The sequence below is a fragment of the Talpa europaea genome, assembly GCF_964194135.1.
Source record: "Talpa europaea genome assembly, chromosome: 1".
Lineage (NCBI taxonomy): Eukaryota > Metazoa > Chordata > Mammalia > Eulipotyphla > Talpidae > Talpa > Talpa europaea.
Window position 1 is genome coordinate 153,472,610 of NC_140073.1, and position 132,321 is coordinate 153,604,930.

Sequence of the window (132,321 nt, forward strand, 5' to 3'; positions counted from 1 at the left end):
TTGGGCCAATGCTAGCAGGCCCCCGAGTGCCGAGACGTGCTCTAAACTCAGCAGCCCCGGCCTCCTCCAGACGCCTCTGCTGGAGTCCGGGCTGTAGTGTCATCTCCACAAGTCTTTGGTCAGTGGACACTGGGGGTCAGTGGGTCGGATGAAGGAAGGCACTGCCAGCTGGGGTCAAGGGAGGTCTTTCTAGAGGCCCAGAAGTTTCAGCCGCCTTCCTGGACACTAGTCACCATGGAATCTCCCACCCAGACTCACCAGTGTCCCCCCACCACACAATCTCTGCGTAACTTCGTACATGGGCAAACGGGTCAATCACCAGTGAGTACTGACCTATCGTCCACATCACACTGGGCTCTGTGAGGCCATGGGGTAGTGGCGGCCAGGCCAGGGACAGGGCAAGGCTGCGCTGGGACTTTAAGATCTGGTGAAGTGGGCCTCGGCTGGTCAAGGCCCCAGACAAGAGAGCCAGAGGACAAACACTCAGATGAGTCGTGAACACTGACCTGATCCATGGATGGGTCAGAGCTGTGATGATTAAATTACTCACCCCTTCCGCCAGTATTTCCTGGCACCTACCTTTTGCTATGGAACTACATCAAAACAGACAAAACCGTTTGGTGGTGAGGCCACCTGTGGGTGTTTACGATGGGGGGTGAGGGTGCATGGTGGGGTACACTGCGTCATCTTGAGTTTCACGGGCTTAGCTCACCTCCCTGTGGAAGGACATGCAGTTTGGTGTCCTCCTTCCTCCGGAGAGAGAAGAACCATCAGCCTCCTCTGGGAAAAGACTCTTCTAGAATTTTCTTTCCTAAAGCTTGGGGAGCCTCTGCTTCAGCATCCCACCAGCAAATGATGAGACACTAAACGCCAGGGGCTGTTTCCTGTCTCCTTTGGGGCACTGAGCATGGTAAAACTTGCCTCTGCGCCTGGCATTAGAGAGCTGGGGCTCCACCTTAGCTGCCGGGGCCCTGGGGAAGGGGTAGAAGCAGGAGAGAAGCTGCCTTTGGCTGAGGCAAGTGTGAGCCGGGCATCGGCAAGGCCAGGACAGCCTGAAGAAGCAGGACTCTGTTTGGATGAAAGGAGCAGGCGTAAGGAAGAAGTGGATGTGGAAGAAATTTGAATCCTAAATGGTTTATTTTTCCACAGGAGGGTCTCAGCGTCTCACCCTCACCCACGACGTAAAGCTGAAGAGCCTCTTGAACCCTCACAGGCAGGGGGGTTCAAGCTGATGCCCTGTCCTCTTTTTCTTACAGATCCAGTTTCCATCAAGGATCTCTCTTGTCACCAAAATAGAACTACGACCCCCCCAAAAAGTCTGGGTTTTTTTTTTAGTGTATTTTACCCAGATACAAAAATTACTTGGCAAGTGGGTGGTAGGAAGGTAAATGGAGGATGGGGGGGTTCAGGGTGGGAGACTGTCCTTCCTGTTGGGGGCCATAGACCCAAGGGGGGCAACGTTCTCAGCACTCCCAGAGCAAATGCTGGCTCTCCGCAGGCCTTCTGCGGCTTCATTCACGGTCCAGCAGACCGGGCAGTGCCCATCCCTGGTAGCCGGGATGAGTGGGAGCAGGAGGGAGGCGCTGCCTCCTTTCCTGTCTGCACCTGGTGCCCTGGACACTGTGTCTCTGGGAAAAGGCTTCATCTGCTCCCCCTGGATGGGGGGGTGCAGGTCCGGGCTGGGTTGTAGTCTCTTGGTCTGCCTGGGTGGCTTAGATGCACCCAGCAGGGGCCCCGTGGCCTTTGACCTCTGGCCCCTGAGCAGCCAAGGCAGAGGTCTTAGTTCAAGGCATCCCCAGCAAACACCAGTGGGGGAGAGGGGTGTGAAATGGGGAGGAAGACAGTCAACACAGCCATGGCCACTGAGGCTGCTGGGGCAACCCTAGGACCAGTAGAACATGCCCCTACCCCCCACCCCCAGTAATCCCAGAAGAGCTGGGTGTTCACACACCAACCTGTCAGTCATGGGGCGGCAGGTGGTTTGTCCCCCTGCACTTTAATCTAGAGAGGAAAGCAAAAAATGCAAATGGGGGAGGTTGGGAGTCTAGAATGCACTGAAGCAGTAACTCAAGGGGATGGGGGCTGGGCTACAGGGGGTGAGGACATCCCTGAACTCAGCAAGAGGATCCACAGAGCTGTGCCTCCGTGACGTTCTGTGCTGGGGTTGCATTGGACCTACACCTCCATGGTCCTGTCCTAGGGAATTATTGTAAGTTTTTAGGTGAGAAAGCATTTTTTTTTAAGATTTATTTATTTTTGCATACAAGAACTGGGGTACAGGCCAGAGTTGTGGGGGGGGGAGAGGATTCACCAGAGACAGAGGTGGAACAGAACAGGTTGATTAACTGAAATCCACTGCTGAGGGGAGCAGCGGGCGAGCCAGGAGAGGTCTGCTGCACCATGTGGGTCATCACCCCGGGCCGGGATCAAACTCGTGCTACAGCAGCTGCGGACAGCTTCATAGTGTGCGTCTTAACCCCTTGTGCCATCAGGGAGCCCCGAGAAAGTGATATGATGTAAGATTCAAATTGTCACTATCATTCAGAGATCTGGAAACACTAGCGTGAAATGGTGTGCTGTGGGGGAGGCAGATGGGGGTACGTGGGTCATGGTGGAAGCCACAATGGGTATCTGGTGGGTTCATCATACTCCGCTCTCTGTGTGTGGTCAGAGATGGTCAGAGTTGGACAGAAGTTAAAGCATGAAGGTGAATTTTATCGCAATAAGGGAAGCGCAGCCTCTGCTGAGCTAGCTCCATCTGCACACTACGAGGGCAGTGGGAATGTGTCGCCAGCAAGCAGAGTGGGGTCAGAGGAAGCAGAATTTCTAGGAGATTCTGGCTTAACCGGCTTGATAGGATTCTTACTGAAGCAAGCCAGCGTGATCAGATATTGAGGTGGAGGGCAAGGAATATGTCCGGCCATGGAGGCTGGTCGGTACCAGTGTTAGAGGATTGGGGCTAGAGTGACCCAGGGGGCCCCACTGCAGCTGGACTGGGTGGGCCAAGGACAGAGCCCAAGGTCAGGCTGAGGGCTCACGGAAGTCAGACATGAGTTAGATGAAGGAGTTTTTGTCAGGGTATTCTTCGAAATTTTCCAAAGAAAGTTTTGAAGTGCTCTCGACCTCACTAGGAGCAAAAGCTGAGATCTTACCTGGCCCCTTCCCTCTCTGACTGCTTCTCCGGGTGCTCCCTGCCTACTGGCTCCAGCGATGGCGCCCTCCCTGCTCTGGCGTGCCCATGCCAGGCACACCCCCTTGGGGCCTTTGCGCCGGCAGTTCCCGTGTCTGGCACACTGTTCCCTGTGCCTGGCACACTGTTCCCTGTGCCTGGCACACTCTTCCCTGTGGCCCACAGCTACCTGGGAGTTGAGAAACAGCAGGGGCGGGAAGGACTCTGAGCTTCCCCTGCAGCAGATCCTAGAATCCTCTCATAAGAGCATCCCTCCTCGGACCTGAAGGGAAGGATCGTCCTTATCTCCAAGACGCTGGCCATGTTTTTCCTCCATTTTTCATCACACCTGACTTGAAAACACTCAGACGTGGTAGACTCTGTCTTCAGTTCCTCAGGAGGGCCCCGTGTCACAAAAAACAAATATTCCATAAGGATGTTTGCTTTTCTCTCGCTACGCTTGTCTTTGGTTCCAGAGCCCCGGGCAAGAAGATGGAAGGGTGGAAGGAGAGATGTTCTTCCCTCCACGGCCTTCACATCTTTGCTCCGATGTCATTTTTCATTAATCATTTTTCACCCCGACGAGCCTGCTTAAAACTGCAAATCCCCAGTCCCGTCTGCCCCTCACCACCTTCACATACGCTGCAACATTTTCTTGTGATTATTTAGACTGGTCTCCCTCTGCCAGCCTGCAGGCTCTGGGCCGGGGATCTCTGTGCGGTTTACAACAGCTCCGGGAATAGTGTCTGGCATCAGGAAAGAGGTCAATGCCATTTTGTTTGGATAGAAAGACGGGAAGAGAGGGTGAGAAGGAGGAAGAGAAGAAAATCCTGAGAGAAAGAGAGAGTGTAACATTTTTCCAGGGTAAGGTGCCCACCTATGGGGCCATTTTTGTTCTGCTAGTCATTTTGTTACGGAGCAGCCCAACATAAAACAGGTTGCCTGGCCGTGGGTCCTCACCCGCGAGACATCCTTTTCCCCCTAAGTTTCATTTTATTGCCTCAGAAATAAAAGCAAGGGTGCGTTCTTGGTCTAATGTATAGGTTGGTCACAGAATAAACTCACATGAGGTGATGTCTCATGCATGTCAGTGGCTTCAGGGCTTCCCTGGGGCTGAAGTCACATGTCTAGACCCCTTAGCACTTGCCTTCCAGAAGCACACACAGGACCTGCTGCATTGGGAGAGCGACCTCATGGAGCCCGGGGCTGCTCCGGCACTCACTAAAGGGCTTGCACTAAAGTAGGAAGGGGCAGGAGCATAGAAGCTATTGACCAAACACCTCATCCTTCACCCTGTGACCAGGGAACGCTCCCTGGGGTGAGCCAAAGACCCACAATGAGGCTTTGGGCTACTTTTGGTAGGTCAGGCTTTAAACTTCCTTCCTTCTCAAGGCTACTCAGCCTCTTTAGAGAGGGAAAGAAAACTAGGGGTAGGGGCCTAAGGGAGCATTAGCAAACCAAATGGTGAGGTCTCCTGATTGCTGTGGCCACCACAGGTCCCAAGTAAAGGAGGAAGGAATGCACAAGAGGGCCACCCTCCATGAGCAAACACCCTGTGAATATCGATATGAAGAACCAGACATCAGGTTCTGCTCCCCACGCCACAGCGCTGCCCATTGAGCAACTCTGCCCCTCCCCACAAGGCCAAATTCTTGAGGCAAAAAGAGGCTGTAGAGCAAGGAACGGTAGCCACTGGAACTAGGAACCAGGGCGCGTGTTTACCTCCTGCAATCCAGCTCCCTGGAAACCTGCAGGGGAGAGGTAACTCAGCACACACATCCCAGCACCCCCTCAGGCGGCACCGAGCCTTCCTCCACCACCAGTTTCCTGCAGCTGCTGCCGGGAGCAAGCTCCTCCTCTCTCCCTCCTCCTGTACTATTCACATGCAGCCCAACACAGAAAGACTTCATTCACAGGCTCCATCCAGGCCCTCTATTGAAAGCTTTCTGAAAATGCAAATTCCTCAGAAGTGCATTCTTCTTTTCAAGCACTTTAAAGTTGTATATTCCCACTGAGAGCAGTGAAGCCCACAGACTTCCCCAACAGGAAGCTTCTTAAAAATAATATTTCCCCTTAAAGGTGAAGCTTCTGAAATGGTCAGAAAACTGTGAAGTCAGGTTTGACAATAAAATGGAGAATACAGTTCCTCTGGACCTCACCCCCTTGGGGATGCACAGAGGGAAGCCCCCCATTTTTGCCATCCCCCACTTTGGCCTGGCCTCCTGCCTACTTGGACTGCTCTGCTGTGCTGCCCACATTGGTTCTGGGCCACTGGAGACTCAACAACCAGAGTTGCTGCCCCCCAGCCCCCATGCTCAAATACAGTGAGCTGGACATGCTTCTAAATGAGCCAGTCTTCGCCTCTCCAGGGCCCCTGGATTTGCAGCTCTCTTCACCCCCACAAAACCAGGTGGTTCTGTTCTCAGCCTCCACCCCGAGGAGCTGGTACCCTCTGAGATAACTCTTGTGTCACTAAGCATTGGCATTTTAAGCTCTGTACTTCTATCAATGACCCCCCCCCCACTCCTACCCAGACCTCCTCCTGCTCCCAGTTTGTAATTTCTTGTACACAACATGCATACATGCACACTCCCCTCCCTGTTCAACCTCTAGCAAGGTCTCTTGGAGTGCCCCTTCCTCCTCCAAGAGGGGTACTGTCTCCTCTGAAGGCTTTCAAGACCTAGTTGTTGTGCCCAAGGTCAGCAGACTCGGCGAGCATAGCTTCCAAGAACCCAAAGACAGCTGATGCAAACACAAAAGGGAGTTTATTTCAGACTCGAGTCCGGGTTCAAGGTACCTACCAACGCAGTGGCAGATACCGAGAGCCCCGAACAAAGGAAGCAGGGGTCTTTTAATAAGGTTAAATTATGCTGGCAGTTACTCATTGGTTACAAGGATGCGTTCTCCAACTTTGCCAGGCTATCATTCTAAGCTGACTGGCCAGGCCAAGATGCAGCTCCAACCTGCAGCTCCAATGACAGCAAGTTCACCCTCATTGGTGACCGGAGAATAAGGGTGGAGTGAGGGTCCAAACTATCTCTGGAATGCCGTCTTTTCCCGGGACAGCAAGACCTGCAAGACCTGAAATTCTAAAATGGCAGTTACACACAAAATGACAAAGCAATGGCTAAGAGTACTTATGCTTGGTTCCACATTGTAGACTCAGGAAAGACATTCACCTCCCTCTTAACTCGGTATAAGAACTTCGAGGGCCTGGCCCTGGGTGAAAGAGCCATTACCAGAGACAACTTTTTATATAAAAGACCTATCAACAAGGCAAACTTATCATCTGCTTTACCTCCTTGTATGAATTACCCTCCTCACCATTGAAGCCCCAGGCATCTAGCCCATTCCTTAGCTCAGAATGACACAACAAAATTAAATTTGTGTTTCTTTTGTTTAATCTCAATTTAATTATTAAGCCAGCCAAAGAACTGAGATGGGAAGAAGGAGAGAATTTTCCACCCCATGCCTCCCTTAGGTGTCAGAGAGGATTCAGACTAAACGGAAGAAAACAGAATTTCTTCTCTTTGTCCACGACCTAGTCCCCCAACCAAGAGAGCACTTAGTTAAAATGAACATTTTCCCCGATTATGTGGAATTTCATGCCTGTAACTATTATCTGCTCTTCTCACGGGTCATATTTCCATGCACTGTCTCATTTTCTTTTTTTAAAAAAAGATTTATTTATTTATGCATACAAGAACTGGGGTGTAAGCCAGAGGTGTGGTGGGGTGAGAGGATTCACCGGAGACAGTAAGGAGCAGAACAGGTGGGTCTACTGAAATACACTACTGAAGGGAGCAGCAGGCGAGACAGAAGAGGTCTGCTGCACTGTGTGGGTTGCTCCCTGGCCAGTGATAGAACTCCTGCTGCAGTGGCTGGCCATAGCTTGATAGCTCTGACTTTAACCCCTGCACCACCCGGGAGGCCCGCACTGTCTCATTCTCAACAGCTGCATGATATCCCTTCACCTGACAGTTTCATAATCAAGCAAACACCCCAAGACTCACTTCAATGCTGGCCCCCAGTACGGCTCTATCAATGCCGCCTCTGATACTGGACTCATTCACAGGGACCCATGTTCTAGTTCCCTTTGGCTTCCACAATAAAACCATGAAGGACAGGCTTGGCAGGGGGGTAGGAAGCTTGAGCCAAAGACCCCATTCTTTTTCTTCTCCACACCCTGACTCCCATCAGCTGCATACTAAGACTGACTCTCCTCATAGTTGCCAGATGGCTGCCAGCAGCACCCAGAGCTAGGAAATATACCTCTTTAGCATAAAGATTATTTTGAGCTAAAAAGCAATAAAAAAAAAAACAGTAGTTGCAAGAAGGGACGTTCTAATGTCCCCTTTCTTTCTTTCTTTCTTTTTTTCTGTTTTTTTAATATTTTATTTTATATAATTCTTACCTCATTTTTCATTTTTGCACAATGTATGCATTTTCATTTTGGTTATATTCTCCATACAATTGCACCCCCCATATTTTGACCCTAATCCTTCCTCTCCCGCCCCTCCCCTCCCAGTGTGTCTCTGATTTATAGTTGCTTGTTGATTTTGATTTTTACTTTGTATTAATTAGTCTTTTTCCTGACCCCTTATTTAGGTTTTCTAAATTCCTGCTATGAGTGAGACCATCAGTATTTTTCTTTTTCTTTCTGTAATGTCCCCTTTTCTTCCTGAATACAGGAGATTTAAAAAAAAAAAAAAAAAAGTCCGAGGTGAAAGATGGGAACCAGAGGAAAGTAACATTCTTATCAAGGAGAAATAATTGCAATGGAAAGAATTCTATATAATGAGACCTTGCTAAAATAATTCTTGTCTCCTTTTAGGCTCCCCACATAGTTTACTTTTCCACCACTGCCTCTCTTCATGCTTTCTAATGTGAAAGCATGTAGGTTTCACTATTGCTTTGTATTTTCATTCCCTTATGAGGGTTGCCGTCAACTTACATAAACTGGTGTACTTTCTCCTGTAATCTGTCTTATGTCAGTTTCATTCTCAGGCCCAATTGAGAAAATTTAAGAGGTCGGGGAAAATGTTGCCTCCCCTGCAGCAATGGTCTCTGACCCCATCCAGAGTACCCCAGAGCCCATGCATTTCCCAGCATTCCAAGCCAGAGTCCCATGAATCACTCTCACTGGGCCACCTTCAGTCACAGGGACTCTCGGTGCGGACTGGCGCAGCTAACCCAGGCTCACCCATGAGCTGGGGTAAGGGTTTAGCTTCCCCTGAGTAGGCTGCCTGAGGGAAGGCAAAATATCTGAAGGGAAATTAGGTTATTTTAGTGAGGAAGTATGGAATGTGGAGAAGGTGAACAGAGTATAATCCATTCTCAGTACTGGTTTTTCTTTCTTTCTTTTTTTTTTTAACCTTTCTTCTACTGATGAATATTTAAATTTCTCCAATCTTTCACTTTTATAAACAATGCTACAGTGAACATCCTTAAATATGTGTGTGTGTGTGGGGGGGGATTTAATATATAATAGGCTGCCATCCATTAAGTCTCTGTTTGCCTGATTCTTGCAAGGTCATATTAGCCAAGCCCTGAGTCAATACGGAACTACACAAAGAGGTGAATGCCAGAAGGCATGGGTCTCAGGGCGGCTCACAAATATAATAGTCTACCAGTCTGCCCCTGACTACTCATGATTCACATCCACTTGAAAAATAGTCACCCTTCAAACAAAATACAACCAAACAAAACTTCCAAAAGCATCTCTCCAGGCCAGTATCAGACTCAGACTTGAAGCCCCGATCTCACCATCAAAATCAGATGCAGATGGGGATGATGTGTTCCAGGTGTGGTTGCTTGAGTTCAATTCCTTAGGGGCGGAAGCCTGTGAACCACAAAAACCAGTTAGCTTCCCACACACAGCTGACAAATAGTGATGAGACAGACAGAAAAACACAACAGATACTCTCCCAGTCAAGAAATTGAGGAGAAAGAGTGATATATAATAATCACTGATGCATAGCAATAAGAAAAAAAAATATTTCTACATACCATTTTAATCACACACCACAATTTTGGTGTTTCTTTTCTTTTGCTTTTATTCAGTGAAAAATATTTCCTAATTTCCACTTGCAATTATTTCATTTTTTCATGGTCTAGTCAGAAGTATGTTGTTCAAGTCCCATATATTTGAGGAATTTCTAGATATCTCATTGTAATTAGTTATTAACTTGATGCCTCTTCAATTGATGATAAATTCGATGCCTCAGATAAATTACTGTGTATGTTTTATTCCTTTGAAATGTATTGAGATTTCATTTGTGGACCAGCATAAGGTCTATCTTGGTGAATGGTCTACATGCTTTTCTATACAATCTGAAAATCTCTGATTTTTACATTAAAGTTTTAGTTCTTTGATATTAAATAGCTGTAACTTGACTGAGTTTAAGTCTACCATCTTGGCTCAGTTTTCTATTTGTCCCATATGTTCTTTTTCCCTCTGTTCATCCTTCTCTGCCTCATTTTGAGTGACTTGAGTATCATTTAGTGTGCCATTTACTTCATCTATTAACTATGTAACTAAGCTTCTTGGTGTGGTATTGTAGGGTAAAGAAAATGTCAGGCTTTTCTGCCCTCCCGCCATCAGGATAGATGATGGATCCTTGTCCTGAATGCATGCCTGATGGCGGGCACCTGGAATAGGGTGTGGGCATAGGCAGATGGGATTCAGCTGAGCTAAGACTGCTTTTAAGGGCGGCGTCACCAGGACGCCGGCAGAAGCTGAGAAAGAAGCCAAAGAGAAGCAAAGAAACTAAGAAGCTGAGAAAGCAGCAACAGAAGCCGAAGAGAAGCCGAGATCACCAGAGAGCCCAGATAGAGTGAGGATTTGCTGGGGGCTGGGAGGACTGCCAGCCTCCCAGCCCCCCAGCACCCCTGCCTGCCATATGCCTGGTGAACCCCAATAAAAGACCTGCAAAAACCCACTAAGGACTCTGACTCCTCCTTTACCCGGTCTGCATGGGATCAGAAAACCTGCACTGTGCCCAGTCCGGCCTTTACAGGTATCTAGTGTTTTTTTTTTTTTTTCCCTGGAAACTGAAACATGAAACATGTTATCTGTGCTATTGAGCTTATCTATGTTATTGAGCTCAAGTCAGACTACCCACGCCCCCATGTCACCTCCTACCTGTGAACTGACTGTCCCTCACCTGTGCCATTTCTTCAATCCCAGAATGTGTTTGTTCATGCATTCATTTACACATACATACTTAGTGAGCTCCAGGATAAGGCAGGGGCAGGGTGCCAGCGCTCAAGTGCACCGTAAGTAGAAAGGGAGCAGGCGCCTTCTACTATGGAAGTGATGAGGCTGTGCAATTAGAAACTGTAAAGCCAATGTGAGATGAGGCTGTCCCTGTAGAAAGGAAGGTCATTAGGAGGATGAAGCCAGATGCTCTCTTCCATTGTCTACCAATGTGAACAAGTCGGGCTTCATGTGCAGAATGATTACCCAGGTACTGCTGATGTCATTGAACTTGAAAAGTCAGGGAGATTACGGGCAACCTGGGACCCGTGTTCAACCCCAGGGCATCTGAGGATGATTCAAGAGCACCTTGAAATCCTAAACCAGGGCACACGTGTGTGTGTGTGTGTGTGTGTGTAAACCATTCCACGGAATTGTTTTTTTTTTATATATATAATTGCATAAAAGTTCACAACATTAAGGCACTGATCAGAATTAAAGTATGGTCACTCGGACATAATATTGTCATGAGTCACCACATTTTGCTCAACAATGAAAAACACATAGGACTGGTCGACCAGGCTGTGCGTGTAGCCCAGGTGTGTGGTGGGCTCTACCATCAAGGTATGTGTAAGCACATCCAATTGTGTCTGCACGACAATGAAATCCGCTAAGGATGAATTTCTCAGAAGATATTAAGTAACACGTGTGTACCTGCTGGTCTTTGAAATGATGATATCAGCCTATAGTTTTGACACTGAAACATATTTAGAATATGTGACCCCGCAAGAAAAGCAAGTATCAGAACAATCCATGCTGGGCCACACTGGTGGTGCAAGGGATTAAGCATAGCACTGTGAAGCTATCTGCAGCCTCTGCAGCACAAGTTTGATCCCTGACCGGGGGCTACCCACATGGCACAGCAGACCTCTCCTGTCTCCCCGCTACTCCCCTCAGCAGTGTACTTCAGTCAATCTGCCTGTTCTGCTCCCCACTCTGTCTCTGTGAATCCTCTCACTCCCTGTACCTATGGCCTGTACCCTGGTTCTTGCATGCATGCATAAATAAATCTTTTATTCCATATTAAACACATGCAATTTGCAGCAACATGGATGGCGCTGGAAGGGATCATGCTCAGCGAAATAAGCCAAAAAGAAAAAGAAAAATACCGGATGGTCTCACTCATAGCAGGAATCTAGAAAACTTAAATAAGGGACCAGGAAAATGAATAACTATAAGAAAGTGAAAATCAAAATCAACAAAAAACTATGAACCAGAGACACTTTTAGGGGGGCGGGGGCGGGAGGGGAGGGATTGGGGTCAGAATGGGGGGGCTGCAATTGTATGGGGAATATAACAATAAAATTTATAAAAAAAAAAATAAAAAATAAATAAATAAATCTTTAAAAAAAAATTCCATGCTGTGTGATGCCATTTGTATAAATATGTCATGAACCCCAAGATCTAGAGCAGGAGCCATAAAGTGGGGACAGCCTCTAGTTAAACACTGGTTTACGCATGGTAGGCCCTCAACAGATATTTTTTGAATATAATAAACACTTGGTTAAAATCTGGAAGGCTAACCTTCTAGTTGCTTATAATAGGAAGATGAGAGATGTTTTTCCTCATCACTGTCTTTATTTTCTACAAGAAACATGCTGAGAAGAGGATTGTGGTGCTGCCTTCAGAATTACAGCAGAATGAATATATGAGCTCCTCTGTCAGCGAACACTGAGACCTGTTGTGCCTGATGGTGGCTGAGGGGATGGAGGCTAATGGAGGCTCTGGTGAGATTTGCTGAGAGCAGATCAATGTCCGCAAGTTGCCTCTAAGACAAACAAGACAAAGGTATGACTGGTCAGAGTTAATCCTTCTCAAAAAGAGAATCCCTGCTCAAAGAGAGAATGTAAAAAGCCTAAAAACTCAATTCCTAGAATTCATCTTAGATGTATTATAAACTGCCTGAACATATGTGTTTCTAAATCCCATTCCACTCTCCAGAGAATAAAGGTAAGTTCATGATTATTGTGTCAGGGATCCAGTAAACAGATGGAAGAAGAGTTTGAAAAGTGCAAGTGGGGGCCTCCCTGGTAGCACAAGGGGTTAAGCGCCAGCACTATGAAGCAATCCGCAGCCTCTGCAGCACAAATTCGATCCCCGGCCAGGGAGCTACCCACACAGTGCAGCAGACCTCTCCTGTCTCCCCTTGCCGCTCCCCTCAGCAGTGGATTTCAGTAGATCTGCCTGTTCTGCTCCCCAGTCTGTCTCTGGTAAATCCTCTCCCACAGTCATCCCAGGAGTAGTGACAAGATGATTATTCTGAAAAGACAGCAGAAAACAAACCCAGAAAAATCCCTGAGCTTCCCAGACTAGAGAATGCCTCAGAGTCCAGTGAGTGCAAAAAAACTTGTACATCCTAAATATTTGTATGGGTGTCTTTATTTTAATCTGGCCCTGACTAAAATATAAAGAAGACTTAAGCTTACTAACAGAATACATCAATAAAATCATCTTTTTAAAACATCACAAAGGACATCTGGAAGAAGGGGGAATTAGGTGAGTTGAAACAAGTTGAAGCCAGGGATGAGGGAATACAGGACATACTTGCCTAGCAAGTCCTCTAGACAGGGGCCACTTTTTGAGACTCCTTGCAGCCCAAGCAAAGATCAGCTGTATTTCTCACGATTAGATAAAACAAATCAGGTGCTTAATTCCAAGACTGGAAAACATTTCTTCCCTGTGTTTTCAAGCTAAGGATCCAAGTAACAATGAATATGGCCCTTACATTATCCTACAGGAAACAAAATAGTGGGTGGGGTTGGTGTTGACATTCTCCCTTATTTAAGTCAATGGCATGATTCCATGTGGGTTCAGAAACCAGTGCTAGCAGGGACAGAATCATGTGACTCTCCAACATATAGTGCTCAGTCCCAAAATAAATATTTTTTTTAAAGATTTATTTTTATACAAGAGCTGGGGTACAGGCCTGAGGCGCCGGAGGTTGAGAGGATTCACCAGAGACAGAGCAGGGAGCAGAACAGGTAGACAACAGAAATACACTGCTGAGGGGAGCAGCGGGCGAGGCAGGAGAGGTCTGTGCGCCATGTGGGATTCTCGCCAGCCGGCCAGGATTGAACCCTCACTGCTGAGGCTGCGGACAGCTTCACAGCGCGGTGCTCAACCCACTGCGCGACCGGGGAGGTCCCTCAAAATAAATATTAACAAGGACTGAGCCCTCATGCATGACTGCTACTCAGACAAGTCTCCCAAGTTTTTTAGTTTAAATGAATGTTTGCGATGTCTCAAGTAAGAGTGAGTTTGAAGTTGCATCTCTGATCTGACTAGTCCACAGAATGTTCTTTGTCACTGGGTCGGTGCAGACCCCAATGTTTGAACAGGCAACTAAGTTGGGGGCAAATTGAACAACCTCTGCAGAAAGATACAAACCTTGAATAGAAACCTTAAGAGATTCCCCCTCAGAGGACACTTCTGTTTCACGTTCACACAAATGATGGAGCCCCAGAATTCTTGGGTTCCTGACATTTTCATGTCCAAAAACCATTTTTTTAAAGACTTTTATTTTTATTTATTTATGCATACAAGAACTGGGGTATAGGCCAGAGGTGCAGGGAGTGGGGTATGATGGGATTCACCAGAGACAGAGTGGGGAGCAGAATAGGCAGGCAACCGAAAACATTGCTGAGGGGAGCAGCGGGTGAGAAAGGAGAGGTCTGCTGCGCCCTATGTGGGTCAGCTCTCTGGCCAGGGATCCAACTCTTGCCAAAGTGGCTGGTGATAGCCTGATGGTGCTGAGTCTTTAACCCCTGTGCCACCAGGGAGGCCCCCAAGAACCATTTTTTTAAATTGAGATATAATTGACACATAGCATTCCATTAGTTTCAAGCAAACATAATGATTCAATATTTGTATATATTATGAAATGATCACCCCAGTTGGTCTTGTTGACATGTCACCACACATAATCACAACACTTTTTTCTTGTGATAAAAACTTCTAAGGTTTACTCTCTTGGGCACCTTCAGAAATCCAGTGATATTAACTACAGCCACCATGCTGTCCATGACATCCCCGGACTTGTTTATTTCATAGCTGGAAGTTTCTACCTTTGACTTCACCTACCACCCACATCCTACTTCTGACAACCACCAGTCTGTTCTTTGTATTTATGAGTTTAACTTTTTCAGTTTGTTTGCTTTTTAGATTCCACATACCAGTGACATTATAAGGTATTTTATCTTTGACATTTCACTTTGCATAACACCCTCAAGTTCCATCCATGTTGTTGCAAATGGCAAAATGCCCTTCTTCTTTATGATTGAGTAATATTCTTGTGTGTGTATATATGTGGTGTGTGCCTGTGCGTATGACATTTTATCCATCTATCCATCCATCAGTGGAAGCTTTAGCTATTGTCTTTAGCTATTGTCATTAATGGTGTCTTGAACACAGAGATGCATCTATCTCCTTGAATTAGTTTTTGTTTTCTTCAGGTAAATACCAGAAATGGAATAGTTGGACCATATGGTATTTCTAGTCTAAATTCTTTGGGGACTTTTCTTACTGTTCTCCATAGTGGGCTGCACTGGTTTACTTCCCACCAACGGGTTTAAGGGCTTTCTTCTCTCCACATCCTCACCCACACTTGTTGTTTCTTGTCTTTTTTGCAACTGCCATCTGACAGGGGTGAGGTGATCTCACTGTGTTTGTTTTTTTTTTTTAAAGATTTATTTATTTATGCATACAAGAGCTGGGATGTGGGGGTGGGGTGGGGTGAGAGGATTCACCAGAGACAGAGTGGGGAGCAGAACAGGCAGACAGACCAAAGTACACTGCTGAGGGGAGCAGCGGGCGAGACAGGAGAGGTCTGCTGCACCATGTGGGTAGCTCCCTAGCCAGGGGAGCGAACTCGTGCTGCAGTGGCTGCCTATAGCTTCATAGTGCTGCATCTTAACCCCTTGCGCCACCAGGGAGGCCCCTCACTGTGGTTTTGATTGGCACTTCTCTTATGATGATGAATGATGTGGAGCACCTTTTCAGGTACATTTGGCCATCTGTCTGTCTTCACAACTTTGTATCTTCAGATCTTCTGCCCAATTTTTAATTGTTTTGTTTTGTTGCTATTGAATTGTATGAGTTCTGTATATACTTGAAATATTAACCCCTTATCAGATAAGTTATTTGCAAATATTTTCTTTCATTTGGTAAGTTGATTTTTCAATTTGTTGACGGTTTCCTTGCTGGGAAGCTTTTAGTTTAATGTAGCACCACTGGATTATTTCTGTTTTTGTGCCCTTTTCTTTGGGTGTCAAATCCAAAAAATATCATCACCAAGATCATGTCAAGGAGTTTACCATCTATGTTCTCTTCTAGGAGTTTTATAGTTTCAGGTCTGAAGTCCAAGTCTTTTATGCATTTTGAGTTTATTTTTGTGTATGGTGTCAGGTAGTGGTCCAGTCTCATTCTTTTGCATGTGGCTGTTCTGTTTCAAGAACCATTTTTAGTGCCCCCCATACAGATAATAATTATACCTTTGGAACTACTTGACTGAAAACTATACTGAGAACTATATGAAAAGACAGACCCCTTTAAAAATTACACATGTAATAAATGCTAATTGTAGAAAACCCAACCACACAACTAGGCAAAAACTGAACAAAGATTTATTGCCCCTAGGGCAAGTGGAAGACAAAACCCTATCTAGTCTCCTCTATGGAAACCAGAGAGAATCAAATATTCTTTCTCTTAGTGTCTTTATAAATAGCTGGCACATGGTCATATAACCTACACTTAGTCAATTAGGTGTTTCTGCTAAGGACTTTGATTGTTACAGAGTGATGCAAAGGCCCTGTGGTCAATCAGAGAATATTCACTGTGGCTGCAGCAGAGGTCTAGTAGCACAATCCTGGCCAGGGACCCCAATAATGATGCCAGGGCCAGCCTCCCAAGCAGACTGTAGCTAAGGAGATACTGCCATCAGTGATCACCCTGACTTCAACAGGAGAGTCCAGAGCGGCTTCTCTGACATGTCAGTTCACAGTTCCTTGAATTAGATGAACAATGGATCCCCTTGAGAAAAGACCTATGGGATAACATCAAAAATATACTCTGTTGTAATCCTCTTTATCCTGCGGGCGTCCCTGACCGTGTGTCAGGGAAACTGTGTCCTGGGGAAAGGACAAACCAGATCTTCAGTATCTCAGGATTCTAACTCTGAACTAATGCCAATCCCTGGAAAATCAGAACACCGGTGGGCTGGGGGTTTGATGGGCGTCTTGCTTATAGTAAACCTGGTAGAAAACATCATTTCTCAGGGCCTAGGTGTGGAATTGGAATAGATATATTAGGCCTCGGGTAAAATCCCCACATTGGTTCTGTAACCCAAAAGTAAGGGCCATTAGGACCAGAAGCACAAAAGGGGTTTGTGCTGTCCCTTGGAATCCCCTCCCCAACAAATATCCGATATAAAGGAAGAAGGCATCCCAGGGGAAGTACAGGTGTTGGTGTCACTGTGAATGAGCTGAAGGTGTGTGTATATTTGGGGGTGGGGGACGAGTCCTCCCACAGCTGTAGGTCACGATCCCATCTGGCCAGTAGTGATGAAGAATTGGGAGCCAGTGGCCCATAGCGTGTTTCTTCCATTTTGCTTCTGGGCCCTGACCACATCCTACGGGACATCATCCTGGCGCGCTGCATTGGTGATGTCATGCCCGCACTCAATCAGGTGACGTGGATGCTCTAGCAGTACATAGAGTCACTGTGTCTTCCCACATATTGCCAATAATTCATACAAAGATATTGTCTCGGCCTTTCCCTCTGGAGAACTGGATGGCTGCCACATCTCCAAATAGCGAGTCTTCACACAACAGTGTTCCAAGCAAGAAGGAAGATGATGGGACAAAAGGGTTATTCACCTTCCCTAATCAGAGAAGAAAAGCTTTCACAGGAGTCTGTCTCTTGCAGGGATTTCCTCTTGTGTTAGGTTAGGTACACCTGAGTCACATGACCACCCTAAGACCAGTCACCGACCAAGAGGACCAGGAAGGTCACAGGTGACTTAATCTACTTGTGATTCAACCTCTGAAGATGGACCCATTGGCTTTGTAACAAAATCAAGACTCAGAAAGCTTGAGTGGCAGTGAATAGGGACCCAACAGTGTCTCAGGCAGTTCCCCTGCCCCATCTCTATTCGAGGCTGGAAAAACAATCTATAAATCAATCAATAAAGCCATAGAAATCTCTCCTGCCGCCCGCTGCTCCCCTCAGCAGTGTACTTCGGTCCTTCTGCCTGCTCTGCTCCCCGCTCTGGCTCTGGTGAATTCTCTCACCCTCCCGTGCTTCTGACTGTACCCAGTGCATGTATAGACCAAACAAACAAACAAATAATAAATAAATAAATAAATAAGACATGCCTCTAGAAAAAAAAAAAAGCATAAAAAAAAAAAAAAGCCATAGAAATCACCCTTGGAAGGGAACGACAGCATCTTCTAGATCTGTGATGGCCACTAGCCCATGTGGTTAAAGTTAATTTGGAATTAATCAAAATCAAATAAAAATTTACATACAGCCCTTTTAGTCACACTAGACACATTCCAGGTGCGCAGAGCCACAGGTGACCAGAGGCTACAGTGTTAGGCAGCACAGACATAAAGCATTTCCACCATCATAGAGAGTTCTGTGGGTAAGCACTGCCACTGCCATTGTACAAGGCTTTACAAGGCTTCTCCTGGAACTACAAGGTGAGGGGTTCACTGCCCACCCAATATCGTGCCACCATCATGTCATTGGCAACACCCCCTTCACCTGCCTTTGCCCAGCATTACCTGAGACTGGCCAGCTGAGCAGCCTCCCCGTCAGTGAGCAGGACACCTGCTGACCCACGGGGCATACTGGCTCTCGCCCTGAGTCCAGGGGTCTGCTGATGGAGGACTGTCTCCTTGGCCCCGCCCTGCTCCCTTGGCCAGTGCAGGTGTGCCCTGGGGCCTCTCCCTGCCTGACACTGGGGACCTACACAGCACCTAAGAGCAGCAGAGCAGGGCCTCTGGTGCTCAGCCCTGCCTCCCAGCCTGTTAACAGGTCCCCCTTGGGCCCTCAAGTCCAGGTGGAGCTGAAGTGCTAGGCCCCAACTGAATCCGGCTGTGGCTGTGCAGACACCTGCTCCCCAGCGCCCCAGAGCAGCGCTGGCGGGTCCTGGCACCTCCGTGCCCTGCTCATCCAGCAGCCAGGAACAGCCCACAGCCGGTTCAGAACTTCCTCCCACCCCACCCTTCTTTCCTCTGTGGGTGCTGAGGGCTCCCCCAGTTTCCTTTCCCTCCATATCCTCCTCACCTTTAAGGTGGTTTTCTTCTACCTGCCTCCCCAGGAAGCCCACAGTCTCCCAGCTCCCACCTTCCTCGCTGCTCCCCCCAAAATTGCCTCAGGGGAGGAGAGTAGAGAGAGAAGAGGGAGTGGAGGACAGACAGGAGGAGGGCAAAGGTGGAGACATGGGGGGGCGGCAGCGGAGCGGGAAAGGGAGAAGGAGAGGGGGGGAAGGGGAGAAAGGAGGTGCCCGCAGGATTGCGCCTTGCTCCACACGGGCACTTGCTGTCACGTTTCCAGCCAAGTTCCGCCTGAGTGGACACCAAGAGGCACATTGGCTCAGAAAGCCTCGTTTCACTTTACCTGCCCATTGAAAACTGGAGAGCTGAGGAGGAGCCTATTTGCTTTATGGCATCACCTGGGTGTGGACGAGGGCCAAGAGAGCCTCTTGGCATGCTGCTGCACTCTTTTTTTAAGGTCTTTGTATTTTCCTGTTAATACCTAAACCTTTGCCATGTAAATAACTCAGGTCCAGATAAAGTGGACTGGCCCTGGACTCCGAACTTTAACACGCCAGCCGCGCTCTCTGATCATCCTCCTACCCACTGCTGGAAAATTTGGCAATGTTTACCTGGAAATTTGGAGTCACAGAATCAATAGCCCAGAGGCAAAGCCTGTTGATTTTAGACTGGCCTTTAAGGAAGTACAGTACTAATCAGCACGTCTAAAACTTCTGCTCCAATCTGCTGCTCATCTCTCTTCCTCCACCAGGCGACCTAGAAGGGGTCAGTTCCCCTTCCAGTCACGGGGAAGGGGCCCTGATGGCCCTGTCCCCTCTCAAGCTTGCCCACTGGCACGGCACTGCACCGCTTACTCAGACAGAATGATGGAAAGAAGTGATTGAATCCCCCGCACTTGCTGCCGCTGAGCACGCCTGTAGTCACTCCTTTTCTTCCTGGAGTGTGTCTTCTAGCAGTGTTTTCTAAGAGGGGCTATAGATGATAAACCATCAGATCCCCAATATACCCAGTCGTTCAGCTAGCAATCAAATTCTAGGTTCAAAGTCCTTCCTCTTCAATGCTTTTAAAATTTCATTCAACTAAATCCAGATGGCTGTTAAGAAATCTAAAGTCACTCTGATTTTTTTTTTTTCTTAAAGATTTATTTATTTATTTACACAAGCACTGGGGTACAGTCAGAAGCGCAGGAGGGTGAGAGAATTCACCAGAGCCAGAGAGGGGAACAGAACAGGCAGACCAATGAAATACACTGCTGAGGGGAGCAGCGGGCGGCAGGAGAGGTCTGCACGCCATGTGGGACCCTCGCCTGGAGGCCTGGGAGCAGCCGGGGATCGAACTGGCGCTGCAGAGGCTGCGGGCAGCTTCGCAACCCAGCGCTCAACTGCTGCGCCACCGGGGAGGCCCGTCACTCTGATTTTTGTTCCATCCTCAATCTTCTACTTCTCACCTGCTTGGAATATAGATGTGATGGCTGGAGCTTTAGCTGCCGTTTTGGCTCATGAAGATGAGATGGGGGGAATAGTGACGTGGCATGAAAACTGAGTCTTCAAAGAGCTAATGAAGTAGCTACTATATTAGCCATGAAGGAGTCACCCCCAAACCTCTACAAAAAAGAAAAATGTTAACTTTCTTTATATCTATCTCTGTTATTAATGACTGAAATGAATCTTAATTCATGCATCAATTAAATGTGCTTTGTCTTTATACTTTCCAGAAGTATAAAGTATATTTTATAGCTTTCCCAGTGAGTCATGTTTCCCTGCTGTAAGGGGCAGGACTGGGCACAATGCAGGTTTTCTGATCCCATGCAGACCGGGTAAAGGAGGAGTCAGAGTCCTCAGTAGTTTTGCAGGTTTTTTATTTGGGGGTTCACCAGGCATATGGCAAGCAGGGGTGCTGGCTGGGGGGCTGGGAGGCTGGCAGGCCTCCCAGCCCCCAGCAAGTCTTCACTCTATCTGGGCTCTCTGGTGTTCTTTCTGCTGCTTCTCCTCTTCCGCTTCGGCTTCTACTGCTGCTACTGCTGCTACTGCTGCTGCTGCTGCTGCTGCTGCTGGCTGGGGCTGCTACTGGCGTCCCCCCGTGACGCCGCCCTTAAAAGCACAGTCTTAGCTCAGCTGAATCCCATCTACCTATGCCCACACCCTATTCCAGGTGCCCGCCATCAGGCCTGCATTCAGGACAAGGATCCATCATCTATCCTGATGGCGGAAGGGCAGAAAAGCCTGACATTTTCCTTACCCTACACCTGCATATCCACTGCCTTGATTGGCAAGGGGCACACCCAAAAGAGACTGAGGCCTAGATTCTACCTTGTATCCTTTCTGGGAGCTTAGGGAACAGGAGTGGGCGATTACCCCTGGTATTACAATGCGAATTTGACTATGCCCCATGTGCCACCCCATCCCCAACCAAGGTACTCTGGACACTCCCCCTTGGTCACTGCTCTTCGTGGACTAGGAGTTGAGGTTCGAAACCTGAACATGCCAGGGGAAGAGGGATCCTAGGTGCAGCAGGGTCCGGGTGCTCTGTGATCCTCAGCTCAGCCTGATGTTACCATCTCTGGTAAGTACAACTGCATGGGCTCCCAGTGCCAAGGCAGAGTAGGGATATGGATGGGGATGGGACTGGGCAAAGATCAGGGACCAATGAGGGCAGAGACAAGAGCATGGATAAGGATTCACTGTGCCTACCCCCTTCCACTGATCCAGCCCTCCTCCACCGGGGGCTGCTGTTTCCTTCACCCACAGGGGTGGGAAGGAGGAGGAGGCTTTCTATAGTTTACACATGAGCTTCTCGGTTCTCATGCACCCCCTCTCTCTTCTGGGGCACCCTCAGGGCCGTCATCCCAAGCAGGAGCAGCACCTCCAGCACATTCCCACATTCTTGTCTTGTCAGGCTGCCTTTTCTTCATAGAGCTGCTGCTCACCATCTGATACTCAGTGCCTGGGTTCTGGGTTTAACGTCTCTCCCGCCTGGCCTCCGCTAGAAAGTCAGCTGCCTGAAGGTCGGCACTTGCTCCAGTTTCTCCCCAGCTCTAGGCACAGCACCTGGCTAAGAGGATCAGTGAAGCAAGTGAACAGCTGCTGGGTGGAAACCCAGGTGTCATCTGGAACAGGTTCAAATGCAGCGGCTCAAATGCCAAGGCTGAGAGAGACTGAACTAAGAGGCGGACCCCCCAAGATTGGTAGCTAGGGTCTGAATGAACAAAGGAACTTAACAAGGCTTTATCTTGGGCAGCTGCAAGGTAGGAGGGTTTGCTGCATACATCCACCCTGCCCCACCATATCTTAAAGGCTCATACAGAGGCTTCCAGAGTGTTTCACTCTGCAGGTATGCAGTCCAGACAGTCTCAACAATACATCCCACATTACAACACCTCTTCTCAAGGCTACATCCTTGGGCCAGCTTCAGGGACCACACATTCCAAGGGGAAGAGTTTAGCATTCTCCCATCCGCCCCCCCCACACACACACCTCATCTAAGCCAAGTAGGCAGTCATCCTCTCTTGCCTGCCTTCCCCCTAAAGGACTGAACCACTGAGCTGATGCTGGAACCCAACCTCACTCCAGCCCAGGGTTTCTTGCTGCAAATCTTAGGCTTTGCTTGCTCAAATCCCCAGATCTCCACATTGAGCAAAGACAGTGTACAAGGTAAAGAGATGGGATCCTTCCCCAAACTGTGGCTAAAACAAATGCTGGATAAGTCCTTAGGGCAGAGCTGCCTATTCATCTTTGAATTCCTTGTTTGGTTACAGCAAGTGTTTAAAAGAAATTTGTTTCTTGAACGGACATACACCTTCTCCAGCAAGAAATGTGACAGCATAATTTTTTAAATATATATATTTATTACATCATCCTTCATTTTTGTACAATGTATGATTTCCCGTGAAATTCCCACCACCAATTCACCCATGCACCATCACCGCAGTCTCTTGTGCTCTTCCCACGCTTGTCCTAATCCCTCTCCCTCCTCCTCCCCTACAGAATGTCTGTGGTCTATGGTTGCCGCTTGATTTTGAGTTTTACTTTATTATTTTTTTCCCCTAATCTCTTATTTGGTTCCTCTACATTCCTCCTATAGTGAAACTATCCGATATTTTTCTTTTTCTTTCTGGCTTATTTCACTAAGCATAATCCCTTCCAGCTCCATCCATGTTGCTGCTAATGGCAAGAGTTTATCCTTTTTGATTGCTGAGTAATATTCCACTGTGTATATGTACCACATCTTCTTGATCCAGTCATCCATTTTCAGGCATTTGGGTTGTTTCCATAGCTTACTTATTATAAATAGTGCTGCTATAAACATAGGGGTGCAGGTGTCCTTTTGAATTAATGTTTTTGTGCCCCTTGGGTAGATCCCTAGGAGTGGAATTGCTGGATCTCATGGAAGCTCCATATTTAGTAGTTTGAGGAACCTCCACACAGCTCTCCATAGTGATTGGACCAGTTTGCTCTCCCACCAGCAGTGCAGGAGAGTTCCTTTTTCTCTACCTCCTCGTCAACATTTGCTGTTGCTAGTTTTTTTGATATGTGCCATTCTCACTGGTATAAGGTGGTGTCTCATTGTGGTTTTGATTTGCATTTCCCTGATTACAAGTGATGTTGAACATTTTTTCATATGCCTGTTGGTCATTTGCATTTCCTCTTTAGGTAAGTGTCTTTCTAGTTCTGCTTATTTTTTGACTATCTTGTTTATTTTGTTTTTGTTGAGTTTCGTCAGCTCTTTGTTGATCTTTGTGGATCTTTGTGATCAGTCCCTTATCATTAATATTGTGTGCAAAAATTTTCTCCCAGTCAGTGGACTGTCTCTTTTTTATGGTTAATGTCTCTTTTGCTGTACAGATGCTCTTTAATTTGATGTAGTCCCAGCTGTTTATCCCTTCCTTCACTATCTTTGCTTTGGGTGATGTGTCTTTAAAGATGTTACTGAGGTGTATGTCATGTAGCGTTTCACCTATTTTTTCTTCTCTGTATTTTATGGTTTCATGTCTTATGTCTAGTTCTTTAATCCATTTTGAGTTGGTTTTTGTGCATGGTGTGAGGTAGTAGTGTAGCTTCATCCTTTTGCATGCAGAGTCCAGTTTTCCCAGCACCATTTATTGAACAAACTATGACAGCATAATTATAGGGGCCAGGAACAGGGTAACTAGAAAAGCAGGTGGTGGCGTTACATGGTGAAGGAGAGGGCTGAGTATTATCATGCTTTTGACCCAAAGGTTCCTTGGGTCTATAACTGAGTAACAGAGGGGCAGTAAAGAGACCAGCATGTCCAATGTCACAGTCACATCTACATTTCGTGTAGGTGTATTGTAAAAATGAGTTGCACTAGGTCGATTTCAGGTGCTCAAAATGGTCCCTTGTGGCCACTGCATTGGACAGACAATACAGATGATAGAAAATATTTCCATCGCCACAGGAGGTTCTCTTGAGCAAAGCTGACCTAGACCCTAAGAAGGAAAGGAGAGCATCCCTGCTTCTTACCTGCCCCCGCCTTGAGCAGCTGACCCTATGCCTCTGCACGGGGAGCAACATTGCCTCCTTGGTTTCCACCAGTCTCCAGTGCCAAAGGCATAAGGATTTGTTGAAATAACGAGCCCTCCGTAAGTTTGTGTTAAATGTTGAAGACAGAGGCCTCCCTGGTGGCGCAAGTGTTGGGACACAACCTATGAAGCAGTCCGCAGCCTCTGCAGCTCAAGTTCGATTCCGGCCAGCCAAGGAGCAACCCACATGGCGCTGCAGACCTCTCCTGTTGCACCTGCTGCTCCCCTCAGCAGTGTGTTTCAGTCAGTCTGCCTGTTCTGCTCCCCACTCTGTCTTTGGTGAATCCTCTCTCCCCCACACCTCTGGCCTGTACCCCGGTTCTTGTATGCATGAATAAATAAATCTTTAAATGTTGAAGACCCCAAAGATGAATTCAGTGACAAATAGAACGGGGGAGGGGTTGACCGGCTCCCCCCTTTTCTCACCTCCCCTTCTTGGTGCGCCTCCCCCAGCCCCCAAAGCTACTGGTTAGGGGCTGGCGCTGCCCCAAAAACTCCCTGTCCCCAAGCCACGCCGACTCCCCGAAAACGTCTCCCGCGGGTCTGAAGCGACCTCCCCGGGAGGCGCGCTCGCTTCACTTTCAGGCGGGGAGCGCGGGGCGCGGGGGGCGGCGCCCGGGCTCGGGGTCCCCGCGTCCGCCGCGGGCCCGCGGGAGGGGCGGGGCCCGGAGCGCGGCCCGGGGCCGGCGGCGCGGAGGGGCGCGGCGCGCGGGGCGTGTCTCCCGGCCGGGCGCCCCCGCCCGGAGGCGGCAGCGGGCGCGGGCCGGGAGGGCGCGGGCGGCGGGCATGGAGCGCGAGCCGGAGGCCCCGGGCCGGGCCGCGCGCCCCGCCGAGCCGCCCTTCCAGGCGCTGGTGGAGGCGGCGGGCGGGCGCGGGCAGGTGCTGCTGGTGGGCGAGCTGTGGGAGCGCGAGCCGAGCCGCGCGCTGCTGCGGGGCTTCGCCCGCGCCGTGTTCCCGCCCGAGCCGGGCGCGGCCAAGCCGGGCGGCGCGGCGTCCGAGGGCGCGGGGCCGGGCGCGCGGGGCGCGCGGGGGGCGCGGGGGGCGCGCGCCATCCGCTCGCCGCTGGTCTTCGTGCTGTGCCGCGCCGCGTCGCTGGCCGCCCCGGAGCCGCGCCGCCGCCTGCGGGAGATGCTGCGGGACGTGCGCGGCCGGCGGCCGGCCGGGGCGGCGCTGGTCGGGGTGCTGGTGGCCGAGGCCGGGCCCGAGGACGCGGCGGCGCGGGGCCTGCGGCTGCTGGAGGCGCTGCTGCGCGCCGTGTTCGGCCGCCAGGCGGGGGGCCCGGTGCAGGCGGCCGCCTACTGCCCGGACCACCCCGCCTCCTGCCTGGCCGTCCAGGCGGCCGCCTGCCGGGCCCTGCAGGCCGCCGGGCCCGCGCCACCAGGTGAGGCTCCGCGGGGCCGGGGCGGGCTCGGGGGGCAGGGGGCGCCACGGGCCGACCCCACCTGGGCGCCGGGGTAGGCGGAGGCCCCGAGGTCGCCGACCTCATCTGGGGTCGCGGGAGGGGCCGGGGCGCCGCGGGCCGGGGAAGACCTGGGAGCCGCGGGGGGCGGCGGGGGAACGGCTCGGGGCGCGCAGGTGTCCAGGTGAGCGGGGCGCGGGGCTCGGCGGGTGCCTTGGCGGTGCCTCGAGCTCCCGCCGCAGGTCGGGGCGCCCCGGGCCCGGCTCTGGGGATGAACCCAGGGGACGTTGCCAGGACGCAGGGGCTGGGGAGGATGTGAGGGACCCCGCACAGAACCCCCAGTCCTGCCCGCCTGGCTGCGCAGTCCCTGCAGCGCCCCTGCCCTTCGCGCGGCACCGAAGTGCCCCCGGGGGGGGGGGGATCTGAGCCCAGTCCCCGGCGAGGACTGTCGGCGGCGGCAGAGTCGGACCCTCGCCATCCTGACACAGGTGCTTCCCGGCGTCCGAGGGCTCGAGCACGGGCGCTGCAGAGAGCAGAACCTGGCCAAGCCCGGGGATGGAGCAGCTCCGCGCGCCTCTCTCCCTGCCGGCCGCTCCCCTGTTCCCCCCACTCCGCCCTCCAGCTCTGCTTGCTGGGGAGCCCACGGAGGCTGGCTGGGTGCTGCCCCCGGGTGCATTTTACCGCAACCGGGAGATGTCAGGCCTGCAGATGCCATCGCCACCCAACCCCCCGCCCCCACCCCCACCCTGCAAACCTGGCCTGCCCTGTCTGCCCCGAGCCCACACTCCCTTTCTGTTGAGTCTGTGAGTCTCCACAGCCAGCTTCCAGAACGGCAAAGGGCAGTGTCCCGAGACGGGCTGGCCCTCTGTGGACGCCAGCCCCTTGGCTGACCCGGCCCCACGGGAGGAGTTGTCCGCCCCCTAATGAATTAGTGCCTAAAAATTCTCTTTGCCCGTAGTCTCTTCCCCTCTCCCACTCCCAGGGAACAACATTCAGTTCCTCGGAGCCAAGCTTGCAAGTGCCTGTGAATGAAAAGCCCTTTCTCCTGTCCTCCTCTTTACCTCCCCAATCCCATCATTCAGAACTGGACCTCCTCCTCCAGGAAGCCTTCCCTGACCCTCCCCACTCTGCCAGAAGCGAATTCCCAGAAACCTTCGTGTTTCTGCTCTCCTAGCTCCTCCGTGGTTTTGTCGCTTGCCCTTGGGTGTGTAATCACCATGGGCCTTCCCTTCCCTAGTGCCCTGCCTGGCCTGCAGGGTGCCCCCCCTAAGGTCTAACTTAATAGAATGTTAATACCTTGCCAGGAAGTCATTCTCTCTTGGGTTAGACTTTTCTACTTTTATGAAACACACTGAACGACATGAAACCTTTTACTAATGACTGAAGGACATGAGGGTGATTATAACCGGTTTCCTGCTGTTTCTTCAGTGGGCGGAATCCAAACACCAAATGGATTAGCATTGCCAAGGTTTTGCTAGCAGCTGTGTCTGGGTTTTGAAAGTTCTCCAATCTCCTTCCTTTCCTGCCTGATAGGTAGTCTTACACTTTTAGGTTCCCTGCCTCTTGGCAGTGCCCTTTTACCTAGTTTATGCCTAACCCAGCTGCCTTTGGGTTGGAAAAATAAGATTCCAGGCTTATCCATATTGGGTTACAAAGTAAAAGCAAATAAATCCTGAGTAAAGATTTACCAACAAGGATTTTCTGTGTTTGCACTGCCTGGAATTGTTTTGCTTTTAAACTTTGTTCCACTTGACCTTTTTCCAGATAGCTGGGGTGCCTCGGTGAGCCCCAGATAACGGAGTGGCACTATAACAAGGAAACAAATCAATGGGTGATTGTTCTGTAACTTTCTATCAAAAAAAGAATGACTCTGTTCCCATTAAGAAATAGTTTGAACTAAAATCAGGGGGAAATTACTGCTCTTTGAGTATTTTCTTGGGTTCTGTGTGGCAGTAATGAAATGTATGTCAATTTTGTTCCTGCAGTTCTAGGGGTTTTGTGAAGACGAAACGAGGTAACGTAGAGAAAGTGATTCTCTGGGGGAAAGGCAGGATTTTTTTTGAAGTATAAAAATCCCACCCTTTTTGCAAATGAGAATCTGTTTTGTTAACCAGACAGTGGAAACTGGGACAGTTGACAGTTGAAGGTCTGGCTTGCTGAACAGAAAATCTCTCAGTCGTGTCAAGCAGCATCTCACCCACTGCCCTTGGGACTTTGCTCTTTCTAGAAGGAGCCTGGGAGAGACGGGGTCTCCTGGCACTGCTGACCTGCTTTTCCTGGGGCCCCTGGAGCCGGGGGAAGGATCCGGAAGCCACCTGTCCCAGTGGCCCAGCTCAGGGTGAGTGTGCCGCCTGCCTGGACCCTGAGGACCAGGCGCTTGGGATTATGGGAATGATCACATGCACACAGGAACTGAAGGGATAGAGTGGGCCAACATCCAGGGAGTTTGCCCCATGGGGGTCCCCTGAGCCCTGGAAGGTGCCACACCGCCTGGGGGTAAGGGGTACAGGCTGCTCCAGCAAGGGTCCAGCCCCAGGAGTCTCCACCCATGACGACAGCGTGGGCAGGGCTGCCAGGCAGGTATCACCCTGGCATGGAGCCAAAGGCGTTCATCCTCCCCTGAAGATCCAGGCTGAAGCAGGTGACATTTGTGCTGGAGGTTGGGGATTTTCCCAAGTTGGAATGGGAAGACCAGGAGAGGGAGCACTGTCAGCAAAGTGTGGGTTACATGACGTCATGTTTAAAGAGTAATTGGGGTGAGATGCAGAGGAGCGTTGGGATCAAATGGGGATCCTGAACCTAGTATCCCATGAATAATGAGTGGTGATTTCTAAGCAGGGGTGTGGAGATTGGGGGGTGTTGAGAGAGGAGCAGGAACTGCCAAGGGGTGCAGCCCAGCTAAGAGAGGTGCTTAGTCCTAGGAGGGTCCCTGGATAGCCTGCACCCCACGAGGCAGAGATGGGATGGACAGGAGGTGTTGTGAAGGAGATAGGAGGTCCTAGGGGAGCAGGAAGTGACCAGATCAATGCACTAGCCTCCACCCCCAAAGTGCTCTGAGCCTGTATGTAGCTTTTTCACAGTAGCAGTGGACGGGCTTTAAATAAACTTTCATTTTGTCCCCTATTTAAACAAAGCTCATTAGTTAACGTATCGGTTTTCCAGTGTCAGGTAATAAATGATCACAAACTTAGTGGGTTCAAAGGACACCCCATTTATCGTCTTGTGCCTTTTGTGGCCGGAAGTCTGGCCATCACTTAGCAGGGCCCTCTGGGTCTCACCAAACAGCATCCAAGTGTCAGCTGGGCTGCATTCCTTTATGGCACCCGGGTTCTCCCCAAACTCTAGTTGCTCAGAATTCATTGCTCTGCTGCCACAGGCCTGTGATGCTGCCTTATCCCCTGCAGCTCCCTCCCCTCCAACTCGCAGTTACTCCTTCAGTCAGCAGGGGGAGCACTCTCCTGTCTCCCATAACTGCACAGATCACCCAGAGCCCCTTTTGGGGTTACCTTATGTAGGGCACCCTAATCAAGGGGGAGACTAACTTACCAGATTCACAGATTCCACTGACCCTCAAGGGCAGGAATTCTACAGGGTGGGAATCATGGGGACCAGCTTAGAATTCTGCCATCACACGTGAAAGTTCAAAAAATACAAACAAGAAAACCAAACAGTAAAAATCATTCACTTAATTCCATCACTCAAAGGTAACTATAATCTTACAGCTCTCACTAGAAGGACAGACTGGGTAGGCCGTTCTGTCTGTCTAATCTCTTTGTGCTATTTAATTTTTAATAAATTCCCTTCCATATAATATATTGTTTACAAATTGTATCAGATATTTTAAATATTTCATTCCAAAAATGTCAACTTCCCGCTCTCCTTCATCATTTTAGTTATATCTGGAAACCAAAAGAGAAAAAAAAGCAAAGGAATCATAAACTTTTACATAAATCTTCAATAACTTCTCTCTGTAGCATGTGACAAATTGTTTACTGTCATATGAAAGTGAATGCAGTAAAATATAAGCGGCATTTATGGACCATGGGAAATGTTCATAATATATGCTGATACAGGGTTATGTATGTACTATGCACACATACTATTTTGGAATCTGCTTTCTTTATTAGTAACATACCATAACCATGTAGTATTTCCTGGCATAATTATACATCAGGGTCTTTATCTTTTTTTTGGAGGTCATTATAGATTCACATGCAGTTGAAAGAAACATACAAATAGATTCCCTGATACACTTTGCCCAGCTTCTCCAGTGGGGGTATCCTGCAAAACTGCAGGCTAGTCACATAAACGGGATGCTGACATTGCAACAATCCACCGATCTTCAGATTTCCCCGTTTCATGTTACACGTGTACATAGTTCTGTGGAATTGTATCTATCACTTTTAATGACTGAATCCTGGCATGTGGGTTGACCCCCCAGTTTATCACCCCATCTCTTTTTGCAACCTTCAATCATTTAGAAGGTTTTCGGCTGTAGGTAAAGAAACCATGATTCAAACTAACTTAAACAGCAAGAGAATTCACGGGCTCACCAAAAAGATAGTCTGGAGGTAAAGCCGGGGCTGGTGGGTTCAGAGGCCTGGTGCACCTGGGTCTTTGCCCCCTTCTTTCCTTCCCTGTGCTAGGCCATCCTCAGTGTTGCCCCATCCTCTGGCTGGTAGCAGGGCAGCTGCTGCGGCTCCACTAATTATTACTAATTATTTCCTTAGGGTAAAATCACCGGGCTAAAGGGATGTGCATTTTTAAGGTTTTTGATGTGTGTTTAATTGTGCTTTTTGACTCGCTATTCCCTGGAGCCAACTTCCTCTCATCCGTTCCTTGCCGCCTCACTCATGAACCTTCTGCTTGGTGATCTCTCTCTCATGTCCAGATCACTTCCGGAACCCTGAGGAAGAGCTGGCGCTGACAGCCATCATACCCAACGGGGACTGCGAGGATCCCCAGAAGGCCGTGGGCACCTGTGACGGAGTCTTCCCCAGCACCGCAGAACTCACAGGAGATGCGAGATGAAGACCAGAACCCCAGCATCCCTGGCTCTAACCTTCAGGCTGGGGGCCGGCTCCTTCCCACTGAGCCTGCCATGCCTCTGTGTTGACCTTCGGGTGGTGGTAACTGCAAAGGCCCCACCTTGGGAGCAGGGAGTGGTGTGACATTGGCAGTTCAGACCTGTAGCCTGGCCCCACTTGGCATTTGCTCATTCTCTGATCACAGCAAGGTCACTGTCTCTCTGGTCCCAGACTCCTCTGTGCCACTGACACAGTCGACTGTCTGCTCTGGGGCTCTGCGCTACCGGGGCCTCCTGACTTGTGTCCACTGAGCATCCATCATTTCAAGTGCAGCTGGAGAGAACTCTGGAATAGAAGTCATCAGACTGGGGGTGTAGCCTTGGATACATCACTCAGCCTTTGAGGCTTCTGATTCTCAAATGCAAGAGGGTCGACCAAGCCAGTAGCTCTCGGCCAGGGGCCAGGCCTCATGTAGTGGGCATCTCACAACATACAGGACAATCCAACAAGCACACCAAGCACGCCAAGCATGGCCCCTTAAAGGAATTCCCAGTGAGCCAATCCCATCTCCCTGTCAAATTCTAGAAGAGTCCCTCAGAGCAGAGAGGGCTAGGCTTCCTGGGCCTTGTCTTCCAGAGCCAGCCGGGGGGCCAGAGCCCAGACTGTCAGTACATTGCAGCTCAGCACGGACATGGCCTTGCACGCATAGGCGAGGAGAGGGCCCTCACTTCTTCATGTGGACATTGACTTTCTGCACCAAGTCCTTTGACCTGAAGGTCGCTGGGGACTGCCCACAGCACCAAAGGAAAAAAGGTAGGGGTCTGGAAAACAAGGTCCCAGGACTTGCTCTCAATCACAAGTCCAAGGTCAAGTAGATCCAGCCCAAAGGTGCTGAGGTCCTGTCCTTTCTTTAGTGTCTGTGGGTCCAACAAGCTCCAAGAAGTTCCGTTATGAGCAGGGAGGCATCTTTTCACTCATGGAGGGACCTATGCATTAGCTCCCTGTCTTCCCTACCTGCCCCTGGGGATAGCCAGGGTCTTTGGAATAGCCAGAACAGCTCCTGGTTGATCCAGCAGGAGGCACTGTCCAGGGGAATTTGCCAAATTCACTCATTCATGCCCGGCTCACTCAGCTGAAGAGCAGCTGTGCCTTCTGTCTGCCCAGTGCTCTGCAGGTGCTACTGAACTTGCACTCGTTACTTCTGCTGTCTCCAGGTTGGTGCCAAAATATAGAGTGGGGACCTGTGGCTGGGGGGCTCTGTGGTATGGAGAAAGGGCCTTCCCTGCTCTGTGCCTCCATTTCGTCTCTATAAAAGGAAACTTTATCCCACCCCTTCTCTGCCCCATGGAGGCACCACAAGAAGGTAAGATGCCACCTTTTTTTTTTTTTTTGGGTGTCATGTTAATGACCAACTCACCAACAGATGAACTCCGCTGACTTCCTTCCACCCCAAAAAGAACTCACTGAATTGTGTGGATTTTCTTTAAAAATGGGAAGACTGATATTTTTGAAGCTGCTATATTTTTCTGTTTGTCTAATAATTCCTGTGTAATAATTGTTGGAATTTTGGCTTAGAGGTGGACTTTTTTTTAAGTTAGGAAATTGTCCGAGGATGGAGCTGCCACCATGTTTAAAAATCTTTCGAGTTTGTTGCCAATATTTGCATCTTGGGAGGTTGCCCATAAAAAAAGCATGGAGAATGGGGTTTGCCGTGGTCTCCAGTTTGTTTTGGTCCCCCTCAACTTGAACCCCTCTGCCACCTCCCCACCTTCACCAGTCACTGCACTTCACTCATACACCACCCCCCTGCTCCTGGGCCTGGTGGGATCTTACAGCCTCTGGCGTAAAGGGTACGTCACCCATCTTTCTATTTTTTATTATCTTCAGTATTTCATGCCAATAGTTGAGGAAGAAGGTCTTTCTTCACTGAGATTTGGGTTCTGCCCTCCACCCCCATAACCTGGGGACTGAGATCCTTCCATGCCCAGTGTGGTTTTCTTGAGTCATGTCTAAATTAAGTGCCATCCCTTTAAACAGACTCATTGCTTTTGTCTAGCAGACAGAAGTTGGTGCTGGAAGGGGTGGCCTGGTGGTTGACCTCTTCCCTGAGGACTTTAGCAAGGAATGAGAGGTGGGGTGAGCCTGCCTGCAGACAAGGGCCCAGATTAGGTCAGTGGTCATCTCGTCATCCAGGAGACTCTTGCCAAGGCTCTTGGTCACTAATCTCCCTAATAGGGTGGCTGTGCTATTTCCCACTCAAATTGAGAATTCCTGATGTCTAATAAAACCAAACAGCACCTCACAAAGCACAGTGGATCTCCCCATTTCTTCTTGTGAGGTCTTCCTCGCACAGACTCTGGGACAAGTGATGGGACCCCCTGGCGAGTCTGACTTGAAAGTCCTCCCATCCTGCCCTGGGTGATATCTCCACCTGGTTATCAGGGATTGACATGTAGCTGGAGAACATAAGAAAGTATTTTTTTAAAGATTTATTTATTTATTTATGCATACAGGAGCTGAGGTACAGGCCAGAGGTACGGGGTGGTGAGAGGATTGGGGCACAGAACAGGCAGACTGACTGAAATCCACTGCTGAGGGGAGCAGCGGGCGAGACAGGAGAGGTCTGCTGTGCCATGTGAGTTGCTCCCTGGCCGGCTGGGGATCGAACTCGTGCTGCAGAGGCTGCAGATTGCTTCATAGTGCTGTGCTTAACCCCTTGAGCCACCAGGGAGGCCCAAGAAAGTATTTTTTAAAAGATTTTTAAAAGCTAGCACTAAGCTTTTCAGTAGCGTGTGTATGTGTGCGTATCTGCACACACTCAACAAGATATAAGGGCCTGCATGGGGTCAAGGAGAAGCCTCTGCCACATATGTCTCCCAGTTTCTCTCAAAGTATTTTTCTCTGTTGTCAAACCAAAAAATTAAGGCAAACCTGAGGAGGGGCCAGGACTGAGGCCCCCAAATCCTGGGAGCCCCTCTGCCGCCAGGCAGAGAAGCACGAGCCAGCCTTATGGGGAAGCTGATGACACCACTTAGCCTGGACTCCAGCCAAATGCAAAGTGGGGGATGGTCCCCTGTGGTCACGAGACCACACCTTGTCCTCTTGGGTGGCACATGTGGCCAGCACCGTGGAGAAGGCCTGCGTGACCCGCTCTGACCTGGCTTGTGTGTGAGGGGACCAAGGATTGAGACAGAAGTGGAATTTGGCCTGAGCAGCCACCTCTTGTGCAACCTCGGGGGTCAAGGGGAAGGAAGGTAGAGGGAGCGTGATGGAGATCCTGAGGCTTCCAGCCCTCAGATGCTTCCGGGCTCCTGAACCTCCCGTCCCAGCACTGGCCCCGAGAACCCCAGTTGCCTTGTATTTTTTTAAATTTATTTATGCATACAAGAACTGGGGTACAGGCCAGAGGTGTAGGGGGTGAGAGGATTCACTAGAGACAGAGTGGGGAACAGAACAGATGGATTGACTGACGTACACTGCTGAGGGGAACAGTGGGCGGATGAGGAGAGGTCTGCTGCGCCATGTGGATAGCTCTGTGGCTGGCCTGGGATCGAACTTGTGCTGCAGTGGTTGTAGATAGCTTCATTGGTTGCTTTTTTTTTTTTTTTAAAGATTTATTTATTTATTTATACAAGAACCGAGGTACAGGCCACATGCGGGGGAGGGTGAGAGGATTCACCAGAAACAGAGAGGGGAACAGAACAGGCAGACTGACGAAATACACTGCTGAGGGGAGCAGCAGGTGCAACAGGAGAGGTCTGCTGTGCCATGTGGGGCCCTCGCCAGGCCGGCCAGGATCGAAATGGCTCTGCAGAGGCTGTAGACAGCTTCACAGAGCTGTGCTCAACCGCCTGTGCCACAACAGGAGGCCCCATAGGTTGCTTCTTAACCCCTTGTGCCACCAGGGAGGCCCTGCCCTGTATTTTTAAGGGCTGCTGATTGGGAGCACAGCATAGACTGCCCGCCTGGGCCACGCCACAGGTCACAGGGATCCTAGAATCCCACTCCTGGGGGCAACCAGGGTGTGGGGGAGCACAGAGCCAAGGCTGGGCTGAGCACAGAGGCCACTGTAGGCTTGGGGCTTCGGCAAGGTCGAGAACCCTGCCCCCAGCCAGGGGCGGCAAACACAGACCCAGGCCTGCCAGTTTCTCCGTGGTGACCATCAGAGACAGGTGGGAGTCCAGATGCTCAGGGTAAATCGGCCAGTTGCTGTCCTGCTCTGCACTTCTTGACACAGTTGAGCCCTACGTGTAGCCCTTGTGACCTGGTCCTCATTTGGAGCCCTGGTTGCAGACAACTGCTCTCTGTCTTGTGGCTTTGTGTCCCTTCTCCCCCTCCCTGGTCAACCAAGACCACGAGGCTGGTGGCCTTGGATCCTGACCCCAACCCTGGCCACTGCTGTTCCCAGATGCTCCCTGCCCGACAGGCTCAGGTCTCACCTTTCGCCTCTGCCCAACGTCTGCCCAGCTAGTGCCAGCACCAAAGGGCAGGTGTGGCCAAGAAGCAGGCCAAGGACCAGGCCTGATGCCAGGCCAAGACCCACTGTGGGGCTAGAAAAGCCTAAGAGCTCCAGAGCTGGGCACGTGGGTCGCTCTAGATTTTCTGTTGTCACATTAGGAAAACAAATGGGCAATTCGTTCTATTAATGTATCTCAGCCAAATAGAACCCAATAGTATCACTTCCACTGTAAATATATAAAAAGGATTTTTAATGAGGCAGTTAACATCTTTGGAATCCTATAGAGTGTTCCACTTACAGCTCAATTCAGACATTAAATTTTTATCCCAGATACTTGATCTGTATTTAGATTTTATTAAGTTTATAGTTGAAAGAGATTCACCATCTCAAATTGTTCCAAATGTATTTGGGTTTCCATAGCTGAGTTGGCCAGTATTTAATTTAAAATCAGCTCCTGGGTTGCATCAGCCACATTTCAAGGCACCATACCACCTGTGACCGCCCCCCACCAGGGGACACCCAGAGTCTAGAACATGGGAACTGCTGGAAACCAGTCTTGGAAGCTTCCTTGTGGCTCCCCCCGACCCCCTCCCGCCGTGGCACTAGCCCAGAGCGGGCAGTCCCTCCAGGCCCTGCGTCAAGGGGAGGACAGTGGCTTCCAGCATCAGTTCGCCCGGGCCAGCCTTTGCTGCGGAGGCAGGAGCTGCCCTCGTGGACCCGGTCCTTAGAGGGAAGGGCTTGGGGGCTCACCGGTGGCTTAGGGGTAAGTCTCAGAGCGATCACCTCTATGGCCTCAGTCCATCCCCGGCCAGGGAGCTACCCACATGGTGCAGCAGACCTCTCCTGGCTCCCCGCTGCTCCCCTCAGCAGTGTAGTTCAGTAGATCCACCTGTTCTGCACCCCACTTTCTGGAATTCTCTTGCACACACACCCCACCTCTGGCCTACACCCCAGTTCTTCTGTGCAAAAAAAAAAAAAAAAAAAAAAAGGGCTCGGTGTTTCCGATGGCCACCAGGTCCCTCTGGTGCCTCAGCCCACCAAGCCAAGTCCCGCCCCCACCCACCGAGCCCCCGCCCCCCAAAAGCGTTGCAAATTTCTGCTCCCAGAAATAAGTGCTTTTAGCCTAAGGAGGGCGGCAGGCGAGCAACGCGCGGAGCAGCCCCAGCCTCCTAGCAGCTCCACGCCCAGCCCTCCAAGGGCGCGAGGGGGGACCCCCCCTCTACACTGGGCTGGGGGACCCCGGGCCACGGCGCCGCCCAGGGGCAGAGCCGGGATCGAACCCCGGCCCCCCTCCGGCTTCAGGCCTTTCCCTCACCACGCCGCGCCTCATAAAGCAGCCAAGTCCGTCCCTCGGCGGGAGGGCCGAGCCCTCCAGAGAGCCGGGGTTTCATCCTGGCCGCCTGGGCTGGCGGGGTGGGGGGTCCCGGCACCCCGCGCCCCGGGGCTCCGCCTGCTGGGAACAACGTGACCACCAGAGGGCGCCGCCAGCAGCGCTTGGACGCGGATCCCGCCGGGGGGGGGGGCGACCGCAGAGGGGGCACCTGCGGCGCCTCCTCCCTGCACCCCACAGAGGCCCCCCGGGTCCGTGGCCGTGTGGGCCACAGCGCTGGGCTTTGGGGCGTGTGTGTCACTCCTGAATTTGGAGGGAGATGGTTGTTTACGAACAGGGCTCTTGCCAAATCTTCTACCATGTCCTGAATCTTCTCAGAAGGTGCTGGAGCTCGCTTCACCTTCTGCGGGGACACGGGCGAGGGGACCTGGTTCCAGCTCGTGCATCGTGCAGTAGAGGCCGAAAGGGGACACATGTTGGGGGTCAAGGCAGGCTTCCTGGAGGAGGTGGCATTGACGGGGACTCAAGAACAGCGTGGTAACTGCGGGCGCGGGGGAGCGCGAGTTCCAGGGCGCACGCTGCCTGGCCGCCATGGAGCCGCAGCTCCGGGGGGCGGCGCGTGCCAGCCGGGGCGCAGGGCTGGGGCGACCGACGGGAGAGAAGGTGGGCTTGGGTGACAGTCCTGCGGGAGCGCGGAGTCTGGGGGAGGCTGCAGTGAGACCGCCCGGACGGCAGGTGGCGCTGCGCGCACGGCTGGCACCTCCCCTTAATACCCTTTTTCTCAGCGATGGCGGGGGGGGCGGTGGGGTCCTTTCTCCAGGGGTGGCCACTCTAAAGCCTGATCCCAGGTGCGGACGATTGTCCCCAGCTCTGCGGAAACTCTGGCTTCGGGCGAGCTAGAGAAAGTGAGAGAGTTCTTCCCGCACCCTTTAGAGCGGGCCGAGACGGCGGGGGCGGCACGGAGGTCGAGAGAAATTTCGCGCGGCGGCAGGCGGGCGGCGGACAGCCCCGAGGCGGGAGGGGTCCTGGGCGAGACGGGAGCCGGCGGCCTGAGCAGGCGACTGAGTGAGCAGCGCACCCGGAGCGAGGAGGCGCGGCGGAGCGAGGGGGCTTGAGCTGACAGATCCGCGGCGCGGCCGGGAGGGCGAGCGAGCGAGCGAGCGAGTGCGGGGCGCAGCCATGATCACCTCAGCGGGTGAGTGCGGCCGGCGTCGGCGCCGCGGCGGGGAGCAGCCGCGCCGGCTTTTAGCTGAGTCAGGGCCGGTGACTGGGCGCCTCCCGGCGGGGCGCCGGCCTGCGCGGCCCTCGCACCCCAGACCCGGCCCCGAGTCCGGGCCGGGGGGCCCGCGCGGCTTCTCTGCGGCCCCCCGCTGCCTCCGCCGAGGGGGAGCGCGTCTGGTCGCGGCCTCCATCCCTCCCCGCCACACCCCCGATGGGGTTTCCTTCCTCTGCCCTTCCCCAAAGCGGCCGTGGGGAGCCCCCCGACCCAGCCCTGCGCGGAGGCGGCTGAGGTGCGACGGGCCCCCGGGCCGGCCGGCGGGCGGGCCCCTTAACTGCTGCCGGCGCCCCCGGACCCGGCCCTGCGCCAGTCTCGGGAGAGGCTTCTGGCGGGAGACTGGAGGCGGGTCGTAGCTGAGTCTTCTGCAGGCTGCTCGGCTACAGCACCCAGAGAACTTTGGGGTTCAGGAGAGCACCCCGAAGGCCGCTTTCTCCTGAAAACCACTGATCGAGGCAGAGTGCTCAGTGAGAGCTCGCGGGTGCGCGGCAGGTGCCCTGCGCCGGGCCGCGGCTTAAGGAGATTCGTGTCGGGACGTTCGAAATGGGATCAGCTGTAGAAATCAAGTTTCGAGGGGAGATTTTACCGCTTCCCCCCCCCCCATTATTTCCTATAATCGCCCACCGCCTTGGTGCTTTTTCCTTGCCTGCTTACACGCCCTCCTCACCCTTTTACTCTGCACGTCCCGCAGGCGTTTTATGGTAAGCAAGCTGGGGTCGGAAGACTGTAACCTACAAGGGGGCTCAAAACCCCATCTTTCTGAAACCTGCTTGTGGAAATCGGTAGCAATGCCGCGAGACATTGGTTATCTGCGAAGATTTGAAGAGCTGTCACCTGCCCCTGGAATTAGACTTCTGTCCCAGATGATTGGGAGATGGATTTAAGTTCATCACAAGGAAAAGTTTTTCCATTCAGCGCTCTCTAAAGATAAAATAAGCGCCAGGTTCTTGCCAAATGCAGGCTTTTCTGGTTCCTTTCCATCCATTACCACTGCTGCTGCTTGGCCCTGACTACCAGTTCCTCCCTTGCTTGGATGACTGTAACAGCCTTAAGACTCCGTTTTCCCACTGGTGTCTCCAAACAGTCCATTCTTTTCATAAAGTTTTCCTTTTAAAACCTTAAATTTCTCCAATGCCTCCTATTGTGTTGAGAATAAAATCCAGCAGAGATCTCCATGGTCTTATTCCCACCTTGTCATGTACAACTCTCTCCCTGACTTGCTGTGCCCTATTTATACCTGCCGCCTTTCTGTTCCTTTTATGTGTCCATTGCTTTCTTACCTCAGGGTTCTTGCCCTGCCATTTTGTTTTTAGACTCCTCAAGTTTTCCCTTAGCTTCTCCCTCTCCAGTCTGTCTTTCCTATTATTCTATTAAAACATGCTGCCTCTTTCTACCCCCTAACTGTTACTCTCTCAAAAACAGTCCTATAATTACTTTGTTTACTTGCTTGATTTCTTTTCTCTGGTAGAACTTTGAAGGGGAAACTTGTTTTCATTATTCTTAAAACATAGCCAAGCAGATGGCAGAAGTTCAAAAGTGTCTTGAGTGAAGAAAAGTCACATAATCAAATCAATGAATCAGACCTAGAGTATTTAAAGTATAAACTGAAAAAGGACTTGGTGACAATATGAGAGAATTTATATAATTTTGAGTTTGGCAGGAATAGTGGTCTTTGTGGCCCTATCCTGAGACAAGACTATGATGATAGTGTAGTATTCCTGTATTTGTCATTATAATTTGTTATGTTTACTGCATTGGTTTCCAGTTTCTGTTTCACACCTTCTGTCATGGTGTTTGCTGCCCTTTGGCTCACATTATTTTAATATCTGTTTTAGGTGCTAAATAGGCCAACATCATGGTCCCTGTGTGGATTAGTCAATTCATTAGTTCATTTACTTGCTGGGCACTTGCTAGGCACTAAGAACACAGTGGTTATTAAGGGGTCAATGTGTATTGTTAACTTTTTAAGAGATTTTGACTGTGAAAGAGTGAAGGTGGTTGACGGAGGGAGGTGAGAAATTGAAAAGGGTTTTTTCCTAACATAATGCACATAGTAGAAAAGGTCTCCCACTCCTTCCTCATCCCCAGACGCAACCATTTTCAACTTTCAAGCCTTTTCTACTTAAATATTTATATACTTAATAACTTATTTGTAAATTATGCTTATATTAATTATACATTTATATTTATATATCATTTATATAAATTTATAAATGTAAATTTATAAGTAAATCTCAAATGTTGCAATAAACCGATTCGACAGTTTTAGGTATTATCTGCTGACTTCTTCTCATAGCATAAGAGATTCTTTTAGCTTTCTTAAACCTCTCCCATTCCTCACTCCCACCCCACCCAGCTCAAAAGGGAGTTCTTGTTTGCTTCTAAGATGGGAAATACTAGCCTATGGAATATACAGGACTTGGTTTAACTGTATTGCATGGACAGAGACGGTATTTCTAAACTGGGACTACTGTGTAGCAAGTAAGTCATAATTGAAACCAAATAGGGCGGAGTGAGGAATCTAGCACCTTGTTTGGTAAAAGTGGTTCAAACACATCATTGACAATAGGAAATGGCAGCGTTTTTACTATTTTGACGAAGTGTTGGGCTGTTTACGGCCTGTGCCACATTTAAAGCATTCTTGCCTGTCTAGTATTCCACACCAATAGCTTGCAGTCCACTGCATGGACACACACACACTCTCTTTAATTTGTTTCACTCTGTGCAATCAATTTAGCCTCTCCGTTAGGAACTTGTCACACCAATGTAAAGTACCAAGAAGTTCTTTTTTTTACCTGTTTTTATGCTTTTGGAGTAGTGGTATACTCTAGCTAGCACTAACATGGAGTTTTGTTTGCTAAATTTTGTCCCTTCCTGTCTGGTTCTCTGAAGGTTGCTGAAGCTATTTAGCACCCTACACTATCAGTTAGGAATGACTACATCTCCTAAGTAAACTTATCTTGACACTTTTAAATTTAAAAAAAAAGGAGCGATTTAATTTAAAAGTGTCAAAATTTAATGTTCCAGAATAATTTTAAGACCTAATGGAAAACATATATCTGAGGCAGTTTGATTTCCTTTATGCCTATGGAGTGGTGATTTCCCCTGTCTTTTTTCTAATAATACCCATGACATATGACTATATTTCAAGGTGCAGTCTTTTGGAGAGGACAGTTGTTTCCATTAACCCCATGCGTCAAGGCAGGGAATGCTCTGCTTGGGTAATTGGAGACAGAGCAAGTCAGATTGCTTATCATTTAGCAAAACCTTTTTAGTTACTTGTGATGTGAAGGAGGTGCCTTAATAATAGGCATCTTGGAATAATTGAAATATTTTGCCCTGTTGAGTTGATGACTACTCCCTTTTTTTGGATAATAGTTATGTAATTCTTGGTTCATTGTGTGTGAAAAATTTTATTCTAAAATATTGTTTGGGTTGGTCAATAAGTTAGGCCAGTGATTCTCAAATCTAACAGGCACCAGTATCACAACGAAAGTTTGCATCCTCGTTGCTTGTTCTATCCCCATAGTTTCTGAGTCAGTAGATTAGGGGCCAAGAGTTGCCCTTGGCCTCCTGGATTGGGGCCAAGAATTTGCATTTCAACAAGTTCCCAGATGGTGCTAATGCTATTGGTCCAGGTAACCCACTTTGAAAACCATTGAACTAGGCAGATAACGTGATATATGAGGTATCGTGAGGGTTCGATAACAGTTAATTCTTCAACCTCTAAAGTAGGACTTTACTTTTTTTTCAAGAAAAATACTCATCCTTTAGTGAAGTTGCCCTCAAAAATACTGTAATGTTGGGTCTCCCCGGTGGTGCAGCGGTTGAGTGCTGGGTTGCGAAGCTGCCCGCGGCCTCTGCGGCACGGGTTCGATCCCAGGCTGCTCCCCGGCCACCGGAGGAGGGTCCCGCATGGCGCGCAGACCTCTCCTGCCGCCTGCTGCTCTCCTCAGCAGTGTACTTCGGTCCTTCTGCCTGCTCTGCTCCCCGCTCTGGCTCTGGTGAATTCTCTCACCCTCCCGCGCTTCTGACTGTACACAGTGCATGTATAAACAAACAAACAAATAAATAATACATGCCTCTTTAAAAAAAAAAGAAATTGTCAAATATTATAAGAGGGAAGGTTAAGGGTCAGTGAATATGGGTTTAGTCCTTAGTTAAAGCAAACAAGTTACCGTGCAGGAAGTTCACCAAAAAAAAAAAAAAAAAAAAAAAAATGCTGTACTGTTTTCCATATTTTTGATTAAGCATTAGTTTCCATCTTGGCATATATCTTATAATCATGTTATATGATTTATCTTGTAGCTGGAATTATTTCTCTTCTGGATGAAGAAGAACCACAGCTTAAGGTATGAGGCGAAGAAAAGTTAACTAAACTTAATATGAATACTGTGAAGCTCTTAAGTTTATTGTTTTCTGTCTATCTTCCATCACTTAAAATAGCCATCTTATCAGTTTTATACCCAGGTGTTGAAATTTAGCCCCAGAGAACAGTATTTTGGCAACAGCAATTGATTCTCCCTAGAGTTTAACAAAACCAAGGCACATGAACCTCAATGTGATAGCACCTGAACTATCCCACCCCCAGTTTTTTAATCAATGGAAAGCACAAAAGATTGTTTCTTCATTGTCCCATAATTTAAAATTATCATATGACAAAAATTTGAAATATACTTAGTTGGCTTTGAACACCTGAATTCATCCTGGAGTTAGTTTTATCTACTCGAAGAAGAAAAATATTCATTTTGATAAAAATGACATTATATGACTACTCTGAAGTTTTGTGACTGAAAACAGAAATGTGTAGGCCCAAGAGAAAGTATAAATCAGTAAAAAAATTTTTGTCATAGATTAAAAATTTTAGTAAATATGATAAAATTTTACCTGTGATTTGTTGGAAACTTTTTAGATGAATATAGTGGTGGGTCTGCCTCAATATCAAATTTTGGTTTTATTTTCTACAGGAATTTGCACTACACAAGTTGAATGCAGTTGTCAATGACTTCTGGGCAGAAATTTCTGAGTCTGTAGACAAAATGTAAGAAATCTTTTCTATAAATTGGAATAAAGCAGATTGACTTTAATTGTTATAAGACAGATCAACTTTCATTATTTGTGGGTGTAGGTCTTGTGGCTAATTCATTTATAAATTTGCCATTACTAAATTGTGGCTTGAATAGTTAGATTGGGAATGTTTAAGGAAAACCAGTTTGAACTAGGCCTGTACTTCCTGATATCTTTCAGAGAAGTTTTGTATGAAGATGAAGGTTTCCGGAGTCGGCAGTTTGCAGCTTTAGTGGCATCTAAAGTATTTTATCATTTGGGGGCTTTTGAGGAGTCTCTGAATTATGCACTTGGAGCAGGGGACCTCTTCAATGTCAATGATAACTCTGAATATGTGGAGACTATTATAGGTAATTATCTTCCATCTGGTAAGACTGTATCTTGTCAATTTCTTTGTTGCTATTGTGCCTATAACGTTTTTTTCTCCTGAGTTACTTTTTCATGTTGCCAAAATTTATTTTATTTGGAAATTTATAATTTTTACATAATAATTTTATGCAGCCTGTTTTTTAGATCTGCCTTCCGATTTCATGCTTTGTTATCTTTTGTCTTGGGAGCAGTAACATTAATAATAATGATGAAGACATCTCACAAAATGTTTTAAGAATGCATCTAAGAAATTATTCAGAAGGATTTATCTCAATAATTATGGTTAGCTCTAGTCCAACAGGCATATTGTTTTATGAAAAAAATTAAATCAGATTACTGTAACAGAAATTAAGTGATAGCAATTTATACAGTTGGTTTGAATGTAGGAAATAATTGTTGAGTATACCTATTGTGTAGGCACTATACCTGTTCTTCATACATTGTTTTCTTCATCCCAGGGTTTGTTCCTCAGGCCACCCAGTAAGAAAGGAGCTAACCCTGTTTCACAAATGAGAAAACTTGGATTTGAGATGATTATGACACATGGCTATTAGATAGGAGGGTCAGAATTTAAAACTCAGGATTATTCCAAAATATATTGTTTCTACTAGTAATCATTGTTTTCTTATTTGTTTGTTTTTGAAGTAAGGGGTAGCACATAGGCAACACTTTGGATTTTCTACCTTGTATTTTGAACCAACTCTGAGATTTTATAAAAAGATTTCGTAGGGGCCTCCCTGGTGGCACAGGCAGTTGAGTGCAGCGCTGTGAAGCTGTCCACAGCCTGTGCAGTGCCAGTTCGATCCCTGCTGGCCGCAGAGCAACCCACATGGCATGGCAGACCTCTCCTGACTTGCCCGCTGCTCCCCTCTTCTGTTCTGTTCTGCCTGTTCTGTTCCCTGCTCTGTCTCTGGTGAATCCTCTCACCCCCCTGCACAACTGGCCTATACCCCGGTTCTTGTATAAATAAATAAATCTTTAAAAAAAAAAAAAGATTTTGTAGATTTAAAAAATGTTTAAAAACTCCTGATCTAATAGATGAGAGGAGAGACTGCATATCCTTCAGACATGTTTTTATGAAAATCAAGTCTTGAATCATAGGTGCAGAGAGCCTGTGGTTTGTGTTCTCTGTCAGGTGTGTATAGATTTTTTTTTTTTTTGATTGCTGATTAAGAAGAGATTTACATTACTCACCTGAACCCTCAAAAGGAGAAAGTTGGTATTCTTTTTAAGAAATTGGGAAATACTCTATAAGGTGCAAAGGAGTACTTTTTAAATGTCCCAGAAGTCCTAAGGAGGAGTGTGTATTTACATTTTTTTCCTTTTTTTATTATTTAAATTTTATTTTTATATTCCCCTTACAATTACAACCCCCTTATTTTGACCCCAAGCCCTCCTTTCCCAGCCCCCTACCCCCCATAGAGTGTCTCTGGTTCATAGTTGTTTGTTGATTTTGATATTTTCTTTCTTATAGTTATTCTTTTCCTGGTCCCTTATTTAAGTTTTCTAGATTCCTGCTATGAGTGAGACCATCCGGTATTTTTCTTTTTCTTTCTGGCTTATTTCGCTGAGCATGAGCCCTTCCAGCTCCATCCATGTTGCTGCAAATTGCATGTGTTTATCTTTTTTGAATGCTGAGTAATATTCCATGGTGTATATGTACCACATCTTCTTGATCCAGTCATCTATGTATTTACATTTTTAAGAGTTTTTGCTGTCATGGAAATCTGCAAGTGGCTTCACTGCTATTGGGGGTTCATTGAATTGGAGTTTTCATCTATGAATCCTATGAAAATAACAAAGGGTTTTAAAGAATAGACCATATCATATGAAACCAGAGCACTTCTGCTATATTCATTTAGAAATGGGAAGTACATTTAGCTCTCCTTTAATTTGAGGAATTTTTTGGTGGATGTTAGTAATTTTTTCCAACAGTGACCTGCAAGCGTTTGCATTGCTGCTGCTTTTATTTTTCATTTAAGATTTATTTATTTATGCATTATTTATTTATTTATTTTATCTTTTATTTATTTATTTATGCATTATTTATTTATTTATGCATACAAAGAACTGGGGTACAGGCCAGATGTGTACCTGTACCTGGGGGTACAGAGGATTCACCAGATAGAGTGGGGAGCAGAACAGGCGGATTATTGAAATACACTGCTGAGGGGAGCAATGGGTGAGACAGGAGAGGTCTGCCGTGCCATATGTGGGTCAGCTCCCTGGCCAGGGATCAAACTCAGACTGTAGTGGTGATAGCGCTGTGACTTAACCCCTAGGCCACTAGGGAGGCCCCCTTTGTAGTTGCAATCTAAGGAAAACTTGCTAAATATTGTAATTCTGAGATTTAGCTCTATTGGGTAGGGTTAATTTTTCTTCCTTTAACTACATTTGGTTCAAAAAGGTCATATTAGAGCCTAGTGAAGATTCTTTTGCAAACCAGATTTGCTTGGGTCTTTATGGCTGCCACTTTACCTGGATAGACCCCGAATGTGGTATTTTCCCATTTATAAACATCCTCTGCTTCCTCCCAAATATAGACCCATTTAATATGGGTCAACTAGTAGACCAGCAATTCTTTATACTGGTTCAAGTAATTTCTGTTACCTGGGCCTGTAATTTTCCACTAGTTAATCTTGTCCTCGGAACCTTCTCTTTGAAAGGGGAGTGGCCAGCCAGTGAGTCACAGAGAGCATGGCTTGTAGCTGATGCTCTGTGTGGATGACCGTCTTATGAAGGTGGGAAAGGCTACAGAATTATGCTTTTTTGGTTTTCTGAAACTCTTAAGGTGTGATTGCTCAGTTCTATAAGTCGTAAGCAGACTTCAGTGTTTCTTATCAAAAGCGCTGTTGACTTCCCTCAGTATTTCATCCATACCATCTTGAAATGTGAAAGCCAAGTTGTGCACGTACACCGTTGTATGAACTTTCAGACTCCTGCTGGAGGGGAGTGTGAATAGATTCTACCCCCTCACTTTGGGAAAATGAATATTGTTACAAATGACTGAGAAGAGATTTGGAAATCTTTTGCATTACCTTAAGAACCTGTTGCACATTACAGCATTATTCTATGAATGCTGAAATGTCCCTACCCCCCAAGGAGCTAACGGTTTCATTAATGTAAAGAAGTGTAATTATTAGCATGTGATAATTGCTGTAATGGGTCTTTTTAAAATATCCTCAGTGTCAGGTGTTTTTTGAAAGTGAAACAGCAGCAACTGTCTAGCCAAATCTTGAATAAACAGCTTAGTTAAGTTTAGTAATATGATCTTGATCAAAATAAATTAGCACAATTTAAATGTTAATAAATGTGTAACTTCTAGAATTTAAAAATTTTGAAATTTGCATATTATTTTATAGTTACCCCATAAATTTTTACAATTTTAAATATAGACATTGTCCTTTCTACTAGTTTAACCCAGTTTACAAGGTGATTTTATTTTCTTCATAGCAAAATGCATTGATCACTATACCAAACAGTGTGTGGAAAATGCAGATTTGCCTGAAGGAGAAAAAAAACCAATTGACCAGAGATTGGAAGGCATCGTGAATAAAATGTTCCAGCGCTGTCTAGATGATCATAAGTATAAGCAGGCTATTGGCATTGCTCTGGAGACCCGAAGACTGGACGTTTTTGAGAAGACTATCCTGGAGTCGGTAGGTAGATGATACGTTTTCAGAGATTGTTATTGATGGGCCTCAGCAAGGAAATTATTAAAACTGAGAATCTCATGAGTAGTGAGAAGAGGTGCTCTTGGCAAATGTTTTATTTTTGTATTTATATATCAACCATGGCTATGTTTTGTGTGTTCATCGAATCTCTGCTTTTATTTTACTACATTTATTCCTTTGAACTCTTGCCTAGGAAAGTTTTTTAAGCTGACTATATTGATAAACTACTAATTTAATTGTCTAAAACAGTAAGCTGGTTTCCTTGTTCGGATGGCTTTTGTGATAATTATGTGAGTTGTAAGTAGCCAGCAAAATGGTTAGAATGATGCAAAATTGAGTTAAGTAGACATTGATCTGCATGCCTCCTGACCCACCTATCCCTCCCCTTGAGCTAACTCTGCCCTTCAACCATTTGGAACTTGTTCTAGTTCCTAAATGTACCCAGTCCCATCCCCCTGGCCAAAATACTGCCTCTGCCAAAAATATTCTTTCATCTCTTTACTCTTTTATTCCTGTTCAGAATTTAAAGTTCAGCCCATCTGTCATTAGTTTATGATTCTTCCATCAGTCATCATCACCTTTACCCTCTTCTGTCCCCTACTGCGAATACTGTCCAAGTTATTGTTAATCTCCTGGAGCCCTGTATTTTTTCATAAAGCTTATAGTAATTAATTCTATTATAAAGTAGTTAGTATCTATCTTTCCCAATAGAAAATAACCTCCATAAGGACAGGGACTTTGTTCTTTCTTCACTGTGTCCCCACAGTCTAAGGCAATATGTAGCAGCAGTAGTTAACATTTTTTAAATGAGTAGATGAACAACCACATGTAATACAATAGCCCTTGTACTCTTTTTCATTTTTGCATATTGCGGCCCCTCTTTGGCTTCATGTGAATAAAATTACAATATTTGTTTTCAGTCATTCAACAATATTTTTTGAGTGCCTACTGTATGGCAGGCACTGTTATAAGCCTCAAAGACATAGTGGCAGACAAGACCAACAAAGTTCTTGCCCAAATAGAACAGTCCATTGAGGAAGTAGGCAGTCACACAAATAAACATACAAGGTAAATGGGTGATACATGTTTAAAAAAGAAGAAAAAAATGAAGAATTGCATCTTACTTTCAATCCCAGGGCACATATGCATATGAATATAACAAGTTTTATGAAACATTCCTATTTGTGATAGAAGTGGTAAACGTGGGCATTGTTTCATAAAACAATATAATGCTAATATTCTTAAATTATATTTTTTTAAGAAGAATGCTAGTCACATTAAGTTGATTTCATTATTTATGATGGGAAACACCTTTTTGAAAAGTACCACCTACAGCTTTTCAATATGCTTATTTATCTTTAAGGATTTTTATAGATTGATATTTCAGATACTGAGCTTGCTTTGGAGAACCCAAAGCAAACTATACATAGTCAGGAGTCAGAATTTCCTCAGGGACAGCCAGCTATGACTGCATTCATCTTGAGTCACACAGGGACCCTTCTCTCACTTTATATTCCTGGTTGACTGGTACAGGCAGTAAGTCATGAGGGAGACTGATAACAGGGTTGGAGGCAGAAAGACTTCAGTAGACATCATAGAAAAATAGCCACTCAGCATATAAACAGCTAAGTCTTTATATAATAACTGTATAATAGCTTTATATAATAACTATAATAACATATAGACAGCTGTGTCTTTACATAATAACTAATAGCATCACTCTGTTATACCGCACTAATACATATAGTGATAATTCTGGCTGATCACTAAATATTACATTGTTTTCAAGCCTTGTTTTAATTAAGACAGGGAAATATGTAATTTTTTAAACATTAATTTAAAATGGCTAAACATTTTAAGTTTAAGAGGTTTAAATCTTTGGCTGCCTAGAATGATTAAAGAAATAAACGTAATGCTTCAGTAACCAGAAAATAATGTATCTTTAAATTATCTTTTTCAGAATGATGTCCCTGGAATGCTAGCTTATAGCCTCAAGCTCTGTATGTCATTAATGCAGAATAAGCAGTTTCGGAATAAAGTACTAAGAGTTCTAGTTAAAATCTACATGAACTTGGAAAAACCCGACTTCATCAATGTTTGTCAGGTAATTGCATTACTTTATGCTGCACTTTTGGGCTGTTACACATTTTGTTACATTACTGTAATGATTTTACACATATATCTCAATTGGCCTTCACAACCAACCCTGTGAATATTAGGTGATATAGTTTATATTCCTTTTTACTAATTAAAAAAACTGAACCTCACAACTAAAAAATATTATAATGCATTCTGTGTATTTTTCATTTTGAAAATAATGTAAACACTAAAGGAAATTTTGGAATTTAGAAAACAAAAGTTAGAGGAAAGATAAAAATAGTACTTGTTATTTTAAAAGATTTTTAAGTGTAAAAGTTTTCTTAGGTTTTGTTGTCCAAACACAAACCAGAACATCTGAGTATATATTTTTTATCGTTTTTCATGTAAGTTTATTGCACTTTTTAAAAAAAATTTTATTTTTATTTATTTATGCATACAAGAACTGGGGTATAGGCCAGCGGTGAGGGAGTTGAGAGGATTTGCCAGAGACACAGTGGGGAACAGAACAGGAAGATTTTACTGAAATCCACTGCTGAGGGGAGCAGCAGGCAAGTCAGGAGAGGTCTGTTGCGCCATGTGAGTTAGCTCTCTGGCTGGTTATCGAACTCATGTCGCATTTGCTGGTGATAGCTTGATAGCACTGGGACTTTAACCCCTGGGCCACCAGGGAGGCCCACTTTATTGCACATTTACAAAAAAAGGTGAAATGTGGCCCTTTCCCTGAGCCTTTCCCCAAAAGAAATGTATAAATTTTTTTATCCACTTGTTTGGCTCTCTTCTTTTTAAATGTCTCCCTATGTTTTATTGACTGAAAGTGCTATAGTTTTATTTTGTAGCAATTATATTGCGTACATTTTTTTAATTCTGCCTAAAGCATTAGCATTATCACATTTTATTTTTTCACTGTAATGTGTTGTTTTTGTGTTTTATATATTTTTTTAAGATTATTTATGCATACAAGAACGGGGGTACAGGCCAGAGGTGCGGGAGGTTGAGAGGATTCACCAGAGACAGAGAGGGGAGCAGCAGGCGAGTCAAGAGAGGTCAGCTGCACTGTGTGGGTAGTTCCCTGGCTGGGGATTGAACTCATGCTGCAGTGGCTATGGTTAGCTTCATAGGTTGTGTCTTAACCCCTTACGCCACCAGGGAGGCCCTGTTTTATATATTTTTTAAATTTAGATTAATACATCCCTTTTAAAAGGCTTTTTACATAAGCAAGCTCAGACATAGCATTTCTATAACCTAACGTCATTCTAATATTTCAGTGTATTCATCCTTTCAGTGTTCTGTATATAAGTTTAATACAGTTTAATTTACTCCTAAATAATTTTTAGTGGTTGTTTTTTTTATTGTTATTTTAAAAGTTTGTAGGAAAGACAGTCCTCTGCCCTCTTACTCCATATTTCAGTTTTATTCCTCAGAGGTAATTTTATTTGTAAACACTCAACTGTTTTGTTCCTTGTCCCCTGAAATTTTTAAAATTTTTATTTTGCATTTCTAAAATATGCTTTTAACAGGTAGTCATTTACATGATTCAAGATTCAAAAAGAACCAAAGGGTATACAGTGAAAGTGTTCCTACTCCTTTCCTCCTTGATGACAAATAATATCAACTATGTATGCCCTTCAAGTTAACATTTCCTACATCTAATACTTTTCAAACTCTTGTTCTAATTCTTCCTTTGGTGGTATAGTAGTCATTAAGTATATGTACGTTGCCTTATTTCACCATTCCCTTATCACTAGTCATTTATTTTGTTTTCATTATTTCCTATTCTTAATGTATGATAACTTTGGTTTATTTTTATTTATTTTTTTAAAGATTTGTTTACTTATGCATACAAGAGCTGGAGTACAGGCCAGAGATGCAGGGGGTGAGAGGATTCACCAGAGAGAGTGGGGAACAACAGGCAGACTGACTGAAATACATTGCTGAGGGGAATAGTGGGCGAGACAAGAGAGGTCTGCTGTGCCATGTGGGTTTCTCCCTGGCTGGCTGGGGATCTAACTCATGCTGCGGAAGCTGTAGATTGCTTCATAGTGCAGTGCTTAACCCCTTGTGCCACCAGGGAGGGCCTGGTTTACTTTTAATTTGAGTTATTTGCTACTTAAGGGAACAAGAAAATTTAAATTGAATCCTTAAAAGAAAATTTTGTTAAAATTTATGGCAGATAATGCCAGTAGTCAGAGCAATGCTTCAGAATGTTCATTTTAGCTGCCTCCTGTCCTGGTGTATGTTAAAAGAGTGAATGATTCCTACACTTTATAGCAAATCAGAGAATGCAAGCTAAAGAGTATTTAAATGTAATTTACGGATGAGATTTAAAGAAGCTAAGATTCATTCAGCTACCAGTTACAAATATTGCTACTTGTCAGATACAGTATTAGAAGCTGTGAATATAATTTGTATAGATTTTCTTATAGAAGACACATGCCATTTTCAGGAAAACTTTGCCCAATGTCAAGATCAGAAATGGGGTATTAGACTAGCTAGATTGTCTGCCCCAGTTTGCTGTGCTTATATTTTCAGGTTTCCTATGTTGTTCACTGTTTGTTGATTGTGTAATTGTTCTTTATCTGCATTTCAGTGCTTAATTTTCTTAGATGATCCTCAGGCTGTGAGTGATATCTTAGAAAAACTTGTAAAGGAAGACAACCTCCTGATGGCTTATCAGATTTGTTTTGATTTGTATGAAAGTGCTAGCCAGCAGTTTTTGTCATCTGTGATCCAGAATCTTCGAACTGTTGGTACCCCTATTGCTTCTGTGCCTGGATCCACCAATACGGGTACAGTTCCCGGTACTGTTCCAGGATCAGAGAAAGACAGGTATAAGTATCTTTTTGTGCATCACAATCAGTTGAACAACCTTTATTTCATTTTGGGAACATGTAGAGTAGTCATAGAATAAATTTCACATTTAACTTTCATAGATAATATACACTTTTAGAACTTTAGGCTATTGTTAGGCTGTTTCTGTTTTGTACTATGTGTGCACATTAAGGATAGTCAAAGAAATGGATCCTTCTGGAAAGAAGTGGAAGTGATTTTCTGTAGGAAGAGCCTGTCAGGCAGCATATATATTATCTAATGGAGTAAATTAAAAATCTCAGATGGGGTAGCTGGGCTAGATTTTATATACTTTGGATAGATATAAGAAACATTCTTAGCTCTCTGTGTTTTTATTAAAACTACATATACACAAATCTTAAGCTGATATAGTACTAGATTTTTTTGTGTGTGTTCTTAATACATTTAGGTTACTTATTAGAATGCTTAACTTCATTGTGTCATTGTTATACCTACTTGTTTTTCTTGTAAAATTATCCACACAACAGTGAGAATTATCCTTTTGGAATCTAAGGTCACCCTCCAATACTTTACAAACATTTTTTTTTTAAGATTAATTTATTTATACATACAAGAGCTGGGATACAGGCCAGAGATGCAAAGGGTGAGAGGGTTCACCAAAGACAGAGCCGGGAACAAACCAGGGAGACTGACTAAAATACACTGCTGAGGGGAGCAGCGGGTGAGACAGGAGAGGTCAACTGCACCATTTGGTTTGCTCCCTGACTGGCCGGGCATTGAACTCGTTCTGCAGAGGCATTGGGTTGCTTCATAGTGCAGTGCTTAACCCCTTACACCACTAGGAAAGCCCCTTTACAAACATTTTTCATATAAAATTGTTAAGTGTTGAAAGTGGCCTAAAATGCCATACTTAGTATGTTACCTCATTCTCATTACTAATCCTTACTCACTGCCTTCAGATCTCACCGAAGTCCACAGAAACACCATACTCATGCCTCAGTAAGGCTTTCTTGAATTCTAGTTTTTATTTGGTATTTGTTTTGTTCCCTCCCCTTATTTTTCTTCTTTGGGAAATCTTGTTATATGTAACATTTTTCTTTGCCCATCCTTTATATATTTTTCCAAATCCTTTTTAGCTCTTCAAATCTTTTTCTTTTAATTGGATGATGATAATCTAAATACAATAATGCACTAATCTTAATTATACTGTTTAACAAATTCTGAAAATATAAATACCCATATAACCCCTACCTCAATTATCCTAGAAACTCCTGATCCTGAGGCAACCACTCTTTGATTTCTATCAGATTAGTTTTGTCTGTTCTTGAACTTAATGAAAATGGGGTCATATACAATGTATTCTCTTGTTCTGCTTTTTTCAGTCAATAATGTCTGTGGTAAACATCTGTTTTGGTTGATTTTAGTAACTATTTTCCTTTTTATTGCACAGCAGCATTTTATTGTATTAATATACTACAGTTCATTTATTCATTCTTATACTGATTTGCTACTGGTTATTGGACTATTAACAAGGTTGCTGAGCACAATTCTTATATATATATATTTTTAATTTTATAAGTCAGATGTTTTAATTTCTCTGGGGTAAATGCCTAGCATTGGAATAGCTGAATCACAGGGTATATGTATAGATAAAAATCTGCTAGTTGCTTTCTAGTGTGGTTGCCCATTTTACCCTTCCAACAGTAGTGTATAAGCATTCAATTTCTCCGTCTTTGCCAGCATTAGGTGTTATCAGTCTTTTTAGTGTTACTTGTTCCGGTGATACAAAGCAGTGTTTTATTGGGACTCTGTTGCAAAAATGTGTCTTGACTTCTCTGATGACTAAGTAGTTGCTTTGTGTGTTTTAACCATTTGGAAAAAATTCAGTACATAGACAGCCTCCATTCTGTTTCTTTTTAAATATTTATTTATGGGGGCCTCCCCTGGTGGTGCAGCAGTTGAGCACTGGGCTGCGAAGCTGCCCGCAGCCTCTGCAGCGCCGGTTCGATCCCCGGCCACTGCGAGGGTCCCACATGGTGCACAGACCTCGCCTGCTGCCTGCTGCTCCTCTCAGCAGTATACTTCGTCGGCCTGCCTTTTCTGTCCCCCTCTCTGGCTCTGGTGAATTCTCTCACCCTCCCGTGCTTCTGACTGTACCCAGTGCTTGTATACATAAATAAATAAATCTTTAAATATTTATTTATGCATATAAGAGCTGGGGTACAGTCCAGAGGTCTGGGGGGTAAGAGGATTCACCAGAGACAGAGTGGGGAACAGAACAGGCAGACTAACCAAAATACACTCCTGAGGGGAGCAGCAGGAGAGTCAGGAGAGGTCTGCTTCACCATGTGGGTTGCTCCCTGGCTGGCTGGGTATTGAACTCGTGCTTCAGAGGCTTCAGATTACTTCATAGTGCGGTGCTTAACCTCTTGCGCCGCCAGGGAGGCCCTCTTTTCTGTTTCTTAATGGCAGTATTTATGAAGTAACTGAACATTTTTTCTTGCAGAATATTTAATGTGAACATAGTTCAGATGTACAGATTGATAACAAATCACACATGCTTTCTAGGAAAGATTTATCAGATTAGTGACTTGGTTTTCTTCTTTTTAGTGAGTCAATGGAAACAGAAGAAAAAGCGGGTAGTGTGCTTGTAGGAAAGACACCAGAAGTGGTAAGTGTACTTTTTGAAGTAAGTGTTAAATAACTGCTTCTATGATGTTTGACAGTAGAGTTATGTTATAAAAATGTACTTTCTGTGAAAGGTAAAATTTAAAAGACATCTTAGAAGAAGAAATCAAGTCCTTATTAACTCCTTACCAAAGAATGAACTATTCAGAATAACTCCTGCCACGGGACAATAAAAAAGTGTCACCTCCAATAAATAAATGGCACCTTATCATAGAGGGAGCAGTTTACTTATCTTTGTTGTTTTCAACATTCATGGTATATGGAAAAGTGGGTTGAGTTATTAAAACAGTGATATGTTGGATGTAAATGTTTCCTCTTTCAGGACTTTCGTTTTCTGGTACTCAGGTTATATAAGCTTAAGCTGTTCTTTACCTGAATGGGGAGTTGTATTAAAAGTGTAAGTTGGTTGTGTATAAAATAGCATGGGTTTTTTGTTTTGTTTTGCTTTTTGGGTTTTTTTCCCCCATATCATCAGTAACTCTTTCTAGTTTAGTGTTCCTTTTTAAATAAAATATTTTACATTGGACTAGTTTGAAATAAATTGCATCCTTCCATCAAGCTGGTATCATATCTTAGTTGCATCTAATAAAATTAATCTTCTCTAAAATAATGACACATGATTTTCTAGAACTTACTATGAAGTTAAGAGTTCTCTTGTGCATTTCACTAGTTTGGGGCTGTTAAAATAAAGTTGACTTAGTGCATTTCGCCAATTCATGAATTTTTGTTCTTGTTTATTTGTTTTGGCAGAGCCCAGAGCCCAAGGACCAGACTTTGAAAATGATTAAAATTTTAAGTGGTGAAATGGCTATTGAGTTACATTTGCAGTTTTTAATACGAAACAATAACACAGACCTCATGATTCTAAAAAACACAAAGGTAGGAAATTCTGGAATGGAGACTCCTGTGTTTTCTTCTTTATTAAATATAAGTGTAGTAAGTCTTCACTTAATTTGTCAGTAGATTCTTGGAAACTGCCACTTTAGGCAAAACAACATATTGTCAAAACAATTCCACCATAAGCTAACTGATACAAATAGGAGTAAACAGTCATGTTTATTCATTCTGTCATTCCCCAACCCACTTACCCCAGTTTAGTATCACTGCCCAGCAGCTCAGGGCATCCTGGATAGGATGCCATTCCATTACATGGCACATTTACACACCTGTACCCACTCAGGGCGATTTAGACATGCCAGTTACCCTAACATACACATCTTTAGCATAGGGAAGGAAACCAGAACCCTGGAGAAAATCCACCCGGATGTGGGAAAACCGAACTCCACACAGTGGGCCCAGCCAGGAATTGATTCTATTTTTCTCTTCGGTGTTCTAATGAATGTTATTCAGGGATATACTTATATTGACTTCTTATTAAATGCTTTATTGTATTTTACTCCTAACAAGAAAATAAGGAGGTTTTGTAAAAAGAATAATGGGAGAAACTCTTGAACTATAAAGTTACGTGTTTTGTTTTCATTTTCTTTTGCTAATTTTATAAATATAAACATGTAAAATTTGGACAAAAGCACATTTAAGATGTTAATATAGTTTATGTGTCTGTGAACTACTTGAGAGTGTGAGCTTCTTACCTTATTGTAACCTTTGCTAAGTTATAAATCCTTAACAATTACTGATTTAGATTTTTGAACAGATAAAATATTCATCTGATTCAAAGATGTATTAATATGAAAAGATACATAGCATGAAAAAGCTTCCTTTCCTTCTGTTTTATCCAATACCCTTTCCCAAGGTCATTTGTACTTTTTTTATACCTATATTCCCTTACCAAATATTTGTTTGATTGATTGGAATGTAGGTAATAATGTTTCTCCAAACTTTATTTTTTAAGATTCATTTATTTATGCATACAAGAACTGGGGTATAGGCCAGAGGTGTGAGGGGTGAGAGGATTCACCAGAGACAGAGCAGGGAGCAGAACAGGCAGACTGACTAAATACACTGCTGAAGGGGAGCAGCAGACGAGGCAGGAGAGGCCTGCTGCACCATGTGGGTCAGCTCCTTGGCTGGCCAGGGATCAAACTCTTGCTGCAGAGGCTGCAGATAGCTTCACAGTCCTGTGCTTAACCCTTTGTGCCACCAGGGAGGCCCTTCTCCAAACTTTAATACTATTGCTACAAATGGCAGAAAGACACAGAAGCATATAGTATAATCTCATTAAAAATAAAATTGCTCTGGCAGCTTTCAGAGGCAACTTCCAGTGCCAGAAGAGATGTAGCATAGCGTCTCAGGTTATATCAGCATCTTAGAGACCTTGGCAGAATGCAAATGGCAGGTTAAACTATTCAGGCAATAGAAAATCAGCTACCTAATTCCTGTCTAAAATCTACTGACCTCAAAACCACAAATAAAATTCTATTTGATTTGCTTGTTTTTAATTAGTTAACTACCTAATTTTTATAAAGAACTAGCCAAGATCCGTATTTTAAATATCAGTTTATTTATGTTTTTACCACAAAACAGGACCTCTATATGCTGATGAGCATATTTGTGTATATAGGAATACTTCGCAAATTACTAAAAAAAAAAATGTATTTGTTTTTGTAGGATGCAGTACGGAATTCTGTATGTCATACCGCAACTGTTATAGCAAACTCTTTTATGCACTGTGGGACTACCAGTGACCAGTTTCTTAGGTAAATATGTTTGGAGGTTTCCACTTTGATTAAAATCATCTTTAACAGAGACTACATTGACATAGTTACATGGATGTAGGGATATTCTATTGCCTTCCAGTCTTGTGTTGTAAATTCTTCTACTATATTACATGTTTTTTGTTACATATGACTGCTTACTTTAAGGTAAAATTAATTCCCTTTATTAGTTGGCTTAAATGTAGATTTTTGCTTTTGTTCATAATAGAAATTAATATTATGGATTTTTTTCAGTGTCCTCAAAATAGTAAAACAAGTAAGGACATAAAATAGAATCAGCAGTAACTTGAAATCCATAGGTAAAATTATTTTTAATAATTCAAGATAAGATGTTAATGCTTTAATTATATAGTGTCACAAATACTGTTGCTAAATTTTCTTTTCTTACAGAGATAACTTGGAATGGTTGGCAAGAGCCACTAACTGGGCAAAATTTACAGCTACAGCCAGTTTGGGTGTAATTCATAAGGTAATAAACACTGATCAGTGTGGACAGGCATCAGAATAGAAAAGGTTTTTCAGGAGCTGTAAAAATTTGTAATTCGTTGACAAACACATTTTGTTCAATTGGATCCATCCTCTTACAGGGATTGATAAAGTAAATAGGGTGCTCAAATACATACATATGTGTTTGTTTTTAACATGAGATGGAAATCCTTTCCCTGTCTAATCTCAGAGGATTGATTGAAATAACTTATTTGCATAGTCTAAGATGAATTTGGGGGAATATTGCAAAATAAGAGGAAATTTGAATCATTTCTAACCACCAGTTAGACTAGTTCTCTAATAGCTCCCCTCATTTGAATAATAAAGTTGTGTAGGAGACAGCCCCACTTCCTCCTCTTCTAGCAGGTGAACATTCAGGAAATGTCATTTTCCTTTCACTTGCTCTTCCTGATACCTTTGTTGTGGCTTAAATTCACAGGGTCATGAGAAGGAAGCATTACAGTTAATGGCAACATACCTTCCCAAGGACACCTCTCCAGGATCAGCCTATCAAGAAGGTGGAGGTCTTTATGCATTAGGTCTCATTCATGCCAATCATGGTGGTGATATAATTGACTATCTGCTTAACCAGCTTAAAAATGCCAGCAATGATGTAAGTATTAGAATGAAAAACTAAATTCCATTACTTAAGAGTTCAGGAAAACATTAATTTGCCAAAATATTTAAGTAAATAGAAATTTTTATGGATTTGGGGATTCCCAAAACTTTTATTCTCACAGAAATTTTTGAAGGTAATATTTTATATTTATTTTATTTTTATTTTTTTTAAGATTTATCCATTTATGCATTCAGGAACTGGGATACAGGATAGAAGTGTGGGGGGTGAGAGGATTCACCAGAAACAGGGGGAACAGAACAGGCAGATTGACTGAAATACACTGCTGAGGGGAGTAGCGGGCAAATCTGGAGAGGTCCGCTGTGCCATGTGGGTAGCTTCCTGGCTTGGGATCGAACTCGTTCTGCAGTGTCTGTGGATAGCTTCATAGGTTGAATCTTAACCCTTGCACCACCAGGGAGGCCCAATATTCTATATTTAAATATTCTATATTCTATATTTAAAGAGCTTTTTAGCTCTTTAAATCTTGTGTGTGACAAGCAAAATAAAGTACCAAGTATTTATAAAATGTACATTGTATTCCCCACACTTTTAGAGTCTTGGAATCTTGTGACTTTGGTGATAATTTAGTCAAATCCTATCTTTTTTTTTTTTTTTAAAGATTTATTTATGCATACAAGAGCTGGGGTACAGGCCAGAGGTGGGGTGGGGGTGGTAAGAGGATTCACCAGAGACAGAGTGGGGAACAGAACAGGCAGATTGACTGAAGTACACTGCTGAGGTTAGCAGCGGGCGAGTCAGGAGAGGTCTGCTGTGCCATGTGGATTGCTTTCTGGCTGTAATGGATCGAACTCATGCTGCAGAGGCTGCGGAAGCTTCATAAGTTGTATCTTAACCCCTTCCACCACCAGGGAGGCCCCTAAATCCTATCATTTTATAGGAAACTAAGGCCCCAAAAAGTTGCACATACTGTCTCAGTAATCAGAATTCTTGTTTGTTTTGATCTTTCGTAGTTTTTTTAAGTGTAATTCTTTTGAAAAAGCTTCCTAAGCACCTCTGTTCTTAAGGAACTTAAAATAGGATTTTGGACTTTTATGTCAAGGTATACTTTTTTAGACCATTAGGAAAGTAGTTAAAAAATCCCAAAAAAACTTTGTCTTCTCATTTAAGTGAAAAGATTCAAGTCAGTGGCATGATTGTCTTAGCTTAATAAGCCTCCTGTCTACAAATCTTAATGTACATTTACATGTATCTTTACCTCATTTGCTCTGGTAAAATTTTTCTTTTTCTTTTTTTTTAATATATTTTGGCATAAAAGAACTGGGATATAGGCCACAGGTGCAAGGGGTAAGAGGATTCACCAGAGACAGAGTGGGGATCAGAACATGTGCTAAAGGGAGCAGCAGGCAAGACAGGAGAGGTCTACTGTACAATATGTGAGTCAGCTCCCTGGCCAGGGATCAAACTCAGGCCGTAGCAGTGATAGCACTGAGACTTAACCCCTAGGTCACCAGGGAGGTCCCAGGTAAAAGTTTTCTTAATGGACAAATCATTTTGGCTACCACAGTAGAAATCTTTAAGTTAAACAAGGACTTTATTGGAAGTAGCTTATATAATTAAAGGAGAAACTAATGAGCCAGTTCTCACAAAAGTGAAGAACCAGGGCAGCTCTGGAGAGGTAGGTGACAGGATTAATGGAATCATCCCTTCAGAATCCTACTATCTGGATGAATGGCCTTGAGATGTTTTTGATACTGGGTCATTCTATTTAAGGCTAAAATTCCAGAGAAGGTGCATCCAGTTGGCCTTTCTTGGGTCACAGAACCACACTTTGGCCCAGAGAGGGTGGGAGCCTCTTAAATGTTAGTCTCACCAAGACTAACCAATTGTAAAGGGGTATTCCCCAAGCAAAATTGGGATGATGTCACCAATAAAAGGATACTGTGCATTCAGAAGGGACAAATGACCAGTAACATCCCTTTTTTAAATAAAGACCAATTTTTGCTCTTGATATCTTTTTTTCTCTCTGTTTCTTCACAACCATGTTCCATTAGATACATTTTTCTTTACCATCAGCCTTCCTCTATTCTGCCTCCTTCCCTTTCGCACAGAGGCATGTTATCATTTCACCTATCCTAAAAATATTTTCCTTGACACTTGTTTCTCCTTCTTAGTTGGTGTAATCTTTCTCCTATCCTTCTTGTGTAAACTTAATCTCTTTACTTTTCTTTAATTCACTTCTCAACTCTTTTTTTTTTTTGCATCAGGCTGCACCATTTTTTGGGAACTAAAATTAATGAGTTACCACTGGCCTTCTGAATATCAAATCCTTTGATCATTCTCACTAGGTCAGCTGCTCTGCATATTTAATATCAAAATATATTTTGAAATTAGAAAAAAAGGTATGGCTATTAAATACAGATAACAAATCAATGGAGCACATACTTTTTCCCCTAGATTGTTCGACATGGTGGCAGTCTGGGCCTTGGTTTGGCTGCCATGGGGACCGCACGTCAGGATGTGTATGATTTGCTAAAAACAAACCTTTATCAGGATGATGCTGTGACAGGTAAGTGATTCTAAAGGCAGTGAACTTTAGAATTAATATAACTAACCCTGTTTCCTATCCGTATTTTGTAGCCTCTTAAAAATTTAATGGATTTCTTTACTTGAAGAGGGAGTGGATTTTGCCCCAGTTGTCAAGCTTATCTTCTAAAAATGTTTTATAATATATATGGGCTTTAAAAGATAATATAGCTACGAGTCTGTAACTGACTTTTGCAAATAGAAATTTATCGGAATAGTCTACTTTATTGTGGGGCTATCTATACTGCTTGGTGATAGTGTAGGAAAAAGATAACATCCATCCCCTTTGAAATCACTATAGGAGTTGATGGTGCATTCTGTAAAGGTTTAAAAGGAAAATAGCTATAAATGTATGCGTGTATTTTCACATAAAATTTCCTCTTTTTTTAATCAGATTGAAAAAAATATCAGAAGCTAATGGTTGTTAATATTTGATGCTAATACGTACCGTTTCCAAGAGGATGCATTATGATTTTACTTCAGTGACTTTTACTCTTTAATGTATACTTTTTACTCACTAGGGGAAGCAGCTGGTCTTGCCCTAGGTTTGGTTATGTTGGGCTCTAAAAATGCCCAGGCTATTGAGGACATGGTTGGCTATGCACAAGAAACACAGCATGAGAAGATTCTGCGTGGTCTTGCAGTCGGCATAGCATTAGTGATGTATGGGAGGATGGAAGAGGCTGATGCACTCATTGAATCTCTCTGCCGAGATAAGGTGAGACCACGTTTATTTATTCACTTTTTTAAATGAGAAAAACACCAGAGGCCACTCCCTTGACCTCTAGCATTTACGGAAACACCCTTACTAGAAAATATCTCTTCCACCAAAAAATTTTATCTACATTTGTTAATAAAACCTATTAGAATTTAGTAAAGAAAAGCACTAAGTAGAAATGGGAACTAATTTAAGGATTTAAAATTCAGCCAGGATTTTAGATCAGTGATTTTCAGATAAGCAGATCCACAAAAGTTCTTTTGAAATGTGCAAGTTGATTTATTTTAAAAATAATGTTTTTGGAATTATCTAATACAATGTTTATTTTACTTCATTTTTTTTCCTTCAAAAAAACAGTGTTTATATACTTAATTACTTGATTGAGGTTTTTTCTCTGCCTTTTATTTCATTTTTGCTATGGGATTGTATATGGTTAATAGTGTTCTCTATAATCTGATAAACACAACTGCTATAGTTTATCACTAAAACTACCAGTTATTTTGCTCAACTCTTACACCCCATTATCTCTTCCACTTAGTGTCTAGTGCCCAAGAATTTAATAAGGTAAAAGCAAGTTAGAATGAAGAATTAGAAATGAGCAGCTTTGTTATTCATTTGATAAATGCAAGTTAAGTGTCTGGGCAGTGAGCATTATTATAGGACTTGAGTGTATACTTGGATAGAAAGTGTGAGGCAAGACACTGTGTTGCACAGAGTATTGGGAATCACAAGCAGTGAATTCCTCCTACATATGTTTTATTTCCCCATTCATTTAGAAACCTACCAAGTACAAAATTCTTAAGTTTATCCTTCATTCCTAAAACCAAATCTCCCAGAGGATACGATTGTGTCTATTAGACTAGAAAAGTTGCTTTATGAAATAAGTTGATTGATGTTGAATTGTCCCTTTTAGGACCCAATTCTTCGACGGTCTGGAATGTATACCGTAGCCATGGCTTACTGTGGTTCGGGTAACAACAAAGCTATTCGACGCCTGCTACATGTTGCTGTGAGTACCCTCATCTTTTTCAGAGATAGGAGTGAAAGGGAAAATTTGCAGATCAACACTAAGTGTCTCGACACCCAGATTGCGTGACCATCACCAGTGGTCTCTCGGTTCACTCAGCTTTCCAGAAGATATTGGATAGGATAACAGTATGTCAATGCATGGAAGCCCTTAAAGTCATTCAGGTACAACTTCTGAAACCCAAGTCCAAGGGGCACCCTTGTATACAAGGAACAAGACCATGTGCATGTGTGCGGCACCCTACGATAGGGAAATCTGTGAATAGTGGAAATCACTTCTTTTTACAACCTGTGACATTAGCTTCCAGGTTATGTTTTATTATAAGAGACACAGGATTTATTCTAAGATTACACAGGAAAATCAGTGCCCTGATTTTCCATCTAGTCGTAGTCCTCCCAGTCCAGATAGTTTATCAACAAATAACGTTGCTTAGTAACACAACATTCCCACATATGTTGTAACTCAATAGTTTTCTACATCATGGGTGCTGGGAAAAGGTAAACACAAAGTCATCTTCTCGTGTAGAAAAGTTTAGAACTATTATTAGTTCCTTCTCAGAGATACTGAAATCCCACAGCATCTTTGGTAAATTACCCTTTATCAATGCAGTATGTGGTATGTTCTAAGTATTTGTGTTTTGCTTGAACTTAGGACATACTGTTTTGAAAATAACCTTGAAGGAATGGTTAGATTTTCATTGTAGCTGGCAAGAACTATAATGCAATGGAAAGAGTCTTTACAAGTATCTTTAGAAGAATCTTAAACTTCAACAAGCAAAAAGGCTTATAAGGGCTGAAATGAAATTCTCGTCGGGTTTTCTAAATTGTGGAAAGACATTCTAATAAAGGAATTGTAAATTATGAGAACGATTACCTTTGAATGATGTGGGCCCCTCATGGGTTTATTTCATAATAGACATATGGTATGTGGTTAATAAGGGTTTTTACCATTTTTCCTAGGTGAGTGATGTTAATGATGATGTCAGGAGGGCAGCAGTTGAATCACTTGGGTTCATTCTATTCAGGTAATAATTTTCGGTCTCATGCCATTTCCTTTTTGTAGTCATTAACTAAACAAACTAAATGTCTAAATCCCAAAGATATAGTTACTTACACAGCTTTACTAGTCTGGTACCTCCAAAACAGGATATATGATGAGTTGGTTCTTACTGTTTCATAGTAAATTCACAGATGTATCAGGTGTTCATTGATTCCTTTTCAAAGATCTGATAGGCGTATTAAGCTATTCTACATTTCTTTTCAAAAGTTCACCTGTAGACTCCACACTTCAATTTCTTGAGTCCTTTCTTGTTGAATATCAGATTATTTAGCCACTTACTATCTTTTTATACCTTTGCCAATTTCTTTTTCCTCAGATTTGTCACCAGTGATTCCATAATTACATTCACAAGTTATCTTTCAGGGGGCTGATTTATTTAGCTGAGAGACTTGAATTTATTTAAGGTAACCATTGTCTACCTATTTTGCATTTTGATTATAGCTTTCTGGCTCTGCCTGTGCCTTTAGTACTTGCACAGTTTTCTGCTCCTTGATAAGGAAAGCACTCCTGATCCTGTTACACACATTTTTAGCACACATGATGCCACCATCAGGCCTGCGGACATGTTTTGTCTTCCTTTTAGACAGCCTCTTAATAACTTTAGATCATACAGCGGCAGTTCCTTGAAGTCAGCCTGGGCATATACCACATGCACATTTTAGTGCTTTCCCCACCTTCTTGGTCAAAGTATAATACTATTACCAGATGCTCAGGGCAGCGTAGTTTCCTTGGAGACAGTGTTATAGGATAGCCTGTGCATATAAATCAAACGCTGAACCATTCTGAATGCCCAGACACCATCCCCAGAAGAGCTTGATTAATCTTAACAATGTAACTTATTTTTCTGGTATAAAAATCATTTTCTTGGAATAGTTCTTTCCTTCCTGTCATCTTTAGCATATCGTTCTAGCCAAGCTTGTGACCCTAATCTTTCCATATGCTTGCTCTAGAATTTAGGTACAATTAAAAAACAAAAAAATAACTTTATTATTGCCATTCAGAGAGACTTAATTTGTTTTTTAAAAATTCTTATCAGAGAACTGCATATGTTTAGTATGGGAAGTATATACTTCTAGGCATATCCTTGGTAACAGCTGGTGTGAAGTACCCTACTCATATTCTCTTCCTTTATATTTTTCCATATTAGTAACATATATCTCAACATATACATCAGTGCCCCATGTGTGCGTTGTGCCACACATGATGTTGGTGAGCTTGCTGAAAACTGTTACACTTTTTCATTTGACAGTGCTTTGCTCTCTAACAAAATTCATTTTTGCCCTTGTATATTTCCTATGTTCACTCACATCCTAAGCTCCTCGTTTAAACAGCAGATGTGTCTCATGAGTTGCTTTTATGTTTTGCTAAGGTTTCTACTACTACCGAGTGTAATCAGACTTAGCACGTGATTGTGTATATGCTCATTATTACTAAGGGACCATTCTGAGTGTCCTTTTTATAACACAGTTCTTAGATGTAGAAACTGGAAAACACCTCCAGATGACTTTGTCTAAAACTTAACTCACAGAAAAAGAAAATTAAATGTAATTGTCTAAGAAATTTCAGTTAAAACCAAGTTCTCTGAATTTAAGTTTAGCACTATTTTTCTGGAATAAGATTTATTTAAAAAAAATTTTTTTAAAGAAAATGAATTCCAAAATGGTCATCAAAATATCCCATTGTCATAAAGCTAAAATTCAGAACAGTTCTCTTGTAGACCAATGCTTTCTCTGCTGTACCTTTTCATCACAGCACTCTCTCAGAGTGGTTCTGATAGAATCTTTTTATTCTCAAGTTCTCACCATTAATTTTATTTGGGAAATTTCTGTCTTACCTCCTAAGAGTATGTTTTTCTGATGTGTCATCATTTGCTTAGTGTATGCTCCATTTTATAATCTCTTCCCTTTTAAAATGACTTTGCAGACATTTGACTTTCTTGAACCAAGTTTGCAGGATTTATTTCTTCCTAATTTTTTTTTTTAATTTTTTATTTTATTTATTTATTTATACAAGCACTGGGTATAGTCAGAAGCGCGGGTGGGCGAGAGAATTCACCAGAGCCAGAGCGGGGAGCAGAGCAGGCAGAAGGACCGAAGCACACTGCTGAGGGGAGCAGCGGGCGGCAGGAGAGGTCCGCGCGCCATGTGGGACCCTCCCTCAGGTGGCCGGGGAGCAGCTGGGGATCAAACGGGCGCTGCAGAGGCTGCAGGCAGCTTCACAGCCCAGCGCTCAACCACTGCGCCACCAGGGGAGGCCCTCTTCCTAATTTTTTAAACTTCTTTTTAAATATACTTAAAAATATACATAGAAAATACACATGGAAAACATGTCAGTAAATATGTATTTTTACTTTAGCAATTAAAATGAAATTATTTTTGTGGAAAACTAAAAATTCTTATGTTTATTTTTTTTTTTTAATAATTTATGCGTACAAGAACTGGGGTACAGGCCAGAGGTGTGGGAGGTGAGAGGATTCACTATGGACAGAGTGGGAAACAGAAAAGGCAGACTGACTGAAATACACTGCTGAGGGGAGCAGCAGGTGAGACAGGAGAGGTCTGCTGTGCCACGTGGGTACCTCCCTGGCCTGGGATTGAACTTGTGCTGTATTGGCTGTGGATAGCTTCACAGGTTGTGTCTTACCACCTTGTGCCACCAGGAAGGCCCTGTTTGTTTATTGTTTTATTCTCAGGATAGTCATGGTCCAGAGAGTTATAGTATTTGATATCTGTGGATTATTTTTTCATAGCGTATATGGTAAAAATAAAAAAATTAAATTGAAAAATGTTCTTGCCAAACTGAAATGGATCTAGTTCTTTTTTGATCTAGTACACAGGTGATTGTGGGGCCCACTCTTTCAGTCTAGTTGACAAGTCTCATTACAACTGTTCTTTGAACTTACTGTGGTTCACATTGGCTGAAATGCAGTTGGAATTGTTGAGATTCTGAAGAAAAGTTTAAAGAGCCATTGGTGTTTACATGTTGAAATTAAATTGTTGTAATAATAAACAAATTGATCTGATGTAGACCTTTGTTAAAATTAGACAATTTTGGAGACCCCAGGTCATCTTTGCTATGACTTAAGCTGTTATAGTATGAAATAGTATTTCTCATTTTGTATATTCATATGCTTTCGGGTATGGGTACATCTTGCAGGATGAGAGGGAGATTCTTGATGTAAACAAATTTTTTAAAATTTTTTTATTTTTTAAAGATTTATTTATATAAGAGCAGGGTACAGGCCAGATGCGGGGGAGGGTGAGAGGATTCACCAGAGCCAGAGCGGGGAACAGAACAGGCAGACTGACGAAATATACTGCTGAGGGGAGCAGCGGGCGAGACAGAAGAGGTCTGCGCGCCATGTGGGACCCTCGCCGGCAGCCTGGAATTAAACCAACGCTGCAGAGGCTGCGGGCAGCTTTGCAGCCCAGTGCTCAACCGCTGCGCCACCAGGGGAGGCCCTGTTCACCTTTTATACAATAGCATAAAAATAAAATAGCAAAGGTAGATAGAATTGGTTTCCACCTACAGAGTGCTCACTCTGCTCACTCATCCTCTTAAAAACCCTATGAAATGAAGATAAGGAAACTAAACCTAAGAGAAATGAGCTATCTTTCATAAGTTCACTCAGTTAGCCAGTAAGTGACAGAGGTTAAATTTATTCCCAGATGAGGCAATGCAAAATGGCATAATGAAAGGGTGAATAACAGATTTATGCCAGAAATTCAACCAAGTTTGGGGGCAATGTTAGTTTGTGAGTTCACTGAAGTTTATGTTCCAGGTTGAGTTCCCAGGGCTGTAGCTTACACTTGTCTTTAATCAGCATAATGAGGTTCTGGTACCAGGAGTGATTTCATTTGCTTTCTCCTCCTTCTCTAGTATACCCACTTCTGTGAGTAGATGCCTGGTGTCAGCCATCTAGCAATCAGACCTACTTAGGTCTGATTGTTTTATGTGATAACCAACTACTCTTTTACCTATCTCTTCCACCAAGACAGTTTTTTGATCAAAAGTAAAATGACTACATTTAACTAAGCCATACTGTCAATGACAATCTTATTAGCTTACCTGCAGATGGAATTATTTTAGGCACTTATCTTTAGTCTTCCTTTCCCCTCACTGTTGTTCTGTGTGAACACCATTCTAAGGTATAAAGCATATATGCCTTATGCCTTTGAGACCGTAAAGACAAAGTAAATGCTTGTTTGTTTTGTTTTATTGCATTCTTAGCACAGCTTTGTATACAATTAGGAACTAAATAAATTTGAGCACTTCTTTTTAATGCCTGAAATTTATTGATGAATTTTATCTCATTTGAATCCCTTAATATTTAACCAGAGTGCTGGATTGTTTTAATTTGTAGCTCCACAGAATGATTTTTTTCATGCAGTAACTTTGTTCATATAAGGAAAATTGGATAGTCTTAATACATAACTCTTTAAAGAAATTGCTTGATACATAACATAAGGTTCTTTTTATAATTGTTATATTTATATCTGCTTCATCATCTTACTCATCATATTAATTAGATGAAAACGCTGCCATTTTTGCTATACATAACTGACTTGCTCTTCAATTTTGTCACCTTCGTTTTCAGTTAGGAGAAGTGTATCTAGTAGAATAATCGATGAAGACTGCATGGTTGCACTTCGGATCCTTATTGGGCTCTGATACATGGCAGGATTAATCCCGTTTCTCATTCCATGTTTCATGAAAAACTTAGAGTTCTCTGTCATTGGATTCCGGAAGTAGATATTACTGGAGCGATTTCTAAGAGATTTTGCTGATTTTGTGGCCCGGTAATTGCAGGTGATGTATCGGCCAAATGCATCACGAAATGTTTTATTGAAGAGGGTATAGACCAGTGGATTCACCCCTGAGGAAACATAGCCTATCCACACAAATATCTCCAGGAGCATTTCAAGAGTAGTCTGGTTGCAGGAATCACATAAAACTGAAGTTATATTTGTAATAAAAAAGGGACACCACATAAGCAAGAAGAGGAAAAACACAATCCCTAGAACCTTTGAGGCTCTCTGTTCATTGGAAATGGTCTGTAGTGACTTTTTTCCAGCTGTGGACATTCTTCGCATAAGAATGTCATCACCTGAGGTGGGCAGGTTTTTGTCCTTGCAAGAACCATCTAGCATTGCCACCTTTTCAGGTGATGAGCAGTATGTCTCATCCCTTTGGAAAACTGTAGACACATTCAGCCATGTTAGACGTTGAGGTGGCTTGTTTTTGACCAAGTAAGCTTTCTTCTGTAAAGCATGGATAGTGAGAAAGTAGGTGATAATCATGATTGCCAGAGGTATAAAAAAGGAAGCCAGTGAGCCAAAGAGCTTAAAATTGCTAAAACGATCCTTTGTCATCGCACAAGTGATATTGTTTGCATTACCTGGGGCAGTTTCTATCCCTCTAATAGGGACTGGAATGGCAATGCCTAAGAAGAAGAAACAGATAAGTTGAGTTAATTTTATGACCTTTGACCATTAGGTAAGGTCCTTATAGTTTATCTTTGTGACTATGCTGTAACATAAGTCCTGCTACCCACAATGTACAGTCTGCCAAAGCACTTAATCAGTGAAAGATTTGACAAATAGAACCTACAAAAGCAAACCTGCTATTTTTAATTATTATAATTAAAGCCACCTTAAGGCTATAGTATGTTCATGAAATAATAGTGTCTTCATTTAGTCTCCATTTTTCATAATCTATTTTTATTGGTGATCTACCCCAGGTTAAAGAAAAGAATTCAGAAAAGAAATTGCTCTTAATAGCCAGTGTAGTTTACCTAAAAGGCTTCATAATGCAGTATCTTAATTCTTAACTATTTCGTTCTGTTTTTAGGTTATACAGTTTCACTTAACAGACAGCTTTTTCTTTTGATTATATGAATGTCTTTTAATCTTTCCTCCTGACCAGGGGTTCATTTTTCTTTTTAACACTGCTAAGAATGTTCTACATTCACATGTAGAACATGTGAATTGAAAAATTCATATTCAAGATTGAGAGTTTCTGTAGTAGAACTGTGCTTTGTGCTATTTTCTAACACTTTACATACCATGAAGTAGCTAGTTAGATATGATCTTGCTTAATGAACCAATTTTGTATTAGGAAGACAACTCAAGGATTGAGCCCTTCCCCTTTGAAAAAGCAGGTGTTTAAAAATCAGTCTGAATTAATCTTTAGAAATCTCTAAAATACTTGTGTTGTTTTATGAATCTGCAAGATCCCCATCATCTGCATAGCTTTTTTATAGTAGCTAAAGAAGTAGCTAGAGGGGGCTACATTTTCTCCTTTTCCTCAGGCATACTACCAGAAAGAGGATTCTGTATAATTGTTCTTCTTTACACTAGGGGTCAGCAAATTGCAGCTTGAGAGCCAAATTTGGCATCCTTTCCATTTTTGGTAAATTAAATGTTATTGGAACACAGTTGTATCCATTAATATATTGTCTACAGCTGCTTTTATTCTGTTGCACAGTTGAGTAGTTGTGACAGAAGCCATATATAAGCTGCAAGTCCAAAATATTTTCTATCTTGCCTCCTCATTACTTTAAACACCTAGCAAACAGACACTGCCTCTTTAGTCTGAGCCCACATTGCTTTCCAAGATGAACTTGGGGTTTTGATACCTGTGTAGAGAATATAATTTTGTGATTCTATATACTTTCTGTTCCTTAATGATATATTGACATGATATGAAAATTTTTTAGACGTAGCCTTCCTACATGTCAAAAATCAAAGCATTATGTCAGTAAACACTGAAGATGGTTCTTCTTAGGACATGAATTTTTCAGCTTTTTTACACTTTTTGCAGATAGAATGGTATAGAAGCTATAGATAAATGTAATGGCATAATGAATGAGCTTGTGTTGGTTTATGAGGTTTGCTTGACCTCTGTGAGTTTCTTCACTTACCAGATACAGTATTCTGCTGTTAAATGGCACCAAAGGCTGTACATACATCACCCCACACCCTGACTTTCTCCACATACCTATTGAAATTAACCACACCACAGTAATCTTGATGAATGCTGTAGCTCGTGAGTTATACTGATTGGCCTGGATTGGTTTTTTGATGGCTATGTAACGATCCACGGAAATGGCACAGAGATGCATGATGGAAGCAGTAGAAAAAAGAACATCAAGAAATAACCAGGCAGGGCATACAACAAGTGGGAGGGGCCACATCGCTTCTAAAAGAAAGAAAAACAAAATAAAAATATATTCTCCTGCATGACAACTTTCAGCCTGTAGTTTCTTTTTAAAGTGGTACATTGCTCATCTGAAATTAACTTCAGATAATGAAGTCAATAAGATTAAACGGGATATTTTTGTACATGTTACCTTTTAAATACATTATCCGTTTCATATAATAATTATAACCATTTTTCTAAAGTAGCAGTAGTTGAGCATTTTTTAGCATTTATTTGACCTTTGCTCTTTTGTCTTTTTCCTTTTATGATCTTTTTAAAATTATACAATATTACAACTGGAACTTAACTTTCCTATTCAAGTAAAATTTGTTTTTAAGCTGCTATTATAGAAAAAGAAAAAAGCATTTGACCATATAGAGGAAGCAACATAATGTGGCAATAGAATATAAGTCTCAGGGAAGCCTGGGATTTGGATTCACTTCTAACAATAACTAACAGCATGAACTTTGTATATATAGCAAACTCATTTGCTTAAATAATGAAGTGGAATGATTTGAGTTTTCTTTTTGACAGAAATAGTTCTTGAATAAAGTTAACAAAAGGAATGACTTCAAATTATCCTGAAAAGAAGTGGCTTGTTATCCTTCTGTATCTCATCCTTCATTCCAAACACTAGAGCTGTATAAGCAATACAGACGTTTGGTTTTAAAAGAAGAGCTGAGAATTAGACATAATTCTTAATTTGCTTAACAAACTCATAAAAAAGCACTTACTGTACACCTCATATCATCTTAAGCACATTAGAAATACTGACTAAAAAAACTTAAGGTTTTGGAAATGTTATTGAATATTCTACATAGCTTTCCAATAAATTTACTTAAACAAGTAACTACACTATAATACATAATATATTATACATACACATACCTGTTTGCTATTTCACAGTAACTAAAAAAATTTTTAGGATTTGTGCTAGAATATTTCAGGTAGAATACATTTTACAAAAAAATACATATTCAGAGAGAGATAGATGATAGAACTTTGATGATAGATGATAGATAAAAGAAAATTACTCTTGTATAGAGCTAATGTACATCTCAGTCAAAAATGTTAAAATATTTTTTTTCTTAGGGGCAAAAAAACAAAATCAAAGTGAATTTTTATTTAAAAAGGATAAATGATTGCTTTATACTTGATTCCATTTCAGCAGCTTCTTTAAAAGAACGAAGCATCATGTGGAAAAAATAATTCATACTTCTACATAAATTAGAGGCATTTAGTTGGAAAGGACATTAAAGATTATTCCACTGATTTTGCAGATGAGTAAGTTCAAGTACAATGAAGTCATTGCATATGGAAGGGAGCATTTGTTTATCAAACCTTAAAAGTTAATTGAAAATACTCTTTCAAACCTTGTTAAAAGTGTGTGCGTCAGTTCACCAAGAATTAGTATCACCTGGGAACTTGTTAAAACGTCAGGCTCTTGGGCCTCATTCCAGATCTGCTGAATCAGATTCTACAGTTTAACAAGATCCCCTGATGATGATCTGTATGTAAATTAACATTTGAAAAGAATTGCTTTAGAACATTTTCTGGGAAGGTGGGATCTTAAGTCTTATAAGTTGTGCCTCAATTTGCTGGTATATAGTATGGGCACTCAGAATGCCTCGTAGAAAGGAACTTACAGGAGACTTCTCAAAGAATGGCAGAGAAACCTGTGTTTAGAAGAATCTAATCAAGATTTTCTCCCTCTGAGCCCTAGTTTTCATTTTATTAGTCAATTAGTGGAGGGCCTACGTAGAGTGAAGAGTCATGTTTGATTCAAGTTTTGCACTGAAAACTACTTAAAGTGAAGCTGCTGTCCGGTAGTTCTAAATTAGGATTTAGGAGGTAGACAATATGCCAGAGCCATATGGATGGGAGTTAAGGGTTTTGAAAGATAGGTAATTAACGCCTTACATCTTAGGCTTTTTTCCTTGAAATTCCAGCTCTGTAACATCTTTAAAATTACTAATAATTTTGTCTTCCCTATTTAGCTCTTCCAAGTATAGGTTATATTTTTAAAAGTTAACATCTGGAAAATTCTAATCATAATCTAATAACCATGAGCAAGAAGCCACAATTGACCTCTCATAAAAATTACATTGTCTTTGGAATTAGACTGTCTGATCCATGTGCTCCTAGTTGTGGGCTAAGAAGGAAAACTCTTTTGAGTCAGTGCTTTCATATTATCAACAGTAGGAATATTGAGGCATGGTGCAGAATTTTCTTTAAGAGATTATGAAGTTTTGGATTGAAAAATGGATTTTTATGATTAGCCTTTACAATTCTGAGTTTCTTAAAATACTAGTGAATAGGCTTTTTATGAAACTAACATAAAAGTAACAATAGTTGCATTAAATTAATTCTAGAAATATTTTATAAACACATAAATTTAAAAAGCTGTGCTTCATTGCCTAAGTAGATACAGGTAATCTGAATTCTTAGTTTGTAAAGGAATTTTTCCTAATCCTGATACTTTCATTCAAAAATTATATTTTCAGTGATAACTTCGATAAGCTCAAGGATCAGAAAAGTTTGTTACTATTCAGAATAACTGAAAAAGGTTGTTAGTATGATGAAATAGGTGAAATTCCAAAATTTTACATGTCATTTTTATTAAGTTTTAAGTTATTAAGTTTTATTAAGTTTTAAGATTTGCAATTTCATTGATTTACTATAATATGTTAGAGTTTATTTCTGTAATAATGTAATATATTTCCTGTTTAATGTTTTATTAATATATTTTATAATCTTTATATATTTAAAATGGAACAGTTATGGATTTACGTAAGAAGAAAGGTGTATCTAAGAGTCAATCCCAAGCAAAATTAGTTATCAGTTATCAGGTACTTCAACTAAAATTAACTACTGCTATTTGGGAGCTCTAACTTGACTCTTTCGTGAAAGCTGAGTGCAAACATTTAGATGATACGCTGTTGTTCCACAAAAAGAAAGCACAAAAATTTCTCTGAAAAACAAATCCCGTTTCCATTACTTTCTTCTGCCCACTTAGAAATAAAACTCAGATTGGAATTTAATTTCAATGAAGTTTGAGTAATGGCATTTCTATGGATGCCTGAAATAACCATATAGGAGCAAAACAAGTCTTAGGTATAACATAGATCCTAGACAGTTAATTGCTTGTTAAAGAATATTAGTAGCTAAAATATTTTGTTGTTTAAAATGAGGACTGTATACTTCAAGTACCACAATATATAAGCAATGGTAGAATTGCTGTTCAGTTATATAAGCTTCTGTTCATCTCCCAGAGAGGGTTCAACAACTTTATAGACCTGGACCTAGGTCTGGTATCTTCTCTGAAAAGAGATCTGGCAGTCACCTCAAGAATTTGTACAAGTACTGATTAAGACCCAAGTGCTCTGTATCATTTACATGGTCTACAACAATACTTTTAAACAATACTGGGTTCTGCCTTCTCCCTAGAGAAAATCCTGTGGCTCTTTTGTTAGATAATATTATTTACAATGAAAAGGTTGGCTCAGTGTGCCAGATATGACAGTTGTGCTTGATTCGATTTTTTTTTTCATTTGCTTTTGAGAAAGCGAAGTCACTTGAGGTTAAATTCTAGAGGCAGTTCTCCTGGGTTCAGATCATGTCTTACCATTTATTCATTCTTCTATCCTGTCTTATAAAATGTGAATAATATACTCTGGTTTCTCTTCAGATTGTATATATCTTTCAACTTTTTAATGAGAATAATTATACCAGTTTTATAGGGTTGCTTTGAGAATTAAATGCAATAATACATGTAAATGTGTTTAGAATAATGTCTGGGATACAGAAATCACTCAATAAATGTTAATTCTTATTACTATTATTGTTTGGCAGAAACTAGCCAGCCAACCCAGCCATTTAAACCCTCCCACTTAGAAATAATAAACTAAGTCACCAGTATAAAATCATTGTTTATCTTCCAACCTTCTGTAGCAAGAGTGCATGTTTCCAATTGAACTTAAAGCCTGCCTTGCAAAAAAAAGGCATGAGAATGTTTAACTGTTTAACTTTTCATTGCATTTGTGATGAAAGTATACCTTTAATTATATATGTGTCTGTAAGTATATGCACATATGTGTATATAATATGTTGCATATATTCATATATAAAGACACATAAGTAGCCTATATATGTATTTCCATATTTGTTTGGGGAGGGGAGAGCTTGTTTTTCATGTTTTTTGGGGGGGGGGATTTTTTGTTGTTGGTTTGGTTTTAGGGGTTTTTTTGGTTTGCTTTTTTTTTTTTTAACTTGGTATAAAAGCCTTAAATTTTAACCAAGAGCTCTGTTTCTTGATGAGATGGACTCATTTTTATCTAAATCCTGCTTGTTCTTTGGACAAGTTTTTATTTTGGAAAGCCAAGTATGTCACTAGTACAGAAAATAATTGACAGTATAAATCTGGGACTAAAAATATTTCTCTTTTGAGGATTTCAGAATGCATTTTAAATTCATTCCAAGAATATTATGCCTGTAGAGTTCACGGAGGCAAATAGTTCATGAACTTACTGAAGTTGGACAATTCTAAACATCCATTAGACCCATAGAGGACATAGTTTTCAAATATACATTTTTTTAATCTCAGAAATTCTGTTTCTACCTTTACCTGCCAGGGGGAAAAAGATATAGATCAGTGCTCAAATTTTTATTATAAAGCCTCTTTATTTTTATTGTTTTTCTACTATGTTTGAACATCTGGAATTAAATGTCTATGATAGAATTTTCAATGTTTCAAGTGATTTAACATGAAAATTTTTCCTTGGTCTTTTAAATTTCTGTGTTTCAAAAAGAAGTACCTTTAATTTCCCCATTTAAGAGATAGGTAGAGCAACATTTCATTGCATAAATGAAAAGCTGATTTTTTTTTTCTCTACATCTGTTTCATCTTTGGTCAGATTCACATCTAAACTAAATCATGCACTTAAGTGTATAAACCATTTGCATGCAGTACTAATACCTGCCAGTTGTGTGCCTGTATAATTCTGGGCGCTACTTGACAATTTCAGATACCAGCAATGTAAGGTTTAGTACACCCAGTTTTACAGAGAAAGTGACTGAGCTCTGATGTGTTGAGTGACTGGTTTAAAGCAATACAAGAGAACCATGATTCAGAGCCTGGGTGTCTTCAAACCCTGATTGTTTAGCCATTTTCCAGTCCCTCTTTCAGTCATACCACAGATATGTTTCAACATATAGATCATGAGGTATGAATTAAAACTTGTTTTCAATAAGCCAGTGGGTGACCAAACACTGTATTTTCTCCCTGTACATTTTTTTAAAAAAGATTTATTTATACAAACACAAGGGTACCGGCCAGAGGTGTGGGAGGGTGAGAGAATTCATCAGGGACAGAATAGGGAGCAGAACAGGCAGACTGACTGAAATACACTGCTGAGGGGAGCAGCGGGCGGGCGAGACAGGAGAGGCCTGCCACTCCATGTGGGAATCTCCTGGCCAACCGGGAATCAAACCGGCGCTGCAGAGCCTGCAGGTAGCTTCACAGCATTGTGCTCAACCCACTGCACCACTGGGGAAGCCCCCCTGTACATTTTTAATTTAATTAATGAGGGAAGGAGAAGTTCAGGGAAGTTCTTAACTGTGAAACATCCTTTTTGTATTGACTTATTCTGTTTTCTTTTGCATCCTATTCATGTACTTCTAATGTAGGCATTTTCATGCCTTATGTTATAGGCTGGTAATTTGTGATCAAAGATTTAGGAATCCTACATAAAACAGTAAAAAGCAAGAACTGTAAAGGTCAAGTCCAGTGCTCCCAGAAAAGAGAAAGTGGCTGAAAATTTGACCTACCACAACTCATTTGAAGGACCATCTTATTCCAATTGTCATAATCTTAGTAAAATAGAAATGCAAACAGTATCATTATTCAACCAATCATTGGTTGAATAAAATATTCCTAAAATACTCTTTGTATTTCCCTGCTCCCCCCCCCTTTTTAACTTAATCTTACTGGAATATTAGCTATTATAAAGTTTCTTTGTTACTTTCATTGAATTTCCTTGTGATAACTAAAATATCATTTGTAGTGGTAGCTATTTTTTTATGTTTACTGAAATAAGGACACTTGTATTTATAAACACTATAAAATTTCTGAATATTATCCCTATAATGACCCCATCTATTCCTACCTTTTAAAATTATCAGTAGTTCTTATAAATTTTTTGAAAGACTATCAAAAAATTTTAGTTTTTGAAGTCTGCTCCCCATTTATAAGATGTGCAGTTCCCAATTTATGAACAGGATCCTTTGCTTTTTAGAGAGCAGCATGAATTTTCTTACCCTTCATATAAATAAAATAATATTTAATAATTAGTGTAGTAATGTTTTACTTAGTGGTTAAGTTCCTGGATAGGTTCATTTTTTCAAAAACCAACCTTACTCACTATGCAGCTTAAATTCTGATAGTAAAAGTTCATCCTTCCTCCCCACACCACATTTAAGTAAAACCTTGACTTCCAGCTGCTGGATACCTGCTGTTTTCCTGTAGAATACATTCCATTCTGTTATTCATTTTTTTTGTTTTGTCAGCTCACTATAATATTATGGAACTTCATCTTTCAAGATTCCTAAGTATTTTGCTTATAGATGTTTGATATTAATAGACTCACGAATTTTAAAGTTAAAATTCACTTCTGCAGAACTACTCAGTCTCATTTATTCAACATAGCAGGTCAGATGTGGTGTGAATGAGCATTTTAACGCTTTCTGTATATCTAGCAAAGCTCTATTTTAAAAGTGTAGGGGGGGTTTGTTTTTTATATATATATATATATATATTTTACATCATTCTTCCCTTTTGTACAATGTATGCTTTCTCCTCTCAGGTGTAGTTCCCATATAATTCCCACCACCACTTTACCCTGCACCATCACCACAGTCCCTTGTACTCTTCTCCCCTGTTTTGATCCCTCTCCCTCCCACTCCATAAGTACACTTTTAATGTTAAGCTGTTTTTATGTACATGGTGATAAGGGTTTAAATCAAATGCCTATGTGATCTTTACCAAATATGCATAAGTTTTCCTTTATTTTAAATTTTATTTAGAATTAAGATTTTTAGGTTCTCCTTTAAAGTAGAATTTCTTGATCATTTCCCATGGCTACATGTAGCACTAGATTACTTAACAGATTACAAATTATAAAAGGGGGGCAGGAAGAGATAGATAATATTAATGATTGGAGAGTCTAATTAAAGCCTTAGAACCTTACTGCTGCTTGTCTGGCCACACAGTTTAAAGCCTGAGTAAAAGCTGATTTAGAATAGGTTTTCACCTGTCACCATCTGATTACATTTGTGGAATCAAGTACTTAATTTTAGATATCTTTCTATAATTATTAAAATATAACTTTCATACCTAAATATAATTTGAATGGCAGCTTTCTTCCCCTTCTTAAATTCTGCCTCTATAACCTGAAATATTTTTATCTTCCCTATGTAAACATAATTGCAAGGTTCCATATCTGTTACAAATAATCATTTTTCTTAAGCAGTTAGTAAATGAAATACCCGTTTATGACAAGCATTAAATAAGCTCTTAATGCTGATTCCAAAGGTCTAGGGGCCCTCGTAATTCATCAACAGGAATACTTGTGTTTAGCCAAATCCTATAAGTAGAGGTAATACACGTGAATCAAAAATTACTAATTTTAATATCTTTTATTCTATAACTAATATTTCTATGTCGAGTTACATTTTTTATTATTGTAATAACTTAGCTTTTGGGCCACTTATTATGTTAAACTGGAGGTCTGATTTAATATGTTTTAAGAACACAGATGTCAGAAGCAATAAAAAATTAATCAGAGGGGACCATCTCTTAGAACAACTCTAATCCAGACCAAATCCTTCAGCAACTGAACATAATTTTTTCTTAATATGACAGATGTGTGAACATTATTTAAATCTCAAGTACACAACTTTGAGGTATAGCAGGAATTTTTAGAGCAAATCCCATTTTAAATTGGGGTTTAGTGATTTTTGGAATTTAGTGATTTAGAGACCTTATTGTTAATAATTAACCCAACATATAACTGTCACAGAAGTGTCCTTTGACAAGAAAAAAGTGAATAATAGGGAAATTAAAGTACAAGCCTGCTTTTCATTATAATTTTTAGGTAATGTATGCAGAATCTATGAATATTGCTGTTGGGTGATTTAAGTGATTTTATTAGATGGCTGTGGAGGGAATAGAATTGTTTCTAGGAAATTTTTTGCTCTTCAAAACTGATTATCAACCATTGAAAAATGAAGGGCTATGTACTTACTATATTGTTAAATAGTTCAGGTCCATCTTTAAAGGTTAAATGAGTGCATTTCTCTCATAGCGGATCATAATTCTGTGGTTTGATGGCAGGAATGAAGTGAAATACTTACCAAACATTATTGTCAGAAGGGCAATTGGCATCACAAACAATCCAACCAGCAAATCAGCTACTGCCAGTGACATTAGGAAATAATTGGTAGCATACTGCAGCTTTTTCTCCAGCGAAACAGCCAGAATAACAAGGATGTTTCCACCAATTGTGGGTATTATCACCATGAGTATCAGGAGAGCTGCCCAGCGTGGTTTAATTCCCTGTTCCTCACCAATCTGCTTCATTTCCTCCGGTATCGAGTCTGTCTGTAATCCCGACCAGTTAGAAGAAAATAAATGATCAAGTGGGCTCTGCAAAATATGCTCAGGAATTGTTCTTTGTTCAGACATTCTGTAAGAGAAAGCCATATGCTGTTTTTCTGTGATTTGATCCAATTCTGTACAGTGGTCAGCATGGTCAGTAGCTATGCTGGTCATCGGCTTTTTTAAGGCATTGTACCCTTGCCAAATCCTCAAAGCCAAAGGACTCCTTCCTTTAAAAAAAATTCAAGTTCTCAGAAATGAGAGTGCACATGCCTCTGTCATGTCCAAGGGTCGGGATCCTGCAGAGGCTCCAATTTTGGAAGGTTCAGTGCATGGAACCAGAGGCTGTGGAGAAAAAGCTTTTACTAGTTTCTCTTTTTTTTTTTCTTTTTGCTGTAGTGGCAGAGTCATGTTTGAAGACAAGTTCCCCCTAAATATAAATATATGGATTGCATTATTTTCTTTAATTTCAAAAACAGTTTAAAAAAAAAAAAACCTGAACATAGTAGCCCCTCCCTTCTCAATAGGTCTTGTGCATTTGTGACAATGCAGCCAGGTCCACACACACATTTCTGATATGGCTAACTTAATGAGATTGGAGTTACATTCATTTTTTAAGTGTTTATAATAAAAAACTAGGTGTTTCCTAACCCTTTAATGTCTTTTACCTTTACTTTTGAATATGCACAAAAGAGTAGAAATGTCAAAGAACTGAGTAATTCTGAATGGAACCTTTTCATACATGCTGGCCACCCACCTAAAGTCTAAATAAATGGTTTACTGGCTAGGAATCCTCATTTGTAATTGAGTTTTTGTCTGACCAGGATTATCTTAATAGTGACATGAATGCCATTTTTGTAAAGCATTTTAGAATCCCTTTAGTTTGAGAAAAGGAAAGTAATAGATAAAGTGTAATAGATAAACTGTCTCAACAATTTTTAGTAATTTTATCTTCCAAAGCATGTTTCTACAACAAATACTTCGCAAATTTTTACTCCGTACCAACTTTAAACCAATTTTGTTTATTTGGTTTTTGAGTGGTAATTTTTTTTACGTTCTTAGTTTCCTTGGAAAGGAGAGGAAACTAATGGAAAGGTTAAATCATTATTTGTAAAATTGGCAGATCTCATTAAAAATCTCCCCTTTAACACTGATAAATTTTTCATTTTGATTTTTAAGCTAGTGAATAGAAATGAAAAATTATGATAACACAGTTTTTTAAGAAAAAAAATCTTTATATTTATTTGTTGAAAGTACTTACCTCTTATTTGCTTGTTTCTCTCTAAGCATGTCATCCTGTCTGCTCTGTATATCTGCTCACTGCTGTAATCCTCCTCACGTTGACTTACTCTGCGCCTGCAGCACTGGACTTGAAGGCAATGTAACAGATGTGTTATATAGCTGTAAGCCTGCCAAGGAAGTTATTTCCTCTTTGGTACATTCATTTTTAGAGAGTAGCAGAATTCATTATAATTCCTAAAATCACCAGTTAAATGTTGAACCAGTTCACGATGAGTCTTATTCATGTTATATTCTTAAGATCTGTCTTTCATATTTGGAAGATTGTAATAATCACTCTCATTTTAGTTTAAGATAGTTTTGTATATGTGCTGGGAAGCAAGTACAAGATAGTTTGGTTTCGGATTAACCCTGGGCTGTTTTTACCATTTGAGGGAAAAAAGATAAGATTTAACATAGAGATTCCAGTTTTAGTTTGTGAAAATTTTGCTCTGCGTGCCTTACAGTGATTTCCAGAGTTCTGATTTCTAGCAGTGAAACAAGAATCCTATTTAGCTTTTATGCCTTTGCTGTGAAGCACAATTAATTTTCTCTGGTTGTAACCTTATATAGAAGAGCACAGAAAGGTCTGAATTCAACATGTATACATAGGTTTTAGCAGAAACTTTTTCATTGCTCATTTTTAAACAAATGGCCTCTGGATTTGGAAGTTAGTTCATTAGCAGTATTTGTTTTTTCCCTACAGATTTTATAATGGGGAAAGTATACAATATGTAATTAAAATATATTTCTGCCTTTTTTTTTTTTCCCCAGAAAACTGGTATAAAAATCTTACTAGCCATGCTAAGATTCCTCTAAACCAGTACCTTAGTATTAGAACTAAAAACATTTGTGCCACTTTTTGTTTCAAATTTATGTTCCTTGGCTTATATGAAAGTTACTGGAAAACATTTGGTTTCTTTAAGTTCTACTAACCAGTTGAGATTTTATTCAACATTTGCTGCACCCTTTGACTCAGGAGAAATATTTGCTAAGAATTTTGGGTGAAACAAAGGTAACATTTGAGCAATTAGATGGATTTCAATGTGTCAGTTTCTTTTTAGGAACTGGGAAACGTTTTAAACTATTGCTTTATTTTGAATCATAATTTGGCCTTGGAGCTTATGCAGGCAGATATGTCAGCAACACAAATAATGTTAGATTAAAAATAATGGGTACCTGGCAGCAAAGGGATTAAAGTCGCAGCACTATCAAGTTATTGCTAGCCACTGCAGCATGAGTTCTATCCTTAGCCAGGGAGCTAACCCCCATGGCGCAGCAGACCTCTCCTGTCTCTCCAGCTGCTCCCCTTGGTGGTGTATTTCAGTAGAACTGCCCGTTCTGCTCCCTACTCTGTCTCTGGTGAATCTTCTCACCCCGCTTCCCACCCCTCACCTCTGGCCTATACCCCAGTTGTTGTATCATAAATAAGTAAAAATAAATCTTTTTAAAAAATGATACCATCACATTCAATTAAAAGACACGCATGAAATTCATTTATTTGTGTTTATAAGGTAAGCTTTTAAACAAATCTTTTGAGTATATTATAAAAATGCCAACCATTGTTATTATTATACTTTGCTAATATTAACCCTTCTCACTCACAGTCACTCACTTTTTAAAAAAATCTTAACAGGGTAGGGGGAGCCTTAGTGGACTGTGGTGGAAGATTTTTGGTAGTGGGTGTGATGTGATAGTATGCATTTGTGGAGATATGAACCTATATTTCTAAAACAGTGTTAAAAATCAACATTATCATCAATAAATATAAATTTTTAGTTATTAATGCTACTGCCAAAAAATTAAAATATTGTAACAAAAAATAGTTAAAAATCAGTGCTTGCTATTTTTTAGGTGTATAGATTTGTAAGTTACTTTAATGGCTGAGGAATATAACTAGTTAGCACAACTATTTATATAGCAACTTGAGTTGTTAGAAGCATAGCTGAAAATGAGAAAGCAAAATAATAAATAAATAAATAAATAAATAAATAAATAAAAGGGTGTAAAAGTTGGCAAATAACTGAACCTCTAGATTGCATGCTTGTTAGAAAGAAGGCAGCCATTAAGTCCCCACTCACTCTACACACAAACTCAGAGAACCTTGGTTCTCCCCCCTTTAATGAAAATAACATTTGCTCATGATGATAAATCATAATAGTACAGAAGAATTTCAGTGATAAATCTATTCAAGATGGATTTAGCAAACACATTTCCCTGCCTCCTCCGGAGTTGAATAACATTAAAAGATGGAAAAGCACTTTGATAATGGCAAACAGGGTTAACTGAAGAAATAGGACTTTGAAAGTATAGGCATGTGGGTCTACTCAGAATAGAGGCTTATAGCTCCATAACTTCATGAGGTATAACAATTGATACCATAGTGATGACTTCCACATATTTAAGAAAAGGTTAAATCATCTTCATTTAACTCTTATTTCAGGTGGGAGGAAAGCATGCAATGCATTTTTTTTTTTTTAAGTTTTTCATCCAAAATACATATTTGATTCTCGGTGGTAGAATATTTTCAAATATCCAGAAAATTCATATGTGTAGAATATTTCATTTACCTAGAACTGCAGGTAAATTAATTCTTATTAAAGTATCTTAAAAGGTTAGAGTCAGATCTATTAACAGAAAATATAGCTGGTACTTTTTTTCCTAAAATGTTTAATTTTAGGGCCTCCCCGGTGGCGCAGCGGTTGAGCGCTGGGTTGCGATGCTGCCCGCGGCCTCTGCGGCGCCGGTTCGATCCCCGGCTGCTCCCAGGCCACCAGAGGAGGGTCCCACATGGCGCGCAGACCTCTCCTGCCGCCCGCTGCTCCCCTCAGCAGTGTACTTCGGTCCTTCTGCCTGCTCTGCTCCCCGTTCTGGCTCTGGTGAATTCTCTCACCCTCCCGCGCTTCTGACTGTACCCAATGCATGTATAAACAAAACAAACAAACAAATAAATAAATAAATCATGCCTCTAAAAAAAAAAAAGATTTAATTTTATCCCTAGTACCTTTTAAATTAATTAGAATATCCCCTTTGACTTAAAAAGGTATAATACTTGTATAGGTCTTGGAAGACAGCTTAAATATCAACCAAAGACCTATCAAATACTAACCATTAAGGAATTTTGAAACTATATGGTTGTGTCCATTACTTATTCATTTGTGAAGTGTCTATTGAGTTCCATTTTCCCATGTAGATGTGATGATAAACAAGATAAACATTTTCTATACTTTTGGCAATTTTTCTGATGGGGGGTTCAAACAAGTACAATGCTATAATTCTAATACAGTCATGTGTAGAACTAAGACTAACTCATTTCAGCAGGACCCACAGAGCAGCTTATATACAGCTTTGCAGATTTTTTTTCATTCTTCACTCTCTTTGACAACATCAGAAAAAGATCTGAAACTGTAAGAATAGCTATTCCAAACAGTTTATTCTCCTTAGACTCTTTTACTCACTCTCCCCTGACGATTGAATTTACCTCTTCTTTTAATGAAAGAGGTAGACCAATCTGAATGCCCTTATCACATTTCACTTTCTCAAAATGCCTTTTCATCCATCCTGTCCTTTGGGATCATTTGTCATTCCTCTTTTCCACAACTAATTTGCATTAAGTTCTCAATTCCAACTCTTTGTTATGTTCTTTGTAGTTTGCTGAATTAAGTGTCTTCACATAGAATCCACACCCTATTAAGGGTGTGGGAATGAGTTAGAAGATTGCAGAAGCCAAGAAAAGACACAAGGTTTGTCTTTGCATACTTAATTCCTCAACTCTTAATTTCTTTCTTGTAGACATACTCCAGTTAATAAAAAATAAAATCTTCCTTACCCTTAAAATCTCTTTCATCATCAGATTTCTTTAAAGAATTGCCCATCTTGGGCCTCCCCGGTGGCGCAGCGGTTGAGCGCTGGGTTGCGAAGCTGCCCGCAGCCTCTGCAGCGCCGGTTCGATCCCCGGCTGCTCCCCGGCCACCAGAGGAGGGTCCCACATGGCGCGCAGACCTCTCCTGCCGCCCGCTGCTCCCCTCAGCAGTGTCCTTCGGTCCTTCTGCCTGCTCTGCTCCCTGCTCTGGCTCTGGTGAATTCTCTCACCCTCTCGTGCTTCTGACTGTACCCAGTGCTTGTATAAGTAAACAAACAAATTAAATAAATAAATAAAAACATGCCTCTATAAACAAACAAACAAAAAAAAAAGAATTGCCCATCTTTTTCTTTCTTACCACCCACCCAGTCTGTAATCCTTATTTTTATCCCCAGTGTTTTACTAAAACAACTCTTGGAAAATCACTAAGTAGTACCAGTTGTCGATTTTGTGTAACATTCAGCACTGTGACTAAGCATTTACTCTTAAAACTTGTGTCTTTTCTTGGCTTCTGGAATCTTCTAACTCATTCCCACACTCTTAATAGGTGGATTCTCCCAGTTCTTGTCCTGAGTTGATGTCATCTCCCTCTGCATTTTCTTCCATTCACTCTTTTTTTTTCTTTTCTTTTTATTTATTTATACAAGCACTGGGTATAGTCGGAAGCACGGGAGGGTGAGAGAATTCACCAGAGCCAGAGCAGGGAGCAGAGCAGGCAGAAGGACCAAAGTACACTGCTGAGGGGAGCAGCAGGCGGCAGGAGAGGTCTGCGTGCCATGTGGGACCCTCCTCCGGTGGCCGGGGAGCAGCCAGGGATCGAACTGGCGCTGCAGAGGCTGCGGGCAGCTTCGCAACCCAGCGCTCAACCGCTGCACCACCAGGGAGGCCCTCCTCCATTCACTCTTATGGTTTCTATTGACTTGTTAAAGAAAGCTCCTAAAACCTTATTTCCAGATGGATGACTGCTACTCTGGTGGTGAAATGAGACAAGTGCTATAACTGACACTTACGAAACCGCAGATAAATCAATTTCTCTGAGCTTTAATTTCTGAATGTGTAAAAAGATGATGTAACCTGCTCTGCCTACTTCACAGCAGCAGTTGACCCTAATTGATCACCTCCCCTTCTTTAAAATACTTCCTGCATTTGGCTTCCACTAAACCATACTCTGCTTAACTTCACTGAATTCTCAGTGTTCCTAAGCATTCACCAGCCCTGAGCATAATGTATCTTCTCAGATCCCCTGGTATACACTCAGGCTTTTAAAAGTCCTTGTTATGGGAGGTAGGGAAGGGGTGAAAAAAAATAAATGGAAAAAAAAAGTCCTTGTTACCCCATATATCTCCTTCCAGGCTTTTCAGCCTGTTCACAGCCTGGTCTGATTATCCCTTGTGCCGGGCTCCTGTGACCAGTACTTTTGCCTTTAAATGTTTTTGACCAGTGTCACCTGGGAAGTTGCTCCAGCCCTGGGAGCACTCTTACGTGGGATGAAACAAGTTCAAGCCATTGCACTGGTTCTTCAAGGAATCTCCAGACATTGAAACAACCAACCAAAATTCTTTTGAGAATGAGGTCTGGTGTTTTTCCCTCTCATCAGCAACCTGCACCTGTGCATGGCCTACCATCCTCACTGCCATCACCAGTCTGGGCACCGTGGTAGGCAGACAATATAAAAGGTCTCTTTCATAGTGAGTTCTCGCTCTCTCTTCTCCCACACCCCATTGTCTCAGCCTACTACATCAGCATGCTGCTTCTTTAAGCTTTCATCTGGTTGCTTCTGACAGTTTTTGCCAGAGCTGCTCATGCTATATCTGTTTTTCTAAAGAACAAAAAAAAAAAAGGAGGGTTGGTGTTTTTTTTTTTTGTATCAGTGAAGCTGTACTACAATTTAATGTCATGATTGGCGATGTCCTTTAATTAAAATACTTCTTATACCTGGAATATTGTTGATGATTGCAAAGGACCCAAACCTCTTTGGTTTAGATTTGCTCAGCTGTACACGTCTTCAATAATCACTGTAATCAGCTATTAAAAGTGGACTTTCATTATCAAGAACCTTATTTCAATATCAAATGAATTTCAGTATATTTGTGTTCATTTTTATAAAAGCAGGGAAATACCAATAAAATATTTTATAAACTAATTTCATTGTTGCTCACTCATGCTGCAAGACTTTTCTTTTTTTTTTCTTTTTTTTTCTTTTTTTTTTATAGAGGCATGTTTGTTTCTTTATTTATTTGTTTTGTTTGTTTGTTCTGTTTACACATGCACTGGGTGCAGTCAGAAGCGCGGGAGGGTGAGAGAATTCACCAGAGCCAGAGCGGGGAGCAGAACAGGCAGAAGGACCGAAGGACACTGCTGAGGGGAGCAGCGGGCGGCAGGAGAGGTCTGCGCGCCATGTGGGACCCTCCTCAGGTGGCCGGGGAGCAGCCGGGGATCGAACCGGCGCCGCAGAGGCTGCGGGCAGCTTCGTAACCCAGCGCTCAACCGCTGCGCCACCGGGGAGGCCCAGCAAGACTTTTCTTGATTTGCCTATTCAGGAGATAGGATGTGAAAAAAACATGTTATTGCAAAGTAACAACTCCTAGTCTATAAATCTTATCAATCTACTTGCTTCTCATTGAGATATTTTCATCCCACTTGACAGCACCTAATAAAAAATCTAGTCTAAAAATTACACTGATTTTAAGTTTTCTGAAGTCCAGTAAAAATGTAAAGAAATATTAACGATAGAACTAACTTTCTAAAGTTTAGGGCAGTATCTGTGTAGTTTTGTAAAATTTTATTTACCTTGTGGCAACGACTGAACTGTTAAAGTAAAAAATAACCAGTAGAGTAGCTTAGGATCTAGAGTTGAATGGGATAAAGGTGTATTTGTGAAACAAAACCAAAAAGATAAAAAAAAAATCTCTTTTATCTTGTGATAAAAGAAAATTCAAAAAGTCTGTCACCTCCTTTTTTTAACCTCTAATGGTATTCATTTTTTTTAATACAAACTAATCAAAAAATAAAGGGGAACAAGAAAAGTTGCTGAAATTCTCACAATATATTGCTCTATTATTGAAAACAAATTCAGCTAACAAATCCATAATTGAGTAAATATACTTTTAAGTTCAACATATCAGAACATAGATATGTGGAAAAGCTAAGGCATAGGTAACATATTTTAGTAAGATGGTTTCCCAAGCCTTGAATTCTTTGTTCTCTGCCTACCCCCACTCAATAAAATAAAATCCATTATTTTTCCTGTGACTTGACCATTTCTCAACATTTATTTTTCTAAATTTGTGCTGATCAGAGATAAGGTATTTAAATGACTTGTTTTAAATTCTGGTCCAGCAGTATTGTCACAAACTATAAGCATTATTTTGTGATATTATCTAAGGGATAGTGCTTATATAGAAAAGCTAAGATTTAAGTAATGTAAGAATTATATGAAATTGGCCTCCCTGGTGGTGCAAGGGGTTTAAGCACCGCACTATGAAGCGATCCGCAGCCTCTGCAGCACAAGTCCAGCCAGGGAGGAACCCACATGGCACAGTAGACCTCTCCTGTCTTGCCCGCTGCTCCCCTCAGCAGTGTATTTCAGTCAGTCTGCCTGTTCTGTTCCCCACTCTGTCTCTGGTGAATCCTCTGGCCTGTACCGCATCTCTTGTATGCATAAATAAATAAATCTTCTTAAAAAAAAAAAAAAGAATGATATGAAATAGCTGAAAGAAAGCCCAGTGAGCTGTTATTAAAGATCTGGTGGGTTTTCTTTTATTTTACAGCTTCTCTCCATATCTTGCCTTGCCTTTTTTTCCTCATGCCTTGCAGCTTACTTGGTGAAGAAACCAGGTCATTATTCTTTTCAAGTTTTCCACACTGATTTTTTTCTTGGTTGCATACTGATGTCTAGTATGATGTGGTTTTTGGTCATCTGTATTTCCTGTAAATTGATAGTTGGATGTATCCCATGCTCCCATTCAGGTTCACTTTTTCTCTCTTCCCTTCCCTCCCCATTTTAGAGGGGCAGGGCTGTGAATGCACATACGTCTTGTCGCTTCACTTCATGATGTTAAGCGGTCATTGACAATTGTGCTGAAGTCCATTGATTCATTTCACATTGCAAAATGGTGACATAATTTTTTCCTTTATTAACTTTTATATATGTATACATCATGTGTATGTATATGTTTGGATAAAGATTAATGTGCAGAGTTTTACTTTCAGTGAATGTATGCATTCTGATCATTGCTTAGAAAGATTCATTCTTTCAGAACTGCCTGCTAAAAAATTGAAGTAAACATAGAATATTATGGTTTTATTATATTCTTGAAGAGATTGAATGTCTTAAATTAATTTATTAAAGATTCTTTTATTCCTGTCTTAACACTTGCTTTTCTGAAGAATGTGTCCGTTGAAAATGCTATTAAACTGAGAAGCTTAAAAGTTTTTCATATGCCTTTCAGTTTATAGCCCTCATAACCAGTTTTAGACTATAGTAATCAGCTAATTAAATGCTGCATTAAACCCCCAGTATTATGCTTTTTTTAAACCTCATGAAAGTATTAATGCCCTAATCTAAGTAAGTATAATGCTTTTTTAACAAGTAGGGATCATAAAATAGATGAAATTTTAAGATATATTTAGAACAAGTCCATTTTCCCTGCAATATCGTGTGCCCTTGGCTGCAAATGAAAGGCAAGTCGGTAAATATTTTATGTGCCATTGACTCCCTAAAAAGTTGGCTAGGAAATCTGATCAGAACACTAAATATAACCAGCTCTGTAGCTTTAGTATCCAACTGACTTTATATTGCTTTGAATGAGCTTTTGGGTATGAGTTAACCCTCCCTTTTCTAAAATAAGAGCCCAAACTACAGCTTACTTACTGCTGGCTGAAAACCTGGTTCTGCTGCAAAGGCAATGTCTAGTTATGCATATAGATTTAAGTGATTATAGTAAAATATTTCTAATCTACCACACCACCAACTGCCCTCATAAATAATAAGGTGGACCCAGTTTATAGATAAAGCAATGAAGGTTCCAAAAGATTTAGTGATTGCTTCTCTTAATAAATGACTGCACTAGAATTGCAATCCAGATCTTTCTAATTATCATCTCTCTGCCATAGCGAACTGGAGACGGAAATGGAAAGGAGGCAGAGAGGTCATTTAAAGAATCTCTATTATTTCTAGTGAGAAATGATCAGGCCTGAAATAGGTAGTGGGCACAAACAAGATTGAAGAGTTTTGCTTGACTTGTTTGCCTGGTTGGATGTGGAGAATGAGGAAATAGAATGACTAAAGATACATTTCCTGGGTGTGTAGATAAATGGTCATTGTGGGAGAGAAGCAGTTTAGGGGAAAGGTGTCCTTTGGTCCTATTTATGTATGGATAGATAAAGACATTAGTGGGCTCTTAAGACTTCAGGGTGCTAATCACATGGTATGGAGTCTGTTGATAAGGAGAACAGAGGAATCAAACAGGATATTTCTTAATTCCTGTGTTATTATATTCTGTGTTACTTGCTGGTGAGAATCATAAATTCAGAATTCTACCAGGGGACTACTCTGTGGCCCCAGCAAATTCCCACTGTTGACTTCATGTGCCTTAATAACTCTGTGTGTGTGTGTGTGTGTGTGTGTGTGTGTGTGTGTGTTTCCTCCCTTGGAGATAAGTTAGAAAAAAAGACACCATATTTTTGAAGACATCTTGATTTATTAATGTGATTTAATGTGAAGGTTGCATAAAATGTTCAGTAAAGGAACAGTATGAAAGAAAGGCATTCATATGTGCGGTTCATGGTCGGATGATATGGCAGTGACTTATGCATACGTCCTTGCATAATTCCTGCTCTCTGAAAGATTTGTACAAATAGTACATTTGGCAAGATGACTATTAGCTACAAGCCAAGAAGTTTTATTGAAACAACAAATCAGAACTTTAATTACCTATTTCAATATGTGTTCACTTTTTAAAGAAAGCCTTCCCTCTTCCTCTGTGTGGTCTCCCTACTTTGAACTTTAAAGCACATAAAATTGAGCGCTGGGTTGCGAAGCTGCCCGTGGCCTCTTGCAGCGCCGGTTCGATCCCCGGCTGCTCCCCGGCCACCGGAGGAGGGTCCCACATGGCGGGCGCAGACCTCTCCTGCCGCCCGCTGCTCCCCTCAGCAGTGTACTTTGGTCCTTCTGCCTGTTCTGCTCCAGAGAATTCACTCTCTCACCCTCCCGCGCTTCTGACTGTACCCAGTGATTGCATAAATAAATAAATAAAATAAATCTTTTAAAATAAATAAATAAAGCACATAAAATTAAGACACAATTAGCCTTATGATATACTACTCACAGATACGTGCTGCCTCTCCCTATTTTTGGTAAATGGCTGAATTACAAACTTCAGAGGGAGGGGAACGGGAAGGGCACGATATTTTCCCCGGTTGTTAACCGTTAGACCTTGAACCTAGTAAAAAATACTCAGTGGCTAAGTCTCTAAATATAAAATTAGATTGGCTCCCTTGTCTTTTGCTAAGAAGTAAAAATTACTTTATCTTTAGTACCTAGCACAGTGGTAATAATTTGTAAGAAAAAAATGGAGAAGACTCTGTCTTAGTCCTTGTCTCTTGAGATATGTGCAGTCTTGCATGGTTTTACCTGTAATTAATTAGATAACAAAATGTTTGAGTTTGTCAGAGAATTTGGATATCAAATTATGAAGTGAGCTTTGCCAAATAGGCGTGAAAATAAAAGATAACTGATGGTACTGTCAGTTACAAATTATAAAATAAGTGTTCAACAACATATTGATGTAATGCCACTTTGCATTTCATTTTTATTTTATGGTAATGTTTCTCATTGAAGAAATGTTGTCCTACTTAATGACATGGGGTTAAACCCTTTGGTGATTGGTTCATTTTTTAAAGCCATAGAATTGTAAAGTAAAAAAATACCTTATAGAATTTCTATTCTCATTCTTTTTTCAGATGTGGAAAGGGAACCCAGAGTGTTTGGTTAATTGAATTTCTGTAAATCATTCCAACTATTTAGAGATAAAACAGGAACATGGGTTTTTGACTTCATTGTCTGTTCTTATATAAAGTTATTTATCTCATTAATGATTAACCAAAGCCTATGTGTTATTATCTTCAGTTATTTGTTCATTCATTTTTTATGTTATCCCTGCAATGTAGTCAAGAAAATTTATCCCAAGAAAATGTGATTTGGGCCTCCCCTTGGTGGCGCAGGCGCTTGAGTGCCGCACTGTGAAGCTGTCTGCAGCCTCTGCAGAGCGGGTTGTATCCCGGCCACCCGGCGAGGGTCCCACATGGCGAAACAGACCTCTCCTGTCTCGCCCGCTGCTCCCCTCAGCAGTGTATTTTGTCAGTCTGCCTGTTCTGTTCCCCGCTCTGTCTCTGGTGAATCCTCTCACCCTCCCGCACATCTGGCCTGTACCCCGGTTCTTATATAAAAATAAATAAATCTTTAAGAAAAAAGAAAATGTGACTTGCCTGATGTCATGTACTAAGAAATTTCCAAAGCCACGAGTAGCTGCTCTCTCCTTACACATTGCTTTTTCACAACACCAAATTATTTTCATGTTGTTGCCATTAGTATTGGTTCCAAATTATTTATACTGGTGAGCAGAACATTTTCTTTCTTTCTTTCTTTTTTAAAAAGATTTATTTATTTATGATTATGAGAACTGGGGTATAGGCCAGAGGTGTGGGAGGTGAGAGGATTCACCACAGAGTGGGGAACAGAACAAGCAGATAGACCGAAGTATACTGCTGAGGGGAGCAATAGGGCGAGTCTGGAGAGGTCTGCTACGCCATGTGGGTTGCTCCCTGACCGGCCAGGGATTGAGACCCCTTGCGCCACCAGGGAGGCCCCCAAATGGATTTTTTTCAAGATTTGTTGTAGGCAGAAATAATTTATCCTTTCCTAGTAATTCCAATTTTATAGATACTTTTTATAGATGTAACTCTATTGCATTTGAAATTTGAATTTACCACTCACTGGAATTTGAGGCTAGAGGACAATTCCAACATAAAATTATAGATTTGAGTTGGCCTGTAGGTAATAACTGTTTTTATTCACAACGAAATAGGTTTATTAAATTAAAAAAATATTTTGTATTGAAATGTGATATATGGATAGTCTTTTTAAAATATTGAAATGTAATACACATCCCAAAAAAGTTCACATAGTCATTACCCTATAGCTTGATGAATTTTCACAAGTTCAGTATTATAGCATTATAATTCTGTATATAGCATTATATTCACAAGTTCAGTATTATAGCATTACCATTCCCCTCACTCTCCTACTTACTACCGCAGTGTGCTGCCTTTCGGGAGTAACTTAACTGTAAAGGATAGTCTTTTAAAGATGAGGTCAGGGACTTCATTAGCATGGTTGTCCAGTTATTGTCTTTGCTGCAAATATAAAAAGAATAAGAAAACTATTTTTCTATTCTTATCAATAAAAATAATTTCTAAAACTAGAATCATGATATTCTCGTTACCATGGCTTACATACCAGCTTAATGTTCAACCAGAATAATACTAGGAGATTTAAATCTTTCACACAGCTTTGGAAACATCCAGGTGGCTCTACAAATGACTTTTGTCTTCTGAAACAAAATACAGAGTGAGCAGGAAATATAACAATGAATGTAGATTTACTTTTGGTGGAGAGAGCTGGTGGACCAACCGAACCAAGAGCTCCTGAGGGCATCCCCCACCAGAGCAACAAAGATGTCAGCTGATTTTTCTCAAATAAATAAATAATGAATCTAGGGGCTGCTCCCTGCACTGCCATAGTAACTCCCCACTGGAAGAAGCTGAGGAATGGCTACAATGCTGTCATGAGGGGTTACTGATACATTCTCTTTCTTTTCTTGTGTTCTCTGAATTTGGAGCATAATTTTGTAATATCAGTAATTAGAATTTGTGGAGGATTTTAAACTCTTCAGCTATTGGTTAATAGCTTGTTTTGCATAACTCAAAATAAATTGATTAACATTCTTCCAATGTGATTCACCTTCTCTGTTTCTTGTCAGGACCCCTGAGCAGTGTCCCAGCGTTGTCTCCTTGTTGTCAGAGAGTTACAATCCTCACGTGCGCTATGGAGCTGCAATGGCCCTGGGTATCTGCTGTGCTGGAACGGGAAACAAGGTAGTGCTCAGCCAGTGGGGTCTGTCCTTTCCTGGTGTCACAATCTTCTCCTGCAGAAAAATTGGTGTCACAGCTGAAAAATACAGCTGGTGTAATCTGTGAGATTTAACTTGACTGAACTTCCTAGAATGTCCTTTCTTTATATATCTGATTATCCAAAGCTATTTAAGAATTAATTCTCCTTCCCCCTCCCCCCACAAAAAAAAAAGGAATACACCACCATATTACATGGATAACTACAATGGAAACAATGCTATTGGGTTTCTTTTTTTTTCTTTTTCTTTTTTTTATCTTTTTTTTTTTTTTAGGTTTCTTGGTTTCTTTTTGTTTATTTATGCATATAAGAACTTGGGTGTAGGCCAGAGGTGCGGGAGTGAGAGGATTCACCAGAGACAGAGTGGGGAGCAGAATAGGCAGATTGACTGAAATGCATGGCTGAGGGGAGCAGTGGGTGAGACAGGAGAGGTCTGCTGCACCATGTGAGTCAGCCCCCAGGCCGGGGATTGAATCATGCCAAAGTGGCTGGTGATAGCTTGATAGCACTGAGACTTTAACCCATGCGTCACCAGGGAGGTTCCTGGGTTTCTTTTTGAAAGCATTTTCTTTGAAAAAAAGATTTCTGGTTATTTTATATTATTTGACATGTTTAGTTTTCGTAGTTAGTATTGTTGAAAATCAAGGTTCTTGTCTGAGGATACCAGCATCAACTCAGTGTGATTCTTTTACTGCTATTTGCATGTTTTCTCCTCACAAACATAATACCTGGTGGTAAGTCCTCAGAAGTGACAGAGTTGAGCTGGGCCCTTTGATGATTTGAAAGCATGAGATTCATAAAGAAATGCACTATTGCTTAAATAGTAACAGCTGTTATTGATTCACAGCAGTGACACAATCTTCCCATTTTTCCTTTCATCATCATACACATATACATACACGTATACATATACTTCTTGACCATCTTCCCCAAAAGGGGAACCTTTCTTTTAACAGAGTTGGGGGTGGAGCAAACAGAACATGGTTTTGCTTCTGATGTCTTTATATCTGGTGATTTTATCATCTCTTGTTCAAATCAAAATGAAGCAAAGCATAGTTACAGTTTATTGATTGGTTCCAGTAATTGGACTTTAATTTGCTTGACTTTCTGTTTAATAAAAGTGTTAGTATTGGCTACAAATAAAACATTATTGAAGCTAAGAATTTAAAATAGGCATTTTTACTACATGTTACAAAACTGTAAAAATTATTATAGAAGGACATACTTGGGCCTCCCTGGGTGCAGGGGTTAAAGTCTCAGTGCTATCAAGCTATCACCAGCCACTTTGGCATGAATTTGATCCCCGGCCTGGGAACTGACCCACGTGGCGCAGCAGACCTCTCCTGTCTCCCCACTTCTCTCCTCAGCAGTGTATTTCTGTAGATCCACCTGTTCTGCTCCCCAATCTGTCTCTGGTAAATCCTCTCACCCTCCCACCTCTGGCCTACACTCCAATTCTTGTATAAATAAATAAAATCTTTTTTTTTTTTTAAAGAATAGACCAGTAAAGAAAGTGATTGCTTTTATTTATTTTTTTTTAAAGATTTATTTATTTATTTATACAAGCACTGGGTACAGTTAGAAGTGCGGGAGGGTGAGAGAATTCACCAGAGCCAGAGGGGAGAGCAGAGCAGGCAGACTGATGAAGTACACTGCTGAGGGGAGCAGCGGGCGGCAGGAGAGGTCTGCGTGCCATGTGGGACCCTCACCCGGCAGCCGGGGATCGAACCGGCGTTGCAGAGGCTGCGGGCAGCTTCGCAACCCAGCGCTCAACCGCTGCGCCACCGGGGAGGCCCTAAAATAAATCTTTAAAAAAGAAAAAAAGACATCCTTTTCTGATACTCTCATTCTGTCTCCTTCCCTTGTTTCTTCATAGCATTTATCACCATCTAACATATTATTAGATCTATGTATTTATTTTCTCTGCTCTCCACTGCAATGTAAGTTCCCTGAGATCAGAATGTTCACCGCTAGAACCTAAAGCCATACCTGACCCATAGTAGACTTTCAATAAATATTTGTCAAATGATGGAGCACAAAATCTGCCCTCACAGAATTTTGATTTTAAAATGTTTTCCTCTTGCAGGAGAATATCTTATATGAGAATGTATCTTCAGTTTTATTAGCAATGTTGTTGGTTATATAAAATACAGTTTATGGAAATTGACCTTTATTTTTTCTGGAACACATCTCTTATATAAACAGGAAAAATATAGTTCGATATTTTACTCTGTATTTTCCCTCTCATGCCTTTAGAAGACATTTATGTCAGGGCTCATGAATTAAATGTAAATTAGATTTTTTTTCCTTTCCAGATTATTCTAAACCTAATATAATATCTAGGAGCAAATGTTCTTTGAGACACGGCATCTGACAAGTTAATTCAATGAAAATTTTTTATTATTCATACTAAACAAGTCTGCTTTATTTCTAGATAGTTTTTATGATCTACATATCAATACCTATCTGACTACAGTTTAATGCTTTAATTTAGTTTTCTTAAAAACTTGAAACATCCTTTTATTCTGAAATGTATCTTTGAGGTTGTACCTATATCTTAAAGGCCACATTAGTGTTTTTTAACCTATAAATGTGAATTTTTTGTTATATTTTTATCATGACTGCTTTATAAACAATATTGATAATATATGAGCAGTGCTTGAAATACTCCTCTGTGCAATGTCAATACATTTTTTCAATGAAGTGAGGAAAAAGGATACAGTTATCTGGTATCCGTACTATTTGTTAGTAGCTCTGACTTGTTTTTTTTAAATAAGTAAACCCTCTTGTAAAGAAATATGAAGTTATTTAATTCCATTTATTTTTCCTCTCCTTGGTTTTGAGACAGGCTATAAGAAATCATATTAACTTTGGTTATCTTGTAAACCTATTGTTCTGTTCTTCCAGATTAATACCTACATAAGGACCTATAAGTGATGTTATAAAGTGACACTTATCTGAAAGTTCTGAAAGGTGTTAATAGAAGTTTTGGGCACAAAATGCTGGGATAAACAAAGTTCAGATGGTTTCTATTATAATAAGAGTTCTTGGAGCTTTTGTTATAACATGTACATTCCTAGAACCTTTACTATTCTAGGTGCCTTTTTGAATGTGCAAGAAAAGGTGATATATGGTACACAGGAACTCCCAAACTTACTTAACCAAGGAATTATTTTTTCATATAACTGATATTCTGAAGATTATGGTATTAAGAATATGGTAAACATTTTGAAAAATTGCATCACATCGGGTCTGTGAAATATAACTTGAAATAAATTCTAGTCCTGTTTGAGATTTAATTTGTTTTGCCTTTCTACTAACAAGTAAAATCTTATTTGTTCTCAGAATTTTTTTCTCTTTTTTTTTTTGTTTTTTTAGTTAGGAATTGTAAAGATCATCGAAGACTTTCTCTTACCCTTGGTATTTGAAGGAAGTTGGATTTTTTTTTTTTAAGATTTATTTATTTATGCATACAAGAGCTGGGTACAGACCAAAGGTGCTGGGGTGGGGGCGGGGGTGAGAGGATTCACCAGAGACAGAACAGGCAGATTGATTGAAATGCACTGCTGAGGGGAGCAGCGGGCCAGACAGAGAGGTCTGCTATGCCATGTAGGTTGCTCCCTGGCGGGCCTGGGGACATACTACAGAGGCTGCTGATCGCTTCATAGGGTTGTGCTTAACCCCTTGCGCCACGAGGATATTTAATGTAGATTTTGGAGTCAGATTGAACTGGGTGCTACTTATATGACTTTAGGCACATTACCTAACCTTTGTAACTCTCTGTTTACAAAGATTCTTTTGTGTTGTTATTTTTTAGGAGTAGGAGAATAAAATGAGATAACATAAAATATTTACCACTATATATGGAAAACAGTATGTGCTGATCAAACATTAATCTCATTTTTTCATTCATTTTGACCTCTTTTTCCTCAAGACTAGAGCACCTATGTTCTACAAGCTACTTTTTGACTTACTATCAATTATTAAAGTTTGAGTAAAGCATACTCAGTTCTGAACTATTGAGTCTCAGTAATTAAAATTAATTTGATATTATAATGTTACATAAAATTATTGACTTAGACTGATAGTAATTAATTTCAAAACCCAGCTGTATTGCTTAAAGTTACATTTTTTAATGATTTCAGGAAGCAATTAATCTGTTAGAACCAATGACAAATGACCCTGTGAACTATGTGAGGCAAGGCGCCCTCATAGCTTCGGCTCTCATCATGATTCAACAGACTGAAATCACTTGTCCAAAGGTAAGCTAATAAAAATGTTATCTGGAATAGAGTTGCTTCAGGCTTTTCCTTTGTAACTTATCTTCTTTTGAGGACAGAGCTTTAAATACAAAAAACACTGATCTCACTGGAAGTATAGAGTGGGAGAATGGGAAAACTTTAAATATATAATACTCTGAAGGCTTTTTTTTTTTTTTTTTTTTTTTTTTGCAGCTTTATGGTCACTTCGTTAATTCAACTGTTCTTAAAAAATTAAACTCCTGGGGTGATAAAATCAGCTTCAATTTTTGTCTTTTTAAAATTGATTCAGCAGGGTACCTTATTCCTCTGATATGGGATGCAATCTCAGGTAGTCCGTGACTTTTTTGATTTTTCCTTCTAAAGTAATGGAGAGTCCTGCAGTCATTTTATATATGCTACATACAACCTATGTTTAGAAATGACTCCACTCACATGCAAATGTCTTCTTGGGGAGATTTTCAGATGGCTCCAGTACCGCTTTCTTGACCCATCTGTCCACAGAAACACTCCTATATGTTTTGCTGTTTGTGTGGGTAGGAATTTAATATGTTCTCCATTAGAGAGCCTTTACCTGGCCCTCTTTCCTCCCTCCCTACTCCCATCCCTTCTCTCTGCTGTGTCTCATTGATAGTTAAAGCCTCTTACTTTAATGGCAGGTGCACAGTGACCAATGACCATATTAAGGTCCCTCAGCAGTCTCTATGAAGCTCATCTCTAGTCTTTGAGGGGAAAGAGTCTTAGTCCAACTTTCCTATAGAAAAGGCATTTCAAATGCAATAACAGATTTTGAGACATCTGTTTTCAGATTTCCCCATAACAAACTCTTAGACCTCATGTTAGAGTTTGATATCTAATGTCGCTTAGCAACTGAGTCAAAACCTCTCATTTTGTTGAGAAACAGAAAATGCATTGATCTTATTTATGTGTATTAAAAATTAGAAATGTCATTGGTTATATAAAATGCAGTTTATAGAAATGTTTGATACATTAAATAGCTATATGTAACTTATGCAGTCATCTCAGTTCTTTTGATTCTTAATTAAATTCTTAACAACCTTATGCTAATTCTGCTCCTATGTGAGACACAGTCAAAAAATCAACAAAAAACCCCAACTTGCAGACTTCTGCCACATCAAGCAGATAGAACACCCTCATTTTTAGAAAAGCAAATTGATGGTATAGTAGAAAAGAGAAAACCTTCCAGAACCCATTGATTATTCAGTCTCATTTTAATAGAGATGTTTAATAGATTTAATAACTAATTTAATAAAAGTTAACGTTTAATAGACTTCTTTTTCTAAGCAGTAGCTATTGTTTTTGTTTCCTTTATCCGGTACTTCTTGTTCTTTGTCAAAATCATTTTCAAGACTTCCAAAAATTGGATTACTGCAAAGATAGAACCATCTTTTTTATGCCGTTTTAACATATATTACTTAATATATTATTATCAAGTAGAACATAAACATCTTTTTAAACCACATTTCTTTTGGTTTTTGCTTTTAAGTGTAGCAATTATAATATGAGTAACTTTTGCATCTTTTATTTCTGCTTTTGATATTCTTCTGATCTTTATCAACTGAATGTTATCCAACCAACGGATGTCATTAAAGAAGGAAGTTTAAGCTCTAGAACGTGCCTCCTCTAACAATAACATATAGGCATTTATTCAGTATAGCCTCGTATGTTGCTTTCATGTTTATACCAATGATAGAGCTCTCTGAAATGGGGTTGGAATAGGGTAGACTGTGTAGGGTGAAGAAACACTCAACTCTTTCATAAATTTCATATTTAGAAAAAGTGAAAACACTTTAAATAACTGTTCACTTAAAGTCGTTCCCCCAAAATTTTGTTGAACTAAAAAAATTTGTGATGTCAATACAGGGTCACATTTCTAGTTCCATGTTATATCAGAATCTTGGATGTTGGTTAAGAATGTTGAAATGCAGTGATAGCTGGTAGCCATTAGCATTAATATAAACTCAGCAGGAAAAGTTAAATGATTTTTACCTTACTACAAAAGCAAAACTGTATGGGTAGTGTAAAACACAATAGGTCTTTGAGGAAACACTCTTAAGTGAAAGTATTTATCAACTCATGAATTCTTGAAGTTTAATTCTCGTTCATTGTTTTCTGCTATGAAGCCTGTGAAAGATAGCTTTGTGGACTATAGTTTATATTATTTTTCCTTTCCAATAATCCAAGAAGACAACATTGATATTCTTTTGGATGACCTGGACATTTTACTGGAAAGGGAAAGCTGTAAACATGCTTGAAAAGAAAGGCTCAAGGCTGCAGTGCCCTAGGAACAAGGCTACAAACTAGTCCTTGAAATAAAGTAGAAATGCCTCAAAAACAGTGCTGGTATTCATTTCATCAAGGTTATAAACATTCCTCAAAGGAATATTTCTTAAATATTTTGTGAGATTCACAATAGAAATTTCCAAAGGAAATGTTTTTATTTGATGTTGATGTACAGCATATCCTTTACAGAATGCTTAACAATCTACATGGTGTGGTCTTAGTTTAAGTAATTCCAGTACATCTTTGCTTTGCTTCTGCCAGTTTCTTGCTCACTTACTCTCACAAGCATGGAACTAGGAATATGTATACTCCTGGGTCATTAGAAACCTAATTTAGAAAGCCCTTAGACCAGAGGTTCAGAACAACTTAATTACAATAATGTTTCTCAAGAACACCACTCTGCTCTTTATGAAGGGGATCTAGTTTCGTTTTTTTGGTTAAATGAAATCCACCCCTTTAATTATTTGAACATGTATGTAAGTATCATCTGTAGAATCAGATGAAAATATGGCAGTATAAGAACAGGATCTGGTCTTTCCCGATACTTTTTATGATCTGGCCTAAGGCCTGCAACAAGGAAATTTCTCTCACCACTAACAGATACCCTTTTTGGAGATAGAAGCATATTTGACCAAGCTTGATGAGTTACCACAGTTCTAAAATCACAATTTGGATAGATTAGGTTTTTGTTGAGCCATCATGATAACCTAAAAATATTTCCATAGAGAAATGTGTGAACTTTTATGAGCATGATGTTTTATATTATTAAGTGATATTTTATACCATAGCACATTAATAAATAATGCTTTATATTACCATCTGATGCCGTAAGATAGGGACTTGGACGCTAATAGTGTCACTGGTCATAGAAAGAAAGAGCTGCAAACCACTACCATGAGCAAAATAATAAAATTGAGAAGAGAACTAAAAGCATCAGTGTGTCTTGATAATTGATCGGACATTTTTAAAAGAAAAATAAAGCTAATTTTCATTTTAGGCGTGTTGAGTTTGAGAAGAAGCACATCGTTTGGAAATAAGAGGCTGGGGCGAGGGGAGGTGTCAGGACTACAGAGAAATTTAGAACTAGCCACAAATAAATTATATACATCCATCATTCTTTTTTTTTTTTTTTAAAGATTTATTTATTTATGCATACAAGAGCTGGGGAATAGGCCAGAGATGCGGGGGATGAGAGGATTCACCAGAGACAGAGTGGGGAACAGAACAGGCAGATCAACCAAAGTACATGGCTGAGGGGAGCAGTGGGCGAGACAGGAGAGGTCTGCTTCACCATGTGGGTTTCTCCCTGGCCGGCCGGGGGTCGAACTTGTGCTGCAGAGGCTGCAATTGCTTCATAGTGTGGTGCTTAACACCTTGTGCCACCAGGGAGACCCCATCCATCATTCTTTATGTACAAATCCCAAATCCAGAAAGTCTGAAAACTAAAGGAGGTTTGTTTAAGGACTCATTTGACTACAGAACTTGACCCAATGGGAGTTCAAGCTGTTGTCCCATTCAGTGTGATTATTCAATCATTTTGCTGCTTCAGAAATCTTAGTCTGATCATGGGCTGTTGCCTCTACGTTCCATTGGAAATATCCTGATAAATGGTACATATACCATTTATCAGGATAAGGATGGTTCAACATCTGAAAATCAATTAATGCAATTCACCACATCAACAAAAAGAAAAAGCATGTGATCATTTGTTGAGAATGCATTTGATAAAGACCAACATCCATTTATGGTGAAGGTCCTTGAAATCCTTGGAATAGAAGGAACATATCTTAACTTAATAAAAGCCATGTATGACAAACCTACAACAAATATCATTCTTAATGGTGAGAAACTAAAAGCCTTCCCTTTAAAATCTGGAACAAGACAAGGATATCCACCCTCACCACTGCTTTTCAGTATATACTAGAAGTCCTAGCTAAAACAGTTAGGCAAGAGAAAGACATACATGGAATCCAAATAGGGAAAGAAGTAAAACTATCACTAATCATGGAGGATATAATAATATATATTGAGAACCCTAAAAACTCTGCAGAAAAACTAATTTAAACTATAAACCAGTTAACTAAAGTAGCAGGCAATAAAATCAACACACAAAAAATAGCCTTCTTACATGCAAATAATCTATCTGAAGAAGAAAAGTTCAGAAAACTATTCCATTCACAATTATACAAAAAAAAAAAAATAAATGCTTAAGACTAAACCTTACAAAGGAGGTGAAAGACTTATACAAAGAGGACTATGAACATAGATAAAAGAAATAGAGGAGGCCTCCTTGGTAGCGCAAGGGGTTAAGACGCAACCTGTGAAGCTGTCCACAGCTACTGCAGCACAAGTTCAATCCCCGGCTGGCCAGGGAGCAACCCACATGGCGCAGCAGACCTCTCCTGTCTCACCCACTGCTCCCCTCAGCAGTGTACTTCAGTCAATCTGCCTGTTCTGTTCCCCACTCTGTCTCTGGTGAATTCTCTCACCCCCCCACACCCCCCGACACACACCTCTGGCCTGTACCCTAGCTCTTGTATGCCTAAATAAATAAATCTTTTTAAAAAAAATAGAAGATACAAAGAAATGTAAAGACATTCCATACTCATGGATTGGCAGAATTAATATTGTCAAAGTGGCCGATCTACCAAAAGCAATTTACAGATTCAGTGCAATTCCATTAAAAATCTCAGTAGCATTCTTCAAAGAAATAGAACACGTATTGATGAAATTCATATGGAACCACAAAAAAAAAAAAGAAAGAAAGAAAAAACCTCGAATAGCCAAAGCTTTCCTGACTAGAAAAAGGAAGAATGGAGGTATTAAACTCCCAGGCGTCAAACTGTACTACAAAGCCATAATGATAAAAACAGTATGGTGCTGGAACAAAAACACATGCAGATCAATAGAATTTAAATTGGAAACCCAGACATAAAGCTACACATATATGGACAACTAATCTATGACAAAGGAGCAAAGACTATGCCCTAGGAACAAGAACAATCTCTTCAATAAATAGTGCTGGGAATACTGAACTGCTGCATGCAAAAGAATGAAAGTGGACTACTAACTCACACCATACACAAAAACCAACTCAAAATGGATAAAAGGCCTGAATGTAAGACGTGAAACCATACAATATATAGAAGAAAACATAGGCAAAACACTTCGTGACATACATCTCAGAAACACCTTTAAAGACTCATCCCCCAAGCAAAGAAAATGAAGGAAAAGACAGCTGGGACTACATCAAACTAAAAAGCTTCTGTAGAGCAAAAAAAACAGTAACCAAGACAAAAAGACACCCTACAGATTGGGAGAAAATATTTACACTCCATACAAATGATAAGGGACCGATACAGGGAAATGCAAATTAAAACCACAATGAAATATCACCTCACACCAGTTAGAATGTCCCACATTAAAAAAAACTAACAACAAATACTGTCAACCATGTGGAGAAAAAGGAACCCTTTTACATTGCTGGTGGGAATGCAAACTGGTCCAACCACTATGGAAAGCAATGTGGAAGACCCTAAAATTACTGAAAATAGATCTACCATGTGACTCAGCAATTCCACTATTAGGAATCTATCCAAAGGATAAAAAATCATTAATTCAAAAGGAAACCTGCACTCCTATGTTCATTGCCAGGTTTTTTTGTTTATTTTTTTTTTTTTAAGATTTATTTATTTATACAAGCACTGGGTACAGTCAGAAGTGCGGGAAGGTGAGAGAATTCACCAGAGCGGGAGACAGAAAATGCAGGCCAACGAAGGTTGCTGAGGGGAGCAGCAGGCGGCAGGCGAGGTCTGCACACCATGTGGGACCCTCGCCCGACGGTCGGGGATCGAACTGGCGCTGCAGAGGCTGCGGGCAGCTTCACAACCCAGCGTTCAACCGCTGCTCCACCGGGGAGGCCCTCACTGCCAGGTTATTTACAATAGCCAAGATAGGGAAAAAAAACCTAAATGTAAAAAACCAGATGACTGGATCAAGAAGACGTGATATATATACACAGTGGAATGCTACTCAGCAATCAAAAAAGATAAACTCTGCCATTCACAGCAACATGGATGGAACTGGAAGGGATTATGCTCGGTGAAATAAGTCAGAAGGAAAAAGAAAAATATCAGATGTTTTCACTTAAAAAAGGTATATAGGGAAACCAAGCAAGGGATAGCTAAAGAGAAAAAAAAAAAAAAGAAAGGCAAAACTAGCAGGCAAACTATAAATCAGAGACATGCAGCAGGGGAGAGGGAGGGAGATAGATCAAAATAGGAGGGAAAACACAAGAGATGGTGACAGTTCACAGGTGACTTGGTGTTCGGAATTTTATGGGGATTACACCTGAGGAAAAATCAAACATTACACAAAAATGAACAATGATGTAAAATATATATATTTAATAAATAAAATAATAACTGGTGTGTGCACGAAGTTAGCTTTGTCAATTCTATATTCCACAATTCATTTGACCTCCAGGATTGTTAAGAATTATGAATCTAGGGCCTCCCCGGTGGCGCAGCAGTTGAGCGCTGGGTTGCGAAGCTGACTGCAGCCTTTGCGGCACCGGTTCTATCCCCGGCTGCTCCCCGGCCACCGGAGGAGGGTCCCACGTGGCGCGCAGACCTCTCCTGCCACCCGCTGCTCCCCTCAGCAGTGTGCTTCGGTCCTTCTGCCTGTTCTGCTCCCCGCTCTCGCTCTGGTGAATTCTCTCACCCTCCTGTGCTTCTGACTGTACCCAGTGCTTGTATAAATAAATAAATCTTTTTAAAAAAAAAAAGAATTATGAATCTATAGTTGAACTTGTAAGAGCAGATGTACTGTCACAGTAAGAGAGAGGGAAAACTCCAAAACATTCCTGCTCTGCAGCTACATGTCTATTACCAGGAAGACAGAAGAAGAAAATGAAATAGGAAGGCCACACGGCAAATACTCAGGTGATAGGTACCAACAGAAATGACTTCAGAGAACTTTATTCCCTTTTCCCCGGTCTTTTATTTTTCTCTCTAGCATCTAAGAGTGAGGAGTTTTTGTTGTTGCTTTTTTCCAGCAGTATAATGTATATCATTACGCGCAGAACTCTCCTGCCACCTGCTGCTCCCCTCAGAACTCTCCTGCCACCCGCTGCTCCCCTCAGAACTCTCCTGCCACCCGCTGCTCCCCTCAGCAGTGTACTTCGGTCCTTCTGCCTGCTCTGCTCCCCGCTGTAGCTCTGGTGAATTCTCTCACCCTCCGCGCTTCTGACTGTACCCAGTGCATGTATAAACAAACAAACAAACAAACCAATAAATAAATAAATAAAATACATGCCTCTATTAAAAATAAATAAATAACAAATAGGCCTAGATTAAAAAAAAAAAAAACCTGCTAGCTTTGGAGACTATAGATTTTAGATAATCATGTATAGTAGAATGCAGGGATCACGGATTTGCCTAAAATTTAATTTTTCTATGGAATTATCATAATATAAAATGAGAAATGAATGCAATTTTCTCCTACAAATTCTACTGCAGGGAGGTGAGGAGGACCACACTGTTTATAACAAAGAAATTGAGTCAGAAAATCCTGACCTTAGCTATGATCAGTCATTTCACCTATCTTACTTCAGTTTTCACATTTGTAAAATAGGAGTAGATAAGATGATCTCACAGTTGCCTTCCAAACCAAAGATACTATCCTAACCTACTAAAATAATCATTATTTGCAAAGAGTCATAGTGAGCATTAAGTAGTAAACAAAAACTAGCTTTTTTAAGTAGTCTGCTGCTTAATAGGTAAGATAATCCCATCACAGTTGCATTGATTTTTTTGCCCCATCTTTCAGTTCTACTGAGTGTGAAGTTATTGTTTTGGGTGCAATTTTATATTTAAATTCTTTCTTATTGTGTACATACAGTGCTATGTCCAGTGTTTCTTTTTATAAGTTCATGAAATATTTTATAAACCTCTGGTGCATAAAATTCCCACCCTATATAAGGTAATGTAAGTGTTCATCTAAAATAAGTTCAGAATCAAAGGAATTTGACCTGCTGAACCAGAGTTAAACATCAAGCCTTAGAAATTTTAAAACTAAGAGGGAATTTTGTGATGGTTAGTCATGCTGGGTTTTGTGGTTAAACCTAGTAAGACCTAGAGAAGTAAGTAGTATACTAATGGTCATGTACTAGGTACTGCCAGAGTTAGTTTATTGTTTTCCCTGCCACAGGGAAACCAGTAAGAATGTCCCACAGGCAGCAATAGCTGCTGTAAATAAGCAATGAGAGCCATGTTTGAGGAATATGATTTTCTTAGCAGTGTTTAGTTTGCAGAGATAATAGTCAAGGAGGCTGGTAGGGTTCTGCCCCTGTATGGTAAGACCACCCATGTTTATTGAACTATGAAATGCCTTTAACACATTATGTAGCCTTCTGTAACCCTTGTAACTGAAGATGCTATAATCCCTGTAGAAGAAACTGAAACCCAGAAAAGCTAAGTAATTTGCCTAGACAGGCTGTTAGTGCAGAGGTATTTATAAACCACGGTTGTCTGATTCCATGTACTGTGCACTGTATCACAGTGTAGCCTCCCAGGCCAAAACAGATGACGCGAGGAGGAGATTCTGAAAGAATATGTAATGAAGAGAAAGTCATTATATTAGGACACTCAAATTGAATATTTTCTGCTTTTGGCAGATTTGGGAAGCTCCATGATCATGTGCTTCTTGAACAAGCAGACTTCTTCCTGGGTGCCTACCATTTGAAAAGCACTGGTGGGAAAACAGAAGTGTAAGACATAGAAGAAGCATAAAATAGTTCCCTTATTGTCACCCAGTTTTAAATAAATCACAAATGTACTGATAAGAATATACTATATATGTATATATAATGGGCATTTATTATATATATCCAATATATATAAAATGGATATTTTTAGTTATAAGTTAATATATCTTAACTTGAAAAAATGCAGGAAACAATGAAGAAACAAGGAAAAATACCAGTAACCCCGCCTTAAGTGAGTCAGCACATTTCTATTTTGGTGTGTTCCTTTTGATAAAAGTATTTATTCTGACATGTCCTCAAAAAGTTAATGTGTGTGCATAATAAAAATCTTTCTGTATAAATGAATACATTTAATTCAGGATGTACCTCACACAGCTTCAGTTGAAGGGTAGTTTACTCTAAGGTAGAATTGAAGGACTGTGCCTGTTAAATCTGTAAGGTTGATGGTAAGCAGAATAGCTGTAATTCACAGGGCAGTGTAGGCCTTCGTGTTCACTTAAACTGTTGAAGCCTGCTAACAGTGGTGCAATGTGAAATCGCATTCAACATTCCCTTGAGCCTGAATCATCCACTGGAATGAGGATTGAAAGCAGAACTGGTGTTCCCACATCAGAAAAGTCATAACACCCATGATTTCAACCGTTAGACTATTCTGCCTTCAAATATGATTTATATCCCTCTGTTTTTGAATGTTGTGAAATTCAGAGCTGCTTTATTACCATTTGAGCAATCTGTTTCCTGCTTTAAAATGACACAATATATGAAGAGAATTAGACTATATTTCTTTTTCTTGTTCCTTCAGGTGAATCAGTTCAGACAGCTGTATTCCAAAGTTATCAATGATAAACATGATGATGTCATGGCCAAGTTTGGTGCGATTCTGGCCCAGGGCATACTGGATGCAGGTAAATGTTTTTAAGTCTTCCAGATTTATATATATATTTTAGCTAATCTAATGAAATAACTATGTTAACTGTATGGCATAGTAGAAACTGAGTTTGGGCAAATTGTTCATGGAGATAATTTAAAGCCTGCAGTTGATGGAGATAACTTAGTAGGGTTGTTAATAGTATAGACTTACAGGATTTGAATCCTAGCCCCCCAGTCTTTTTCAGTACTAACTATATAACTGTGAGACGTTGTCCCCTCTCTGTTTCCTTGTCTTGAGATTACCATGTAGTGTTGAGAGGATTAAAAATGCATGTAAAGCAGTTAGAACAGGTCCTCACTTGTTAAATTGAATGTTGGCTTCATTTTTTTTAATTTTCTTTGTATAGATAAGTTTTAAACAAGTTGACCTTGGAAAAATTGGGTTTTAGACACATTCTAGCAGCCAAATCATCCTAAACTAAGAAACATGGAATATTTGCCAAACAAGTGCTCACTAAGCCTCTGGCTCCCAAATTCATACTCTTCACCATTACTCTGTGATTTATTTTAGTGGAGATGCTCTGCCCTTCCAAGATAGAATGGTATCCGTGCAGTACCTTAGTTCTGTGCTCAGATTCCTTTGATACATTCCTTAACAGTTGTTATTGGTGACATCTCCAGTAGAAGACAGAGGAAATGAGCATGCCATGGGCCAAGTCTGACTCAAATACATGTTCATTTTGCCTGCTTGCAAAACTTGCAAGATTTGGGGGCAAAATTCATATTTGAGCAGTATTTTTAAAACCATAATTCCCTAGTGACCCAGGACCTGCACCCCCAATAATGTCCATTTAAATAGCACATGTAATTCACAGTTTCCTCAGTTCCCACTGTTCACACGTCAAGTTTTCTCACTCTTTTACCTGACTGGTTCCTAAAGGCATCCAAGTTTGCTGCCCCTAATAGCTTCCTAGAATTTCTGCCTTCCAAGGACCCAGTAGATCCAGATGTCTGATTGATGCTTAGATCTTAGCTCTTGTTCAGTAACTTTCAGATTGTATTTTTTTGCACTCCCTCAAGAGGTAACTTAGGGGACGATGGCAAGAGTGGAGATTCCCAAGCCACACACCTGCTTGACAGCCCAAATGTCAGGTTAAATAAAATTATCTCTGACTTCATTATTTCTACATATTTTGCTTTCTCAAAAAAATTTCAGCTGAATCAAGTTTTTGAGATTAAAAGTTTTCTTTTGTTACTAGTAGTACTTGAATTCAAATGCTCAAATTTTTTTTAAGATTATTTTTTATGCATACAAGAACTGGGGTCCAGGCCAGAAGTGAAGGGGGTGAGAAGATTCACCAAAGACAGAGTGGGGAGCGGAACAGGCGGATCTACTGAAATCCACTGCTGAGGGGAGCAGCTGGGAGATAGGAGAGGTCTGCTGTGCCATGTGGGTCAGCTCCCTGGCTGGGGATTGGACTCGTGCTGCAGTAGCTGGCGATAGCTTGATAGTGCTGAGACTTTAACAAACTCTGTGCCACCAGGGAGGCCCACTGAAGTGCTCAAATTTAAGTCTTCATTTTGCATGTGGAAGAAGAAAAAATTTTTGGATGTAAAATGATTTGTTCAAGGTTAAAAGGCTAGTTAGTGTTGGAGTTTCCTGCATTCAAACATGAGTAAAGCAGAAAGAATGAAACTAAGCAAACATTATCTGCCTCTTGCCTCTTTTCTATTGCTTGCAAATATGATGTATACTAAAATTTTTCTTGTTATTGTCATACTAAAAACCAGTCATAATGTAAAATATTTAGCATGCAGTTTTGATATCTTTCAGGCTTAGCTTTTGAAAAATGCCTGCATAGGTTGAAAGTCTAGATTTACCTTGATTTCAGGTAAAATACAGCACTTCCAATTTGGGAGATCCTGAACACCTCACTAGCTAACTAATCCCAGTGATTCCATATTAGATTTTTATGAACTGTGCCCTTAAATAATCACCAAATGCTTCCCTAGTACAATACTTAGAAATCTTTATTGTTGCCCTACTGGATTCATGTTTACAGTTTCTCTTTCCTTCCTATAGGTGGCCATAATGTCACAATCTCCTTGCAGTCCAGGACTGGGCACACCCATATGCCTTCTGTGGTCGGTGTCCTTGTCTTTACCCAGTTCTGGTTCTGGTTTCCTCTTTCACATTTCCTGTCATTGGCTTATACCCCTACCTGTGTCATTGGCCTTAACAAGGATTTGAAGGTATGTTTGTGAAACCTGTTTTCTAAGTATATCTGCCTCACCGTATGCTATTTACCACCCACTCATTTAGGTTTTGTAAAATTTTAAAGATGAGTTGGAATCTCATTAATAAAGTATTTCCCCTTTAAATTGAATCTTCACCTTGTGGTGATATAGAATATGTCAGTGGAAGTTTTGAAAATGAAGTCTCCATACTAAGAGTAAGTCATTTGAGGGGGGATGGTGAGAGAAGGGGTTAAATACAGAAAATGAAAAGGTTCTGTAGACTACTAGGTTAATTTTCTTTAATACTGAAGGTTGGGAGCTATTAAAGGTTTTCATGCAGCTAAATGACATGATATTTACATTTTAGAAATACTCTGGTATCAGTGGGAATTCATTAAGATACTATTGCAAGATCTGGGCAAAGAAAGAAGACCTAAATTAAATTTTGATACATATTGAGGGTTTGAGATAGGGACATGTTTCCGAGTTATGTGAGATTAGAGTATTTGATGGGAGAAAAAGATTATGGCTAAAGGAAAAAGCATAGAAGGCTGTCCTTTTGGGCTAGTGGAAGAAACAAGTCTAATAATGGGGATCCTAGAAAATCTGACAGAAGGAAACTAGTCACTTTAGCTAAAGACTAAAGTGGACACATTCCCTGTTACTATATGCCCTTTTCATCTTTTTAATAAGATTTGTGCTTGTTTTTTCTCAGTCTAGTGGCTTGATTCTTCCTCCTCTTACATCCTCTTGGAGGCCTTTTGACCTTTAAATAATTCACATCTGGCCATCATTGTTGTTAAAATGTTCTTTTAAATTTTCAGAGTAGAAAAATTTTAGGTCAAAACTGGCTGATAAAGATTGAGTATTTGATTGAATTGGGCTTTTTGTTCATTTGTTTTTCGGTATAGCTGTACTGCCAATTATCCATTTAAGTGCTTCAGTAGTAAAAACTATTCCCATTTATAAATATTGAGCTATTTTATCTCTCAGAACAAGAATCTTTTGGTTTCCTAATCCCTAACCTTTAACATTGTGGTTAAATATCCTGTATAAATTTGGGAGACTTTTTCCTCTGACATACAATCTTACAATCCTTACAATGAAAGGAGTAGAAAAGATGAGATTCCTTGTCTCAGTAAATATGAAGTTTTATTATAATTCTCTAACAAGGCAAATTGAATAAATCAAGAAAAATTCAGATCAAAGAACTTTAAGCTTTAAGTAGCCTGAAGCTGGCTATTGCATCAGGTTTGTGTAGACTCTGGTAAGCCATGATTATAGGTTATAGAAGCTGTTTTCAGACTTACATAGGTTGTTAGTGTGGTACCCAAAATGGAGGTGGAGGTTAGGTGTACAGACTTAATACTCAGTAGCACTGTACAAAGCGGGTAATAGCTGGTATGATGCTCTCACCGTGAGTGGGACTGAACCCACTGACTCAGGAAAGATGATACAGCATCCACCTGTTGAAATTCACAGAATTTCAGCAAGGTTTAGAGAACTGCAGGCAGTTCTGTAAAGTGCCTGAACACTAATTCAATTAAAGGAGATAGATGCCTTTAAGGAAGGAGGGTGATATGACTGAACAGGACTGTCCCTGAACGCCTAGCCCAGATTGAAACATCTGGCATCTCTTTTCCATCTGTTTGCTTGTTCAGAGCATAGAAAACTTAAAGTCTTGATTTTTATTTTTTTTAATGGCGGGAGAATATTCTTTTATTTCTTCAGATGCCAAAGGTTCAGTATAAATCAAACTGTAAACCATCCACATTTGCATATCCTGCCCCTCTGGAAGTACCAAAGGAGAAAGAAAAGGAAAAGGTAGGTTCTTTGTTGCTTTGAACAGTATTTTTATTTATATGCAGGAGCTGCTTAGTGTTTCACTTGTGTTTGTTTTAAATATTTTTGTTTTGAATTGCATATTTTAAAAAATAAAGTAATACTTCTTAGGGTAAACTCTAACATTATATTTTTTGCCTCCTGGTCTTCTAAATGCCATGTCACAAAAGTCACAATTTTTGAATCCCTCCAAATGTTTTCTTGGCACATATCAATGCATTTTACATCACAAATAGAATCATTCTCTGCGTACTATTCTGCACATATTGTTTTCACTTTAGCAGTTTATCTTTAAAACTTTCCATGTGTATGGGTCTCATTTTTTCCAAAGCTACAAAGCATCCTTTTATGTGAGTGTATGCCATTATTTGTTTCACCAGTTCTTTACCTGACATACATTTGTGGTTATTTCTAATTTTTCACTGTTATATTTGTACACATTTATTATAATTATTTCCATAGGTGTTTTCCAAATTTCCTTTTGAAATGACTATATCCAACTTACACTCCTACCAACAGTGTTTTAAGGGCACTACTGATAGGTGTTAAACCAACTATAGAGAGAGCTACACATAGCCCTGAAGTTCTCACAGTAAAATTACCCTTTATTACACCTAGGACAATGGTTTTTTCTCTCAATATCTTGTTCCATATTAGCCAGTTGTTGATTATTTGCTGTAAATTTTGTGTGTAAGTAGGGCTAATTATGTAATTGACCAAATTTGAGAGTGAAACAGGGCAAAGAGGACAGGAGGCCAGATAAAAGAGCCTGCCCAGGCTCTGAGACAAGAGAGCCGCCCAAAAGGCCAAAAACCAAACCAAGTGCTGTAGCAGTAACACCCTCTCATAGGGGCCTATGAGCTATAGCCTAACAAAAGACAGTGCTCGAGAAGAGGACAGGTCACTGTCTATGGATTCTCACCCACGCACATAATCGCAAAAGACTTCAGGCTCCAGGAACAACCACTATGGGGTTTATTTTACCAACAGGGGAAACAGAGTTTACTGTATCACATGTGGCAGCTATCTCACCCACATAGTGTCAGTGAGCTAGCACTCTGGTCACCAGGAGTACTGGACAGCACTGGCCAGTGGTGATGGTCACTACTGGTCCCTCAGAGGCAGTGTCAGAGACACCCAGTGTTAACAGCTCTTTGTGAGTTAGTTGGGCTATACCAACAACAAACAGCTCTTTGAGACACCGGGACCAGAGGCCCAGTCTGTGACAGAAGTCTTTGGCTTTTCTTCCCTCTTCGGAGTTTGGCTACTTGATCCTTCTTTCCTTTTTTCTTTGGAGGCCAGGAAGAGAGTCTTCCCCTTCTTTCTTCTTCTTTCTCAGAGGCTGGAACTGCCTGTCCAGGGGCTGGCATTGTCTCTCAGCTTCCTCTGACCCTGGCTTATATCCTCTTTCAGGGTGCCCCACTCACAGGTCTGATTGGACCATTTTTCAATCCTGTGGCTGATTGGACAATTTAGCACCAATCAGCTCATAGCTCGCACCTGACTAATCCATTCCAGATCCAGAAAGCACACTGTTACAAAAAAGGTCTGTGAGGAACAACTGCCACAACATACTTGTGGTGGAGCAGCTGTGTGAAAGAACACTACTACTGCCGGCTCCCACTGCTGAGGCGGCTGGGTTCCAATAACAAGCGTAGTGCTTGAATATCTTTTGACAGCAATATCTTGTTTCATCAGCTATTTTTTAGACCCCTCCTTATGGGTCTGAAACAACATTAATAAGATTAACATAAAATTAACAACATTAATAACATAAACAACATTAACAACATTAGTACTGCCACACCTTTCAAAATCCCTGTTTCACCTTTGATTTCAGTGATTACCTATAAAGAAGAATAAGTCCCTGCTAATCACACACTGTTACCATTGTCTGGTAATTCTCACCGTAGTCCAGTGAGAATATTCTTAGGACTAGGTTTCGAGGAAAGTGCTTTCAATATAAAGTAAAAAAGGATGAAGCACCGAGATCTCTATTCAAAAGTTTGTTACAGCAAATCCACATCCAAGGTAGGCTACAGATTGAAAAAACAGTTATTTTGGACCAAAGCTTCCAGGAATTAAAGACTTACCTGATAACAATAGTAGTAAATTATGTAAATAGATATTCTTCTTGTTTTTCCCATTTAGTTCCTGATAATTTTGTTCTTTATGATACTTACTGCCAGAAAACAGAATATTCTAGGATTATTCTCTTTAGGCTTGTACATTAATATGTAAGTAAAGGGATTGCAATGATTTGCCCTCTTCACTTCCTCTAGGTCTCTACTGCTGTGTTATCTATTACCGCCAAGGCTAAAAAGAAGGAAAAAGAAAAAGAAAAAAAAGAAGAGGAAAAAATGGAGGTGGTAGGTATAACTTAGTGGTCACATGGGTTGATATATGTACCTCTGTTGTCCATATTCTTCCTTTGTTGAATATTATTAATCTTTCTCTTGGCTTCCTATTCTAAGCATAGAGACCCATATTATTTTATTTGGAAGAAACTTTAGGAATTACATCTGTTCATGGGAAGAATAGAGGGTACAAATCGGAGTTCCTGGGGGGCAGAAATGACAACTAATGGGTTTTGAAGGGCAGAGGATTTTCAGCAGATAAGATGATGATGGGAGAAAGGAAGGCTCTTTCAGACAAGGAGAATATCATTTGTTTGAATAACCCTCTTTTTCTGATCTTTGCCAATAAAAAATACTGTCTCATCCTTTAAAGTGAAGCTAAATACCATGACCTCCAAGCAGAATTGACCTCTCCCTCCAAGTCTGGTATCATTTTAGTTGTCTTTCCATTATATCTACTACAAACTATCTTTTGCACCTAATAGTTGCTCAGTAAATTTATCAAACATTATTTATGGGCCTTCCTGGTGGCCTAGGGGTTAAGTCTTAGCGCTATCACCACTACAGCCTGAGTTCGAGCCCTGGCCAGGAAGCTGACCCACATGGCACAACAGACCTCTCCTGTCTCTCCTGCTGCTCCACTCAGCAGTGTATTTCAGTAGATCCACCTGTTCTGCTCCTTACCCTGTCTCTGGTGAATCCTCTCAATCCCTGTCTGGCCTACACCCCAGTTCTTCTACGCAAAAATAAATTTAAAAAGTTTTAACAGAGCCTCCCCAGTGGCGCAGCGGTTGAGCACTGGGTTGCGAAGCTGCCCGCGGCCTCTGCAGCACTGGTTTGATTCACGGTTGCTCCCTGGCCACCGGCGGAGGGTCCCACATGGCGCGCAGACCTCTCCTGCTGCCCGCTGCTCCCCTCAGCAGTGTGCTTCGGTCCTTCTGCCTGCTCTGCTCCCCGCTCTGGCTCTGGTGAATTCTCTCACCCTCCCGCGCTTCTGACTGTACCCAGTGCTTGTATAAATAAATAAACACGCAAATAAATAAATAAATCTTTAAAAAAAAAAAGAAAAAAGTTTTAACAAACATTATTCAGTGGTGTCGAACAGGAGTAAATCTTTATTGGTTTTTGGTTTTGTTTTTCTTCCCGCTAGGATGAGGCAGAGAAAAAGGAAGAAAAAGAGAAGAAAAAAGAACCTGAGCCAAATTTCCAGTTACTGGATAACCCTGCCCGAGTTATGCCTGCCCAGCTTAAGGTCCTCACCATGCCAGAGACCTGCAGATACCAGCCTTTTAAACCAGTAAGTTACTTATGGCCCTTAGCTAATACCAGTGGGATGTTAATCTGTAGGACAGTAGAAAAACCTCCAAAACATTGGAAAAGGCTCTCTGGTTCTGATAAATCTCTTAGCAAAAGAGAGAACATTCCCTTCCACTCCATATAGATTTGGGGGAACTCTTCTTTGTGTACCCTCCACAAAATCCTTCATTTACCCAGGCTAGACCTTTGAAGTTGCTAATACTGCATGGGGTTAGGAGCATAGAATCTGGAATAGACATCCTGCGTTTGAACTTGATTCTCTACTTAAAAACTGTGTGATCTTGGGTCAGGTAATAAGCCTCTCTCTGCCTCAGTTTCTTCCACTATAAAACAAGGATTATCCCTAATTCTAGGAATGAACATGGGAACACAGTTAATGTACAAGGACTTAGCGCATTTAATTTTACAGTCAGAAAGGGAACTTTATGTCATTTAATTTATTCTCAGGCAGAATGTTTCATGTTAGAAACAAATGCTGGTCAGAAATTTGAGCATGATAATATCTTTATTTCTTAGGTTTTTGCATCTAGAGAACTAGAAAGTCATCAGTAGACACATTTAATGCATCCAGATCCTAGATCTGTCTAAAATGTCATAGATGAGATTTCTAGATTTTTATAGGAAAGCAAGCCCATTCTCATCAACGGGAAAGTCATCCCTGATAATTTTAAATGGAAGGCAACTCAACCCACAATGGTGAGCCGTTCTAGGCTTACCTGATGAGAAAACCTACATGTGTATCTTCATGACCTTGAATGAGGCAATGTTTTATGCAGTGTTTTCTTGTGTGTATATATACACCTAAGATATAAGTAACAACAGAAAAAGATAGTCAAATTAAAAACTTTCTTTGCCACAAAGCCACTATCAACAAAGTGAAAATACAACCCACACAATAGTAGAAAGTATTTTCAAATCCCATATCTGATAAGAAACTGTATTACCCACAATATATAAAGAACGCTTACAACTCAACAGTAAAAAGACCACCTTTTTTTCAAATGGGCAAGGATTTGATTAGACATTTCTCCAAAGAAAATATACAAAGCATCAGAACAGGAAAAGATGTTCAACATCATTAGTCACTAGGCAAGGAAAATAAAAGCACAAGGGGAGACTGTCGTACCAACAGGATGGCTATAATAAGAGACAGGAACAGAGACGGGCAAGTATGTGGAGAAATTGGAACCTTCATGTAAGGCTGATAGGAATGTAAACTGTTGCAGCCTTGGAAATGTTTGGCAGTTCCCCAAAAAGTTAAATGTAGACTTATCATGTGATCCAGCAATTCCATTCCTAGGTGTGTATACCCAAAAACATGAAAACTTCACGCAAATTCCTTAAACATTATTGTTCATAGCAGCATTATTCGTAATAGCCCCAAAATAGAAACAGCTCAGATATTCATGGGCTAATGAATGGATAAACTAAATGTGATAAAATGGAATATTATTTAGCCATAAAAAGAAATGATGTACTGATATATGCTGCAATGTGTGTGGACCTTGAGTGCATTGTTAAGTGAAAGAAGACTATATATTTATGCAGAGGCTATATACGTTCACGAAGTGGTCAGAATAGACAAATCCATAGAGACAGAGATTACGGCACTGGTTGCCAGGGATGGCGAGTAGGGGGAAGATGCTGCACCTCTCCCCGCAGTGATCTTTAGGAATGGCTTTCGCCATGGTCCCTAGATCCGGCTGGGCCCAGCGCGCGGGAAGAGAACAGCCTGAAGCAGAGAAAGTGCAGCAGAAGTTCCCTGAAAAGGCAGAAGCTTATCAAAAGATAACTAAGACCACCAAGAACCACTACAAGAATGCTAAAAATCTTATCCTGTCTTTCTAGAACTACAAACTTTAATCCCTTATCTGTCTTTCTAAACTTCCTCCTTTCTTCTATAATGGTCATTGCTTGTTATGTAGATCACCTCCCTGATAGTGATAGACTGAGCCAGCGAGCAAGCTAATTTCTTTGATATTCATTCCTGTGCTTTTAGAAAACATATATATACTAGTCACAAACTTAAAGAAAAACACACTCAGATTTTCACTCTTGAAGTGTGTCTGTTTGTCATTTCTTTCGCCGACTCCCTGACCACCCTGCACGCTTCTCTCAACCCTGAGGTGGCCTCATCGTCTACTGCTGTGCTGGTCTGCGGCAGGAAGAGGAGAGTGACTGTTAATGGTGGTAGTCATTTCTTTTACCCTGATGAGTGTGATCTTGAACTAGATGGTGGAGGTGATTATGTAGCTTTGCGAATTGCTAAAAACCACTGATTTGTATACTTGAAAGGGGTTGATTTTTGGTTATGTGAATTATGTCTCAACTGTAAAAAGAGAGACTGTGTGGAGTGAAGGGAGAGGTTCCCTGACTTTACTCACACACCCTTAGGGCCATCAAATCCTTCACCAGGCAGTGCATTTGGAAAAGGCAAGAATTCCCCCCTCCTCCTCCTGTCCATCTTAAATGAGGTCTGAGAGCGTGGAATAGGAAGCATCTGTTGCCTGTGTTGCAGTTGTCATCAGCCTCAGGGAACAGAATGTCCTGTGTCTGACTCTCTCCTTAGACTGCACTCTCTCACTAAGCTGTAAGGCTTTAATAAACCTCAACCACGTAGCTACAAATTGCTCTTGCCATGCATACATTAATTAGAGGATTGCAATCTAACTGTTGGATTATTTCATTCCAGTTATACTTGAAACAGTACAGTTAAAACCTAGAGCCATATGTTTCCAAATAAAGGAAGTCATTTTGTGAAAATGGGTGTTTCATTCTGTTTCGTGGAAAATTCATCTCCTTTGGTCCTTGGGAGGTTAGAGTAAACTTTTAGGTCATAGGGAGTAGAACTGTGGCCATATGCTTGATTGTTTTGAGGTGAATATTGGTAGTAAAGGCTGATTGTGTTCATAAAATGGCTCCTCTTCAAGAAAAAAGAAACATTTTAAGGGAACAAGTCATAGATTAATATGTGTGGATGGGTGTGTGTGGAGAGACGGGGAGTAGTTTAACCATTCTTGAATGGCAGGGCAGAGTTCTGATGAGTGAAAATCAGATTAGGTTAAACTGCAGAGATGCTTGTACATATGTGAATCATTTGACTAATGTGCTCATGCTGCTCGTCCTTCCCAGTAATGTGCTTTGGTAGAAATATGTTTTTTCCAGATGTGCTCTGCCACTGTTGGCTGATTTAATTATAGAGAGCAGCTTTCCATTTCCTTTGACACAGGCAAGCAAATAGAATAAGATTAGCACACCAGAGAGAGCTGAATGGTTTGGTGTTTGGATTTACCTTCTGCGAATATTTTTGGGAGAAGGCTTAATAGAATTGCTCCTTTACTCTACTTCCCTCTCCCCCCTCCCCCCGTCTATTTTTTCATTGTCTTATAAGGATTTGTAAATTGAGGTGGAAAACTTGCAGATATCTATGATATTTGTTATTCTTTCTGTCATTATAAAATTAATAAAGAAAAATTAGTTTTTTATTTGTAGGTTATCTTTTATGTCCAAAATGATGGTTCCCTCACAGTGAAGTGTGCTTCTCAAACTTTAACGCGCTTACAAATCTCTCCGGCTCTTGTTAAAATGCAGGTTCTGTAGATCTAGGGTAGGGCCAATCTCTGTATTTCTTAACAAGCCCCCAGGTCCTAATGATGTTCCTGGACCAGGCTCACACTGAGTAGAAGGCACTAGAATATCATATCTGAGTCACAGTCTCCCTGAAAATACTGTTCTTAATTGAGCTACATTATCCAGTTAGAATAGTACCTCAGATTCTGCCATCCAGAGCCACTGGATGGCATTTGTTATAGTTATCCTATATAATACACACCACATTGCTTCCCTCTTTCGGGTCTCAGGCTAACCTGATGGGGTAGATCGGGAAACTTTTACTTTTCCCTTCTCACAGTTGATAGTATGGGTGTTGCCAGTACAGGGAGTACACATGCACACAGGCACAAATGCCCAGGTTTCCAGCTATCGTCTGGCGAAGGGTAGTTCTGTCCTACTTTTTCCTTTTCCAATCATTGAGGCCGTCTACACTACCCCAGACAGGCATGCCCCCTAGGTGAGGGCACAGTCTGCAAGTGAGTAGAGCTCATGTGTCTGCATTGCTTGCTCTGTGTTACAGCTCTCCATTGGCGGCATCATCATTCTGAAGGATACCAGTGAAGACACAGAAGAGCTGGTGGAACCTGTGGCAGCTCATGGCCCAAAAATTGAGGAGGAAGAACAAGAGCCAGAACCCCCAGAACCATTTGAGTACATTGATGATTAAGAGGCAGAGGTGTGTATGAAACAGAATTGTATGTCAAGGGAAATCTCTCGTCAATACTTTGCAAATGTTTTGTCCAGGGACACTGTCTCACCTTTCCCCTTCTTTATATGCTTAATCCCTATTTACCTAAATAATATGAAAACTCCCCCCTTTTTTAACCACATCCTGCATCTGTAGCCACCAAGTCCTTCTTCTTTCTTTGACTTTCTACCCTCTAGTATTCTACCAGTGCTATTCAAAGTGTCTGCAAACTATGTAGGTCTGCGCGGAGGTAGGGGAGCTTGCTCCAGAACGTAAATCTATTCATTGCTTCTCTCATCGAAAAAGCTGTTACTACCCCCCTCAAGCCCAAAACAGTCAGCTTAACTGACAGTTTGTTCAGTGACAGAGTTGAGCTCCTGGTTGTGAATCAGTTATAATTTGGGGACAGCACTGATCAGTCCATAGCGTATAGTAGCACAATTCAAGGCCTTTCACGAATTCTGTCTCTCTTTCCTTTGACAATACTGTTAGTACTGTAAGTCTTAACACTCATTTATTTAATGAAGCTATGAAGCAACTAGTGTGTTTAAAAACAGTGCTCACTTTGGGGTCAATTAGACTAGAACACAAAGCTTTGTGCAGTTGAAAAAGATGATGATTTTTCCACTGTTGTAACAAGGTGGGGGAGTGCTGGGGATGCAAGAGACTAATCTGATTTCAGAAAATTGTTCTTTTTACCCCACGATTTTTGTGGTCATCACATATTTGTAGATGCTACAAATGCTATAGTCAAGGTTCTCTAATTTCATGCTAGTATTAATACATTTCAGACAAATGTGATTAAGAACAGTATTATTTATGACAAGAAAAAAATACATTTAGATGTAAAGTTGTACATTTAGCACCATGAGAGTTAGACACAGACTTAGCAGTTGGTGAAAGCTTTTACAGAAATCACATGAGAATTAGGGCAGAAACCTACAGTTAGTAAGAAAAATATCTTCATCCATGAGACAATTAATTTGAACTTTAGCAAGAGGGAAATTCATAGTAACGCCCACTGTCTAAACTTGCTTTTGTAAAACAGCCGCTGGCCGACGGCAGCGTCAGTACCGAGAGCACTCAGTCTCTACGGAGAACTGAGCCAGACTCACGTTAGCCCCTGCAGCCTTTCATGGCACCTTATGGAAAACCCCTCGGTTAGTGTTTGAAGGCCGTTAGCGACAAGATGACTTGGAATTTTATAGTTGGAAATTGGATTCTTACTAGTTTTCAAAAGGATAAAATATTCAACAGGAGTGTATCTTGGCACAGTCTGGCATATTAGGACAGTGTTAGCAGAGTTAGGGGCTAGTTTTAGACTTGCAAATAGTGTGAAAAAAAAAGTTTTTAAAATACAGAATGACCCTCGCTTCTGCCCCATCCCCACCTCTTCCCAGGATCTTGTTTCTCTTCTGAAGATTGTTCCGGCTCATGTTGGAATTGCCGGTGAGGAAACTCATGCCGAGATTTGCTATTCACCGCATGTATCATCGCCACTGCGCTGACCTGGAGAGCCTTGTCTGCAAGCCTTTGGTTGAACAAAAGACAAGTGACTATTAGTGTGCTCTTTCACAGAACTTGGTTTTCAAATAAATGTTAAAATCTCCAGATGGACAAGAAATTTTTGTTTGTTTTCTTTTCAGCCTAGATTTTAAGTAAATGGATATAATACCCTTTCCACCGCCACGAAATGCTGAAGCCCAGAGAGCTGGCTGCCTGGCTGCTAAGATGAGTTTGCATGAGTTTCGTGTTGATGAAAAATAAAAATGCTTTTATAGATTATTTGAAATAGAATGACCAAAATAAGAAAAAGAATATCAAGTCTTGCTCATCTTTCCAAGAATTCCCTGTGTGTTTTGTTTTGTTTTGTTTTGTTTTGTTTTTGATGTGCTTGAGGGTCTGGAGTGCCTTCATGTACTGAAAAAGTCCTTTTAATGACCCAAGGGAAATAGAACCCATTTATGTAGCTCTGAAGGATTTTTTTAAATGAGCTCTGCTTATTTCCTGTTTTTGACCCTGTTAAAGACAACAGATATAAATTATTTACTTTCATTTAACCATAGGATCTGATAATGTATGTTTTTTCTTTTCTAACTTTTTTCATTTTTAATTGAACTATAATTTAAATGCAATAAAATACACAAATTTGAAGTGCATACAATTTGATGAGCTTTGACAAGTATACCTCTTATCAATACAGAAATCAAAAATTACAGGACTAGCTTTTTGGAATTGCAGGGGTGGGTGATTGTGTGCTTGGCCTTCATGTGAAAGAAAAGTAGTCAGTTTTCAACATTTACCCATGAACATTTGCTCCTGCCTTGACTATTTCACGTTTTGATTAAAATATAGCCTTCTGAGTGAAAAGAAACACTGTTTATAGAGAAATAAGCTCCTGGAAAGATCTGTCCCAATACATTCAGCTACCCCAGATTTGTCATTCGTTCCAAGGTCTAAAGGTTACAGATCCCAAAGGATGGGGCGACTCCTTAATTTCATTGTATCCCCTCCTTTGTAAATTTCTTGTTTCCTCAATATCAGATGATTCTATAAAAGAGATGATCTCATTTCCTAGCCTCTCATTAACTATGTCCTTCCTGTTCCAGCTCTTAACATTGCTTGCATTTCAGACAGTTATCTCTAACATTTCCAATAATATATGAAATGTTTAAAAAACAGAAGTCTCTCAGTGATATCACTGTCCAAAATCGAGTAGTCTAGGAGATGTGGCACCTTCACTGGCCTTTTGCCAAAGTTATGAAATTCTTTCCAAAATAGGTTGAACTTAGGGAACAGTCAGAACTGGTTCATGGAAGGCCTTGCAATTTAGCATTTGTATCTTGAGATTATAGCATTTAAAAAAATGCAAGCTCTAAAGTTAAATGCCTCAAATCATTTTTTTTTTCCTAGAAGATTCCCTAGGCTGTATAACACTAAGGGAGAAACCAAGGAGCAAGGAAAATGGAAGCACAGCAGAACAGGTGCCATTGTGTGAAGACAGGTAGAAGGCCCCAAGAACAGCAGCAGCTCTCCCCAGACGGTGTCACCATGGCACACTGACTTCAGTAGAGACATCCCTGCCTTCAACTTTGAAATGTCATGTAAAGGGAGGCACAATCAGATATGGTAGGAACTGATTTCTTAGACTGGACTTAACCCTAGAAAGCAGTCTTTCCCACAGTGAGCGCCGCCATTTAAAAATACTCTCCTTGACTTCAGTGACATGCTGTCTCTCCTATATATCTCTGATTCAGTGACATGCTGTCTATTTATCTCTAATTCCCCTTTAACAAATGAATTTATTTGAGCATTTTTTATGCAGATTCTTGAGCTCTGACAGGTCCTATTCACTAGAACTGCTCTTTATTGCCAGCCTTTTTCAGAATTTATCTCAGTCTCCGAGTCTCTCCACTCTCCAAGCAACTTCATCCATCCCACACCTTGAGTCTCTGTCTGTGCTGAAGACTCCCAGTCCACATCCCTCTCCCATTTATCTCAGCTGCTGGCTGCACATCCAGCCTCCTTGACTTCCAAGGGCTAGTGACAATCAAGTTGTTCACACTAAAAACCCAAGCCTCCCCCTGACTCGACGTTTGACGTCTCAGTTCATCCACCCTCCTTCCCCACTGTTCACTCATCACTTCCCCACTGTTCACCCCATTGAAGCACTCATCTGTGTCTACCTTTGGACATGTCCACTCTAGTCTGTTCTCCTAAATGACCTTTAATAAAAGGTAAATTATATTAGTCTGCTGCTTAAAAATCTCTGGTTCCTTAAGTCCCCGAATCCTTTCCTATGTGTACAAAGACTAGCTGCTGCTCACTGCTCCAGCCTCCCAGTTCACTCTGACCTCACTCCTAGGTCAGCTTTCACTTCCTCTAGAAATCCAAAAATCTTGCTGTCACCTCCTGGCCTTTGCACATGTCATTCCTTCTGCCTGAAAACCCTACTCTCTTCGCCCCCAACCTCTCCCTTTTAATGCTGGTGAATCTACTATTAGTTCTTTAGGTCTCAATTTATAAAGACTGTCTAAGAAACCCGCCCCAATTTCTCCCACTAGGGCTGAACTGATCCTCTTCGCTACCCCAGCACCCAGTATTACCCTCTATTGTCCTTATACCAAATCTCATTCATTATCTAATTGACTTGCCTATCTTGCCAACACTTATCTTGCAAGCACATTTTAATGCAAGCACATAATGGATGTTCATATATTCATCGGCTGCCTGTATTGCTAAGAGCCACAACTGAAAACTAATAGCACCATTAGGACAGAGTCCATGAGCAGATGAGAGGTGATGGGTTTATCTGGGAGCTGCCTTCCCCAGAGTCTACATGTCTCTTCTCACTCCTCTCCTGCAGTGACTAAACTTGCCTGCTAAGGACTGTTTTCAATTGATTTTCCTCTTAGAGAACCTTTGTGTGTGTGCACAAGATGGCATCCTGAAATTACAACTGGCATGAGAAAAAATGAGCCTGAACAAAGAAGCCTTTGTGGCTGTCCCAGATCGCTCCCCAACCTCGTTACCTTCAACATAAATGAGGGGACACTTCTGCTTTCCTGAGAAAATCCCTTAGAGTTCAAGTTCCTTCACTACCCTCTGATTTTTTATAGTTAAAACCTGGAAAGTCTCTTGGAAGCCAGACTGCATGACAGGAAAGCCATGGATGCTGGCCTCAGACTTTGGTTTAGATCCTAATATGTTCCTTCGAGATTTCCTTATTATACAGTGGAGATAACGTTTATCTCCGGGTTGAGGGGGTTAAGTAATAATGGTTCATTATCATGCCCTTACGACGTGCTGGGCGATATGCTAATAATCACATGTGTCACTTCTCACAATCGCCCTTTGATGTAGGTGCAGGTATCTTGAGCCTGTCTGTTAAGCTGGCGCTTGAGTAGACGTTCACTGCACTGCCCTTGGAGCAGAATGGCACGGCCTAATCCCTCATTCACACCCGAGGACACTCAGAAGAGTAAAGTGACGTGCTGAGCAGGGTCTGGCCTTTTCATTCTCTGGACTTGTTTGATCCAAAGGGGTAACAAACCTCCAAATAGCCATTTTCTCTCCTGATCCTCTTTCTCTACTCAGCTCCATGTCTGCATCCTCGCCCACACTCCTAAGCCCGGACGCCTTTCAGAAAGGAGCTGGCAATAAAGCGCTGTTTCCGGGTACCCGCCGTCTCCACAACATCCCCTCTTGATGGCATTTCCCATCTCTTTGCTGGCACCTGGAAAGTTCCTTTGGAGCATGCACTCAATGTTTTCCCAATCAGTGAGTTATGTATTTATAATAAAATTGCATCCGGAAGATAATTACCTTCAAAGTTCTTGGGCATTGCACAGAGCTAGAACTTGGCAAAAATTTGGAGAGAGAGAGAAAGAGTTTCCCATCGAGTCCTATTCCCATGGCCTGGAGAGAGCAGCGTCTGGCGCTCGTCAGATCTCCCCTCAGAAGTCCTGATTCATGCTTTAAAGATTTAAGAGGTTTGCAAGCCTCCAGGTCTTTCTCCTTATGCTGGGTTTATAAGTTAGCCTCCAAAATAAGGGCAGGTGGCGGGCCTCTGAGCAAATTCCTCCCTCTCCTCCTGGATTCGCAGCCTGGTGGAGCCTTCACCTACACCTCACTGCCAGCTGCAGCCAGCCGCCCCTCGAGCACTTCCCAGGCAGATAGGACACCTGCTTGGAAGGTGTTTGTTTTCCAGCCATCTCCTGTGTAAATAGGATGGTTGTTTACTAGCCAGTCTATAAACTCCAGCGCAAACCCCAAAGTCGTCCCCAAAGTCCCTGTCACAGTGTTTGGTAAATAAAGCCTATTGGTTTCAGAATAAGTCATCGTTTCAGATTGGAGAGTGGTGATGACCTCAATCCTATTTCTCTTTCTCCCAAGTACCTCCAACCACCTGGCATGGTGTGTGTGTGTGTTTAGCGTCTGGCTCCCCAGTGAGTAGCCCTCGTGAGGACAGGGGCTTGTTTCTATGACCACGTGTTGCTAGTGTCCAGCAGGCTCATTGGCTGCTTGTGGATGGCTCACTGTGGGCCCCTGGGTAGATAAATGGATGGACAGATGAGCAGACATATTTCAGTCCCGGGCTCTGGTCCCATGCTCACTTTAACCCCCCCCCCCCCATGTCTTTAATCCTCAATTCTGCTGTGAGGCATTTACAGAAATGAGCTGAGAGGTGAAGGGCGTGTAGCTAGCTATGCGAATGGAATTCAAGCCCGGGTCTGCCTGACTACAAAGCCCGTTCTTTTTTCTTTTTTTTTATGCATGCAAGAACTGGGGTATAGGCTAGAGGTGTGAAGGGGTGAGAGGATTCACCAGAGACAGAGCGGGGAGCAGAACAGGCAGACTGACTGAAATCCACTGCTGAGGGGAGCAGCGGGCGAGTCAGGAGAGGTCTGCTTCGCCATGTGGGTTGCTCCCTGGCCAGGGATCAAACTTATGCTGCAGTGGCTGCGGACAGCTTCATGGGTTGCATCTTAACCCCTTGCGCCACCAGGGAGGCCCACATAGCCCATCTTTAGGTTTTGCTTTTGTTTCTAGTTGAACACCCACGGCAGAGTGGGCAGGTCTGGAGTCCAACTCCAGCAAGATGCGCCGACACACGGGTGATCCTGATACACACTCTTAAGGCCACAGGGGAGCACCATCCTACCCAAAGCTGCCTCCAGAAGGACCGAGTCCCCATGCTATTTAAGGGGGAGAGCGAGAGCCGCGGCATGTCTACAACAGCATCACCGCCAGCCCAAGCCCTCCAGAGGCAGGACCTGACTCCCCACAGAGGGGTGCACACCTGGAGACAGATGTGTTTGCCAAAGGAGTGGCCCCATGGGCAGATGCTGTCCTGTGGCCTTCGGGACATGTCTCTGTCCTACACATGACACCTGGCACTGGCCTGCTGGTTTCCTCATTCCAGACTTTCCCAACTCACAAGGCAATGGCTGTTCTCCATCAAAAAGGATTTTGGGTTTGTCGAACTCCCTTTGCAAGATGCTTCTGCTCTCTTTCCCGGGGTCCGGTGGTTGGCATCCCAAGAAGCCCAGAGCCTCAGAGAATCAACAGGGGCAGCCACATGCACCCCTGACCCTGGGAAGTGACCCACCCTAGCCCCCCGTCAGAGGGTGACCCAGGGAAATCAGAAAACACTGATAACCCCCAGGCAGAGTGTGGGCAGGCGCCAGGCGGGCGCTCCTTTCCCAGGCTCAGCCCAGTGCCCCGGCGGGGCCTCTCCTCCTCCAGTGCTTTTCGGGGGGCGGGGAGGAGGGGCTGCGCAGTCCATCCATCAGCTCCTCGGCCAATGCAGGGAAGGTGGGAAGGCTGCTCTCTAGGTCAGGCAAGGCCAGGCGGACGGCGTGCCTGCTGGAGCCAGCAAAGCAGAGGCCCAGGACTAAATGATTTCATTTTTCTTAAAATAATTTGATCAACATATATTTGTAATTGAAATAGGCTTTATGGGGAAAATGAAGAAGTTGTTAGACATCCTTGCATATATTTATCTTATAGCTTAGAAGTGTAGCTTTTTAATGGAGGCAAGGAGATGGGTGGGTGGAGGCGCCATCATCTTTGTCGTGCTTCGAAGTCTATAGCGGTCCTGATCCACCCCAAAAAGGGACCCGTGATCTGCGCTCAGGCCAACATCCTTGAGCCATTGGTTCAACACAAAGTCAGCTCTGGCTGGTGGAGCTGAATCTAATGGGCAACACGGAAAAGCGCCCGAGGGTAAGTCAATCAGTGGGACCCACCTCCTCCTCCCCCCAGCAGACCTGGCCCCCACGTGCTGTCCAGGCCTCAACCCCACAAGGTCATGTGAGAGCTCAGCAGCCAGAGAAAACAAATGGGCTCCCAGCTGGTGCCTGCAGCTCTCTCAGCTGCCCAGAGCAGAGCGTGGGGGTGTCAGAGGGCAGGGGCTCCTCCCAGAGTGTGGGCTCCACTGCACCCCCTGGAGCCAGTCAGCCTTTCAAATGTGAGCCAGGGACATTGCCTGTCCACAACTCCTGTTATTTCTCTTCAGACAGGTCCACACACTTCCACGGGCAGATGGATCTAGAAAATGTGAGTCAGGGCAGACATCGGCCTGAGGCCCGAGACGTCCAGATGGATCTAGAAAATGTGAGTCAGGGCAGACCATCGGCCCGAGGCCCGAGACGGCCAGTCGGGAGGGCATCTGTTCTTTGTCTTGACTCCTTCCTTAGACCTGTGTCCTGGGTGTGGAGCAGCTAGCAGAGCTGGCCAAAGGCTTTTCCCATGTGGTCGTGTGGTCACAGCTGACTTGCCTGAGACCTGGCCTTACAAAGGCCTGGACAGCTTCAATGCGGGGGTGAGAGGGTTGGGGTCAGACCGGGTCCTGGACACTTTGGGGGCAGGGCAGCCCTAGCATACTACCACCCAGGGGACCTGGGTGCAGCGGTGGGTCAGCCAGCAGCACTGCTGTCTGGAGGGTCACTTCCTAGAGCCCTTTGGCACTTCCTGTGGCTCCGGGGAGAAGGCTGAGGGGGAGCGACCCTGCCCCTCTTTCACAGGTGTTCTGGAACTGAAAATGTTAATTTCCCAGCCTTTGGGTGGTTTCTCCCGGGAGGGACATTCACAGGCAGGTTGAGAGGAAATGGAGGTGCAAGGCAGGGCAAGATTCACCCCAGTTTGTCCCACGTCTCCCTGCTCAGTCCTGCTGTATGTCACAGCGGCCTGGCTCCCAGGAGCCAGTGGGGCACCTGCAGAGGATGCGGCCCTGAGTCCCAGAGAAACCGGGAACTGTGGTTTGTCAAACTCCCTTTGCAAGATGCTTCTGCTCTCTTTCCCGGGGTACGGTGGTTGGCATCCCAAGGAGCCCAGAGCCTCAGAGAATCAGCAGGGGCAGCCACATGCACCCCTGACCCTGGGAAGTGACCTGCCTGCTTTGCTGGCTCCAGCAGGCACACCGTCCGCCTGGCCTTGCCTTGCCTGACCTAGAGTGCAGCCTTCCCACCTTCCCTGCATTGGCGGAGGAGCTCATGGATGGACTGCACAGCCCACCCCCCTCCCCCGCCCCCCGAAAAGCACTGGAAGAGGAGAGTCCCCGCCGGGGCACTGGTCTGAGCCTGTGGACCTTTGCTGGACAACCTCCGGGACCTCACATCAATTAGACAAGGACAGATGTGCCAGGCAGGGTCAGGCTACCAGCATCATGCCTCCAGTTCTGACGCAGGGCCGTGGCTTGTACCCCCAGGTCAGCTGGTCTGTGTGGCCCACAGGGTGTGGCCTGTAGCATTTCCCCCAGGCTGTGGGGGTGACCCAGTTTGTGATAATTTGTTGTGGTGGCCCCAGCAAACAGACACAACTAGCAGGCATGGGTGCCTTTCCCAAGGTCACCTTAAGGTCCCCTGTGGTGTCTGTGCCTCACACAACCCACCTGCATCCCAGGCATCAGGGTGAAGAAAGCAAAGAAGGTGCACGGGCCCCTAGAAGGGCCCTTCCCTGAGCTCCTTCTCCTCATGTCTGCTTTCACCCTGCTACCAATCACTGTGGCCAGAAGGATGGAGGGAGTTGAGTCCAGTCTGGGCTGGGTATATTATCAGATGGAAGAGGGATGCTAGGTGGATAAAAATAATACCCACCACAATGGCCGTAATCCTGGCAGTCAGGCAACGCACTTGAAGGGAAAGCAAAGCAGGAATGATTATTGTAGGTAAGAGCCCAGAGTTCACAGGCACAAAGACCTGGGTTCAGTGCTCGTTCCACAGCTCCCCAGCTGTGTGACCTTTAAGTTGTTAACCTCTCTGTGGCTCAAGTTATTTAGCTTATCAAAGACAAAACCTGGACAAGTAACAGACGGATTTTATGGGGACTATCGCAATAGGGAGTGCTCTCCAGATTATACACCAACATGTGCATTACCTCAGGTAATGTACATTGTTCATCTGTAAAAGGCTGAAAATATCCATCTTATAGAGGTGTGAATAACCTATGTAAGTAGCACAATGCTGGGCACACACAGGGTTGCCCTACTTAGCAAACAAAAATGCAGGACAATTGAACCTCCCGTGTAAACAGTATATAAGATCATCTGTAGAATATACGTATATGAAAAATTCACCTGAAGTTCCAATTTAACCAAGCACCCTGTATTTTGCCTGGTAACATTTGGCACACAGTAAGTTGACAAGCGTTAGTATATTAAGTGGGGAGATTTACCCCCACTTAATACACGGGGGTAAATGATGTCTCTTCCTGCTAAACAGCGCTTTTCTTTGAAGACCATCTCTGATCTCACAAGAGCAGGGCACAGCTGGGGGCGGGGCAGATGGTGACCACAGACACCACCCAGGGCTTCTGCAAAGACAAGTTCACCTGTGTTCTCCAGCCCTTTTGTTAGGGGGAAAAGGCTGTCCTCAAGCTAATTCCATACAGGCTTTGTGGACGCCACCCCCACCCCAGGCCAAAGTCAGACACTGGGAACTCCACATCCCATCACCACCCAAGGGAAGTGAAAGGTCCATGCAGCAGGCCGGAATGCAGGAGCCAACCAGGAAGCCCACCTGGGGGGCAGGAATGCAGATACCTGCGTGGAGGACTCAGACAATGAGCCTTCCCCCTCCCCCTACCAGTCTCGTCTCAGACAAAGAACCTCTACCTGCCCTACAAACTTTTCCCGCGGTAGGAGCCCAACTACCCACCTGACCTCCCCTCACCCTATAAAACCCTGCTTCCCCCCAACAACGTGCGCGACTTCACTGACCCCCCACCTTGGGTCTGTGAGGTCCGCCTGGGGCTCAATAAACTTTCCCTCCCTTTGAGAAATGTAGCCTGGCTCTCCTCTCCTTTACCGCGCCGAACCTTTCAGGAAGGTGGCTGGGACCTGAGGGTGGGGTTCAGCAGCCAGGTGGGGATAAAGCCAGACACGTGGGCTTTGGAGGGGATCCCCATTTTGGCTCTCCGCCAGCTCGCAGCGTCCGACGGCCGGAGAGTGCTTTTTGGGTTTCCAGGTCGTCGGATCGGGGAGGACGCATGAAAGACTTTATTTCCCTATTTTCTCCCTGAGTTGTACATTCTCCTCATTTCCTTTTCCTTGTAAATAAACCTTTTATGAAGCTTCTGTGTGAGCCTGCAGTGGAGTATTCATAAGTCCCTTTAAAGCGCGCGGGTGAGGACCCACAGCCAGGAACCGGTTCAATATCGGGGCTGTCCTCTAACACTCTCTCAGAATCTCACCGGCTGGAAGGGGGGCCTTTTCCCCACCTGTAACCCCGCGTCCAGGGCGGTGAAGGTCACCTCAGAACCGAGTGAGGCGATGCACATGTAGTTGTATCGTCTGCAGCGCGCGCCCTGTTGCAACAGTCCCAGTAAAACCAGCCTGTTCCCTGTCGGGGTTTTGTCTCTGAGGAGTTAAGTCACTCGGGCCGCAGGGAGGGCAGGAGACCCCTCGCTCGGTTTGGACCTGAGCGTCACACGCTCCCGTTTTATTTCGAGAAACCCAACATTCAGCAGGCGGAGGGACGGGTTCTCGAAAATCCCTGGAAGCCGCTGCTGTGAGGTGGAGCCCCGGAGTCCGGCGCTTTGAAACGGATCTCGGGCGACGCTTTTTATTTGCGGGGGGCGCGCCCGTGAACGGGGTAACAGCGCCCCTGTTCCAACCGCACGGCCCTGTCACCTCGAAGCGGGTTTTGTTTCCCGGTGAGGAAACGAACTCGCCCCCCGGGCCGGCGGGCCCGGAGCAAGGCTGGCGGGAAGGCGCTGGGAGCTCGGGGGACCGCGGGGTACCCCGGGGGGCCCGCTCCGCGCCCGCACTTCACTTCCGCCAGCAGGCGGGCGGCCTTTCCTCCCGGGATGCCCCGCGCCCGCCGCGCCCGCTGATTGGCTGCGCCGCCCCACGTGACGCGGCTGGCGGCGGCGGTTGCCGGGGTGACGACGGGAGCGGCGGCGGTCGGCCGGCCAGGCGCGGTTGCCCGCGGCGGCGCTGCAGGTAAGGCGTCTCCCGCCGCCGCGACTGCGCCCCTGAGGCGATCGGGACCCCCGAGCTCGCGTCCCCGGGCTCGAGGAGCCGCGGGGGCCGCCGCCGACGCTGCTGAGCGTGCGCCGGGAGGACAATCCGGGGGCGCCAGCGCGGCGCCGGGTGCCCCCGCCTCTCGCCGGCGACCCAGGCCCCTAACTCCGACTTCCGTTAAGGACATCCCAAGGTCACCCCGCAGGCAGCCCCTCGTCTTGGCCTCTTCGGGCCAAACTTGGAGGGTCCCGCGTCGTCCAGTTGGGTAATGGCGGCTCCAGCGAACGGCCGGGGGCGTGTGGACCCGTCCCCGGCTTCTCCCCGCCCCTCGCCCTCCTCGCGGGCACCGCGGG

General features: G+C 42.3%; 3 protein-coding genes across 3 annotated transcripts; 2 read left to right on the forward strand and 1 right to left on the reverse strand.

The window, feature by feature from the left end:
* Positions 1-25,028: 25,028 nt before the first annotated feature.
* Positions 25,029-30,672, forward strand: LOC311167125 (uncharacterized protein C2orf72; the record flags this gene model as incomplete). Its single annotated transcript, XM_084227941.1, has 3 exons — positions 25,029-25,623; positions 27,869-27,979; positions 30,533-30,672. The coding sequence occupies 3 exons, from the start codon at positions 25,029-25,031 to the stop codon at positions 30,670-30,672; spliced, it is 846 nt and encodes a 281-aa protein (XP_084084067.1).
* Positions 30,673-41,833: 11,161 nt separating this feature from the next.
* Positions 41,834-121,576, forward strand: PSMD1 (proteasome 26S subunit, non-ATPase 1). Its single transcript, XM_084240923.1, has 24 exons — positions 41,834-42,085; positions 42,701-42,774; positions 42,981-43,150; positions 46,623-46,828; positions 48,804-48,947; positions 51,531-51,769; positions 54,362-54,422; positions 55,190-55,318; positions 57,008-57,096; positions 57,505-57,583; positions 58,040-58,213; positions 60,635-60,746; positions 61,285-61,481; positions 62,395-62,490; positions 63,468-63,532; positions 93,602-93,716; positions 97,896-98,012; positions 107,882-107,984; positions 110,033-110,202; positions 111,919-112,011; positions 114,312-114,398; positions 115,537-115,683; positions 119,836-119,991; positions 121,404-121,576. Exons 1-23 carry the CDS (start codon positions 42,026-42,028, stop codon positions 119,980-119,982), a joined length of 2,874 nt encoding a protein of 957 aa, XP_084097049.1. The 5' UTR covers positions 41,834-42,025; the 3' UTR covers positions 119,983-119,991; positions 121,404-121,576.
* On the reverse strand, positions 68,118-79,540 carry HTR2B (5-hydroxytryptamine receptor 2B; the record flags this gene model as incomplete). The annotated part of the gene is made up of 3 exons (XM_084232223.1): positions 79,177-79,540; positions 70,567-70,767; positions 68,118-69,010 (listed from the first exon to the last, which is right to left on the reverse strand). The coding sequence occupies exons 1-3, from the start codon at positions 79,523-79,525 to the stop codon at positions 68,118-68,120; spliced, it is 1,443 nt and encodes a 480-aa protein (XP_084088349.1). The 5' UTR covers positions 79,526-79,540.
* Positions 121,577-132,321: the final 10,745 nt, after the last annotated feature.

Excerpts from the sequence above, each read along its gene's own strand:
- PSMD1 (XM_084240923.1), top strand. The coding sequence starts at position 42,026 with ATGATTTATCTTGTAGCTGGAATTATTTCTCTTCTGGATGAAGAAGAA. Across the intron at positions 54,423-55,189 it reads TAGGAAAGACACCAGAAGTG|AGCCCAGAGCCCAAGGACCA; the intron begins GTAAGTGTACTT and ends TTGTTTTGGCAG. Across the intron at positions 60,747-61,284 it reads TCAGGATGATGCTGTGACAG|GGGAAGCAGCTGGTCTTGCC; the intron begins GTAAGTGATTCT and ends TTTACTCACTAG.